Source organism: Peromyscus californicus, unplaced genomic scaffold (genome assembly GCF_007827085.1).
Source record: "Peromyscus californicus insignis strain IS unplaced genomic scaffold, ASM782708v3 Scaffold_5__1_contigs__length_169319896, whole genome shotgun sequence".
Classification (NCBI taxonomy): domain Eukaryota; kingdom Metazoa; phylum Chordata; class Mammalia; order Rodentia; family Cricetidae; genus Peromyscus; species Peromyscus californicus.
Window position 1 is genome coordinate 55,030,551 of NW_026294573.1, and position 144,179 is coordinate 55,174,729.

A 144,179-nucleotide genomic window follows, 5' to 3' on the forward strand; every position below is an offset into this window, starting at 1 on the left:
TCTGTGGGTGTGTGGACGCAGTTTTAGGATGGAGTTAAAGATGATGCTGTCTCTGAAAGTGGCAGTTGTAGGTTCTCCTCCAGTGATGGTGCACTCACCAGCCAAGGGTAGTTGACTACATTTACAGTGCCAGGCATGGATATTCTCCTACTGAGAAGGCCTTAAGTCCAGGAGGCAAGCGTGATTGTAAGAGACAGAGGCCCAGGGTATCTGCATCAAAATCTATAGGATAGAGAAGTTACACCTGTGAAATCTTAAAGCTATGACTGGTTAAATCAAATCTGCATCTGAACTCTGATTACTTTGAAAGGCTAGTTTAACAAGTTGTTGGGCATTAAAAATGCATCACGGTGGTTCTCATCTCTCTTGCCTTTGATGTTTTGTTGACTCCATTCTTTCCTTCTATAAACCAACTTCTTAAGGCCTTCTATCCTGGCCAACAATCCTCCACACCCAGAAGTTCCTCCTGCTTTTTGGCTCATATATATCCAACTGAATCTAATGGTCAGGCTTTCACCCTGGAGCCACCCTAGAGTCATTTAATAGGATGAGAATGAGAGGTTTATTGTGCTTGGTTGGGCCTGGGCACATTCTTCCCCATGGCCACGAAGGCACACAATCTTTATAGACCCATCAGAAACTGTACATGTGTTGTGGGGAGGGGCAATTCTCAAGAGTAGAGGGTTTAGATAAAAGCATGCTGGAGAGCTGAAATTTGACCTTAGAATTCAGTACACTTAGTGTGCCAAAGGTTAAGATTCATGAATTTCTACAAACACTTCACTGAGTCTAGCTGTGTCATTTGGCCTAAATGTTCCTATATTCTGTGCTTTATCCTCTTCATCTATTAAATAAGTTACTAACATGGCTGTTGCAATCAAGTAGATGAAAACCCCCAAGATGCTTAGAAATATTCTATACATAGTAGTAACTACTAATTATACTAGTGGACATCTATAAGTCTTGAGCTTCTAGGCACAAAGAGGTTTTGACTTGCCTTTGGTCACATCTTTGAACTTGCCAATGTAGAGACCGTAACAAGTAAAAGAGATTGGAGCCCCACAGACATCTTTTAAACTCTGGAAGCTATGCATGTGATTTGTCAAGGATGACACTGGGTCCTCAGAGAGATAAAGGCTCACTTTTATCTGTGCTTAGGGACAGTTGTATGATAATCATAATATCTTGTGCTGCATGGTGCTTTTATTTTTCAAAGTGTTTCCCATCAATTACATCATTTTACTTTTAAATATCCCTATGAGTCAGGAAAGACATTATCACCATTAGTTGTTGTTCTTATTATTGATTTTTTAAAAATGTTCTGCTTGTTATGAGCAAATATAGTCATCCTCATTTTTTAAACTGTTTTAAATATTTTTTTCAGTGAATTCTAGTGCCTAGCTTTCTCTGACAAGAGTGGCTTTATCCAAATTGGAAATGACAAACTTCCTTGACAAATGCACAGCAAGATGGCTTAGGCAGAAAGCCACTCAAGAGCGAGAGCTGGAAGACTTTTTTTTTTTTTTTTTTTTTTGCATGCAAACAAATGAATTACAAACTCCTCACTTCCTAATTCTAAACTTTTGCAGCAGTTAAAGTCATAAGGACGAAGGGCTCTGTGAACTAGCTAACTCCACAAGTTAGCATCTGTTCACAAGGATCCCAGACAGCTGCCAAATGAATATGCTTGTCAGTGTAAACAGAACCAACGGAGGCCTGGGCCTCATGGAATCTTGAGATCTGCAGCACTGCTCCAGCTGCATGGAAACTAGTTTTCACCTCCTTTTCTCATTGTGCTGAATAGACTCTGAGAGGCTGAAAGGAAAGAATTTGGGTAGAGTTTGAAGCCACCATCTCAATTTAGAAAGTCACATTCCCTCCCTGAGCCCCATTAGCTCTGCAGAGTTGAGAGACAATGAATTGCAAGGAGAACACAGATGGATGTGAGCTGTACCCAAGTACACAGCTAATTTTCTGTGTTTTTATTACACAATCTGAGCAGTTTATATTTAAAGATCTTTAAATAATGCCAATATATAAAAAGATCTTATATATCACCTGGTGCATAGCAAGTTGTCAGCAAGTATTATGAAAGCAAAATAAGCAATTATGTGTGTGTGTGTGTGTGTGTGTGTGTGTGTATATATATATATATATATATATATATATATATACCTTACAGATGAAAATACATAGATAATATACATAATTATAGTATATACATACATATAATTAAGAGGGTGTTTCTTAAAATAAAAACAAATGTATAAAATATGGTATGACTCAAACATATACTGTGTGTTATTTATAAATTCTTTTAATAAATCACCTCTCTTTAAAATGAGAGCCACTGTGTAAAGGGAAGAGATAGGAACATTCTCTCGTGTTACACAGGTTAATGAAGGGTCATCTATGTAACATCCAGTAGTACAGCAAGCATAATCTCTGCCCTGAGCATAATGAAAAGCAAAGGAATGCTCCTCCATTGGGAAAGTACCTAGACAGGGCACTTTGAAAAACACATAAGAGGCTGCATCCAACCTAGACTCAGTGAACTTTTGCCAGGATGAGAAGGCTGAGAACAACAGGAAGACAGCAGATCTACTGAAGGTAAAAGACAAGCCTGGGCCAAATCTAAGGAACTGATTGCAAGAAGTAAAATCCTCGACTAGTAATAGAACATAAGCAGCTCCCATGTATTGAAGGTACTAATATAACTAAGCAGCCTCATGTATTGAAGGTGCTAATATAACTAAGCAGCCTCATGTATTGAAGGTACTAATATAACTAAGCAGTCCATGTGTTGACAGTAGAGCTTTTCCAGCAGCACCTTCCTTTTCAAAGATGATTACTGCACACAGGCACAAAATCAAAGCAGCAAAGTTTCAGCCACTCACAAGCTTCAGAGACAAACACTGCTGAATGACTCTAAATGGATGGATTCCACAACCTAAGACTGTTTTGTGGGAAGTCTGACTTCACCATCTGGCAACCCACTCAACAGTGGTGTTTCTTGGCAGGTCACTGAATACCCAGACCACAGTTTCACCAATGGTGTGTTGGGTCAGCTATAAACCAACTCAGTCTTTCTTTTCTCCTCTCTCTCCTCTCTCTCTCTTTCTTTGTTTCTTTCTTTCTCTCTCTCTCTTTCTTTCTTTCTCTTTTTCTCTCTTTCTCTCCCTCTCTCTTTCCTTCCTTCCTTCCTTCCGTCCCTTCCTTTCTTCCTTCCTTCCTAATTGGCATAAAAACATTTTCATGGATGTGCATTATATCCTTTGTTCAGATCCCCCTCATTATCTCTCCCCTTACTTTTCCCAAGTAGTCTCTTTTCTACTCTCACATCAGTTTTTGAAATGTAGCTTCTGCACATAAGAGAAAAAGTGATGTCTGCCTTTCTGAGTCAGGCTTATTTCATTTAATACGATGACCACCAGTTTGATCCATTTCCATGGAAATAAGGTGATTTCATTCTTCTTTATGGCTGAATAAAACTCCATTGTGTACACATACCACATTTTCTGAGTCTTCTTTTCAACCAAGAATACGTGATTAAGGTTTTGATGAGAGCTTGCTTTGCTGATACTTTCTGCCATGTGCTTTTAAGTGTTTATCATCAAGGCTGATTTTATCATCAGGCAATAACTATTTATGAAAGAAAATCCCCTGCATAATGATACCCTGTGGAAATAGAAATTGGAGCTTACTTGGAAAAATCAAGCAGCAAAACGATTTAGCTCTTGGTTTACTCCAGCCTGGGCTGTGCTCTGCATGTGAAATGAACTCAGCTTCTAATGCAGCAGATTCTTCTTGTTTGGGTAGTGTTTCTAATCGAGGCACATATATTTTCCCTCGATTGCAGGAAAACAAATTGGCAGTGGCATATTGCTTTGATATCTCAACCATGTGCTAGATTTCCATCCCTCCAAAATATCTTAAACAGAAGCATGAAGCATGAGCAAGGCAAACCAGAGAGCTCAGTATTTATGAGCCTATTTGAGCCTTATAAAGATTTGATCAGAAAATACGCCAATTGATACACGATAATGTTTTACAACCGCAGTTGTCTTGGTCTATAAAATGTATTACGATTCTGAAGGGATTTTTACTTTGTCTGCAGACATTTCTGCTTTACTGCCACCAAGTGGTCTAGACTAGGATTGGCAATCTTGTTGCAGGTGTTTCAAGCAAAGAAAAGGAGGGTGATTTTAGTTTTAATTGTAAGATGCAAATAAGCAATGTTGAGAGGAAGCTCCCTTTTCTGCCAGGTTCACTCTGTCAGCTTCACCCAAAAACCTCCCTCCCACACACAAAAAAACAGACATGTACATGTGAATGCATATGGACACACACGTACATAAGACATAGTCCCACTTGAATGTATTAGGTCGTCATATGAATGATCACCTATAACATCAAGTGGGCATTCTGTCTTTGAGTAACTATTCAGTTTCTCTGGCTTTCACTTTGGGTAGAGGATATTTTGTTTTTGTTTTCTAGACAGCCTCATCTTGTTGTAGCCTGGGCTGGCTCCACACTCTAGATCCTCTTGTCTCAGTTTACCAATCTATAAAGGAGGCATACTGAAACTGTAATAGTCCTCTTTGTTCTGATAACCCTTGTTTATCCACTCATCATCTGATATTTTAACATCACTACATAGCAGGAGCAAAACTATATTCTTAAAATATTTACATATTAAAGGCATAACTCAAATAACTCAAAGTCTGGCTATGTAGATGAGGTGATTTATGGAGTTAAGCTGATGTGAGGCCACCAGTTAGATGGTGATCCATCATACTGGTATTTTTTAGGAAGGGAATGTTTGAAATAAGACACACCAGATGCATGAGCATGCAATGAGAAGGTGACTATCTGCAGCACAGAGAGACCCAAAGAGAAATCAAATCTAGTCATGCCTTGAACATGGATTTCTAGTTTCCAGAACTGTAACAAAAATCTTTGTTTAAGCCACATACTTTGTGGAACATTGTTATGGCATTCCTATTAACATAATATAAACAAATGTCACAAGATATATGAAGTATTTATTTAGAATTAAGCAACTAATGTCTTTTTTATTTAAATTTTTTTCTTTCTTTTACATACCAACCCCTGTTTTGCCTCCTTCCCCTTCTCTCACTCCTCCCACACCTACCTCCATTCTACCCCCATCTCCTCCTCATAGAGGGTAAGGCCTCCCTTGGTTAGTCAACACAGGCTGGCATATCCAGTTGGGGCCGGACCTAGTCCCTCCTCCTTGCATCAAGGCTGAGTAAGGCATCACACCATAGGGAATGGGCTCTAAACAGCCAATTCCTGTACTCAGGATAAGTCCTGGTTCCATTGCCAGGGCACCCACAAACACATCAAGCCACAAAACTGTCACCCACATTCACAGGGACGAGTGCCATCCCATGTAGGCTCCCCTGCTGTGAGTCCAGAGTCTGTGAGCTCCCACTAACCTGGGTCAGCCATCTCTGTGGGTTTTCCCATCATGATTTTGACCCCCCTTGCACTTATAATCCTTCCTCCCTCTCTTCAACTGAACTCTAGGATCTTGGCCAAGTGCTTGGCTGTGGGTCTCTGCATCTGCTTCCATCAGTGACTGGATGTAGGTTCTATGATGACAATTAGGGTAGACACAAATCTGAGTGCAGGGGAAGGCTGGTTCAAGCACCCTCTCCACCATTGCTATGAGTCTTAGCTGGAACAATCTTGTGAGTTCCTGTGATGACTTATTGAAGAGCTTGTGACATGAAATTGTCTGAATCTCTAGTGCAAAGGTGCAAATCCTGAAAGAAATTGAAAACCAGAAGCTCCATCTATGTGTCTCTATTCATTCATGGACAAAAATATTTATATTTATATGTAATATATCAAATATTCACAGTTAGATGTATACATGCATAAATATACAAGCATATCCATATGCAGCACATACACACAACAGACTTGAGAGTGAAGCCAAGTCAAGTTCAAATTCAGGCTCCATCACACACAATCAGGGTGGCACAAGTAAGATACCGACTTTTCTAAGATCACATGACTTTATGACAAACTAGAAAATAACCAATTGTGATGGTGCCATGAAACAACACATGAAGCCTTAAAGGGTAAGTAACCCTTTTTGTCTTTAGCTCCTACTTGTTGCTCAGACCATGTAGAGAAAGCTCTCTTCATCTATCTTTTTCAACTCCCTGTGTAGTCATAGTCCCTCAGGGGGAAGGGCAGTTAATACTGATCAGTAAATGTGGTATGATGATTAATATTGACTATCCATGTGACAGAATACACAACCACAATGGAGATAAACCTATGGTGTGTCTATGAGGGAGTTTCTAGTTTAGGTTATTTGAGGTGAGACGGCCAACCTTAAATGTGGGCTATGGATCTGAACTGAACAATAAACAAAAACAACAGAGATAAGCATTCATATCTCTCTTTTCTGATTGCTGATGAAACGTGACCATCTGCCTCCCACTTCTGTGGCCATGCCATCATGTCTGCCACAATGGACAGTATCCTCAGACTGAGAGTCAACATAAAACCTTGCTTCCTTCATTAAGTCGCTTCTGTCAAGCATTTTGTCACAGCAACACCAAAAGTAGCGTGTACATCTGACAAATATCAGATCCTAGCTGGATGAGGGGACAATGGCACAATCTTAAAGGCAACATCCCCTTTCTGTATTATATGCTGCAGATACTTGCCTCTCTGAGCCAAGAAGCTTTTGACTAAACACACATCTCAAAATCTGCTCTAAAGACTTGACCATGCCTCCCAGGCAAGATCTTAGTTTTAGGGAAATCAGAAGGATGCCAGATCTATTTTTATCAGAATCTTGATCTTTAATATCTGTTGAGCAGGGACTAAGACATCAGTGATATTGCAGACCAAAGTCCCATCTCTCCAGAGAATACAGAAATTACATTGGCAGAGACTTACTGTGCTATCGAGAAGGAGGGGTTGTTAAGTGGGGCTCCTGCCTGGAAGATGCCCAGGGCACTAAGCACCAAGAAAAAGAAACCCAGTCACATGTGCTGAGCACACAAATAGAAAAGGTCTGTTCTGCAGAAGCTGCATGGGTCACCATAGAAGCAATGGCCCTCATCCAACACAGCAATGCTGAGAGCCTTTTGATCAGTAATTGAAGTACTACAACAAATGGTTCACACTTCTGGAAACCAGTCCCTCAGAGCAAGGGATTCTAAGTGGCCTGTAGTGCTCTGGACAGTCCATCCCAATGAAAAATGCCAGTAGTGTCTCAACTGAAATAAAAGGTCTTACCCAGACAACAGAGACAAACATACACTTTTATTTCCTTTTCTACCCACATTTTCTGAGGGCCTTCACACAGGGACCTAAATTAGAATTGATGCATCTGATAGTAAAGACATTTCTTCTAACAGATCCCAATGTGTCCCACTTGGGTATTCCTCCCAGTTTCACCAATACATCACTGCTGTACTTTTGTGGATTTTCTTTTCCTCTCTTGGGGATGTCAAGGAAACCACATGAGAATAGTACTGTCTTGCCAGTCTTGGGTGAGGAGGTTCCAAAGGAGGATATTGGTTACCTGCCAAGGATGGATGCCATTGTCCAGAATGCTCAAAATACAAAACCCTTGGGAGATGCCCACATAACTGCCTTCCCTGTGATCCTCACAGTGTGGAGGCCACACTGGGCCTCATGCCAATGTAGAAAGACATGCCATCATTTCCCTGTTGCATAACACTTAATCACCTAAATACTTGTCTAAACAAGTATTGCATGTATTATTATATTTCATAGTCTCCTACATATTTTTGGTAATCTAGCAACTTGTAGACTGGAGTGCCTGAGACCTAGATTTTAGATAAACATTAATTTGTATCCTACTTCAGGCTTAGTCCTATTCACATAATATTACTATGTTCTTTTCTTTCAGCAGCTCTTCTCCATCCCTGAGTGAGAAAAGATCCGCTCCTGAACCCACTTCCCAAATGTTGCATGCCTGTTTAGATCAGTAGATATTGTGTAAATCCCAGGTTGCAATCATACTGGAATCTCTTCTTCTAGTTCTTCTGAACTGAACCAACTATATTTCCTTTACATATATTGACAACTGACAAATAGATGACATATATAGATAGACAGAAAGACAGATACATGAAATGGAGAGGCTTCCTAAATATAGCACCAGTAGCACAGACACTGAGAGCATCAACTAGCACATGAGACCTCCTGAAATTGAGAAGCTTCTGTAAGGTGAAGGACATTGTCAGTAAGACAAAATAGCAGCCTACAGAATGGGAAAAGATCTTTACCAACCCCACATCTGACAGAGGGCTGATCTCCAAAATATATAAAGAACTCAAGAAACTAGACATTAAAATACCAAATAATCCAATTAAAAATTGGGTGCATATCTAAACAGAGAATTCTCTCCAGAAGAATCTCAAATGGCCAAAAGACATTTAAGGAAGTGTTCAACATCCTTAGTCATCAGGGAAATGCAAATCAAAACAACTTTGAGATACCATCTTACACCTATCAGAATGCTTAAGATCAAAAACACCGATGACAACTTATGTTGGAGAGGATATGAAGAAAGGAGAACACTCCTCTACTACTGGGGGAAATGCAATCTTGTATAGACACTCTAGAAATCAGTATGGTGGTATCTCAGAAAATTAGGAATCAACCTACCTCAAGACCCAGCAATGCCACTCTTGGGTATAGACCCAAAAGATGTTCAACCATACCACAAGGACATAGGCTCAACTATGTTCATAGCAGCATTATTTGTAATAGCCAGAACCTGGAAGCAACCTAGATGCCCTTCAACTGAAGAATGAATAAAGAAAATGTGATATATATATATATATATATATATATATATATATATATATATACACACACACACACACGCAGTGGTGTACTACTCAGTAATAAAAAACAATGCCATCATGAAATTTGTAGGCAAATGGATGGAACTATAAGAAATAATCCTGAGTGAGGTAACCCAGACCCAGAAAGACAAACATGGTATCTACTCACTCATAGGTGAATATTAGACGCAAAGCAAAGGATAACCAGGCTACAATCCACAAACCCAGAGAAGAGAGGAGGATCCTAAGAGGAACATGAATGGATCACCACAGGAAGGGGAAAGGGTTAAGGTCTCCTGGGAGAAGGAAGTAGAGGGGAAGGGATGGGAGATGGTAGCATGAGGGTTCGAGATGGCTGAGTTGGGGGAGGGATGGAGAGGGAGAGCAATTAAATCAATATCTTGACAGAGTGAACTATTAAGGGGTTAGGGAGAAATCTGGAGCTAGGAAAATCCCCAGGAACTCACAAGCATGTCCCCAGCTAAGACTCATAGCAATGGTGGACAGGATGCTTGAACTAGCCTTCCCCTGTACTCAGATTGGTATCTAACCTAATGGTCATTATAGAATTTATAACCAGTGACTGATGGAAGCAGATGCAAAAACCCACAGTCAAGCGCTTGGCCAAGCTTCTGGAGTTCAGTGGAAGAGAGAAAGGAGGGATTATAGGAGCAAGAAGAGTCAGGATCATGATGGGAAAAACCACAGAGATGGCTGAATAAGTTAGTGGGAGCTCACGGATTCTGGACTGATAGCTGAGGAGCCTGCATAGGACCACACTAGACCCTAAGAATGTGGGTGGCAATTTTGTGGCTTGATGTGTTTGTGGGTCCCCTGGCAATGGGACCAGGACTTACTCCAGGTACATGAACTGGCTGTTTAGTGCCCATTCCCTATGGTGTGATGCCTTACTCAGCTGTGATGCTGTGGGGAGGGGCTTGGTCCTGCCCCAACTTGGTATGCCAGCCTGTATTGACTACCCAAGGGAAGTCTTTACCCACTATGAAGAGAGGATAGGGGTTGGATGGGAGTGAGGTGGGGGGGGGAGCAGGAAAAGGGAAGGGAGGGGGAGCAGGGATTGATATGTAGAATGAAAAAAATGTAAATAAATTTTTTAAAAAGAGAAAAAAGAGAGGGAGAGAGGCAGCCAAGCATAGGACATGGAAATAGTTTAGTAACATGGGACTCTATTTCTACTCGATTATGCCCATTCCATCTTCTAATCATGCACTTGATGGTCACACTCCTTTACCTGCCTACTACCTGCACACTAGGCTCTCCCCTAACAACTCATCTAATAAATAACTTCATACCCTGTAGATGTAACCAACGGTCTTATTAAATAAGAAACACAGAGCCGATTCGGAGAAGAACGCCAAGAGGTCAGAGCTAAGAGCCTCACCCTTCCTGATTCAGGGATCCTCTTCAGCCAAGAGAGCTCTCCGAAAAAAGGACCTACTTCCTGTGTGAATGTCTTTTTAAAGTCTTCCTGTTCTGCCTTCTCATTGGTTGTAAACCCAAACATGTGACTGCCTCATCACTGCCTGAATGTACTGCCCTCCAGGTCCTTAAAGGCGTGTGCCACCGCTGCCACGCACTTGCTATGGCTCTGATAGCTCTGACCCCCAGGCAACTTTATTTATTAACATACAATTAAAATCACATTTCAGTACAAGTAAAATACCACCACAATACCCTACCTGCACTGGGCTGTGAGTACACTCCTCTCTGAACAACATAACAGGCTTTTCCTCTCCTAACAAAAATCAGATTTAGACATTTTCTACTCCAATATATTCCCAATGTATCCAAAAACAACCAGATTGAACTGATTTTGGATAAGTGAACAGTCAGATAAAACTGAGTCCTCCTGTGAAATTTTAAGGACATCCTTCCCATTTGCCATCCTATACCTATGAATAATTGGGCATGCATGCATTATAGTCAGATGCATTATGGGAAAGACATGCACTATAGAAAATGATAGTCTGACCTAATCTATCAAGCAAATTTCTATCAACCCCATAAAAAGAAGTTTCAAATAATAATTATGGTACTTGAGGATCTTCACATATGTGGCCCACTGTCAATCTTGACCTGTACTATTACTTTCTTTTACATAAACTTTTCTTGCTACTTTTGCAAATATGTGTAATTCTTTAGGTCATTCCTTTGAATAAATGGCCAAGAACTCTGAAACTCAGCCCAAGCCCCTATAATCAGTAACAGGAAGGGCATGGGAAAGAAGGGAGGAAGGGAAGAAGGGAGGAAGAGAGGAAGGGAGGAAGGGAGAGAGAAAAAGGGAAGCATGTGAGCAAGAAAGTCAAATGTATGTAAAATGCTTAGCATACACCAGATTCTCAGTTTTAGTTAAGATGTTGTAGAACGATGCCATTGTTATTGATGGCATCTTAAAAACAGAGAAACTGAGACTCAAGGTCACAAGACAATTAGTTCATAGAATTAGATTCCTAGCTCATTTTTTTTTCTGACTCCAGAGCCTAGGAACTTTTGATTAAAGCATGTAAACTGTACATTTTATCACAGAGAAAATGAAAGTATTTGAGGTAATATAGCAAAATATCAGACATCAGAGGCTATGTGGATATGAATGTGTGTTCACATTGTACTCATGCGTTTTATTCTGTAAGCATCGTATTCTCTTTCATCATGTTGTAACTAGGAAGCTGGATGATCATGATTAAGGCAGGAAGCATATAGCTGAATCCAAAGGAGGTGTCAGCTGTGTGTCAGCAAAGATCACTCACATCTCATGCAATGCACATCAATTTACACCTCTCTAGAGATAATAACAAGCAGATTATAGAAGGAAGTAGGTATCTTTCTTTCAATATGTGTTGTGGGTAGATAAACAAAGTAGCAAATGCAACAGATAGGAAAGTGCCTATTAACATCCTATTAAATATCTTACATGTCTCTGTTCTGTTTGAAAATACAAACATGTTCTGAACCACAGCGAATTTTATGCAAGTGGAGAACGGTAGACCAGCGGGCTCATCATTACACACTTCACTCTTTCCAGTCACATGGAAACCTACTTTCCAACCCCTCTCTTTTGCTGTTCGGGAGGTCTGACTCACTCATTCTAACCACTGGGCTACAAGCAGAAACTGCACGTGTTTCTTATAAAACAAACCATTTTCCTTAAGTTGGGTAGCTCTCCAACACGTTTTTCTCTTTCCACAGACATCAAGGAAACAAGAAACTTGGACCAGATATTTGAACCAACACATGGAGGAAAATTGTCCTAGAGAAATGTCTACATTTTGTGTTAATGAAAACTTGACTTTCATTTACTTCTTTTTCTACTATATTCAGTGTGTGTGTGTGTGTGTGTGTGTGTGTGTGTGTGTGTGTAAGACAGAGGACATCTTTGGAAGTCAGTTCCCTTCTCCATATGGACCTTAGGGATTGAACTAAGGTTAACCAGCTGAGCTGCAAGTGCCTTTATGTGCTGAGCCATCTTGCAGGCCTGACTTTTATTTCTATGAGTACTGAGATGTAGGTAATATATGCTAGTATATGTCATTTATTTTTTTTTTGACTAACACTATAAGAGAGATGATTTCATTCACATATGAAGTATGCATATCTCTCTGCTGTTGTATGATATTTTGTTTGTGTTCTGACAAATAAAGCTTGCCTGGAGATCAGAGGGCAGAGCTAGCCACTAGTTAACCACAGACACCAGGCAGTGGTGGCACACCTTTAATCCCAGCACTTGGGAGGAAGCAGGAAGATCAGGAGTTCAAGGCCATCCTGGCCTACATGAGATTGGACCAATCTAAAAGAGAAACAGAGCCCAGTGGCGGTAGTGTACGCCTTTAATCCCAGTACATGGGAGGTTCATGCCTTTAATCCTAGCACTAGGTAGGATCATGCTTTTTATTCCAGCACATGGCAGGCTTCTGCCTTTAATCCCAGCACTAGGGATAATCATGCCTTTAGTCCTAGCATTGGGAGGTAGAGACAGGAATATAAGGCAGGTGGAAACAAGCTCTCACCCCTCATTCCATCTGAGATTTCATAGAGGTAAGAAGTCTCTGGTGGCTGGTTGCTCTGCTTCTCTGATCTCCAAGCAAGCATCATTTGTCAGAACACAGCAAAATATATAACACTCTTCCCTAATTAAAACAAATAAATGCATTCTAGTCTGATACTCAAGATTGTCAACATCCTTCCTAATTCTGTCTTCCACCATTCTCCAGATGAAAGTAGAGTGTTCCTTGATCATATCACAATTTTTGGCTTTGTTATTCCCTCTGCTTTGTATATTTTCTCTCCCCTTTTTATCTGCCAATTATTACCTTTTAATATATTAACTCTTCAATATTATTAACTCTTATATATATATAACATATATTAACTCTTCAATAAAATCTTCCCTTGTATCATTATTTTAAAGCAATTGTCATGTGTTCTGACTTTTATTACTTATTTCTTCTAACTACTTCTTACCTTATATTCCATACAGTATTTATTTGTAGTCATGTTTTATTTCTCAAATCCCAAAAGTAGAACTGCAGTTTGATTTATCATTGCATTTTCAATAACTCACTATAATGCCTTAATATTATATCACTATATGTTTGATAGATATGTCTCTACCTGTGGATTTCATCATAAAAACAATTGAGGTCACTTAAAAGTGCTATCAAGAAACATTCCTTCTCTGAGCCACTTTCTGTTTCTCCCACAGAAGGTTATGCTTATTGATGAGCAGTAGGGATGTTAAGTGTTGAAAAGTCCTGAATATACACACAAATTCTTCCTTCAGACCCTGAAGTAGTATCAGGAAATAGATCCAGCTTCTTTGCTCTTCTTCAATTGTTCATGAATGAAGTATGACACTGAGACTCTCAGTAATAAGAAGCTGGAGCTGACAGCAGCAGGAACTATCATAGAGGAAAAAAAGGTGCACCCAGACCTATGATATACTCTGTCCATGTGCTATATGTTTACTTGTTCTTCCTTCAGATATCAAGAAGATAATTATACAAAGAGGAGTCAATCTACCTGCCATCTTGTATACACTGTTTAATTTCTCCCAATCACTATTTCCTTCAGTGGGGACAATACTTCCTACTCTAATGATGATTAATGTGTTGGTGAGTATATAAAACATTCAGTAGAGTGTCTTTACTTAGTAAATATTCTACAGTAACAAATGTTTTAAAAAAGAATGATGCAGTAATTGCTATTAGCCAGTATTGGTAGGTTACAATATTAACCACAAATGCCCAAGGACATGGCAGAGCCACATTTGAATCCAAAGCTTCCAGCGTTAGAGTCAGAGATTTTACTTGTTCTAATTTACAGACATTCTGGGGCCTCCAGTACCACCAGGCTCTTCTCCAGAGCCTCTGCTTTTAGACTATCACTTTGGGGGTATGTTTCAGCATATGAAGTGGTGGAGGGGTATATTCAGTCTAAAGTACTAAATCTGTTTAAATATTTTAAAGCTTAAAAGCAAATACCTTACCTGACAAGCCAGAGCATAGGAAGCTTTCTCCTATGCTTCTAATCTTGGGATTTCTTGGTTACCTTATCCTGACTCTTTTATTACACTCTATAGTTTATAAACATAATGCTCCAAGGAGGAAGTATAAGCTATCTACCTCAACAAACATGACTCAGAGTCATGGCTTACCACTTACTGTTGGCTAGACCTTGGGCAACTTATTCAACCTCCTGCCAGGTTACTCTAACTTGGGCTTCTAAACCTTAGAACCCCTGGCTAAGGGCTCTGAGCAACAGTTTTACTTATGATTCTGCCCTGGTATATTCTGCTAATACAAAAGTTGGTCCATTTAGACATTCACAGACATGTGCTGGACATACTAATTTTTTCTCAAGGGGGGCAAACTAAGAAGTTTTAGGTTTGGAGTCTCTTTAATAGAAGTGATGTAAACTCATGAACTAAGTTTGATGATTTTCTTGCCTATTGTTTGAGGGATGGAAAAAACACCAATGAATATCAGACTCACAGAGAAGAACTGATCTGAATCAGAAAAGGGCAATTCTCCTCTAAGTCCCTGGCATGCATTCTATAAGAGTCTTTCATTTGGCTAGAGTTGGCTCTAGTGGTCTGTTCACTACTATAATGATGCATATTGGTTAATCCATTCTGAGAACAGTTTCCTTGTCATCATAATGTTATTGGGAACCTACCAGAGAAGACCACTAGAGCCAACTAGACTATAGAGACACAATCTAGAGTCAATTGGAAGTCTTTATTCCTGTTGGCTGGGACTACATTTGGGTGTTCTGGACCCAACCATAGCCCCAAGAATTTAGAATAAGGATTTTTTTTTAAGGCAGAAACTTCATTCTGGTGTAGGAGGAGGTTTTGTGCAAGCAAGCAGTTTAACAGAAGCTAAGATAAGCAGTTAATTGAAGGTCACGGGAGGTACTGCCTAAGCAGACAGTTTAACAGAAACCAAGCTAATTTGCTTGGGGGCAGGCATCTCTACCTTACATTCCTAGAATAGAATTGAGTAATTTTCCATGAGATTCTCAATCAAGGAGATCAAATTCTAGTCAAACCTAAACTGGCCTCAGCAAGAATACAAAATGGAGGAACTTCTGCATGGTCTTGTCCTATCACAATAGCAGGGAATATAATACATTCCTATATTACTAAAATGTAATGAGGTACTACATAAAAATTGCCTTGTCCAGTAACTCACACAAAGGAAACCTTGAATAAATAGACCTTGAATAAAGTCTCTATTTAGAGGCTTTGGTTCTTTTTTACATATGATTACTTGTCAACATCATGTTATATTACAAACTATCATGATCAATTTTCATGACTCTAATATACATTTGTGATCATGTGCTATGTGCCAGTACTCTACCTAGAATGAGTGATATGAATAGGATAATGCTCAACAACATGAGGGACTCTCTTCTTAGCAAGACTTTCTTCTCTCTACCTGCCTTTATCTGGAGAATGTGTCTAGACCCAAGTAGAACTGACCTTATCTGAAAGCTGTGTCTAAACCTGGATGCCTGATTTATCCCTCATGTGACCTTTGGCAAGGTTTCCTGCTAGAAGAATTTTCCCCCTGCTGCACATATGGTGACTAAGACTTGTACTAGAAACTTTGCTATAGGACCCCTCTGCCACTAACCCAGCCTTATGAATAGAGTGTGCTACTTAATGCAAATTAGAGTTTGCCACCAGGCTTCCCAATCCTATATTTTTCCTATACTCTGGGATAAAGTTGATCTGATTCACCAAAGTCATCTCCCAGGGGGCTGTCTCCATCATATCCACAGCCATCTGAACTCTGTTTCCCCACTTCTGCTTCCTCCACTCTCAAAGACCAGCAGCCACAATCCCAAGGAAGGAGGAGAGCCACAGTTGTGTATGCCTTTGATGCCAACAATCACACCTGGGAGGCAGAGGCAGATAAATCTCTGTGAGTGCAAGCCTGGTCTACACACTGAGTTCTGGGCCAGTCAGGGCTAGACAGTAAGAACCTGTCTCTAATAACAGTAGGAATTTCTTTAAAATAGTTTGAAGAGAGATGGACTAAACAGCTGGACAAAGCTAAAGGGTTAAAAGAACAAAACAGAAATTTGTAAGTCTGCACAATGGATTGCTTGGGGAGTCTGAGATGGAAGGGAGATAACAAACAGTAGAAGGGGAGAGTAATTACAATGTCATCATGTGCATGGATGAAATTGTCAAAGAACAAATTTAATAAAAATATTTTTTTAAAAAAGTAAAAAATGACTGAGCAGGGGTCAATTCCTAAAGCAGTGATCACCATGGAAAGAGTACTTTCATTAAAACCCAGTTTACTGAAGAGTGGGTCAATTGATAAGAGACATTATGGCACAGCTTCACCAATGGAATCAAATCTGAGCTAATATTCCAAGTCAGGAGCTGAGCTATGAGGAAGCTTTGCTGTTTCTCAGGCAAACAAAGACTACAAAGGCATGCAGAAATCCCTGTCGCCATGAGACTGCATGTGCAAGCAATTGACTAAGAAGAGCAATACTGGACATAAAGGATTAGGGGCCAAACAAAAAGGTCTTAATAAAGCACATTAAGGAGGTGAGTGCAAAGGCAGCAACCTTGTGTGTGGACCAAATATTTTTTCTAAGTTATCTTTTCAAACATTATATCCTCATATTTATGTATGTAATTGGTATTGCCCAAGAAGAAATCTGATCACAGAAAAGCAAGGTAGTTTGTGTGAAGTAATACCAGTACTATGCTAAGTTCAAACTGGGCTCCTGGGCTTGTTACATTGTTGATTTATGTGTTCCTGAATTTGTCAATAGAAGTACTAACTTAACCTTCAGTATCTCCCACTGTGGCTCTATATAGATATAGGATAGTAACAGAGGAATGTAGATGGAAATTTCTCTGGTCCTGCCTTGCCCAGCAGTCTGGACAAATCTATCCCACCTGCGGTCCTGCAGCTGCTTATACAATAATTACTCAGAGGCTTATATTAATTACAAACTGTATGGCCTTTGGCTTCAGCTTCTTGATGACTAGCTCTTTCATCTTAGCTAGCTCTTTCATCTTAAAATTAACCCATTCCTATTAATCTATATATTGCCACGTGGCCGTGGTGTTATTGGTCTACTGGCATCTTGTTACTCCTTGGGCAGCAGACTGATTTCTCTCTGGACTTCTCCTTTCTTCTCTCTGTATCTCTGCTTGGATTTCCCACCTGGCTGTAAGCTTTCTTGCCATAGGCCAAAACAGCTTTATTTATTATCCAATGGGAGCCACACATATTCACAACACACAAAAAGACATCCTACAGCAGAGGAAAAGACAAAGTTACATAGAGATGGGAATCTAAGCCACTATCACTTGTGCCCTTGTAAAAAGGAGAAATGTGGACTCATACACACACAAGAAAAGAATGTATCATGAACATCAAACTTATCTACAAGTTAAGAAATAAATGCCCGAGTGGCCAGAAAACTGCCAGTGGATAGCAAAGAGGCACTGTACGCTCTGATGGAACCAGCCCTGCGAAACTGCAGGCCTCCAGAATTGGGAAAGAACATATTTCTTTTACTGAATTTACCCATTTTTATGGCACTTCAGTACTGAATATCCAAAGTGTATCCATCTAGTCTGTATGTTACAGCCTCTTTTCAGCCTCCTACTCTCTGTTCTCTTCTAGAAGCAGTCTGGCACGCCTTTGTCTGTTCAACTGCAGTCCCCATTAGTCTCCTGGAGGAAAGAGAGAGAGGGAAGGTGAGAGGAGGAGAGGAGGAAGAGAAGAAGGGAGGGGGGAAAAGAAAGGAGGAAAGGAAGAAAGGAAGGAAACAGCAAAATCCACTACTTTTTGTAATACAGCTCAGTATTGATGTCTTCTCTGTTGGTCAGGGAATTCACTACAAAATGTCTCATTTTTATAGATCTATGATTAAGCTGTTCAAAGAGCAGTTTTTATTACTTCCTGTTTATATACTCATTCAACTTTGACTTATACGGACCAAAGCAAAGCACTGGACCCCATTCTTCTCTCCATACCTCTGTTTGATGGTAAATGGAAAGTCCTGACATTTGGGGAGGGGGCATTCTTTGGTTCTCTTATTACAGCAATTCATCTTTCTTTGGGGGAAAACGAGAGAGCTGACATTGAATGGAGACGTTTCTGTAGAAGCTTTCTCTGGTGACTCGTAATCTAAAGCTGCTGAATCCCGGGAAGGTGGTTTTAACCACAGTATTTAATCTTATGGAGACATTTACTGCAGAGCCTCTTGTTTTGCCTTGTTTAATATAAACCACAGGAGAGGTGTTTCTTGGTCATGTTATTTCATAAAGCAGAGTGAGAGATGAAAATCCCCAGTCCTGCTTCAGAATTGCTGTGTATTCTACAATGCTGTAGGAGATCTCAGCCTCAAAATACCATCACCAGGAACACTAACAGGAGTAACTGTAATGACAACAACTAACATCCATAGAGGAACTGAGTAGGAATAGCTGACTATTCCTGGAATCAGGCATACCTGAACTTGCCTTACAGTTCTGACGTCCCAGCTACCTTCCCACAAGCAGGGTATCTTTGCTAAGCTCAGCTTCCTCTTCTCTAAAACTAGAGAATTAATAGTCTTTTAAAGTTGTAAAGACTCTTACCATGGAGTGTTGATGGTAAAACTCTCAGAAAAGTTTCTAGCACATGGTAAATATTCACTGTGTTACTTATATGATTACAAATAAATGCATAGTCTACTGTAAGCCTATTACTTTTGGGGGGATGTTTCCAAGTGTCTAGTGTGCAACCCTGAAACAGTCATTATTGTTAGGCTCCACTTTACAGACACAATAATTAAATGGAATGCTCCAGCTCATGGGTTCAAAAGTGGCAAAGCAGAACTTCCCTTGGGTCTGAACAAAATATATCTAATTTCATCTGACAACAACCAGCTTGGTTAAAGGGCCCAGTTGATCCTGCCAATGTCATTAGTTGAAGTAGGCCATTGTAAAACCTATAAAGTCAAAGGACATAATTTACTGCTCCTTCAAGCTTCACACCAGAGTTTACAGTGACACTGAAAATGCCTTCTTAGGATTTCTATTCCTGTGAAGAGACACCATGACCATGCCAACTCTTATAAAGGAAAACATTTCATCGGGGTGGCTTACAGTTTCAGACATTTTGTCTGTTATCACCATGGCGAGAAGCATGACAGCATGCAGGCAGACATGGTGCTGGAGGGTGACCTGAGAGTTGTACTTCTTGATCCGCAGGTAACAAGAAGTGAACTATGTCCCATACTGGATGTAGCCTGAGTATATGAAACCTCGAAGCCCGCCCCCACAGTGACATACTTCCTCCAACAAGGCCACACTTCCTAATAGTGCTACTCCCTATAGGCCAAGCATACAGACACATGAATCTATGGGGACCATACCTATTCAAACCACCACACCATCCAATTGATTAACTGGGTCCCACATCTGAACTTTAAAGAGAATCTGAATTTTCAAGAGAAGCAATGGTGATTTTAGGCATTTATATTAATGAAGGTCTATCTCAAAAATATCTTCAGCAAAAGGTAAATTGTTCACACCTGTTTCTAAGATCACTAAATCCCATTTCAGGCCCAGCTGGACCTAGACTCTGTGCTGACCTCTCCTTTCCACTTGTTTCATTTTCAGCTCTGCTTCCCACTGTTGACCAGCTATCCTGACAGAGATTGTTAAAACAAACCTGCACCAAAAATCTCAGCATCCTTCCTCACTGCCTGGTAGTCCCACCAGACGTCAGGCCTCCTTGGTTTCTAAAGTTTGTTGGTCAATAGTCTAATCAGTTTTAGGAAGATGTACTGTTGAAGGAACAATTTAAGTGACAGCCTCACAAAGATTACTTAGAATGAAAAACAAACAAAAAAACACCCCAAAGAAAGGGTTAGATGGGAAAGTTTCCAGGGGAATGGAAAGTTATACTAAGAAACTCAAATTCCATGGGGTGCTCTATCTACAAGTGGTTTGCTCAAACAGAAATTGCTGTGTTTAATCCTGGAGTGAGAACAGAATATGTAAACCATGGGCCTCTGGGACTTTGAGCTCTGACAGGAGAGGTTCTGTTAGAGCTGGGCCTTGGGAAGGCTGGGAGGTCTACAGTGTGAAAACAGGGCTGCAGATGGGAGAAGGAGATATTTTGCTCCCATGGCACTGTGTATCATGAGTTTTGCTTGTGTCTCCTGACCTCCAGAGAGTGAGGCCCTGAAGTAAGGCCATCCTTCTTTGCCTGCAACTGGCAGCAGAGGCCGCAGTGAAACTGCAAACACAGCAGAGCCAGGGCCTGAAGGCAGGTCCTTGGATGTTGGAGTTGATACAATGATACCATTTTGGAGTCAAATTAAAGTGCCATTACTCATATTTACAGTCTTTGAACAGAGGACAGAGAACCTAGAAATCTGGGTTGGATGGAAAAGTTATCCAGGAGGAGGGATATATTGAGTTATACTGAGTAAATCAAACTCTATTTGGTGTGCTAGCCACTGGAGCCAATGTTCTCAACCTGTGGGTCTCCACCTCTTGGCGGTCATACAACCCTTTCATGGGGGGGCGGGTCATGTCCTGCATAGCGAATATTTACATTATGATTTGTAACAGTAGCAAAATTACAGTTATGAAGTAGCAATGAAATAATTTTGTGGTTGGGGGTCACCACAGCATGAGGTCTCAGCATTAGGAAGGTTGAAAACTGCTACACTACAGGTCTGTTCAAACAGAAATTGCAGGGTGTAAGCTGGAGTCGAGAGATCTACCTTGAGAGCAAACTACACAAACCATAGGTCTCTAGACCTGAAGAGATGTTTGATACATGAGCGGAGAGGCGCCGTGATAACTGAGCTCCTTCACTTGCCTCTGTGGGATCTTGGTAATTTCACAATACCCAAGCTTCAGTTACTTGTCCTTTAAAATAAAAGCAAAATGTTTAGTTGGCAGTTGTCAATAATGCAATATCTCTCTGGCTCGAATAAATGATCTTGCATATAGATGGCATTCAAGGTCATTATTAAAACTTTGTTTCTGCCGGGCAGTGGTGGCGCACGCCTTTAATCCCAGCACTCGGGAGGCAGAGCCAGGCGGATCTCTGTGAGTTCGAGGCCAGCCTGGACTACCAAGTGAGTTCCAGGAAAGGCGCAAAGCTACACAGAGAAACCCTGTCTCGAAAAACCAAAAAAAAAAAAAAAAAAAAACTTTGTTTCTTTGCTTATTTTGTAACAGGATCTTACGTAGCCCAGACTTAACTGGAACAGATGGGCAAGAATGACTTTGGACTTCTGGTCCTCCTATTCTCCGAGTTCTTGGATTACAGGCACTCACCATCACCCCTTGTTTACACAGTGTTGGGGATCGAACCAGGTCTTCATGGTGGAGATTAAACACAGATCCTCATGCAGGCTAGACAAGCAATCAACTGAGTTACAACATCTTCAAGTGCTTTAAATTGATTTATTGTTAACAAATTATCTTGTGTGTTCGTTGTTTGCGTCACTGTACAGCAGGAAACAATCCTGGAGCAAAGAAGAGGTTTACCCAAAGCCATGCCATCCCCAGCATGGGTTAGTCTAAAGATTTCAACTTTGTGCAAGTTTCAGAAAACAGAAGTCTAAGTGGAAGGGTGAAGCAACATCAGTCCAGAGGTGAGCAAGATGGGCTTCTGGAAAGGCTCAGAGAGCCTTCAGCACAGACTTCAAAACATCCAGCTTCCTCCTGTCAGCAACCACACCCTGGGACACCTGGTCCCTCCCCCCACCCCCAGGACTGGCAGCCACTAGTAGGTGAAGAGAAATCTGTTTTCCGCCCAGCAGCAGCCTCTGTGCGTCCTTAGCAACAGGGCTGCAAGGCCCCTGCCGCGATCCAGGCGCTGTGATTGGCTGGATTCTGAAGCTCCTTGCCGACATTCTAGGTTGTTTTTTTAGACCGAAGCACTCATACCTCTGAACTTCCTGGGTAGGAAGCGCCACTTCAGCGGTAAGACTGCCTGCCCCTCTGGTCCCAGCACAAGGCTGATGCCCCACTGCGCGGCAAATAGCAAACCTAATAGTCTCAAATCCCAGTTTTGGTTTTCCACACCCACAGCTTTAAAGAGCCTGTGGTGGGCTGGATGCGGTTTCTTCTGGGGCTTTAGTGCTGTTCACACTAAGTGAACTGGACTCTTGGGAAGGACCCTGTTGTAGCTATCAGAGCAGAACACTGGAAAGACTCCTACCTTCTCCTTTCCCCTCCAATCTGGAAGACCTTGGTGAGCTAGCATTTGGCCTCAATTTCCCAATCAGTATAGCCAGTGTTTAAATTAGAGTAAGTTCTAGACGTCTCTTGTACTCTCTGAAAAGAAGTGGTCAACCGGGTTCACCTAGCATCACTCGGGTTTAAACACCCTGGGCTTATCTCAAGCAGGTTTTCAATTACTGAGACTGGTAGCTGTGGGTACTGATGGGAGATAATGAATCCCTTTTTCAAAGCACAATGCTTCTTCAAACACTTTGTTTTCTGGAGTCACTGAAAGTCTCTGAGCGTAACAGGAATCACAGATGGCAAAAGGGAGTATCAGAGCTGATCTTTGATTCAAGTGTTCTACTACAGCCCAGCTTCTACTCTGGCCTCAGGATAATCCCATCCCAGGCCCTGTAGTGGAGAAAGATGTAGTCACCTAAGGACTCAGTTTGTGTGCTTTGCAGATCTTCTTCTGGAACTGACAGCTCTAGCTACACATACCTCTTCCCTTGATGGTGAAGCAAGAATCGTCATGGTTATTAATAGTACCTCACACCCTGGCTGGGGAAATGGCTTGGCCTTTGAACATGAGTTCACTATCTAGGAAACACATGGTAAAAGGAGAAAACTGATTGCATCAGGTTCTTCTCTGACTTACACACACACACACACACACACACACACACACACACACACACACACACTCACTCACAAATGTAATTTTAAAAATGTAAAAGGAAACTTTATTGGGCGTGTTAAGTGAGGTATAGGGATGACAGCCTTTTATTCAATTTTCCCAGGCCCTGGATATTCAGAGAATTAACAGAAAGAAAAAGCATATGCATTATGTAATACATGCTTTACATAGCACAAGAAGCTGCCACCCCACCACCAATAAGGAAGTGAGACTTCTCCAAAAAGTATTTAGAATAAATTGCTTATGTCAGAACTGGATAAGGAATAGTTGTAATAGAGCAACTGAATTATTTGAGGTTTGAAGAAAGTCATTTTAACAAGGTCTGTCAGACCTGTTTTAGTCTTGACTTCTCAAAGGACAAGGATGCTGCATCCTTTACATAAGAATTTCATCTTCTGCTTTTACGGAAAATCATGGAATGCAATGATCTTTCTGTTCTTCCTGATGTTTTCAAATATCTTTAACTTAGTCACTATAGTGGAGTAGTGACTTCACAGGAACAATGCCAGTAGGTCCTGATGTTATTGTTGATGTGGTTGATAAGGAATCCATAACTACGTGGTGGGAAATCAAGAGGAAGAACCTATTTATTTTCTACCCCTAAGGACCTAACAAGATTTGGAGAGAGACCATCCATGTCTTCAGGTTGGCAGACCTCCCATAGATCAGAGCCAATGCCGGAAATCATGGTGAAAATCATTGGAAGTAAACACTTTCGCTATGTTGTGGAAAAGCCAATGATGTAAGTTGCCTCTTTGAAAAAAATGACTGTACTTCTTGGATAACAATGAAATTTTTTTTTTAAACTAAGAAATTTTAAAAGTGCCATCTGTGCAAAATTAAGTCATTAAGATGTAAAAGTAGAAGTAAAATAGGGTTGATAACTCCATGAGCAATTCTTCTGATATTTTCATCTTTATAATTCCCCAATTCTCTTTAATTACTTGGGCTGATTTTCCAAATATATGGAAAATATGAGCATTATGACACTTATAAATATTAATGGAATATTGCTGCTTCTCCTAGTCAAGTTTGTAATCTACTACATGCAGTAATTTGGTGTTGGGAGGGAGAAAGGGAGGCAGACTATTAGTCAATTTGTTGTGAATTACAGGAGTGGGATTAATAATGAATCACAACTTGTAAGATTTTCACTTACTCTTCTTGCATTTGTTTCTTCTCTAGGCAAACTTTTCAGAGCATTGCCAACATGTCTTTCTTCCCTTCCCTTACTGACAGCTCATTTGAGGAGGGTCATTTAGACATCTCCAAAGTTAACTAGGTATTTGGCACAGAAGGACATGGCAACCTCTTTCTTCTAGAGTTTTAGTGCTTTGCAAAAGAAAAGAATGCCAATTAGACCTATTGTCTTTAGGCAACTCAGTAGCTAGTTGCCTTTCCCTTGAAAGATGATTTCTTTGGTTCTTTCCACTATTGCATTATTGAACATACCTACAGGAAGTAATACTTATTAAACTCAAAAGACAATCACCAAAAGCATACTTAAAAATGAACGTATGGACCAACTCAAGAGAAACTGAGTCAGAATCTGTGAATGCAGATCCTATGACCAGTGTTGCCAAAATGGATTAGCAGCATCAATTGTTTTTGCTTTTCCACTACTAGCATTGTCACACCAGAACAATTCCAAAACAAATGCTATTGGGAGTAATGTCTAAATGGACTAGGAAGTGAGCATGTCAGGACCTGGGGTCCATGATTTGGAGGTCTCTGCAGAGCAAAAAGATGGGAGTTTAATCCTAGTCCTGTTCCTTCCTGGTCTGTTGACATTGCAAAAGTGTGGTCATATGTCTAGCATTCTATTCTATATCTATATAGCAGGAATTTAATGGCATTTATCTAGTAGGTTGTTGAGGGGATTAAGGAAAGTATGTGGGCATTTTGCAGTGTCTTAAACATTCTGGGGTAAAAATCTCTATTCTCCACTGTGGCCAGCAGGGTCTTCCTAAAATTCAAACCCACTGCACCTGGTATCTCACACAATACCCTTAAGGATCTTGTTGTGTTGAAACTTCCTACATTTCTGTCTGTCTTATTTAACTATGAAGTCCTATGTGCTAAACTGTATCCTCGGCAGAAAGTACCAAGTCCTGTACAAGTTGAAAGCTGAGTAAGTGAATTAGAGCAATGCAGTTGCAAAGAAAGGTAAAAGTTTGAAAGACAATGTTTAGTAGCTTTAAAGGATTTCAGGCCTACAATTCCAAGCTTCCAAATAGCATGCAGATGTTACTCAGGATTCCTGAATAGTCTTTGATAGCCCAATGAAAGGAAGAAATGCCTTTGTCTCATTTCCAAAAAAGAGTAGATAAGAATGGGGAATGAAATTCAGAGGCTTGTGAACAACCCCTGGACAAATTATAGCTAAACAGACAAATACATATCATTATGAGAATGAAACATAAAGTGATGATCTCCAAGGAGCAGTGCATGTTGACAAAAAGCAGATTCAATTATGCAGTCCATCCCCTTACTGATGAGACTGTGCAGCCCAAATGAAGGGGATGAAAAGATGTGGTATTGTCAATTCTGATGAATCGTCACCCTCACAATGGCCTGACACAAGGCATACTATTGAGGCAGGTTAGATCCTGCTATTCATTTGCTGTTGCTAACAGCACAGTCCCACAAACCTGACAAATCTGAGCAAAATAGGTTTATTTGGGGTCCATTGTTCTGGAGGTCTAAGGCTGAGGATTGTGCCAGATGATGGCCTTCCCGTGGCAGAGTCTTAAAGTGGTGCCGTCATGCATGGCAGTAAAAAAGATTGTATGCATGTTTATTTCATCTGTTTTCTCTCATTTTTTTTTTTCAAATTCCAGGATTCTATCACAGGGTGCTGTTCTAGATTTTTTTTTTTATCCAAATTGCCTCATAAAATTCCCACTCTAAAAATAATAGCTTGGTTAAAATTAAACCCTCTTAGTATCTCACAATGAGGATTAAATTCCAACATGAGTTTTGGAGGGCACAGACCTTATTAAAGCTATAATGTACATCAAAAGAGTTGCTCTTAGGTAATGGAATGATTAACAATTCTACCTCCTGAAGTAGGGATATTTTGTCTGTGACACTTTCTAACATACAATCAAGGAAAACTGGGTACTCATGATACTAAAGAAGCAAGTAGCAGAATCCTGAGGGGCCTTGGCAGGAAAATATGCTAACAACCAAATCAATGTGGTATATGTAAAGTCTACCATTGGTAAGTGTTCATGGTCATAGTTATAAGGATTAGATGCTTAGGTTTTAGTCTTCGTTTGTGCTGAGCATGCACTAAGAAACCCAGAGAGATGTGGATATCCTCTGTACTCAGTACTCCATGGAGGACTATGCTTGATTCTAGATACAAGGAATCCCATCACAGTGAAGATGAAGGGAGTATTACAGAAGATCCTTATGGCAGAGCTATAGCGAGTGAAATATGGCTGGAGTGGAATAATAAGAGGATCTAGGTATTGAATTGATGAATATAAGTGAAATGTATAGAGTGAGTCTAAAACCTCTTTCAGTAAATAAAAGTTGACCTCTATTATTTCTTCTAATGTCAAAGGTCAGTGACAAACCCCTTTGGCCTGTAGATAGTATTATCAGTAGAGCAGTATTAGACACCAGGAAAGTTTTCTGTAAAGTTTTAAGGGGAAAAATTGTAAACATTTGTAACAGTTTACCTTGGTATTACAGGTTCATGTTTTCTCTGGTATTTTCTCATAAGACTGTATCAGAACACAAAATTGTCACTCTTCATCCTATGAGGTCATTCACAATAATAAATTTTGTATGATTTTTCTCACACTTGTTAAAATGCCAACAGAGTTAGAAATCAATGTGCTATGTGTGATACCATCACCACTCTTTCCACAGATAGGAATGATCACCTACTGATAACTGAGCCTTAGGGATTCAGCAGGCCACATAAAGTACCAGTAGCAAGAGACACACAGCAAGTGGTGACTACTCGGATGAGAACAGTACAATCAGAAAAAGAGGAAGGGACTGCAAATACAAATACAAAAAGTATTCTCAGAAGGCCTCTCTGATCAGGTAGAATTTGCCCGAGTCTCTGTAGAAACACACAGGCAGCAGCATACAAGAGAATGATCCCAGGTTAGCTGACAGTAAGGGGACTAGAGCTGACCAGCCAGTGTTCCAGTAGCCACTATCCTATTAGATTCTAATTTAGTGTAAAGATGTATGCATCTTCTTTCTTCCTCTGTTTCAAAAGACAAGGTTGCAACTTTCCACAGGTCAAAGTTCAGGTATCAGCCAATTGGCCTTCCTAGCAACTTTGACCAACATAGGGGCGCTAAATTGACTGCACAGAGCTCAGAAACAACAACAACAACAATGAAATGTCTGAGATCAGAGAGGCCAGCAGGCTTGGATTTCGGGCTGTATGACCTGTGGTGTGAACTCTGTTTTATGTATGGTGAGAAACCATTGGAAAGTTGAGAACAGTGGATAACATATCATGTTTACACTTTGTAAAACATGGTTCTAGCTGAGTAGTAGATAAACTGGGAGTAACAGAGGAGAGAGAAACCATTTAGGGCACTGTAATGATAATCTGGGAAAGAGAAATTATAGCTTCTAGATAAACCCTGAATAAACCTCATGATGTAAAATATTGACATTATTGCATGATATATGGATTGGTTGAAATATTATAGGACTGAGAATAAAACTCAATGATGGAATAGAATGTGCCAGACTCAGGGTTCAATTTCCAATACCGGGAAAGAAGGAAACATCAAGGGAGGAAGGGAGTATGGGGGAGAATAAATATCACACTACAATCCTCTAAAATGTACAACTGGAGACTGAACAGATGGCTCAGTGATTAAAAGCACTTGCTGCTTCTGCAGAGGAGTCAGGTCCCCATATGGCAGTTCACAACTGTCTGTAACTCCAGGGAATCTGGCACCCTCTGCTGATGTCCATTTGTACCAGGCACACAGGTGGTACACATACATCCATGCATGTCAAACACTCATACACACTAAAAATAAATAAATCTTCAAAAACAACTGGACACCAGAGTTGATTTTCTCCTTGCTGTGACAAAACACAGGACAAAGAGCAACTTCAGGAGAGAAGGGTTGACTTTGGTTCTCTTGGAAGACTTGCAGAGGAGCATGAGGCAGCTGGTCACAGTGCATCCACAGTCAGATGCACAGTGCAGTGAATGCTGGTGCTCAGCTTGCTTTAGTCCTACGTATCTCGTAACTTCCATCCAGGCAGTTATAGTGGTTCCCTCCTCAATTCATCTAATCTTGAAACTCTCATGGGCATATCCAGCAGCTGTCTCCTAGGTGATTCTAGAACCTGCCAGGTTGACAGTCTTAACTGTCATGGTGGTTTCCATGGATTCCCTGTGTTTGGTTTTGTGTTTGTTTGAGGTATTATGAGAAGTACAAACAAATGTAAGATACTGCAGATGTGGATGCATAGTATAAGGCACAGGCATGAATCTTCAGTCTACGTCAATAGAATATCTGTAGTCTGTAGAATATCAAGAAAAATGTGTACCTACTGATCCCAGATGTTGAGACTATATGGTAAAAGTTGACATTTTTATCATTTAAAATTCTATTTTTCAAGAAAAGGAAGAAAAGAATGGAAGGAAAATAGGAGGGAGGGAAGAAAAAAGGAGGGAGGGAAGGAAGGGAGGGAGGGAGGGAGGAAGGAAGGAAGGAAGGAAGGAGGAAAACTTCAAATAAAATACTAAGTACTATTTGAGATGCCTATGGACCCTCACCCTTCACAAAATAACCCTCTTAAAATACAGGACTCCTTCAAGCTCATAAGGAAAAGATGAGCAGTCCAGCTACAAAACATGACAACAGGCCCAGACAGGCAATTCACAAAAGAAGAAATGAACAACCAATATTACCAGGAAAATTCAGCCTGCAATGTATTATAAGAAATTTATATAGCAATGAGATATTATTTTCACAAATCAAACTTAAAACATTTTAAAAACGAAAATATTCAGAGTCGACAAGGCTTGGAGAAAGAATGTGTGGAATTTTTAAAAGTATGCTCTCATCAAACCTTTAAATGTCTATATACCTCAGTATAATCAAAGCTTGGGGACATATCCTGTCTTAGTTAGAGTTCTTATTTCTGTGATAAAACCATAAACAACTTGGAAAGGGAAGAATTTATTTCATCATACAGTTCTTAGTTCATACTGCATCACTGAGAGAAGTCCAGCCAGGAACTCAAACAGGACAAGAACCTGGAGGCAGGAGCTGATGCAGAAGCCATGGAGGTGTGCTGCTTACTGGCTTGCTCTCTGTGACTTGCTCAGCCTGCTTTCTTATAGGACCCAGGACCACAAGCCCAGGGGGTGGCACTGCCGGCAGTGAGCTTGGCCCTCCCCCATCAATCATCAATAAAAACATAAAAATGTACCACAGGCTTGCCCACAGGCCAATCTATTGGCAGGACATTTTCTAAATTGTGGTTCCCTCTTCCAGATGACTCTAGCTTGTATCAAGCTAACCAGGACAAATCCCCAGCACTAGAAACATCCCAGGCAACTGCAGAAGATGGCAGAGGGGCAGGTTTTAGTACTGAATGGCCAAGGCCATCTTTTGGGCTGCCTGGCAGCCATTGTGGCCAAGCAGATGCTGCTGAGCTGGATGGTGGTGGTTATGCTCTGCGAGGGCATCAACATTTCTGAAAATTTCTACAGAAACAAGTTAAAGTACCTGGCCTTTCACTGAAAGCAGATGAATACCAGCCCTTCTCCAGGTCCTTACCACTTCTGAGCCTGGAGCTGCATTTTCTGATGCACTGTGTGAGGGAAACTGCCTCACAAGACCAAGCCAGGTCAGGGTGCCTCAAATGCCTCAGTGGGATCCCTCCACCCTATGACAAGAAGATTGCGTGACAGAAGCCTACTAGAAAGTTTGCATACCTGGGCATCAGGCTCATGAGGTCCGGTGGAAGCGCCAGGTATATGACAGCCACTCTGTAGGAGAAACAGAGGGAAAAGACCAAGATCCACTTTTGGAAGAAGCTCATGAGGCTACAGAAGCAGGCAGAGAAGAGTGCGGAAAAGAAAATCAACAAGTTCACCGAGGTCCTCATGACCATTGGACTCCTGGAGTGAGCCCAATAAATACTGTATCTTAAAACAAAAACAAAAACAAAAAACAAACAACAACAAAAAACTGTATGTACTCTGGCTTAAGTGTTTTATGGTTCCATCTTGTAAAAACAGATATTGTTGAACATAATGGTTCATTTCTTAGACTTCCATAAATTGTAAGGCTGGACTCTAGTAGTAAACAGATTTATGCATTTACCCACCACAATTAGAAAGTTTTAGTTGTGACTGATTGCAGAGATACAGAATCAGATTAAGAAAACTCCAATATGCAGCACAGGGATGATGGGTCAGCATCTACAAGGTGAGTACCAGCATTAAATCTGGAAAGAACATGAGAAGAATGGCACTGAAATTAAGTGGAGCATTCTGTAATCCAGGCAGGCTGCTATAATGGAGGAAGTAGTTTTTAGTACAGAGGCATGGGAAGACTGAGCAAAATTACAGGGAAAACCCCATCCATTGCTAAAGCCACCCAGCAGAAGATGTGAGAACTGCTGACAGAGTCCACCTGGTCAGTTTCTCAGGCAAGAGAGTAGCATGAATCTAAGCACCAAAGAAATACATTTCACAGAACAGAGTATTTAAATTAATGAAAATTTCGTGACTAAATCTTAACAGTACATGATGGGTTAGACTCTTCTGTATTAACACATCAAGAAACTATTAAACATTTAAAATAGTAAAGAGCTTAAGGTATTGGTGTGTAAGTTTGCCCACAGTATATTGTCAACCAGAAATATGAATATGAGGTCCATAGGTTGCAAAACACTACCACTTTTCTCAAGAATCAGTTGATCCATTTTTCCTGGAATACTTCTTTCTCTATTTTCTCTTTTAACACTGACTTATATGTAAGGCCATTTTATCTTCCTTAAATAGGTGCAATTTGAACCTCTCCTATAGATTATATTTCTTTTTATGAAATTTAGATTTTTTTTCAATTGTCACACTACTGAAAATTTATGTTTAAATGTGTACTTCCTCTTAATGAGTTCTTCAAGATAACACAGTCTGAATACAATGGCTAGATTTAATGCATGTCTACACCATCAGAATAAGGAGGTAATAACATATACACCTAAACAAAAACAGAAGATAAGGTCCATGGTGCATGCATATCTATTATCACCAAACTATATATAATGAAGAGAGATTTAAGGAGAGCAGAGATATTGAGATTATTATTATTTACAATTTAAAATCACAGCAAAGAACAGTTGTTGGTTGCATTAGTAACTAATTTTATACCCTCTGTGATCATGCCAATTTGAGATATCTGATCTATTCTCCAAAATATTATAGTGTAAATGGGCTGAAAAACATAAGCTTCGATTATCTTCACTAATCCCAGAACTTAGCTCAATGTTATAAGGAGTTGAGCTACTTTGGGATTTTAACATCTCTATCCCTGGGAAAATACAAACACCAGCTAAATGACCACTTTGGTATTCTACAAAGACACTAGGTCAAAAGATAGAATAGATACCACTCTGGGTTAGTTTTCACTAAAATTTGTATTAACATTGTAAGGACAAGAGGTTTGAAACCCTATTTATAGATAGTTTGAAAATTGCAGGTATGAAATTGAGGCATGCAGACTTTGGAGCCATATGGGGCTGGGTTAATGTCATAAGTCTCCACTGACTAGAAAGATAGCATTATAATTTAATCATCTACAGTTACCATAGCAATATATCTACTTTGGATACCATGAATCGAGCATGAAGGAATGTATGTGACTTTATGTGGGGTGATATATACATTTATGACATCACTAGTGATGGAGAAGTGATTGGATTTGGCATGGGTACAGGAGTAAAATTAACGTAATTTAAACATCTTTCTGGAAATTAAATCATTTGTCATATTCTCATATCTTAAAAAAGGAAAGAAAAAGTTTAAAACCCTCACAGATTTTCACAGTAATATTTTCAACATACTTTATCAGACTTATCCTTCAGTTACTGAGTGGAGTTTGGAGATATTTCAGGTGTATTCCCTCTCCAATTGCTATTTTACATTTAATATTGTTCTAAAAAAGGAAGATGGTGACCAGGACCCTGATTATGTTGATGATATTTTATGACTTTAAATAAGAACATTTTACTAAAATTATAATTAGATCACTAGCCCCTGTGCTGTCACTCTCCAGACTGTCTACTCCAGAAAATAGTTGGCACATGGTTGGAAATTGGGGACATTGATTGGCTGCCAAGGCTGGCAGACCTTTAGGATGTATCTAGTGACCTTTTGCTGGGCCCCCTGGGTCCTTTATTTGAGATTTTATGTAATCCAAATGAAATGTGTGATCTGGTGAGGTGGAGTTACATGGGGGAGCCATCAGGGACCCTCCATCACCACCTCAAAGGATTCTGCGGCTCACCCTGCGGTGTTTCTCTCTAACCTCAGGACTGACTTTCAGCAGTGTGTTTCCCTAAAGGTCTGGGTAGAGCAAGTCTCCAGTGTGGGAGAGGAAACAGTTGGACAGCTTCCTCTAATTTACTGAGCACTCAGTAGCACTGTAATTCTCCCTCGTTGCTCTAGCCCAGGATGCCACTGAGCTCTTCACAGTCCCCCTAAGGATCAGAAGCTGAGGTCAAAAGTGGCTGTGGGGAGACTAACTGCTGGGCTTCAGAGATACTGTTGATGGTGCGTTTCCCCCTTTCTTTTAAAATGGCACACTTCTATTTTCAGTAAAGTGGGTAGTTAACACACTGCCTAGAAGAAAGAACTGTGAGTTTGTGAACAACACAACAAGAAATGTGTGTTGAAGAATTGTTTGTGCTAAGCAGAGACACATGTCGTTTCTCAGCTGGAGAGTCTACTTTATGTTAATTTTTAAGTGTTATGTATTTTTTTTAAAGACAGTTTTTACTTGAAACAGACCTAACAGGCTATTTTTGGTTTCACATCTACTGTGGTTGTTCTAAAAGACAGGCAGATACATTGCAGAATTTCTTGGGCATTTCTGTCTTGAGTCTGCCAAGAGAAGGATTTTATAGGTATGTAAAGCAAAGATGATATAGGTTCTTTGCCTTCATCTATAGGTGTTATGTCCGCTCCATAGCCTTCAAAGTCTGCACTTCTTGCTTTGGTTGTCTATGCCTTTATTTTTAGATCCTCACACAATCCCAAACCTCCATGGTCTCTCTATGACTCTATTGCCTACAAGATATAAAGCTGGGTATCCAGTAGAGAGTTTAAATCAGAGTCTACCATTGAACAGTCATGTAGTCATTTAAAAATCTCTGAACCTTAATTTCTTTATCTGAAAATGAGAAGGAGAATCCTTCTTCTGTGGAACTGATTTGAGGGACAAATAAACTAAGATATGGGAAGAGCTATAGGATAAACATCATGGATGTAAACAATCAGTAATATAATTATTTTACTAATTGTCACAGACCATAGTTATGCCTCTCTCCTCTGAACACCAAATAGTGCTAATTCTTTGTAATGTTCACTAGATATGTATATGTCAGGGAGATATATTTGTAAGTTTTATGCCATTTTCTCTGGACATTTCAGAGAACTATATCTGCACTGAGATAAAAGCACATACTCCTTGTCTGCCACTCACTGGATTTTCACATACAGTCATGCAGCAAATGTCCCATTCAAGAAAGGGAAGATGCTAGTACCCCCAAAGTTCCCCACACTCCCTTCTGTACTCTATATTAACCCCCACAGGTAATCATTATCCTGACTTCTAGAATCAAGTCTAGATCAGTTCTAAACTATAAAATTCCAAACTTTATAGTTTGTTATTTTTATTGAAAATTTAAGTACCTTGAATAAAGAAACCAATGTCTTTTTTTCTCACTCAAAGTACTATTTGTCAAATATGCACTCCCTCTTTCTAACACTCTGCCTTTCACTATTGTCTTTGGACTTTACCAGTCTGGCAAAGGCATAGTCCTTGGTGAGTCCCACTGCTTCCTCTGCATCTCCATAAGGGCATCCATACTTCCAAACTGATGTTTAAAAAGTCCGTGTTCTCCATTTTACCTGGCTGGCTACCTGTCCTCATTTCTCGTCCAGTCACCAGGTCTCTTTTCCACCCTTCATACCAGATAATAAAGTAATTTATCCTTAATTCAGACTCTCTATTACATACTTTCCAGTGAGACTTAATGAGTAACTGCCATGTTATTAGAGAAAAAAAAAATCAAACTGTTAGCAGTTATCAACCTGTTGTCGCCAAACACAAAACGTTGCCTACACACGTCTCCGGTTGTGTCTTCCTTGTTTTCTTCCCTGCACTGCGCCTCTCTGATATAACATCTTACTTTATTGGGTTCACTGCCCTTCTTCAGTGACATCTTCTCCTTCACATTTGTGTTGTAATGTGTGAAAAAGTCTTTGCCATCTTTAAATGCAACAGTAGGAAAGAGTTGTCTGAAAACCCAGATTATGTGCCTGTCACCCCCCTCTTCACCTCATGTAGATAGATTTCTTCACACCATTCTTTACACTTTCTGTCTATGGTTCCTAGTTGCTGTCTTCCCTTCACCCACTTCATTCTAGTGTCCACTTTCACTAGCTCATTGAACCCCCTCTCACCCCTACGTACACCCCTTGCTGAGATTCCTGACCCTGTCCATATGGCTAAGCTGGAGACACTTTGCAGAACGCACTGGCATTTGAACATGTTGTCAGAACCTCTTTCTGGAAACATCCTCTCTGTTTTGCTGCTGAATCTATCCTCTTGGGTTTTCCCCTGACTCCCTGGGAATTTCTTTCTACTCACCTTTTAGGCATCTTATCTGTTCTTTCATATAGATGCCAATCTGAGGTCTTTCTAAACTTTCTTTTTCATTTTCATGCGCCATTACAAAAAAAGATAACTGCAAAATCTACACATTTATTCAAAGGACTGATCATAGTTTAACTTGAATCAGATCAATAAATACCAGAGCATCTGTTTCATGCTCAGACATAAGTCATATTTTAAAACAAATCTTCTTCATCATTAATAACAACTGCAGTTTATAAAATGCTTTCTTGACACCAGGCATAACTACTTTGAAAGTAATTATTTCTCATAATAAGCAATATTTTGTCATATAGAAAAACAACATAGCGTGACAGAATGTGACTTCCTAGAGATAACGTTAACAGCCTAGGTTTCTTACCCAGAGATACTGGGTAATTTCTGACAGACTTTTTAGACTTACTATGCTTTCATATTGTATGCATACATTTTTCATGGTTATTTCATTTATTTTTATAATTGGACATTTGTGTCATTAAAATTATTCACAACTGTTCTAATGGTTTCATGTATTCAGTTATAAAACAGAGGAATATTCATTATATACATATATTATTAAAGTTTTAATATCTTTTGCATTTTTTCATTAGTACATATTTTTTAGAATGTGTCTATGTATTAAAAAGTTTCAGCTCTTTGATCTTTGGGTGCTCTACAAGACACCACTTTAAAAACTGTATCTGTTTCTGTGGCCATTGGCATTTTAATTTATTTTTTTATTTTTTTAATTATTACAATTATTTACTTATTTGTATCTGTGGGAGGTAGGCAGGTACTCTAATGGAAGTCAAAGAACAACTTGTGAGAGTCAGTTTTCTTCTACCATCTGGGCCCTGGGGATTGAACTCAGGTTACCAGAGACATGCCTTTTTGCCAGGTCTCAATTTATTTGTAAAAAAATTTTGTACATATAAAGTGATACCTTGTTATTTTTTATTCATAAATCCTTACTTATTAAACAAGGCTGACTTTACTTTTTGTTTATTAGTTATAATTAAATCATTCCTATAGTTTTTATTCTTTTTATTGCTGATTAACGTTGAAATGAGCTGGAGGACCATTGAGAGAAAAATAAGTTTCTGGGTAAAACAACAGGAGAGACAGAGCAGGCCTGGGCCTGGCACAACATTCTGACTTACTTCCTCTTCTAGGTGCAAAGGCTAGAAATACCTATTTGATTTATAAGTGCGTAATGTGCTAATGGTCAGCGTTCAGTTCTGACTATGTGCATTTCTTATAGTAAGTGTTCTGGAGCAGATAGGTAGATTATTCACAAGCAGAGTAGAGAAAAGATAGTCTGAGAAGACCAATAGTAGCATGGGTTCTCTCTGGTGCATGATGCTTAGACAGACAGCCACGTTTACCACTACAGGGCTGTTACTGCTGTTACTGCTGTTCACGCTTCCAGACTAACACCTTCTGCTTCTCTTGCCAACATTGTGCGTGATGAGTGTTTCTTATGACTGACAAGGTGCAAACTTTCTCTTCACAGCAAGCAGAATGAGAAGTTGAAGACAGAACCTCAAACCACACTCCAGAAACCCAGGGCTGATTATGCAAGGCAGGTGAGCAGAGACCTGCTAAGACCCACCGACCCTTCTGACCAGCAAATCACTGCTAACCCAGCTGATAAGGAAGACAGTAAGCACCCAAACAGCAGCCAGAAACCAGAGAGCAATCAGAAGTTCTTAAAAGGAGAACTCAGTAACAGATTCCTGGATGGCAGGGTGAGTAACTAGAAATAGCTATGCCTTTTTTGGTAATTCATTAGGAAAATACAAAGAAAAACAAATTCACACAAACTTATACAAATGGAAATTAGTACCTTTTTCATAGAATAGAAATTATAAATGATTCAACTTAAAATAAATTTCAAGGAGATTTTATGTATGACATCTTTGTCTACAATGAATTGAGTTGTTCAACATAACCTGCCTGTGGCAAACTCACTGATACTCAGTAATCAATACAGTAATAAGTATCACTAGCAATGTGTCTTATGTGGTTGATATATTGTGCACCCCAATAAACTTATTTGTGGGTGAGAGGACAGAATAGCCACTATATTAAACACAGAGGTTAGGCAGTGGTAGCACATGTCTTTAATCCTAGCATTCCAGAGGCAGAGATCCATCCAGATCTCTGTGAGTTTAGGGCCATACTAGAAACAGCCAGCCATGATGACACACACCTTTAATCCCAGGAAGTGATGGCAGGAAGGAGAAAGGTATATAAGGCATGAGGACCAGGAACTAGAAGCTTTTTAAGCTTTGAGACTTTTAGCAGCAGTTCAGCTGAGATCCATTCGGATGAGGACTCAGAGGCTTCCAGTTTGAGGAAACAGGATGGGCTAAGAAGTTGGTGAGGTGAGGTTAGCTGTGGTTTGGTAGGTATCTCTGATCTCTTAGAATTCATCCCAATACCTGGCTCCCGAGAGTTTTTTATTAATAAGACCTTTTAAGATCCGTCTTAAAGTCTTAGTTTACTTTCTATTGCTGTGATAAACACCATGATCAAAAGCAACTTAGGGAGGAGGAAAAGCTTTATTTTACCTTATAGTTTATAATCCATCATGAAGAGAAATAAAGGCTAGATAGAACTGAAGGCAAGAACCTGGAGTCTGGAACTTAAGCAATGACTTCTGAGGGATAAACCTTACTGGTTCTCTTCATCTGCTTTGCTTGCTCAGTCTGCTTCCTTATAGAACCCAGGATCATCTGCCAAGTGCAACACCACCCAAAGTAGGCAGGGCACTCCTACATCAATCATTAATCAACAAATGCCTCACAGACTTGCTTACATGTTGATCTAAAGAAGGAATCTTCTCAATTGAAGTTCCCTCTTCCCAGATGACTCTCGCGTTTGTCAAGTTGACAAGAATCTAACCAGCACACCATGTAAGGTTCCAGTCTGCTGGAAAAGGAAAGTCTGCCTGCTTTCACATTACAAGAAGAGATTATTAACTTTCAAAATCCCATGCAAACATGTCTAATTTTAAAAAATCCCCAAACTGTCTTGATAGAAATGCATATCACTGGACTCTGCTAGTAACCATCCACACAATCCATAAAAGCTGTCTTGAGAAAGATAAATTTAAATGATTAGTAATTTGAAATTAAAAGCCAAGTATAGCACCAATTGAAAACTGGATCCAAATCAAGACAAAAACTAATGATTCATTGATAACAAAGTGCCATTTCCAAAAATTACTGAAATTTCAATTAAATGGATACATAGAGTAGGCGTTTTGCAATGCTGCCAAGCATTAAGTGACAGCCAGATATTTTAGTAGAATACTGATTAAAGTCTGCATAAAACTCAAACAGAAATATTTTTAGCTTATAATTTTAATAGCCCTTTAAAAATCACTGGGATGCTAGCTAGATTTTATCCATATGAGGAAATAAATGCCTATGGATTCCGATTTTCTGTGCATAAGAACCAGACAAAATATTGTATATTTGGAGTGCTTGACAGCCCACCAGTAGATTTCAGAATGCACTCTGAAGGTTCCAGCTGAGCACTGAATTCCATTTATGAAAGTAACTTGGCCAGTAAGTTAGTGGTATAACCGAGGTTGAAACCCAGACCTTCTGGCCCCCATTTAGTACAGTTTATTGGCTTTCTCAAGATGAATCCTTGAAGTCCCTGGTCTACTTAGAGCAGGGAAGAATGAATTAGCAAAACTAAAATAATATTGTATGAGCATCTAAACGTCTATGAGTTTTTCTCTAATTTTGATTCTGGTATTGATTTATTTCTTGTTTTTTCACTCCCAAGAATGACTTTGGTAATAACACTACGGTTAAAAAAAGAAGACACTTCATTATGAACAGGTGCTTCTAGAACATCTTATTATTTGCATTCTTTGTGTTATATTACCTGGTGCAGGTGCCACTGCTGTTTCTCTTACTATGACAGTTGACAACCTGAGACTCCAAAGCTGAAGTGACTCATGAGTGTGCAAATAAGATGCCTGATCCACTGTTGCCACTACTGTTCTCTGCCTCCTCCCCCTGCTCTTCCTATTCCTCCTTCCCCTGCTCTTCCTATTCCTCCTCCCTCTGCTCCTCCTCCCTCTGCTCCTCTTCCCTCTGCTCCTCATCCCTCTGCTCCTTCTCCCTTGACTCCTCCTCCCTCTGCTCCTCATCCCTCTGCTCCTCCTCCCTCTGCTCCTCCTCCCTCTGTTCCTCTTCCCTCTGCTCCTCCTCATTCCTGCTCCATATCCCCTGCTTTTTTTCCTCCTCCACCTTTTTTCCTAGACAAGGTCCAATTTATCCCAAGTTGACTTCCAACTCCCTGTGTAGCTCAGGACTACCTTCAACCTTTTCTCCTCCTGTCTTTCCCTCTTGGGTGCTCAGATTACAGGCATGTGCCACCATGCCTGGTTTATGTGGTGCCAAGGCTGGAACTCAGGCATTGTGCCAGCTAGATAAACACTTTACTAATTTAGCTACACCCTTAGCCTTTTACTTTATTTAAATTTTAATTGATTTCCCTAATCATGAAATATTACACAATTGCTAGAAAACAACATAATATAAACAATTAGAAAATAAGGCCTAAAATAGAAAACTAGTGCCTTTCATTTTCTTTTTTTTAATGGTTCTGCATTATTTATTAAGTTAGGAGTATACATTGAGCCAGCCACCATAGGGTGGGCACATGGCCATGCCCATTACTTTGTCACACTAAGAAAATAACTTATTGAATTGCATTTCAACTGCAATAACACCATTCTGGAAGAAAAAAAATACCCTCAAATCAATGTTGCATATGCAAGAGAGGACTTCCAAGATTCCTTGTTTCTTGACTCCTTGATGTAAGCAGTGTCCTTGTTCTCAGCGCTAAGAATAGGAAGTGCAGCCAGAGCCCCAGGGTTTCTATGTGACACTTCATAGACAGAGCTTTTATGATGTACTGAAGAACCAAAACACCCCTCTCTGGATGGCCAGGGCCAACCACAGCTGGAATCAAGTCCCCAGAACTCAGCAGCACTGAGATTCCAGCAACATCCACAGTTAGTAGTCCAGCACTGGAAGTTCTGGCACCCCAGTGGAAAAAAAACCAGCAACACACTTGAATGACAGTGACTCAAGTGGTGGAAAAACAAGGTGGTTGATGGCCTTCAGCCAGCTGCTGGCCACCGTCGGGTCCTATCCAGAGTCTTACTGCCCAGGTCAGAAACACACAAACTGCAAAGGAATTGTCACACAAATATGTATGTCACAATATAAGTGATGGGACATGCAAATGACAAAGTTTTCCAAATACCTTTTCCCCATAATAAAATAATCTTAATAAAAACATAATTTAAAGGAAGTGTCAAAAGCAGAATGTAAAATCATAGTTGTAAAGTATCAAAAGTCGAAGGCTTTCTTGAAGAATCATCCAGATCAGTCCTGATTTATTGGTGGAAACTTCAGTTCAGTGATTTCAGAGTCACAGCTGCTGCTCCTGCTTCTGCCACTGTAAATGTCCCTGGGTGAGAGCTGGCAACCTTTCTGCAGGTAGTATGGGAGCTTCCAGACAGAGGGCAGAAGAAGGCCAAAGTAGGGCAGGTAGGGCTTGAAAGGACTGGACAGCAACCCAGGGTGATTCTGCACCCCAACAAAGAATGGGTGATCTTCCAACTCCACAATCTCCATCCTCTTGCCTCCAACAAGTTGGCCAACAAACTTTAACCCTTGTTCTTCCAAGCACTTTTTCAAGACTGGATTCATCTCAGATCGGTGGTGGTGCCTCTCTTCTAAGTAGTCTGCGTCTCCCTAGAGTTCCCTCATGATTGAGTTCTTGGTGTGGATCAGGATTCCCTCCCTTGCCCAGCAACTTATAGAAGGTAGAAGAAAATGAAAACCAGTTGTGGTTGCCTTCATTTTCTTCTACCCTGTATATGTAGCTGTAGAGTGAGAATCATTATGTATGTACTCTTTGCTCTCCTGCTCAATTAATTTCACAAACAAGGATTCTACTAGCAAGAAAAAAAGTTTGTCCTATCTAAAACTTTAAGAACTCCTTCCTCACAGTTTAAGCTAGCAGCCATGATTTGCTGCTTTCTATCCCAAATCACCCAGTGATCCAAGGAACACATCTTTAGTTCATGGAGAAGGAAACTGAAAGATGAGATCAGTTGCCTTGCCAGTATCATAAGGCTGAGAAGTGTCATCTGATGATTCATGCTCAGATTCTAGGCCCTGCTGTTCCCAGATTGAATCCACTCCTTTGCCTGGATACAAACAAAGCCATTGTAGCACATAAGCTAATTTTAATCTCGATGCTCATCCCCCTATGTTCAGCTCCTCACTGCTGACATGGAGTATGCGTTTACCATGACCACCTGGAAGAAGTTTGCTGTATCAGTTCAGCTCATGGACTTCCTAGATTTGGAGTCTTTGCTGGTTCTGTAATACCAAAGGGAAATGACTTTCCTCTCTCTGCTTAGAATTCATTATGGGTTTGTAAGAGGCTCAGTGTGGGACACCAGTTACCAAATACAGGAAGGCCTCCTGGGAGGTGTGGGGACTGACTAATTGGTTCTGTCTGCCAGGCAGGCATGTAATGCTGCCTTGCCAGATGGCAGCCACAGTTGCCTGGTACAGAAACCCTCATTACCACCTTGACTAAGTGGTAAATGGAATCCTGCTGTAGTTATAGAAGCACACCAATCAGAACAACTTCCAGATCTTTATCACTCACACATAGATAAAAATAAACCTGGGAGGTAGCCCACAATCTGGACAGATTAATTCGCTCCGAAAGAAAAGTTCCTGATGAAGACTGATCCAGCATGAAGGACGCAAGCAAACATCAAAGAGCAGATGATGGTCAAAGGATGTCCTTAATAGGAGGTAAGGCTTAGCATGTTATGAAAACACAACACTTTATATATGCAAGAATAGTAAGACATCTAGAAATCAACAGGACAAGCCTTAACCTCACACCTGAATGAGGCTTGGAGATCTTGAAGGAGTTGTCTAAGGTCTCCTAAGATGAGAATTGGGCTATTATGTAACTAATCTTTTTCTTCCTATGGATAACCCTGTGAAAATGTTTCAAACATGCACACACAGTTTCTCAGAAACATTAGTTCCGATTTCTCTGCTAAAAAATTCTTTTAAAGAATGTGTGACTAACATCCAAGACAGTAACACGATTTTAAAATATGAATTAGAGTGCCTATAGCATCTGGCGGTATGAAGACAGAAGTGCGAGTGCTTTCATTTTACTAGCTATCACAGCCAGTCTGCAACTGTGCTCTTCAAAGCCCTGTTGCACAGTTGGCATTCAGCTACATGGTAGAACCCTATGGTTTTGCCTTCCCTGTAGAGATGAGTGGACAAATACGAGGGGACTCCCCACTTACATGTGCATTTACAGTTCAATTCTCCATGTTCAAAGCAGGGCCTTTGTTCTTGCTCATCTCCCTCTGACCTGATTCCAAATGGTCTCTGTGGTACTCCTGCATTTGTGCCAGCAAGAAACCTAGACATGCCTTCCTCTTCTCACTCCAGAACTCTGATGTCCAACCAGTCACTGAGTTCCTTAAATTAGTCCTTTCCAGTGTCTCATTCTTTTGTTTCCTCTGTTATTGATCTAATCAGAGTCCTATTCTGTCTTACTATAGCAATTCTAATGATCTTCACACCCCTGGATTATTTTTTTTGTTTGTAAACTCCCCTCCTTGCACTGGCCAGCTAATACAAGAAACGTTGCCATGTAACGCCTAGTATTTGGGTGGTTGATGACAATTACCATGTGCACTCACATCTACAGGTGTGAGCTAAGTCAGCCTTAATTGATCCCAGTTGGAATTGGCTGGGCTGTCTCCAAACTGTAAATTTGTTTCAGGTATTATTTCTCTTACATTTTGTCTTTATTATATTTTCACTTATTGTGATATATATTTTTCTTATTGTAATACATATAATTTATAATATATATAAAGAATATATGTATTATTAAAATATATCTATATACATACATACATACATACACAAATAACATCAATTAATTTTTAAAAAGAGGACCTAAATTTGAAAAAGCAAGGAGCAATACATGAGAGGGTTTGAAGGGAGGAAAGGGAAAGGGCAAATGATATAGTTATATTATAATCTCAAAAAATAAAAGAAGCAGTAAAAAATGTTTCAAAGAATATACATGTATAAACATTTTTAAAGAATATATATGTGAGAGGAATTCTAATAAAATGTGTGTGTGTGTGTGTGTGTGTGTGTGTGTGTGTGTGTGTGTGTGTGTGTGTTTGCCACATCTTTTAGGAAGAACTTCAAAACCTATCAGCTTTAGCCTCTACTTCAAACATTTAAAATTGGTTGGTAATCCCATTGCCCTGACATAAAATTCAAACCTCTTCACCCAGTTCTCTCTACTCTATTTCCTTTCACTAAATAAAATTCCACCCCATAAATAGAATTCTCTTATCCTTCCCTAATTTTCTTATGCTATTCATTTTTTTAAATAATTTATTTTTTGAGAACTTCCTCCATGATCTACATCATTCTGACCCATCTCACTCTCCCTCCAACTTTCTCCATGTCTCCTTCTCTCAAGTTTATGATCTCTTCCCTAATTAAACACTGTCATTCATAATAGTCTCAAAAAAACAGTATAGGAATAACCCTAACCAAGAAGAATGCTACAAAAGACTTCCAAAGGGATTTAATAAACTTTAAATCTTTGAATAAAGAGATTGAGGAAGATATGAAGAAATAGAAATATCCCCATACTAATGGGCTGTTAGAATTAATATTGTGAAAGTGATCATTCTATCAAAAGCAATTTATAGTATTAATGCAATCTCAATCAATATCCCCACAACATTCTTCACAGAAATAGAAAAACCATCCTAAAATTCATCCAGACCTACAAAGGACCCAGGACAACTAAAGAAATTCTAAGTAAAAAGAGAAATTCTGGAGGTACCAGAAGTCCAGATTTCAGGATATATTAAAAAAGCTGTAGGAATAAAAACATCAGGGTATTGGCACAAAAAAAAAAAACAGACACATAAACAAATGAACAAAATAGAAGACTCAAACAGAAGTGCATATAACTACAGCCATTTGATATTTGACGCAGATGCCAAAAATGCACACTGAGAAAACAGAGCATCTTCAAAAACTGGTGCTGGAAAAACTGAACATCCATATACAGAAGAATGAAATTAGACCCATATACATCAATATATAAGATTTTTTTGGTTTCCAACATTTCTAATGCCCCCAAGAAAAATTAGTATGAATGAAATTCTTATGCTTTATTTTTAACAATTCTTACAGGCAAATGTCACAAAACTAACATTGACTGAAATTATTGCAGACTGCTCTGTCATCCAAAAGCAGGATTTTATGATTGCCCTTGGATAAAGAACAGACCCTAGCAAGTCCTAAAGGGAATTCATGGCTTCCCTCTAGTCTCCCTCTGCAGCTTTATCTTTTACCTGTTCCAAAAGTTAAATTAGATTCTGAAAAGATCTCTCCCTCTTGCTAGTACACTGTGTACTTCTCTAGCATTTTCTATATTCATGTCCCTTTTTCTGTCATCTTTCTTCCCTTCCCCTTCCTCCCCAGTGGTTAGCCTATCAAATCTAACTTCTTTTTCAAGAGTAGACATAGGTGACACTGCCTGTGGATCTATGAGCCATTCCAGTAGGGCTTTCTCTACCCTATATTGTATTTCTGTCACAGTTCCTTACTGTGCATCTCACTCTTTTCAAGTCATGAAAGCAATGGCTGATTCTGCTCTGTTCATTTTCGGGCCTATCGCAGTGCCTGGCAGATACTAGAGAAACAATTATATATACAAACATACGTGCATCATACATACATGAATGCATGCATACATATGCCTGTGTGTGTGTGTGTGTGTGTGTGTGTGTGTGTGTGTTCTGCAAACCTCTGCTTTCTACCTGTAAAAAGGAGCTAATTTCATCTACTCCATGGAGTTGACATAAGAGTAAAATTGATTGATATAAGTCCACATAAGAGTAAAATTGATTGATATAAGTCCCCATATGGTACTTTGTTCAGAGTATGTCACATAACAAATAACTCTTCTTTATGTGAATATTCTGTAACTGGTATTCTTACCCACTCTGGAGAATCTGTAGATTTGCCTTAAAATAATTCATAATTACAAAGCACCTATAGTTTGCTGTTATGTTGATGGTTATTTACCACCATGGTCAGTTGACTGAAAACCATAAGTTGCCCCAGTCCCTTTGATAGTATCTCTAATTGCCTGGCACTAAAACTAATCAAAGATCTGGATTTTTACCAAGATTTTGTTAAAACCAAGTATGGGCCAAGACTATAAATTGATGAACACAAATAGCTTGGAATTAATGGTTGCTTTTTCTAAGAGTGAAGAAGATATATTGTCCTATTGTGGGATAATCTTTTTGTACACTATGAAAATGTGTCTTTGCCAAGGCACCTTCTGATTGGTTTAATAAAGAGCTGAATTGCCAAAAGCTAGGCATGAGAGGATAGGTGGGATTTCTGAGGAAAGAGAAGAAGAAAAGGAATCTAAGTGCTTGGATTATGCTGGCAAGATGCAACAATATGGTATAGAGGAGAGGTGACCGAGCCACGTGGCAAAATGTAGATTAATAAAAGCAGGTTAAGTTACAAGAGCCAGTTGGGGAAAAGCCTAAATTAAAGGCCAAGCTTTCATAACTAATACTAAGTTTCTATGTCATTACTGGGGAGCTGAAAGTCTCATAAAGGAAAGTCTGGCTACATTTGAGAGTTTACTACATTTGGTGCCCAATGTCCAGCATATAAATCCACACAGGGCCTGCAAAAGCTGAAAAAAATTCTGAACATGGAGTCATGTGGTGGTATTATGTTCCCTAAAATATTATGCACCCTAATAAATTTTTCTGGGGTCAGAGAACAGACAGCCACTAGATACAGAGGCTAGAAAATGGTGGCACTCACACCTTTAATCCTAGCATTCCAGAGGCAGAAATCCATCTGTTCAAGGATACAGCCAAGCAAGGTGACTCACACCTTTAATCCCAGGGAGTGATGGTAGAAAGCAGAAAGGTATATAAAGCGTGAGGACCAAAAACTAGAAGCATTTGGCTGGTTAAGCTTTTAGGCTTTGAGCAGCACAGTTCAGCTGAGATTCATTCTGAATGAGGACTGAGAAGCTTCCAGTTTGAGGAAACAGGATCACCTGAGGAATTGGTGAGGTAAGGTTAGCTGTGGCTTGTTCTGTCTCTCTGATCTTCCAGTGTTCACCCCAATTCTTGGCTCTGGGTTTGTTTTATTAATAAAGACTCTTTAAGATTCATGCTACAGAGTCAGACACAGCTTCTGGGCAACCTTGGACTTTTAAGGAGGCTGGGTATTTGTAGTATACAGAGGCAGCCCCTTTAATACAGCAGAACACTTGAGCAAACTGTGCACTACTGGGGCAGGAGATTAGGTAAAAAAAAAAAACATGAGGCTCAGCTAGCACCCACCAGAGGTGGGGTGGAGCCAGCCACCAGCGACATGTGCTAGTGGAGTTTTGCTGTGGCTGGCATAACAGTTTAAAGTTTGACTCATGTGGTCTAAAAAACACTGCAGAGGCACACACACACACACACACACACACACACACACACACACACACACACTAAAAAAAGAGCCAGTTCCAAGAATGCCTCTGAAGAGATGAACAGATAAAATATGTTTAAAAATATGCTTAAGTGTAAAGAAAGAAAAGAAATTGTATATAGACAGTTATAAAAAATAAGCAGTTTAAAAATAATAAAATAAAGTCTTTAAAGAGAGTAAAATAAACAAACAAACAAACAAACAAACAAACAAATAAGCCACATAAGGATGGGAAATACACAGGGTGCCTAGATCCTGTATTTTGTTAACTTTAAATTTTTGAATGTTAATGAGCTAATGACAAATGCTGCTGAGAGACATTCAATTGTAGAAAAAACTGCTAAATTAAACCAACCTATATATCCCTTTGCTCATCGATGCAAGCAGTGAACTCATCAGGAAAATGCCAGCGAGCTCAATCTGGTGGTGAGGATAAAGGAGAGCTAGCAGGCTGACCAAACCTGCGACTACCCAGGTGACCCAGAACTAGGGTAATGTGTCAGCCCATCCCAACATTCACTCCATCTGTGATCTGCTGGAGGATGTGAAGGGATGGGTTCCTGCAGAACCAAAGCTGTAGGATCTCCACAACACAAGGCAACAACAGGATAACCAGGAGGAGTTCTAATGAGGGCCCAGCATTGATAGTATAGCAGAAACCAGAGGCCTTGAACCAGACCAATTACTTTCTGCAATGAACACTTACAAGTTAAAGATATATGGATAAAAGAGTTTAATGTGTGACTCACTGTGTCACACTACAGCCTCCATGATGAGATTGGGTTTTTCCTTTTTTTCTCTTTTTTCTTTCTTCTCTTAAATTTTATTTCATTTTATTTGGTGTTGAGGAGGTTGCAAAGGCAGAGGGTGGATATGAAGGGATGGCAAAATGAATGGGATGGAGATGCATGATGTGAAAAACACAAAGAATAAATAAAAAGAAAGAGAAAAATGTTTTTAAAATGTTTTAACTTCAAAATGGAAGTCAGAAAATATGTTGCATTTGTGAAGAGGTTTTGCTTTTGCTTCTATGGGAAACAAAATATTACGGATTTACTCAAAATTAATAAATATTATGTTTGATTGGGGGAAAGCTCCTGAAAATCCTAGCTAAGACATGAAGGAAAAGAACAAGAAAAACTACAAGACAGGTAACATACAAGCTGATCCCTTGACATAGGAACAACTCTGAGACTGGATGAGACATGATAAATCTTGTTGGTTACAAAGTCCTCATGACTTATTATTATATGCCATCTTTTCATATAGCATGGATACAGATTTATATTACAGCTTAGTTATGCCATTCAAACAGACTTATAAAGTGACAGATGCCTTTTATCTGCTCAAACATAAATTTAAAAAAATCATCTTTAGCTGATTGTGCACACCTCAATTCCATACTTGTGTTAATTCAGATATACATGTTACCTTTAAAAGTTTGTGTGTTTTCAGAAAAAAAAAAAGGACCAGACAAAAATGAAGACAAGTAACCCAGGTGATCCAACCTCTCAAAATGCCTTTGTTGTAGGTTTTTCAAAATTTTACAACCAGAACAACTTCAAAGCTGCTAGCTGAGGTGGTCAAGCCTCACAGACTACTCCAGCCAGGAGTAGTACTTCAGATAAGCTCTATACCTTCCCATCACACAGAGACTAAAGAAAAAAGTAATACAGCTAGCGCTCCCAGGACTTGACCATTATTCCAATTTTCTCAGGGTCCCCTAAATGTGCTACTGCCCCAGAGAACAGGAAGCATTCTAAGAGAACATAATGCCCACATTCTCAAGGTGTGGCACGGGGGAGGACGTTGGTTGTTCAGTGAATTACAGATGTTTGTCATTGTTTAGGGGGATTGGTTGCAAGTTGTTATTGGTAATGATCAGGAAAAAACTAAGCAAGTGTGGTTAGATTTGGGGATCTTGTTCTGAAAATAAAAAAGGTGGGATATAGGAATGATAGGATAAAAGGGTAGATTATTGAATCTATTTTTTAAACTAGAAAGCAACTACTAATCTCAAATATTTTACATTGTTATGGATTTGTGTCTATTGACACAAATTTAAGGTTATTTTTGTTTTAACGTGTATATATATTTCTTCTCTTGTTTGAGGTATTGTACCCATGTACCTCATTGGAAAATATTATGTCAAGTTCTAGTCCTTAAAGGCTATTATTACAAACTAATTAATAAATGTAGGTTAGTAGTTAGTCATATATAACAATCAAACATAGAGTCATGTCAGGTATGTTTTCAAGATCAAACAGAGATATATTTTAAATAGATAGATATTCTTCAAACACTTCAGAGACCGACAGAGAATATGGCATTTAAAATATTTTTAATTACATAAGGTTTTGCATGACAGTAAGACACATCTGCTCCTGGCAGCACCACTTACTTCAAAAAAGAATGATGGGTATTGAAGAACCTTCCTATGGAGTTTGATTTCTTTGTGGCAAACTTAACCACTGGGCAAAGAAATTGCCCTTGCCTCAACTGCTGACAGTATGCTGTCCACATTGGATAAGCAGGACACAAAAGAACATTGTTGAAGGCCACTACTGAATATTACCAAGACAAGGGAGGACAGTCCTTCAAAAATTCCTGCTTCACAGAAAAGTATGTTAGATATTCTAGGCCTATAAGTCAAAGATAGATGCCCCAACATTGCAGAGGAACATTGGGTGACTGTCCAGACAGCCAAATGTCTTTGTCATTTCTATAATTTTGGAAGTTGTTTGCTCTGAACTTCCTGTTTACTCAGGTAATATTATATCCTTCACAGATCTTTGATGGGATTGAAGACTAGATAGTTATACCATTTTCTTTATTACCAAAATCAAAAATGAAACTTACAAAAGAGATGTAAAATTTATAAAGGTTGAGAGACATAACAGCTTAAATTGTTTATCTAAGGTCTAAAAAGATATTTTTAAGTTGATAATACAAGTTGTGATAAAAAGTGGTTTAGGTATAAACCTTTGGATTCATCAGTATAGGATAGACAATAGAATTTTTTCTCTGAATTTTCCAAATACAGATGGACTGGACATTGTGAATGTAATTCTTACCAGACAATTATTCTTAGTGTCTATAGTTTCACTGTATTAGAGTTAAAACCTTTTCTTTTTATTTAGACAAAATGGAGAAATGTTGTGGGATATTCTTTTTGTATATTGTGAAGATGTGTCTTTGACAAGGCACCTTTGGATTGGTTTAATAAAGAGCTGAATGGACAATAGCTAGTCAGGAGAGGATAGGTGGTATTTCCAGAGAGAGAGAGAGAGAGACGAGAAGGAATCTAGGTGCTTGATGTGAAGCAAGTTGGACATACAGTACAGAGGAGAGATAACTAAGCCAAATGCAAAACATAGATTAATAAAAATGGATTTATTAACATACAAGAGCTAGTTTTGGAAAAGCCTAAGCTAAAAGCCAAGCTTCCACCATTAATATTAAATCCCCATGTCATTATTGGGGAGCTGGCAGTCTTACAAAGGAAAGTCTGACTACATTTGAGAAATCTTGCTGTGCTGTCCTATTTAGGGCATGTGGGAAAATACCAACTTCACTCAAAATGATGAAGGAGATTGGAGGGAAAACACAAGGCCAAAGTTTGTGAAGTTTCTTGGGGTCATCAAGGCAAGACAGCACAAATGGCTTACTGATTAGGTTGAAGTATTTCTCCCAAACTAGGACAGAAAGATTGCTCCTGAGCATCTGAATTCTGGTACTAGCTATACAATAATTTAAAGTATGAAAGTTACATAAAGGCAGTAGCTAGTTAGCTTATGGAAAGTGTTTCACTAGCAAGTCATTTACTGTGTCCAGGATCTAACTATCCCTAGGCAGATCAATCTCCCCTAGTCAGTAAGGCCCTGTCAGCTAACATGATCAACCACCATAAAATACAGAAAAAGTTTAAAGCATCAATAATTCACCATATTCTATGGCACAATGAAATAATGTTTTAACCTTGAACCTAAATTATTTTGTTATAAACTTTAATAATATTTTTGGGGAGTAACATTTTTAGTTTCTTTTACTCTTGGCAAAGTTCATAATTGCCTTTACCACCCTTTATGAACTTGCTAATTAAAACAGTCTATGAAGAATCCTGTTTTTGATAAGAGCACACTTTACCTACAAACACATTATGTTCTACCTATTTTTGGTTTGTCAGAGACACCTTTCTTGCACAGATAAGATAGTATCTAATTGTTCACATTTTTGTTCAACATGTGTTAATTGTCTAATGCTGAAAATGGTGTGGAGCAAACCTTCACTGGGAATTCAGTAACTCAATGATTCAATGGGCTGAAGTTCATTTACAACTGGAATTTGCTAAAACAAGATGCTTGGCTCACTCATGTTTTCCCTGTTTCTTTTCTTTTCCTTTCCCCATTTCTTCTCTTTGCTTATGTTTGTCTTTGTTTCTTTAAGATTTCCCATGAGGCAAATGTCTACTGCAGCTCTGTACCAACTGGAGACCAGTCTCTATCCTATATTCACTGTCACCCCAGTAGAAAGTCTAGAGATTGGTCCTTGGAACATATAACAAAGGACAGCTCTGAACAACCTGAGGTGTGTATAGTGAATTATTGGCTTGTTTTCTATAGCTGTGTGGATAATGAGCATTATTCATTGACTACTTATTTTCATGTGAAATACTAATTATAAAGTCTGAGGATGGATGGACAGATGTCATAATCTCTGTGCTCAGCAGTTTTGCAGGAATCTTCCTTGGGAACTTTATAGGCAAACATACAAACCTCAACTCCTTTCACTCCAAATTTCCCAGAAGGGCTCCTGAAGTCCAGTTAACCCAATATGAATTCAGTTTTTATCTTTTGTTTCATTCTCAGCACTAAGCTTGTCAATCTGAAAAGTCTTTAAAATTTATTCTAAATTTTTTTTTTTTTTTGGTTTTTCGAGACAGGGTTTCTCTGTGTAGCTTTGCGCCTTTCCTGGGACTCACTTGGTAGCCCAGGCTGGCCTCGAACTCACAGAAATCCGCCTGGCTCTGCCTCCCAAGTGCTGGGATTAAAGGCGTGCGCCACCACCGCCCGGTTCTAAATTTTTATTCAAGATGAAATGTTGTTATGCTCATTGTACACAACAATGATAGGTATTAAAGAGCCTATGTATGCCCTCCCAGAAGAATTATTCCCTTTCTTCCTAAGGAACAGATCCCGGGCCCCATAATCTAATGAAACTACCTTCTTGTCTTATCTTAGGCCAACCCTGCAGGTGTAAACTGTGACACTTGCCCCAGTGATTTCTGCTTCCTCCCCAGGTCTTTAACCATCTTGTCTCAGAGCTCTGTTCACATTTCTATTCTTTATTATGTTAGGAAATTATCCAGAGACCAAGTATAATGACAAGTGAAGATTCTTTTCTACTCACTTTGGTCAGAAGAGAACTCAAGTCATGCCCATTGAGCTCCAGCCTATGGGACAAACTTCTGAAAGAGCTGAAGACTCTGGACCCCATCTCTTCAGGGTTTCTCCTCCAGTCACAGTTAAGCTGCCTCTTCCTAAGACTTGAAGTCCCTCTTCAGTTCCCAACAGTCAAGCTCCTCTGCCAAAAATTTTCCAGAAGGGATTCTCCTGAAATGGTATGACCATCATGTGATCTGAGATGTGGGTTCCTCTTATGTCTTTGCCTTTAACCAAACAGAATAATAAAATTAAGAAGTTAGTTTTATCTTTGACCATGGCCTTTCCTATGGACCCCTAAGCTTATTCATATTCATGAGTGGAAGTTTTCATCAGAAAACACCAGAATAGGAGATGAAGTTAGGGATCTCAGCTCTGTTCAGTTTCTCTTTAAAGAGTCTCAACTTTCACTGTCTTTTCTAAACATATGAAGCCTGGACTGATTCAAGACAATGGGCCTCCCTGTGTCTGGTGGTAAGCTGACTTGGTCTGCAAGCCTCAGGATAAGAGTAGAGAGCTTGACTAAGACTTCTCATGTGTTGTGACAGTTTCTTAAATGGTCAGAGGTGAAATATAATTTAAAATATAATTTATCACTACCATTTTGGAAACTGGAGCCCAAGGAATTAATGGCAGTTCTGGAGCTGAGACATGAGTTCACTGATGATAAGACCACAGTGGCTTTGGATATGGCCTATTTTGGGGCATTGAGCCCAAACACACTTATGTCTGATTGTAGTACAGTCCAAGTATAGACAAATCACAGAGCTACAGGAAAATATCTTGAAATGGAAATAATAGCAATGAGAAAACCATGAGTGAGTATCATTGACCAGTAGGTCTTAGACAGAGTAGACCTAACAAAGGAAGGGCAGGGTGCTGACCCAAATCCCAGCAGCTGTAACTCTGTGACATGTGACTGTTCTACTCAATGTCCCCGGTGCCCCAGTGATCTTATCTAGGAAATCAAGTCAAAACCAATCTCGTGGGCATCATATCAGGATTTAATGATATGACAAATGAAAAACACGGATGTTATATTTAGCTCTTAGATGCTCAAATAAATGTTTTCTCTCCTCTAAGCTGTTGTAATTGAACCTTTTCTATCCTTATGAGCATTATTTAGCAGTATGTTGAAAATGCATGGCACAAACTACATGAAACTTTAGTTTAATGAAACTTTATGGTTGACTGGCAGTGGTGGCACATACCTTTAATCCCAGCACTCAGGAGGCAGAGGCAGGTGGATTTCTGTGAGTTCACGGCCAGTCTAGTCTACAGAGTGAGATCCAGGACAGGCACCAAAACTACACAGAGAAGTCCTGTCTCAAAAAACCAAAAAATAAAAATAATAATAATAAAACTTTATGGCTCAAGACCTACATCATATGAGACTATCCTTAACTGTCTCCTCTGGTTTTCTGGAGTTCTTGTATCCACTGTCTCTGGATGGCCTCTGTCTTAGCAGTGGACAGCAGTGACCATCCTTCAGTCCCTTACTACATTGGAAAGGAAATTTGGCTTTTTATCACGTAGCTCAATAAATTCTTGTCTCTAGATTAAGTGAATGCATCTAAACTTATAAGCACATATTATATACAATAATCATTCCTGAGATATGAGAGGGAAAAAGAGGCTAAACACTATGTTATTTGCCAGTAGCAACCTAAATCTTCAGTGGTTTAAAATAACAAATGTCATTGATTGATGTTTTGAAACATGGTCTGATGCAACCCAGCCAGCATCTGAAGGTACCTAGGTAGCTGAGGATTACCTTGAGTTTCTGATCCTCCTGCCTCCATCTTACAAGAGGTATGATTATAGGCATTTACCACCACGTCTCATTTTGTTTGCTGCTGGGGATCAACCCCAGGAACTATGTACCATCAGGCACTTTATCAATGGAGCTACATTCTCAAGTCCTGACAGTTGTTAGTTTTTAAATATCCATCACAATTAGAGGCACTAATGCTCTTTGAGCTGCTGGATCCATCCTGATGAAGCAGCTGCTTAGAAATACTTTTACTTGTGATACTTGAGGGGCAAAAGGGAGACTTCCAAGGCTCTCATGCTAGAAGCTTAACCTTCAACCCCAAAACAGTTCTCTGTATTTCTTTTCATAGTACCTTAGCCAGAACTAGCCACAAGGCTCTTCCATGGTTCGGTAAACTTTGTCACTCCTAACACTTTCTTGCCAAAGGAATTTTATGTGGCCTCAAGATGTATAGATATATAAAATAGATATACAAATAACATTTACTGATAATGGATCACAAAGAACTTTCAAAAGTAATTCTTTGGCATACATCAAATTTTAATATCTATAAAAGATGAAAGCAAGTTTACATACTAATGAGATGAATGTGATTATTTACTTAATTATTTATTTTTAGATTTATTTTTTTTACTTTATGTGTGTGTATATTTTGCCTGAATGTATGTATGCATGCCATGCCTGGTGCCCATGGAGATCAGAAAAAAGCATCAGATACAATAGAATTGGACTTCCAGATGGTTGTGAACCACCAGATGGATGCTGAGAACCAAATTCAAGTCTTCTGTAAGAGCAACAAGTGCTGTTAACCACTGAGTCATCCATCCAGCCCCTTATTTATTTTTTAAGTTAAAATATAATTATATCACTTGACCTTCTTTTTCCTACCTCTGATCCCTCCCCTCCAATCCCTACTCAAACTGATAGCCTCTTTTTCTTTGATTAAGATTATTATTACACGTTAGCCAGGCAGTGGTGGCGCACACCTTTAATCCCAGCACTCGGGAGGCAGAGCCAGGTGGATCTCTATGAGTTCAAGGCCAGCCTGGTCTACAGAGCGAGATCCAGGAAAGGCGCAAAGCTACACAGAGAAACCCTGTCTTGAAAAACAAACAAACAACAAAACAAAACAAAAAATATTATTATTACATGTATAAATATGCATAAATACAACTTCTGGGCCAGTTTTCATTGTGTGTGTGTGTGTGTGTGTGTGTGTGTGTGTGTGTGTGTATGATTAATTTCAAGGTTGATCACTTTGCATTGGATAACCATTTAGGCATCTCATTGCTAGGAGAAGGTAATTCTTCCTCACTCAATGGTCATTAGCTACCTGTAGCTTTTTCTCTAGGAGGGATGGCATCCTACCTATAATCCTAGCCTATGGGAAAGGAGGACAAGATCCCTGGAGCAAGCCAGTTAGTGAAACTAGACAAATCAGCAAGCTCTGGGTTCAAGTGAGAGATTCTTCCTTGATACATAAGGCAAAGCATAACCAAGGGAGACATCCAACATCAACCTCTGCCTTCCACACTTGTGCCCACACATGTAAACATTTATACATACATGGACACCATACACATTCATATACACAACAAAAGAATTCAGTCTCAGATGAGTATTTGTTACTGTAGGATGTAGAACATCTTCAATATTTTTCAGATGTTGGTTGATTGAAATTGATCAATACTTTGATTTTGTAATTATCAATGCTAAGAACACTTCATCACAAAAATATTTGTAGTTCAAAATGGCAGAAATCTGTTTAATGCTACTTCTGAAGTTGAAAATTCTATCCTAATTCTAGGCCAAACGTCACTGAGTAAATTTTCATGAAACTCAAATTAGGAAATCAATTAACAGCTTTTAAAACCAAACATTATAACAAAATATCCAAAAATACACTAATTTGATATAATATGCTGAGGAATTATTGTATAAAAATACCATCTTTGTTTTATGTAATTAAGCCCACTGTTTCTGTATGGGCAGAAAAAACTATGCACAGTAAGAATCCTGCAATTCCCAACACATGTGGTCTAGAGTCCAAGGCAAGGTGTTTCATACAGGGCTCACTGGTGTTGTACAATATGATGCAAGCGCAGTTAAGTGTATACGCTGTGTGATCAGACCAAGGCTATAGCGAAGTAAACAGTGTATGAGAAAAATGTCTTGTATGTTGGGTTTTGAATGAGTATGTGGTTATTGCATGTTCACTGCCCAGAATTTAAGTAGTTGGGTTTAGCATAAACCATTAATAATTATGGCCTGAATATTTTAAATAGGATTTTTTAAAACTATCATTGGTAAACATTTTTCGAGTACATTGGCTCCATTAGGCCTCTTTCCCTTAAATGCAAATTAAGTAAAGATGTTCTATTTTATATTTAATTTTCAGGTGAATTATGGAGAGCTACTCTGCTTTTTAAAAGGAGCAAGTTCAGATAAATTGCAGAAAAATGAAACTGCTGTACACAGTAACCCAAGGAACTCTCCAAGTCAAAGCCACCATAGACAAAGGTATTCTCTCCCTTTTTGTAGGCATATTGTTCTTCCATATCTCAGGCCATGCTGCTGTAGTGAATTGAAGTATTGTTGCTAGCTAGTTTTGAAAGTTCAATGTTTAAGATGAAAGATGCTTAGGTTTTGGTTTCCAGATATCACTTCCTTTCTTATCTTTATACAACAGGAGAAAAAAAAACCCAGAAAATAAAAACCTTGTAACCTCTCCTACAGCAGTGTTAACCCCTTTCATGAAGTCTCCAGCCTCATGAGCTAAGGCTCTAGAGTTTGAATTTGTGAAACCAACATTTAGTCCATTGCCTGAGACTTCTAGAGCTTTCAGGATAGTAGAGGCACATTCACTAGGGTAACGTACCCAGTTCACAAACAATTGGCTTGTATGTATTCTCTCTCTCTCTCTCTCTCTCTCTCTCTCCTCTCTCTCTCTCTCTCTCTCTCTCTCTCCTTCCCACATCCCTCCTTTCCCTCTCCATCCCCATCCTTATACCCCCTCCTTCTCATCTCTTTCCCTCTCAGCATAGAAGGTAATTCTCATTAACTTCATGTATTTCTTAATACCAAAATATCTGCCTTTTTGTTTATGTTTCAAAAAGAAAAATCTCATTACAAAATAAGAAAGAATCATGTAGGGTGTAAAACTCACCTATAAAGTGTTTGGTTAGTGAAGTCCTAGATTATTGGTACTGGCACAGGGTGTGAAATATAAAAATCACTAATATTTCTGCTTGATCACAAGCAAGAGAAATGACAGAAAGTTTTTATCAAAATGTATCTGAGAGTTATATTAAACATGAAGCAGAATGAAGTGTGATATTGTCTGTGTTTCCCAAGAACAGTGAGGGAGTTCAATTGTCAGGAACACAGGCTTTGTTGCCAAAAGCCTGGGCCCAACTTCTTTACCACAGAATAACTATGTGACCTTAGAATCCACTCACCTCTTCTGTGCTTTCAGAGTCCAGTTGGAAATAGAGAGTCAAATAAACTTCCTTTGATTGATTTTTATCTAGTAATAAAGTCAAGGATCAATAAATATAAATTTCCCCTTTTCTGAATATCTTTTATCTTAGATTTAAAAGTGTGTATATCTGTGCTCATGTGTGTGTGTATGTGTGCATGCATGAGTATGTGCATACATATTTATACTTGTGTGGGTATAGGTCAGGAAACCAATAGATATCATGAAAGAGGAGAAAGAGACCAAAAGGGATAGAAGAAAAGAAGTAACAATAGAATGCGTATGTCCTGAAGGCAGATTTTTTGTTGGGGGGGGTACTCTTAGGGAAGGAAGGGAATCACTCAGAGGTATGCAGAGGATAATGAGACACGAGGAACAGGATGATTGAGAGCAAAGTATAATGAGACGTGTCTGCAAAACTGTCATAATGAAATGTTTCTGTATTGTAGTCTAACACAGAAAATTCATTTTAAAAGTAAGTAACAGAGACAAGAGGGTAACTTTGAGCTTCATGCCAGCCTTTTCTACACAGCAAGTTCAAGGCAGGCAGAGGTATGAAGTGAAATTCTGTTGTAAAACAACTAAAAGTCAGATAAAATGAAAGAAAATAAATGTGTACAAGTACAAAGTTCTTTAGAACAGTGCCTGGCATGTGGCATTTTTATTACTTCTCTTTTCCATTAGAAACAAGGCTACTTCATAGTTAGAAGCTATAGCATTGGGGATACATGTCCCTGGGCCAGGCAGTGGAGTCAATTGTGTTCTAGAAATCTTGGCACATCCCACTGGAGTTGCCACATGTACTAGGAAAATCGGGTTTACCCTTTGGGTTTGTAGTGTCATTAATAAAATCATTTATGAAAGAACTCAGAAGAAAGCACAAAGACAATTTTATTAGAAATAAACCCCCAAGGCAGGCAAGATGTAAATCTTGGCAGCTGCCCCACCAGGCCACAAAGATAAAGAAGAGGAAGGAAGTCATGACACACTGTGACATCTGAATTGAGCCAGCAAAGAGGTCAGACATATGGCAGACAGGCCGCTGCTTGGCTGGGAGAGTGAGATTTAGAGAAAAAGTGAACCCCAAAGGGTTATGAAAATCATGCTTAGAAAAGAAATAGAAAGAAGAAAGTCAAGTTATGCCTTCCCAAGTAATGTAGAACAGTGGAAAGACTTAATGAAGCTACATGACTTTGGCTCAGTAAGTGACTGTACAGAGAGGGTGGAAAAGCACATTGTCTCATTAGGGGGATAATTATTCTTCCCATCTGTTTTGCATGGCTTATTGTGAACTTGACTTTTTTAGGGGTGGTCTCTTGGCCAGGTGATTCACCTGCCCAACTGGATTAACTCTTAAGGGAGAAGACATGGTATGTCTCCACCCAGAAATAGGTTCCATTCTTTGATATAATAATACCTTTCTATAGTTCACTCCTTGACTGTAATTCTTAAATTTTACAAAGTTTCATTGCCAAGTACACTCTGCTGGACACAGTAAATCCCTATACTGGATAGGCCTAGTCTCTTCCTTATGGGATCATAATCAACAGAAAATTATATTAGCATATGGATACTCCAGCTAAGTATGGCTCAGGAAACAACTATGTTACTAAGAGCCATGAGCCATAGAAAGTTTAAGTAAGCAGCAACCAGCCTTCATGTGCTATAGATTATGAAATTATGGTCCTGGGAATTTACTGACTATCCAGATGTTGTAAGTGCTAAATAGGAGTGCTCTTCTGGTCCCTGGACAGGATTACATTTCTTTTTCTCATGGTCCAGAGTTCTTTTTCTTCCTGACAGGAATTGCATTAGGAATTATTTGGCATTTGAGGTTAGGAATGGTATCTAACCTAGCCAGCTTTATGTCTCACTTAGTCCTACCATAGTTACTGGCCTATAGAAGGTACTCAATAAATATTTATTGAATAAAATGACATTACCAGGTATCTAAAGATGTTATATCACAATGCTTGGAGGGACACCTAGGGATTTCTATTTTACAAAGGCACACATAGAGATCACTTTAAGTGTTTCAGAGAAGACATTGCTTTGTTCGGAGCAGACAGTGTGTTTGTAGAAACATAGGACTGAGCCTGCAACTAAGGAGGAAGTCTTCTTTATCATCTGCTAGGTGTGGTAGCTCTGTGACAGGAGGGCTACCACACTCATCTCCTAAAGTGAGACAGATGAAATATACTCCTGCAACAGCCTTTCCAGAAATCCTTCCATCTACAGTACATTCCACACAGAACCTACCCAGTTAGCATTCAGCAAACTGAGCAAGGGCCAAAGCCCAATGAATCCTGACCCTTAGTAACTGTTATGGAAAGAAAGGAGGGAGGAAAACTTGTAATTCAAATCAGAAACCCAGATATCTGATTGGCAGAGTCTGCATACCACTGAAAGGAGCCTGGTGTATGTGGGTGTGAGATGTGGATGCCACATCTTCCTTCTGAGGAAGTGACACTTCACTTTGTAAGTGTAAATCAGTTTGAACTTCACAGAGGAGGTGTGATTCAGATGGATCAGGAGGAAAAAATGGATTTGGATGCAAAGGGTTCACTAAACAGATCAACATAACGTATGAGTGCCCAGCTACTGTTACCATTCATCTATTATTTAAAGAAGAAACAGCCAGATATGACTGTCTTAATAATTTTATATTTGCATGTTAGACTATAAGTAAATGTAAATCCCAAAACACTAGGTCTTCCAGACATAAAGAGGAAGTTTAGAAAGCATGTAATACCTCTGCCCAGTACAGGGTTTCCTATGTAAATCTCCCCATTACAATATCACAGCATCTGTGTGGCTTTGCTCGTAGCAATCAGTAGTTTAGAAAACTATGAGTAATTAATTCAATTTAAAAACAGAAAGATTAAGTAAGTTAATATCATGTACTCTTTGTTGCCATTTTCTTCTCCAATGAGAAATGAGAACGAGAGGACAGCTTAAGTGCCTAGGTCCATGCAATAACCCAGTTGATTTGCTCCTCTGAGAAGAAATTGCAGAGCTCATTTCTGTGAAAAGGAGGTGTGTTAATCTATGAAAATTGCACATGCATCCCATGTCCAGGTTACTAAAACTTAGGTGGAATCTCAGGGAATAGCTGAACTGAGAAACACAACATGAAAACACAGACTTTTAGCAGGCCATCTTTTTCATAGCCTTTTATTTGCCTCTGTAATCAGCACACCACCTCAAGGTACTGGTTTACTGTCCAAAGTGAACAAGAGCTTGCTGGAGATTTTGAAGATGGCACTAAGAACATGCCAAGGCAAATTCAACATAGACAACCTCAACCTGAGCCTTCAAAAAGAAGATCACTCATTCTCTGGCTGTCTCCCTTTGCCCAAGGTAACTGAAAGTAGATTTCAGGTTTGTCAAGAGTCAACAGAACTAAAGCAGAACATTAAGTCTATATTAACCGTAAGGCACAGCTATGGTCTGTGTTCTCTCTGTGGATTACATTACACAATTGTTTTTTTTGTGTGTGTGTGTATGTGTGTGTGTACTTGAGAAGAGAAAAACAAAATAGAGGAGAGATTTTTAAAATGTGCAGAATTGGTCCAGCAATTACTTACATTGTGCTATATTTAATGTTAATAATAGAAAATATGATAATATCCAAATAATACTTCACAATGGAAACAAGTACCTTTTCAAGGCCAAACTCACTTCTCACATCCTCTCCCAGCTTCTACTGGGGCCAGCATGTGGCATCTCATGCCTTGGGAACACCATATTTTAGGATTGATGTAATTTATTGTGGATAGAGCTCAGCATGCTGATTTGAGACAGTAATTACCAGTGCAGATGTGTTTCATGGAAGAGGACCCAGAACCATATTAATTCATGAATCTTCCGTAGCCAAATAAACTGATGTCTCAAAGCTACGTTGGATAGAAATGGAATGATGATTGCTGCTATTACTATAACTGCATTGATAATACCACAGCTTCACACTGCTTAATTCTTACTAGGTGCTGAGCACTGTGATAAATGCTTAACTGACATGATCTCATATAACATCAACAAAGTTAATTTCTTACACAATCTCATGAAATATAGGTAGATGTTGTTACTGCCCTTTCGTAAGTGAAATAAATTCTGAATTTTAAAAAGAGACAATTGAACTAATTCCTGGGCCACTGCTAATAAGGGGCAGAGTCAAGATTCCAAGCTTAGAAAAGGTTGGAAATTGGTGAGCCAAGGGAACTCAACCAATAGGTGGTATGCAGAAGTTTTTACTGAGAACAATACTCAAAAGATAGAAATTAGAGCATTAGGGAAGTTGGAAATTATGGGTGAATGGTTCTGTCAGACACATTGCCATATATCCTTCATTCTGGGCATGCAGGAGTTAAAACTGAGGGAGTCAGAGTATCTGATATTTACTAAGAAAGCAAAGATACAATACAGTACATGCGGGTTCTTATTCCCAAATAAAAGCTGCCTTTCTCTGGGACTGCATTCATGCAGTCTGCATACAAAGCAAGGCTTATGCTAATGTCTTTTCATGCATTATCTGTGTACATGTGTACTGTACATGCAAACATGTTTCAGTAGAAAGAGAATAATGCAGGGTAGTCTGAACCTCATGACTTGCCTGTTTTGTGTTCATGAGAAGAGTAAGAATAGACTAAAAAGCAGCAGTCCTTTGTTAGATTGGAAATCATGTAATGCCATTAGCAAAGCCTCACGTTCTCAGATATTATGCATAGAGTACAACCCAAAAAAATGAAAATTAAAATACATTCACTTAATCTCTTTTGATCTTAGATTTTCATCTGGAAAACCTAGGTTCCAAATAGCCACCTCTTTTAACTATTGTGAAGATTAAATGAGACTAAATATGCAAAAGTATTTGTGTACAGCCTGGTATACAGGCCCTAAATAAATTTTATCACACACACACACACACACACACACACACACACACACACACACGCACGCACGCACGCACGCATGCACGCACACGCACATGTACATGCACACGCACATGCACACACACCCATTTTCTGAGGTCTTTGTCCTGTGGTCAGATGATACAACATTAAATACTGGCTATTGTAGAGTCTTTAAATGTTCTCGTCTACAGCTGGCCCTGAAAGCTTAACTTTGTGGTTCAGATCCAAGGAACTGGGGTGCATTTTCCTTAAAGCTGGCCTGTCTTTCATGAGCCATCTGGCATCTCTTAAGACATCTGGAACTCACTCAAAGAATAATACAGTTCTGGGAGGCATGTTAAATAGAATTCTGTTTCCTCAGAATGTGAAGCAAATTAAGGCCCAAGGGATATTTGATACAGGAAGCAACAGGGTGCAGCCACACCATAACTTCCTTGCTCCTGGACCCTAAGTTGAGAGCAAAATATAAAGACTAGAAGCATTGAAAATTTGGAACTATAAGTCTTAACTTTCTTAAAGTCCAAAAGAGAGAACCATGAACTTTCTTGGGTAGTCCATGACAGCTATACACTAAACAAAAATAAGGATAAAGGGGGAATAAAAACACCCAAAACCATCAATTCAAAGTGTTTGCAGACTACCTGTGGCTTCCAAGAAAACTAAACATATCAAAATTAATCTACAGATCTTGCCCACATCAATTGAATTTTAAAAAGTCACAAAAATAGTATAGAAACAAATTTAATATCAGTCACCTTTATCTATGGGCACCTTCATCTTGCCTTGCACATCCTCAGTACAATGATGATTTGAGAAGACTGCAAAGGCAGTGTGGAACGACTTGCATTTCTTTATTAACTCTTTCACTCTCTTAGTTACTCTTCTTGTTGCTGTGACAAAATACCCTAGCAAAATCAAGGAAAGAAGGGCTTATTTTGGCTCACAATTAGAGGGGACAGACCATCATGACAGGTAAGTTATAGCAACAAGAGCTTGAAGCAGCTAGTTATATTGCATCCAAGGTCTAGAAGTAAAGAATCATGATGAATGGTCATTCTCAGCTCACTTTCTTCTTTTTATGGAGGCAAGGATCCCACTAAGGAACTGTGCTACCCACAATAAGGAGGTCTTCCCACTCAATTAACCTAATGAAGATAATCTTTCACAGTTATCTCCTGAGACCCATCCCTTAGGTTACTCTAGATCTCATCACGTTGGCAACTGAGATTATCTATCACAACTGCCCATCTCCTGAGTAAGGTATACATTCACCAGAACTGTAAAAATTTAGATCTTGAGCGTGTAGCTTCAGATTAACACTTTTAGAGAACTTCCAAAATTCCCCCTTTGAACATATGCTAGGATAGCAAATTCCCCATCCACCTTCTACAGTTCCCCAGTCACATTTTTCATACTTCATTATTTCTATATCTCTGTCCTAAAACAGTCCAAATATTTCTACTACTTCTGTATTGTTCTCTACCTTCAATGCAATAGCCTGATTTCTGATCAATATTATTTAACTGACTTTCAGTTTTGAATGCATTAATTACTGTGTGTTCTGGGCACTAGTGACAACAATTTCAATTTTCCTTGTTTTCCAGGCAGTTAAGGAAAGACAAATGCCATCAAAATTCTGTGGCAAAGGTAGGGGTAGCTGTTACTTGAACATCGAACTAGACATCAATGTAGCTTATCTAAAAGTGGTCCAGAGAGACCCTATAAATGTTGTACCTTGGTCAGCATATAGGTTTGACAAAGAGCAGAGGAGGAAAAGATAAAATGATGAGGCAGGTGATCTGGGTCAAATGGACAGAGTGAACCATCTGCAGAATAAGGACTGAGGGAGACCATGACCAACTGAGGGAATGGCTTCAAGTCAACTATGGAATAAAAAGGATGAGCCTGCATATGAAAGATCTTTCCAAGAAGTTTATGTTTTATCCTCTAAAACTGTTGTAACCACCAAAGCATTTTATATATGTAAATGACATTATTACATTTGAACTTTCAGAGGGACAATTTAATATAATTTGGAGAATTTTTCAAGCAACCTAAACTGAAAGGAAAGACATCCTTGTCGGAAGCTGCTCCAGTAATGCAGAAAGAAATGATGATGCTTCAAGTAAGGCACTAACAGGAAGGATGAAGACATTAGGAAAGATAAAGCAGGTTTGGGTGTGTCATTGAATGTGGGCCAAAACTAATGCCAAATTCATCAACTTGTTCGATGATAATGCTAGTCACTGAGATAAGAAACTAAACAGTAGTAATGTGAAGGAGTAGAGTAAGGACTGATGGACTGAGTCTTGACCTTGTTGTTCTGGGTAGTAAGACTGAAAGTACATGATGATTTGAGACTATTCAAGATGGATCAGACACCGTGGGAGCAGTTTAGACCACTCCAGAACATACAAGGGAGCGAGACAATAAGCAGATTAAAGAAGATACTCATTATTAAGTAGGTAGACAAAAGAAGCCAATGAAAAGGTTTAAATATCATCAAAGGAGATATGGGAGCATTCAAGAAAGCAATGTATGAGAGTTTGGATGAGCAGAGCATGGCCATTCAGTCTCATGCTGCAAAGAAATCATCTTTAAATAGGACTAAATCTGATAACTGGAAATCCATAGAGGTTCCTTGTAGCTGGTGATAATGGTTGCGTCAAGTAACAGTGTAAAACACAGTACATGGGAAAACCAGAACCTGTGACAGTGTGCCAACTTTCCAGAGACATTTTTAGCATGAAGAGTCACTTGGTTTGTCACTTGATAAATAATATAGCTTATTGATTTTTTTAAAGAAAAAAATATTTACTTCTAATTGAAGCCATTTTCTCATTGAGAGAAGAAAATAACATTTCTTACTAGTGGTCATCAGTATAAATATTTATGCTTTGAAGGATTTTAATGGTAATCCTGAGTAACACTGTCTTAATTAATTTTTCTGGTAGAAGTTTCTATTGTTCCTCATGACTGTCAGTCAGATTTTAGTAGCCATCAGTCAGTCTGTGTCTAGGTATCATGATGTACCCTTTTTAATCTGCTGTTCATTTTAACCTACATAAAAACTGGATATTGACAGAGTGATCTATTTTGAGAATAAACTTTCAATATAGGTGTTCAAAAACAAATCAGTATGCTCTAATCGTGAGGATAATCAGTTTTTATTTATTAAATAAAAATGGCAAAATATGTGATCAATCTCTATGCCTTTTTGCTAACCCTCCCCACATACATTCCATTTGCATTCATCCTTTCCTTGAATCCTTTATTTTCCAAGCTAACCACTAAGCAATAGTGGTAAGAAAAGAAATGAATAAAGGACCACCTCACCCAGGAAAAGACACTATCTCACCAGGAAGTTCAGAAAGCAATAAGATTACTGCCCTGCCAGGAAAAGGCATAGAACGTCAGCAGAATGGGCAACACCAAAATACTGCCCATTCTAAAGAGCACTGCAATTTTTTTCACCTATTATTTATGTCTTCTTGTTCTCTGCCCAACATTCTGCTCAACTCCTTATACTTTTGGTAAACTGTTTTTTTTAAGTGCTTCAGAATAATCTGTTATTTATATTCTTCTACAAGTCTTTCTGACTCTTAATTCCTCTACACCTAGAAGGTAGCAGGCAAGTTTTAAAACCTCAGAAAGACAAGTAAAGATGAGCATTTGCCTCTGCTTGCTTGCTTGCCTACTATGTGCTGAGGATAAACCCAAGACCTGGCCTAAAATAAGAAAATGTTACAGAGCTAAACCCTTGTCACTATTTTAAAATGTGGGTTCCATGGTTATTTGGCTGTACTGATACTAACAGATCAGTAGACAATTGCTATTGAAAAGAAGATATCACACCATGTAGGGCTTCCCAGGGAGGTGTCATTGTGGTGTAGGACAAAAGGGGAAGGTGGGCAAGAGCCTATTACTGTGGCTTTTGTGGAAAGCAAGGTAAGCAAGCTCAAGATTAGCTGGTTTGAATAATTCCCTTGAACTCTGGAACTTTGGAGGCTGTCTCTGGTTTCCTGGTCCCTTGTCCCAGGATGGAAAGTCAGAGGAGTAGTGGAGTCCTGAAGGTATTTATAAAGGCTTTTGTCTAATTGGATTGCACACATTCAGCTGAGTTTTTTACTCTCTCTGGTAATTAGCTACCCTAAGAAGGGCAAGATTGTAATAGTGTTAACTGTGAGTTTAATAGACTCTAGAGTTCGGGAGATGGGCTTTTTGCCAGGTCTGTGAGGATCATCTTGGTTATTTTCATTGATGAAGAAAGATCCTCCTTACCTGTAGGTGAGACCCTTCCCTGCGCTGGGGATTTAAGACTGGAGAAAATTGAGAACGCAAGCTGAGCACTAGCACGCATTTCTTGCTGTTTGCTCCGTGACTGTGGATGCAATCTGACCAGATGCTGTCTGTTCCTGCTGCCTTGCTGCCACCATGATGGACTGAACCTTGAACTGAGTCGCTTCAAACCCATTATCTCTTAAATTGCTTTAGTCAGGGTAATTTCTCACAACAACAACAAAAAAAGAAACTAAGACAGGCATTAACCATGAATACAAGACACTTGATTTTATAAATCAAAGTAAATGATTTACAAAATGTTTTACAATTCATCACGTAAAGAAAGGCAGATCCTTCCTAGACCTTAACCACACAAGAGTTGACGAAAATATAAGATCAGTAATAGAAAGCCTAGTGGCTTCTGAAAAGTAAACTGCACCTGTCTACCAACTAAATATGTTTGTTACCCACAAGCAGTGAGCTGAAAAGGCTTATGCTGAATGATACCTCAATGGAAGAAAATACTCCTGAGCAATAACTCCTTGTCAGAATCATATGGGCCATAATAGTGGGACGAAATTCAAACACTCATTCCATTTTACTAAAGCTTCAAATTCTTTCTTATTTCTAGGTCAGGGCTATATGTGGCAAGCATGGATTGTATCTAACCTTGACCCTGCTGGAAACATTGCTTAACCACCAAGATTTGGGTTACCAAGGTGAAATAAAGTAAGTTGAATTTTGAGGTTTGCATCCCACCAAAATGAAAATATGGCAAAGTCCTAACTCTCAATATGATTCTAGGGGCTGAGGACTTTGAAGGTCAGTAAGTTTAGATGGAGTTGGACCACCTTGAGAGAAATAGTATCTTTCCAAGAAAATAAGACACTAAAGCTTCCTTCTGCTCTCTACCAGAGAAAGACACAGCAAGAAGGAGATAGCCATCTACAAGTCAGAAATAAACCTTTTTGTCATCTCAAACCCATGAGAAAAAAAAAAAGAAAAAAATAATGATGTTAGATACTTTAGCCACTATACTATGCTATTTGTGAAACTATGATAACTCCTTATCCCTGTTGCCTTCTAATAGGATGCCAAGCACAGAGATCTGCCTTTAGAGAACAAGTTTCATGTGGGAACCAATAAATTCGAATCACTTGACAGTTAGGTTAAAGAGTGTTTTATTAAGACCAAAAGGGGCTGGCAAAATGGCTCAGTTGGTAAAGGCCTTTACTGCTAAGCCTGATGACCTGAAGTCAGTTCCTGATCGAATGAGAGAATCCCACTTGGTAGAATGAGAGAGCCTACTCTCCAAAGTTACCATCTGACCTCCACACATGTGCATGCATACATTTACTAAATAAATAGATGTATTTATTTTAAATATTTAAGATAAAAAGTTCTCAGAAGTTGTAGAAACACAAATAAGGAAACCTTTCCTTTCAACCCTTAGGAACCACCATGGCCTATACTTGCCATTCCGCCTGAAACAGCTAAATAGTAGGACCAAACAGATGGAATAGTGTTAGAGAGGTTGAGGATCAAGCATTACCATCAAACAACAATTATTAAGAAAGGAAAACAAAGTTTGTTGCAGAGGAAAGTGCAACGCTAACAGACTGGAACCTTCAATTAGTTGGAATAAGACAGAGTTGGAGGTTAGGAAGAGCAAGGAGGATATAGCATACCTTACCAAGAGTACGGGACATATATCCCCAAGGACATCCCCTGGAGATGTTCAAGAGATGTTTTCAAGGATTCTTTTAGGTACTGGCTTATGTATGAAATTAGAAAACTGCTCAAAGCACTGGAAAGGAAAAGACAGAAAACCTCTTAGGGCTCACACAATCTGTGTGGGCTATACTAATTACTTTACTCAGAATACTATCTCCCACACTTTCCTCTTTGCCTGCTTTCCTTTCGTTTGCTCTACGAACATCCCAATTTCTTTTTTGAATGTTTCATATAAATATAAATTCTACACTGAGCTTAAAACCCCCCTTAACTTCTAATAAGTGAAATAACATTGATTTAACATGGTATATTAATTGTCATATTGTGATAAACAATAAACTACAGTATCATAGGGCAAGCAGATTCTGTACTGAGTTCTGTATCCCAAATGTCTAAGGCAGTAGATATTATGATGATAAATGTTTATGGACTTGAACTGAGTTAGGAGAGAAGTTATCTCAAAATAGCTCATGGTCAAACTGATGAGTGCCTTTCCCAACCATCTCAACAACAACAACAACAAATCACGTTCATGGCACTAAATGCTCTAATAGCACCTAGTCACCTTATTTCCTAGCACTCTTTAGATCATGGTTTTATTTGTGTGGTTTTTTAATTGATGTCTACACAATGATCACAAAAAAACATAGCTGCCCTCCTCATGCTAAATGGTTGCAGCATCTAACCTACAATGTGGCTCAAGATAGATACTCAGTGTATATTCAATAAGCTTGATGATTCATTTATTTAAAAAACATTTGCCAAGAACCAGCAACATGCCATTATTCTGGACACTGGAAACACAGCTACGAGTAAAGCAGAGCCCTTCCTTATGAAGGTATAATCTAGTTAGATAGATCAATTTAAATTATAAGGCACAGTCAGGCAGTGGTGGCACATGATCTAATCCCAGTGCTTGGGAGGCAGAGGCAGGCAGATCTCTGAGATCAAGGCCAGCCTGGTCTACAGAATGAGTTCCAGAACAGCCAGGGCTTCACAGAGAAACCCAGTCTCCAAAAAAAAAAAACAAAATAAAATAAAATAAGATATTTGTCATATCACAAGGTCATAGGAGCAATAAGGAAATATAAAGTAGGTGAAGGTTTTGCAAAGATCAGTGAATAAGTGAACGAGTTTGAATCCAACCCAGTGGATGAATTTCTATGGACCAGTTTTATATATGAGCATATCCATAGAGATTGTTAACCTACAAAAAGCAGAAAAATTAGTTAGGAGCAGACTAAAAACCAAAAGGAGATTCTCAAAGTGGCTCTAGTCTAAAGAGAAAAAAAACCTCAAAAGCACCAAAGTTGACATTATACATAGGATATAGGAAAGACCCCATTGATACTGTTGATTAACAACTAATTCAGAACAAGTATTGCAGGAATCTGGAATATCAGAGCAGAGATTTGCCTTCTTTGACCTTAGAACATTCTAGGATTTCAAAACCATGAGAATCAAAAGAAAAATGTGTTTATAAGAGATAAACCTATTTCATCTTTAAACAGTCATTGGCTAAAGCTTCGTCTGTGAATTAAACCCATTCCATTATGGGCTTTGTATGCAAACCCATATCCTTAAGAGATTAAAGATGCAATTTAGGCACACATTTTAGGAGCTGAATTCTCGAATCATTATCCCAGTACATATTGTCCATTAATCTGTGTTCAATTGGAAAGCCATTTGGAATGTGGCTGTCTGCTAATTAGCAGGATTCTAGTGCTGAGCTGCTTCCTGATTAAATGTCCTTTAGAATCAATAAAACATCAGGAGGGATTGTGGTGATGTGGGATTAGCCCCATCTAGCCAAATAAAATGAGTTGCATTCCCTTTTTAAACTAGCATGTTGTAAGAGCTGATGAGAGGGGCAATTTCGCCAGCCCTGAAACAAAATTGTGGGGATTTTTTTGTTGTTGTTTCTTACATAATTTTTTTAAACTCTGAGATTTCATTTTTATTTTCCCATTTTTCTAACAATTAGCAGGGACATTAGTGAATGACTGCCAGGATAAGGCGATTGTGAGGAAGACTCGATTACGATTTCTAATCTCCACTCTGAATCATCCTTATGTAAAATGAGCTCAGGTTGTGTTGGATGGAAATTATTATCCCTGTTCTTGGCCAGGGAGATGGAAGTCAGAATTCACATTTAATGTTTCTATGTGACTTTGTAATAAATGGTAATTAAGGAGGGCAGAGCAAGAACAGGAGGCAATCTAATACTCTAAAATTATATTGGCAAAATTAAATGCTTCAAACCAGTTTAGAACACACATGCACAAGCCAAACTGTGTTGGGGGAGGAGATAAATAATGAAGCTGCTAGGGAGGCTTTCATTGAGTAGAGCAATTGACATAGCCACAAGTAGGACTTAGAATACACATCTGGCCCATTATTGAAAATAGAGTTAGGTTGGAAAGGACTTTTTGCTAATCCTGGGGACAAGCAGAGAATTTTGGAAGATAAAGGAAACATGAGGTGTCTTATTCAACAATTGTTGTTTAAAGGGAATAGGAAAAGTGTTACACAAAGAACTATTAGAGGTGTGCTGTGGTCTGCCCATTGGCTCAGTGTTAGACAGCAAATCCAACTTCCCATTCTACATTCTAATGATGATGACAGTGCTAATAAAGTTGTTACTGTTTATAGAGAACATTTGTAGAACTTAAGCAATCCCAAGCAATATTTCAAGTATTAATATTTCAAATATTAACCCTTTTAATTCCTGCAGCAGCTCCATGAGGTAGGTATTATTCTACTTTTCAAATGAGGAAACTGAGCCCAAAAAGTGTAAGTACCTGATAAATGAACTCATCAGGAAGGATGAGTTGATGTAGGCTCCCCAGCTCCAGTCCTAGGCCATAACCACGGTACTATAGCCACTTTTCTGTAAGTTCTACAGTTACGAGAAACTTGTGTGGGGCTGGTCCAGGGGCTTTGGATAGACTGCGTGCTGGAGTTCATCCTTGGGTTTGGTACTGGGCACAGTTTGGAATGTAAGGAGTCTAACTGGAAGAATTTCTCTTTGCTAACACCTAAACCTTGGATTTCCATCCCAGAATCTGTGGTTTTTGTCATAACAGCCTGTTGTAGTCTATGTGTGCTCCAATAACACAGTTCCATGAGCCACAGATACCATTTTCTCACAATTCTGGAGGCTGGTTTTAGTTTTCTCACTGTACCCTCACACAATAGAAAGGATGAAGGGTCTGTTATAAGAAAATCAGTCCAATTCCTGAGGATTTTGCTCCAGGACCAAAACCTTCCAAAGGTTCTACCAACTAATATATCATGTGTGAGGATTTCGGTCGAGGGAGACATAAGTATATGAGATTAACCAAGAACCTTTTACACCTTGCTTGCTAGATGTCTCCTCTGACAAGCCTATTTTGTGCCCTTCAGTGAGAGTTAAGAATAACAGGAGTCTGAAGGGAAAATTGAACTTCTCAAATCCAGGAGTATCATTTCTACCTGGCAGTCTTGACAGAACTGCCTCCTCTGTGCCCTCCTGGCTGCGAATAGTCACATCTAGTAACGAACCTGGTGAGACACGAGAAACAGAGGCAGCCCAGCAGTACAGGAAGTAGAAGCCTTGCAAATCTGGCTTGCCACACCCTGGTGCTAAGATCAAAGTGAACAGATTTGGGGGTGAAGAAAAGCAGCTGGTTCCAGTGGATATTCCGAGCTCTTTTTGACTATGTGAAGTTTCCAGAGGAACACGCTGCCCAGAACAAGCTCCATTGAGATTACAAGGGTGCACTCTAAACTAGCCCAAGTTTTGATTTTTCAGTGTTGGGGTTTAATTTCTTTTTAAATATCAAAGGTTATTATATAAAAAGGCATCTGCTTTGTAGCCCCTAAATAAATGAACAAAAATTAAGGCAAAACTCACAGATATTGCTAAAATTTATGGGCACTTCATTTATGTGTCAGAATCAAGAATGAATAGTCACCAGTCAAAAACTAGTGGAATTGCGGGGGGGGGGGGGGGGGGGGATCAGCAAGCTACCTGTCCCGGGATTTTGAGGAAGTTTACCAGGCAGAAGATGCACTACTACCTTCCTCTTGGTTTAGAGACCACAGACAAGTCTTCCCACACTACAAACATGAAGTAGTACTGCTGAAGGGCTACCCTCCATCCTACCTGAGCACAGATGTGTGGGTGCTTTCCCACATAACCCTTATCTGTACCTATTCAGAGAACATGTCTCTAAAATTGTAGCTGAAGTTTTTCTGTGTCCCACCCAGTCCTTAGTCACTCAGACTCACAAGTAAACTCACTCAGTCACTCAAGTAAACACACAGAGGCTTATATTAATTAAAACTGCTTGGCCATTAGTTCAGGCCTACCACTGACTAGCTCTTACATTTAAACTCAGCCCATTTCTGTTAATCTATATGTCACCACATTTTCCGTGGCTTTACCTGTGTGTCATTACATGCTGCTCCCTGGATGGGAGCTGCCACCTCCTGACTCAGCCTTCCTCTTCCCAGAATTCTCTTTGTCTGCTTATCTGGCCTATACCTCCTGCCTGGCTACTGGCCAATCAGTGTTTTATTAAACCAATGTACAAAAGCATTATCCCACAGCACTCCCCCTTTTTTGTTTAATTAAAAAGGAAGGTTTTTAACTTTAACATGAAATAACAGAGGAAAGAGTTGGGCTGAGCAGAGCAGGAAGTGGAAAGCCTAGATTTAGTATTTGCATCTGGCAGTGCCATTCCCTGAAAGTTAAGTTGTGTCAGTTGGCACAGAGTCAGATGGTAGTTAGCTGTATGCAACTAATGAGAGTATGGATTATGAATATGATAATAGTATCTTGTATCCAACAAGTATGCAGAGGGTAGCTCATGTGCAGCTTAGAAAGAAGATTCTGAGATGCCAAAAATGCACAGGAATTGTCATCTGTCCCTTGTCTGCAAGCCTTCAGGAACAATGAGCAGAAGCATGGAAACCAGGAAACTGTATATGTTTGGTTACACCATATGTAGACAAATTCTCATTTGATAGTGGTGAATACAGAAAAAAATCAATATATAAAGCCTGCTTTAAAAGAGTACTGTTAACCTAAAAGATAACTTTAAAAACAAAATTTAAAACTCTACAATAAAATAATCACCATAGAACATGGGAAAGAAAGTATAATCCTATGTGCTCTAAGTTTCAATAACACTTTGAAAATATTTCTGCTCTAAAAACTAGAAAAATTTGAGAAATTATTGTGGCTCTCTTAAAGATGCAAAAACCATGTATTCTGTTGATATGAATTAGAAAGGGATAAAGAGATAAGAATAGTGAGGCAAACCAATGATAAAAATGAAGCTTAAAAAGCATTAAAGATGATTGAATAAAATCATGAAAAACTTGGAGAAGTGTGGGTGATTTCAAGGAACCTGCAATTTCTCAAGGAGAATTAAAGTCACTAGGAATCAATAAAAATAATAAATATACAAAAGGAACACAGGAGAAAAATCTAATATATTATGTCAAACTTAAGGGACTCCTACAGAATCTACCCAAAAATAACTAAGGGAAAAAGATAGAGACTATTAGACATACAGCTAGAGTGGAGACTCAACCTAAAGTGACTTGGCATCATTGGAAATTAGGAACAAAATAGAGAAATAAAATAAAATGAAAAACAAAGTCTTCACTATGGTAGCCCTTTTCTTATCTTCTGATATAACAAAAAACTCTGAATTTCTCTGCTGTAGTTTTTAAGTGTATTTAGCTGAAAGCATTAGAGACTGAAAATCCAAAATCAGGTGGCTTCATCACCCTGGCCTCTGGTGAGAGCCTCTATGCTTGAGTCACAACATAACAGATGGCGTTATGGCAGAAATATATGCAAACGCAGAGACTGCATGGCAGGACAGAAAGCCATTGAGTTGGAAGAGCAGTGTTGTTATTTTTATAACAACTAATTGTAAGGGAATTTACCAGAATCTCTTGAGAACTACATTAATCTCTACCAAGGGTAACAGTCCTAGTGCCTAATAACTTTCCTCTAGACTCCACCTCACAAGGATTTTACCACCTCAATATTGTTATGCTGCAGAATGAAGGTCTAGTACATAAGCCCTTAGGTGACCCACACAAACCATACCCAAAGGCTTGCACCAACTAAAGAAACTTTACAGAGCTGGTGAGAAAGAGCCTCTTGATACAAATTGAAAGAACTCAATCTAAGCTAAATTAAGAAAAAAAATGTACCCATGTGTTTATATATTACAATGAGAATTTGTATTATAAAGACAAACAGAATTTGCCAAAGATCTTTACTGAAAAATAAAATAAGGGGAAAATTAATTATTAAGGAATAAAATCAGACTGATCTCAGACTTCCACAATAGTTGGTGTTAGCAGACACTGTAAGAAGGTCCATAATTTCAAAGTGAAAAACATGGATGAGAAAATAAGTTCTATGACCTGCCCCCTTGTGAATCTAGAATCAGATTCATTAGCCTGTTTCTCAGAGTAAGTAGTTTACATGTCTTACATAATGGTTGTCTCCATGAGAGGAAATAATGAAAAAAAGTACCAAGAACACTCTCTGAAGTATATTAAGGTAAAAAATACAGTTGATTTTGGAACATGTTGTTGCTGTTTGTGAAAGAGTATCATGTAGCACAGGCTGGTCTGGAACTTGCTATGTGTCTGAGGATGACTTTGAACTCCTGATCATTTGTTCCTACCTCCCAAGTGTTATCATCACAGGTACACAACACTATGCTCCCTAGAGATCAAACTTAGGACTTCATGCCTGCTAAGCAACCACTCTACCCACTTAACTACACCCCCAGCCTGGAACTGGAATGTGAAACCAAGTCTTCCTGAATATAGAATCAGGGTCAAAGTCTTTGTCCTCTAGCTGGAAGGTGAAAGTTTGGTACATACTTTTGTTATTACAATTACTAGTGCCTGTTATTACAATGGGAACCTATTCTTATATTTGAATTGAATGGTTCTTTGAAGGTCTAGAAATGTAAGAGATAAAAAAGGGAAATATTTAGTAAAATAATCTTAAGAAATGTATTGATCACGTAAGTCATATATGCTTTTTATATCAGACATGCCCGAGTTGAATACTTAGGACCATTTGCCACCTTCTCGTCCCCTTATTCTCAGTATATAATCAAGAAAAAGAAAAACTTCTAACAGTGTTTTATCTGGGGCCTTGTCTCCTACATTTTTGCTGTTTATGTACTCATTACTCATCAGTGTGTGTGTGTGTGTGTGTGTGTGTGTGTGTGTGTGTGTGTGTGTGTGTGTGCCTATAGAGATCAGAGGAAACATTTTTGGGAATCAATTCTCTCCGTCCACAGTGGATTCTTGGGATCAAATTAAGGTTATTGGGCTCATACTGCAAGGTCCTTTATTCACTGAGCCCTCTCTCTGGCCCTCATCTTCTTTTGGTATCTGGGAGAACTTGGCCTGATATTTCTTCACAGCTCTGAAAAATAAATGGAATGCAGTCTGTTACTATCAGTAGATCTAGACTCTTGGTTGTGTTTTATTGTCAAAAGTTTGGAAGATGGTCTAAGCATATTCCTGCTCTTCCTAATAGTGTCTACAAAGAAACAGTGAAGAAAATTAAAACACGAATCCATTGCAGTCTATTTTGCAGACCTGAGCTAATACCTGATGCTTGGATGACTATTACCCCATGAGAGCTTCTTCTTCTCCAGCTTCTCTTTACCATCCTAGACCTGATACAGTCACCTTGTTTTCTGGTGGCATCATTGCACATTATGCCTTATCCCTTTTTCACATGGAACTCTGGAGGCCACATGTTCAAATCTATCAGAATACACATGCTGATCAAAGAATGCTTCTGACATGTGACCCATGTATAGGAAAAGATTTATGAGGTATAAGCAAAGCAAACTGGTTTCATAGTTAATATATCACTTCTATTTAAAGAGAATAAAATTATATGACATTAGAACTCCTTGAGAAAACCAGACACATTTTTGCCAATTTCTCCTCCATCTCAGTTTGTCTTCTGCTGGATGAGCTAGCACCAAAACTTCTCTCTGTTTACAGTTTGTTGGTGAGCAGCAGATGCTGTCTTTCACCAACATGAGCAAACGTCAATTTCTTCATTTTTTCCCCTCATTTTAATAGTTCTTTGAGAACTTCATATAACGCATATTGCTCATATTCACTTCATTCCCTAATTCATTCTAGATTTATTCCCTCATCCCACCCACCCACCCGTGTCCTGTCTTTGGCTGTATGGAGTCTTACTTATGCTGTCTATGTATTCTTGAATGTGTAGCCTTCACTGGAGCTTGGCCAAAACACCAGGGATCTTATGCTTAAAACAACTGGCTCTCCCTCTACAGAAACTATCAACTGCCAACAACTACCTCATTCGGGAGTGGGACTTTATGCCTCTGCCCCCCTCCACGCTAGGACGTTTTCCCTCTTGAACTTGTGCAGATCTTTCTTGTGCATGCTGTTATAACTCCTGTGAATTTATATGTGCACCCACTCTGTTGTACCTACAAAACAGTTTCCTTTCAGTCGACCACCACCTCTGGTTCTCACAATCTTTCTTTTTTTTTTTTTTTTTTTTTTTGGTTTTTCAAGACAGGGTTTCTCTGTGTAGCTTTGCGCCTTTCCTGGCTCTCGCACTGTAGACTAGGCTGGCCTCGAACTCACAAAGATCCGCCTGCCTCTGCCTCCCGAGTGCTGGGATTAAAGGCGTGTGCCACCACCGCCCGGCTCTCACAATCTTTCTAATTCCTCTTCCACAATGATCACTGGACCGTGGGAGGAGGGGGTGTGGCACAGATGTATCATTTAGGGCTGTATACTTGGCAGTCTCTTATTCTATGCACCTTGACCAATTGTGAGTCTCTGTATTAACAACGTGAAACAACTCACAATATTAGAGGAAAATAAAAATCACAGAGGACCAGAAACAAATTTAATGACAGAGATAGAAGCAGTAGACAGGTGCAGGAGAGAAAAAGGAATAAAGAAATTCATAGATAGGTGGGTCACAGCCTTAGCTGATCAGGATACAGATATTTGACTAGTCCTAACCACACTATATCAAAAAGGCACCTATTACTGCCAGAGAAGTGTATTTATATAACATATAAATGGGTGCTAGGCAAGAAAGTATGAATGATTTCCACTGCCAAAGCTTTGCTGGATTATCTTAAGCTTTAAATAACTGATTTTTTAGTTGTGACATATTATTACCCAATACATTTCTTCTTGGGAATTCATGAAATGTTATCTAAGTCCAGTACATGTAACTTTCCTCCTTCGATGTTTGTTCTGTGTTGCAAATCTTTCCACATTCATGGCAACACAAAGGGACATCTCTGATAGTCACTTGAAATGAAGATTCCATGCCCAATTTAATTTATGTCACTGATAGACAAACGCATAAGATTGTGAGGTGGCGAAGAGGGCAGAATGGTGCTAACACAGACAGGTCATGGACTTCTTCGTTTTCCTGTGTAACAATGCAAAAACCAACTACTCATGTTTTTACTTCCATCAGAATCGTAATCAATTTAATGGCTACAGTTGATTGTGACATTAGCCAGATTTTCTCATAGTTGCCTGGTCTCTGGATGCCCTTGACAGCAGACCCCAGTCTCCAGTCTGTTGGCTTTGCAGTAATTTGTTGGATATCTAACCCAGGGTCCACGATTATGTGTTTGTTATGTAGACAGGGTGTCACTGTACAGTTTAGGTTGGCCTTAAACCCCTAATCCTCCTGCCTTAGCCACGTCCCCTACCCCTGATATTCTGGGATGGATAGCCTAGGCCACCACACTCAGTTCTCACTGTAACCCTGAGAGCATCTAATTCCCTGTACAGAAGTCCTTTCTAGTAGATATACCCAAAGTAATTTCTGTTTCCTGCACTGATATCAAAAACGCTCTCAGAGCCGGGTGGTGGTGGCGCACGCCTTTAATCCCAGCACTCGGGAGGCAGAGGCAGGTGGATCTCTGTGAGTTCGAGGCCAGCCTGGTCTACAAAGTGAGTTCCAGGAAAGGCGCAAAACTACACAGAGAAACCCTGTCTCGAAAAATCAAAAAAAAAAACAAAAAAAAAAAACGCTCTCAGTATTGCTGCCAACCAGGAAAACTCAGCTTCGCTGTGCATGCTTCCAAGGTAAGGGTGCATTACTACTCGTCCCTCAGAGCCTGTCTCCTTTGCTTACACAGGTGGCGGAATTTTGTTAAGTGGCTAAACAGGGCTTCTTCTGAGTTGTTGTGTGATTTGCCTGTAGGTGAGTACTGCTCTTTTTTGTTCCTCGGCAAACCTAGCTGGGTTTTATGTCCTTCTTCCCAAAAATATTCAGCAAAGGAAAGACAAGACTGAAAATTTCCTTAAAAATCATTCTTTTCGATGAGTTGGATGATTAAAGGTGTGATTCTTCAAGCTCTGTATTTCACTTGCTGTGGTAACCCTTGGATATGAATCCAGCACACTTGCACAGGAAGGTGGAATTGTTTGCTTAAACTTCAGATGCAGTCTCTTTAATCTAGCAGTCCTTCAGGTTAGTGTCTACTTGGCTAATAAATCATCAAACACCATATACAAATACATTTAGCAAATATATATATGTGAGTATATAGATAGATATATGTTTAGTGCAGCAAGGAAAAGATCCTTCAGTGACTAATTAAATTATAGTACAACTCACGGATTAAATTGTGGAGTTTTAAAACAACACAACTGGGCTGCTACATAATGATTTCCATGACATATTATCAAGTGAGATTTTAAAGATGAACATGGCAAAATATTTAGCAATTAGAAAGTTTAAATATGACAGGTGAAAAATATATGCATTTGTATTAATCTGTTGCTATGATTTCTCTACTTAAACATCCACTAACTACTGTGAATCACAGTGAAAAGTACCAAGTATGTGTGGTGGGGTGTGCTGTGGATGAATATATAAGTCTATATCCAAGCGAGCAGGGAAAACATGGAAATAGGTATAGGGCATTAGTCATATAAGGATCAGAGGCTAAAAATGTTGAAAAATATGAAGAATATATTCATGATCTTGGCCTCTATAACAAATTCTTACAATCTTGGGACTTTAAAAAGTAGAAAATGTTTCAGTCATAGCTCTGAAGTCTGTAAATATTAAATCTAAGTATCATTGAGGGCCATAGTCCCTCTGAAGTCTCTAGGAAAGGGTCTCTGGTTGCTTCTTCCAGCTTCTAGTAGGCTCAGGCCTCTCTTAGCCTGTTACATATGACCCTGTTGTCTGCCCACATCTTCCCTTGGCTGCCTTCTGTTTCCTTTGTGTCTCTGTATCCAGTGTCCTTCTCCTTTCTCTTATAAAGAAAGAGCTAAGCTGTTGTCAACTTGATTATATTTATAAAGATTGTTTCCAGATAAGATAAACTCCCAGATGCCGGTGGGTAGGAAATGAACATATAACTTGAGGGAGAAGACAGCGTTCATAATGCTTTGCTTTGACAAAGTCCAGACCTTAGTGACTAAGAAACATTCCAACCCTTGGGGCTGGAGAAAGCATACTATAGATTGGTATACTACATCAAAAATCTAGAAGTCAGTATCCTGACACACCTGGTCAAGTATCTCTAAAGAAAAAATCAAGGAACTAGAGAAAGCATTCCCCAGGACATCCTATGAAGCTGGGTCTTAAGTGCCACATAGTTTTGAAGGTTGATGTACTGGTGTTTCAAAAAGAATACCATGTTATAATGCTGAGACCACTAAATGGGTGCCTTGTGCCTGTGCATTCACATACAACTCTTGTTGAGAATGATGAACAGCATAATAGCTCTGCCCTTCCTCAGCACCAGATAAATGCTCACTACATCCTCACAGGACTCTTCCTCTGCATGCATGCATCCTTGGCCCTCTCTGTCCAGATGCCCTTCACTTTTAAGATCACCAGCAAGATTGTGTTGGTACATACCCAAACAGCCTCAGTTTCATAATCACTTTTTTAGGCCCTATCTCAAAATACAGTCACATTCCAAGCTCTCTGGCAGTAGAGTATCAGTACACAAATGCTGCAGAAACAGAATCCATCTGTAGTATGTGTCACAGATGAAGTATTGGTTTTGTAGCTGAGTGATAACCTTATATTAGAGTATTTTCTTTGCAGCACTCTGACTTATTTTATCATCTTTAAAACGGAGAGAGAGAAAGAGGGAGAATACGAGAGTACATGTGCGAGGGAGATAGATTCCACTAGGTGTGCAGAGAGACTCGAGTCTAACAAAGGAAACAGAATATTAATCACTGTAGAGCAGCAAGAAGACAGGGGAGGATTGCCATTGGTGCATTGTGTTATGGACACATGCTTACTGAACATTAATGTGATGGGCCTTTTCCATTTCTAGATCACTGGATCTGTTTTGAAGTTTGATGTCCATCTTGGAACCAAGAAAGATGGTGGTTAAGAAATTGTTAGAGGCTTAGATTAATTAGAACAAGCTCGGAGAACTGGATTTCAACCTACCAATCCACAGTGTACTGGACTGGTAGTTGAGTGGTCCTACAAAGCAAAATGTAGTTTCTATCATGAAAAGGGGAAAAAGAGCCGGGCGGTGGTGGCGCACGCCTTTAATCCCAGCACTCGGGAGGCAGAGCCAGGCGGATCTCTGTGAGTTTGAGGCCAGCCTGGGCTACCAAGTGAGTCCCAGGAAAGGCACAAAGCTACACAGAGAAACCCTGTCTCAAAAAACCAAAAAAAAAGAAAAGGGGAAAAAGAAGAAGGGGAGAATCTCCAGGAATGAGTGAGGGCTGGAAGCTAAATAGACAGAAGGTGACTTACAGCCACTTCTGGTATTAGCAGACAATTGAAAATTTCATCTTCTTTGTTAGGCCATCTGTTGAATAGAGGTAATTTCCACTTCACAGAGTTGTTCTTTAGATGATGTGGGAAATGCCTGTCATTGATAAACATTTGATGTATGTTAGTTTGCTGATCACACAAGCTTCATTCATTAGAGCCCATGAGTCCAGAGGCTTTTACTTCAGTCAAATACCCCAAACCTTGTTTCATTTTATAATCACCTAGAGGTTCTCCTCAGCTGAAATCAGGATTTAATTGGTCTCATTAGTCATTTGTGCATGGCCATTTTGTTGTTGTTGTTTTGTTTTTTTAAGACAAGATTTCTCCATGTAGTTTTGGTGCCTGTCCTGGATCTCGCTCTGTAGACCAGGCTAGCCTCTAACTCACAGAGATCCACCTGGCTCTTCGTCCCAAGTGCTGGGATTAAAGGCATGCACCACCACTGCCCAGCTCACAGTGGTCATTTTTTAAGACCCCCAAGTTGGGCTAATATACAGCACCAAAGAGTACTGATTTCAGTAGTCAGTGAGAGCAAACAGGAGAGGATGACTATATATAAGAATATCACAGTCTCCCAGCAGCCTTATACATCCTGGTCTTTACCATGCTTGGAAACTTCTAGAAGTCAGTGGGGTTGATTTCCCCCAGTGCAAATCTTTCACTGACTGACTAGATAGGTAGATGGGTCTCATTTACCCTTCCTGCTGTGTTAGGGAGAAGTAGAAAAAGAGATCTCCAGCACAGGTCTTTCAAACAATGTTTACATATGCCATCAGATATGACAAAGGAAAGCAGTGTTTAAAAGAATTCAAGTAGACTTTTTGTATATTCTCCTAAGGAAACACTGAAAGGCACAGATAGCAAGCAAGAGCTAGACAGAGACAAGTCTAGGTTCTAAGTCATGTTCAAAGAAGTGCCATGTATTAACTTGTGCCCAGGAAAACGTTTGGCATGCTGTACTGTAATTCCTTTCCTGTGGGGAAATGAGGTTTTGCCTAATGTTAAACATCTTCCCTTGTTGGATATTTTACATAAATGATTTTAACCTCATGGTATTACTGCAAGTTCCTAGATTTTCACAAATGAAAGAAGTGGTCCCAAAGTTCACTGTTGGTAAAAGAAAAATACAGGGTTAGTATTTAGGTTTGCCTTTCTGCCATACACAGCAGCTAGAATCCCTTTAGCTGTCTGCCTCTGTCAGAGTAAGCTGAATATTTCCCCTTGCAATAAAGAGCAAATTCTTTTCTTTCACAAATGTGGTGCAGCGAGCAGATCTCAGTGTGAGTAGGTGTTCATGGGTTCCCATAATAACTTAAATTCTCAACAGATTAATTCAGATTTGCCTCAAAGGGACTGCCATCACAGTCTTAAATAAGCATCTGTCTTAGTTAGGGTTTCTACTGCTATGAAGAGACACCATGACCATGGTAACTCTTATATGGGAAAACATTTAATTGGGTGGCTTACAGTTCAGAGGTTCAGTCCATTATCATCATAGTGGGACATGGTGGTGGCATGCAGGCAAACTTGGTGCTGGAGAAGGAGCTAAGAATTCTTTATCTTTTTTTTTTTTTTTAATTCTACATCTTGATCCACAGGCAACAGAGAGTGAACTGAGACACTAGGTGTGATCTGAGCATATGAGATCCCACAGTGACACACTTCCTCCAACAAGGCCATACCTACTCCAACAAAGCCACACCTCCTAATAGTGCCACTCCCTATGATCTTAGGGAGGTCAATTACATTCAAACTACCATCACATCGGTTGAAGTTTATTCTATGGTATCTGGGTAGGTTATAAAGATATATCTGGGTAGGTTACAGATAAAGAAATACAGAGACACATCCCTGTTCTCAGAGGATTGGGAAAGGAATTGGAGAAAAGAAATACACATTTAGTGGCTTTATTTTCCAAACTTTATTAAAGGTGCATAGTCATTCATCTATGAGCAAGCAGTGAGGACTATTTTCATGCTGGGTGCTGAGGCTTCATGTGAAAATGAAATTTCATTGTTGCATTGTCTTCTCCCTCAACAAATTGAAGAAGAGCTGGGGAGATGGCTCAGTTGGTAAAGTTCTTGCTGTATAAACAGGAGCACCCCAACACCTATGTTAAAAAAAAAAAGTCAGGCCCAGCAGGGCAGGACATGGCTATAACCACAGGACTGGGAGTGCAGATACAAGAAGGACTCTGGAGCTTCCTGGGCAGTCAGTCTAACTAATTGGTGAGCTCGAGATTCTGGGAGAGACCCTGTCTCAAAAATAGAAGATGGAGAGTGCCTGAGGAAGATGCCTCTGGCCTCCACACTCACATGTACTCATGTTCATAGTGCCCCTACACATATGCACACACACAAACATGTATACTCATGTGTACTATGCATTCATTTGTATTAAAAAGAGTGAGGCCCAACTGAGAACTATTGTATGTTTGTTGGTGACCTATTTAAATTTCACTTGGCACTATGTGATAGTCACAGGGATTTAGAGTCCATAAGATCCTCCCTAGGCTGGGGAGGACTGAGCAGAAGGTTGTTCTGCATCTAAAGCAAGTTGCCTTTATCCATGAAGGCAGCAGCCTCCAGCCTGGGAATGGAAAGTGTTCACACATCTGATGGGAAAGGGGGTGCAGTACTTGCATTCTAAGAGGCAGAGTGGCAGGAAGAGGATATCAGCCTCACTAAGTTACATAGGCCTTTCTGGTTCAGTGCCTTCCACGGGTTATACTCTGGCTGATCCACACCTCCTCTTTGCGGGCACCATCACCTTGCCTTTGTCCAAATGCTCATCCCTCCAAGAATCACTCCCCACCACTTCTACTGCTTCTAAATAAGTTTAAATGTTTTCCTATTTTCATATATTTCCTGTCTGTGATACGTATAATAATTGTATTGAAGTAATTTGTTTGAGAAACTATTTATCATCCCTTCCCTTATTCTGAAATCCACAAGGTAGAAACCTGGCCTTTTATCCACCAAGTGTCCCCATTGCTTAACACAATGCAAACCACCCAACAGAACCACAGTCTTGCCTTGGCCTCATGTGTATATATGTGCTAAATGTGTATGTCAAGTTCAACCCTTCTCTCTCTCTCTTTTTCTTGCTTAGGAAAGAATGAAAAGGAAACCCCAGGGAACTTGGTTGAAGTCCCTGAGAGACCCCAAAGCAAAACTGAGCATGTGGTATGCAGCTGGGCATGTGGTGCTCCAGGGAGGGCCTTGAGGACCCCTACCCCATCCTCCTACCTCTTGCTGGGCTGGAAACCTACCCTCCCCCATGGGTTCTTTATTTCCATCCTACACCTTGGTGTCAGACTGCCTTTAGGACCTGCTTCACACAGAAAAGGGAGGCAGATCAACTCCTAAAATATGTTTTAACTCTCATTCTAGTTAGTATGTGGAAGTCTCTTGCCCTTGCTCATTGATGGGGTTGCCTTATGCCCTAAGCAATTGTTCTTGTAGCATGTGTACAACTGAGCTTCCAAAACTTGTGACCACCAACTGTCATCAGATTAAAGGGTGGTCAGGAGACTATTTTAATATCTTAACTCCAGCTTCCAGAACCTGAGGATGACCTTTCCCCAAGGGATCATTTTTTAAAATGTAACAAGTTCTCTGATTTAAAAAAGAAAAACAAGGAAAAAGAAAATAAATATCTAGCAAATGGTTAAAAATCCATCTTAATATTCTCAGAATTTAGACAGAAGATTTTTGAAGAATTGAAAAGCAGCACGAGTTTTTCTATTGTTGTTTTGAAAGGTCAGGATTAGAACATAATTCATCTCAAAATGATGTGAGGCCTCTTCATGCCCTTCACACATGGAAATATTTTAGAAAACAGTATCCATTTTGGCAAGCATCTTGCCATGAAGAAAACAACCACAAATGCTTTTCTCCTTGAGTGTTAAGTCTGTTGTGAATAAGATTGTAAAAAAATACATTTTGCTCTTTTATTTTGCCTCCTGTTGAAGGGTTGTTTTGCATTTCTGTAATAATTGACTCTTCTCACATCCTTGTACAAGTAACCTTCATTGCCCCACTTTTAAAAAAGGAGATGAAGCAAGGGGTTGATAAAACAACTTTCCTCCAATACCAGAGAAAATAATCCATCCATATGTTCATTCATTCATTCATTCATTCATTCATTGGCATTCATTCAACAAGCATGTATTGAGAACCTCTATCAGGCACTAATTAGACCTTTGGGATTTTTCAATAACTGTCTTCTAAAACCTTGAGGATCTATCAATAACTATCGCTAGGCAATAGATACTTAGACAAATATTGTATTCAGTGGTGAGTGCCTAGACAGGCAAATGGGTACAAAGAATAAACTCTTGCCCTTTGTGGGCTATATGGGAAGGCAGTACAAGAGGCAGGATGTGAGATGTGTCTTGCAAGGGGCATAGGAGCCCATCCATTCCAGGCACAAGCATCAAAAGGGCTTATGTAGCCAATGGAGTGACATTATAAAGAGGTAAAGACAAAAGGAATATCCGGTTGTCAGGTTTTATGTGCCTATGTAAGACTGAAAGGGATAAGCGGAGAAATAAGCAAAAAGAATGTTAATGTCCCTTGGTCCAAACAAGGAATTTGGACTTCTCCTGGTACATAAAAGTGATATAGGGTACATTAGTTACTTGCTCCTTTACTGAGCCTAATTTGGGTTGACTCATATGTCTACTTCTCCTTCCCTTTATCAGAGAGTGGGGAAGTATCCAAAGAAATTAAAAAAAAAATTGAACTTTTTTGATAAAAACATCATGTATGTAAGTACATCAAATGAATAGATTTTTCTAAAGCTTTCACCATTTCTAAAGTTGCCCAAAGCTCTAAAAATGCATCAGAATAATTGTTTTTTTCTATATGAAAATTTTCTTTGTCCCCAAATTAATTTTATCAAAACAGAATTATTTTCTATTCATCCTGAAAATTTACCAGTTGCCTGTCAACTGTGTCAGTGCGATTTCACACAGTGTTCTGGTATTTCAAACAAAAAATTCTTCACATTCCCCGGGAGCAACCTCATCCATGTCTGTTATCCAACTCAGAAGCGGCTTATTACAGGCGCTCTTCTGCAGGGGGTAGGGGTGTTCACCCTTTACACATGAGAGGTTTGACTTTAGAGAAAGGCAGCAAAGCTCCAGATATCTGAAGGTCAAGGGAATGCAGATGGTACCCATCAGGTACGCACATTTTAGATTGCAATGAACAGAATCAACTCTACTCGCTTAATTAACAGGGAAATCGGGAACTTTTACTGTGTTAATTATGGACAGAAGTGTAACATAAACAAAACCAAGGAGTCAAACATGGGCAAGCTTCCTTATCTTTATTGTGAGCTTCATGTTCCCGGCCCCCTCTCTGCTGGACAATAGGTACACTGCTTGTTTTGCATTGGATGCCCAGCCTCAAACCATGCAAATAGAATGGGGTGTTTCTTCCTATAACCACATGGACTGGATAGTCAGGGGGCAAATTTACCTGAAGAACAGAACAGTGCTGATGAGGCCACAGACATTCACCCCTTCTACACACTGAAGCTCTCAGGATGCCTTACTTGGCACCAAGGGGTCTCACTCGCCTATTTCATCATAAAAGCACTTTTTTTTGTTCTGTAGTGAACATGAGATTAGAATATTGAAGTGATCTAGGTATCACTTGTATTCCCTGCTTAAAGTTTTGGGTCTAGTATGAAGCCTGCCAAATCTTACAAGTCTCTTGTCTTTTCTGAGCTTCCATTTCCTTTGTTAAATTACAGTCAAAGAGAAACTTAGGTATTCTTTAAACTTGGCCCACATGCCAAAGGTGACATTATTATTGTGCCAGTCATTCATTCAACATAAAACCTGAGGAGATAGTAGCTTTACCCAGAAGCCCCTTCCATGTAGATTCCTCTAGCACCCTTTAGAGAATGATATCAGATCTGTCAGCCAGGTCCCAAATCCGTTGCCTGTTTCAAAGCAGAAAACTGAACAAAAATGATGATGTCATCTTTCTCAAAAAAACAAAAACTTGCCATGTTTGCATTCAGCAAAAACTTGGCAGATAGAGCCTTGTGCTGCCAAATATGTTAGACTCTTCCTTGTTTTCCAAAGGCAGACCTTGCAATAAATCTTTCTGGTTGTGTGGCCTCGTCTTTAGCCAAGAGTCTGGAGAAGTTCTGGATAGTGAATATGTGCCAGTGAGATGCTTATGTTGTTTTGCTAGAAAACTCCAGAAGTGAATCCATGGCCAGAAAACCCTACCACTATGACTTTAGCCCCACAAGATCCAGTGAACTCCTTTAAGAACAGGCCAGCCTCTCAGCCTGTTTTGAGTCCGGCCATGATGAAGGATGCTGAACAACCTGAGCTCTGGATAGATAGGTTCAGAAAGCTGGAAAATGCCCTCTACTTATGTGACCTGAGCAACACCGGTAAAGTATGAATTCCAAAGCCCACTAACCTATCTCTATTTGTGTTCTAACCTACACATGAATGGCTAGCTTGTTTTCATTTTATATGTCAATAGTACATTTTATCTAGAAAACAGATGCCTGGCAGAATCAGAAAACACGAAGATAAGTCAAAGAATTCCCCACCCCAGGTGACTGAAAATGGCTTTGTGTTTCTTATCCCTACCTCCACTCTTTCACCTGTTAAACACATACTTCATCCTTGTAATTCCCTTAACTCCTTTTTGCTTCCATGATAAACTCCAAACTACTTAGCAAGTCAAAATCAAGGGTTTCTTGACCTGAGATGTCTCGATGTCTCTTGTACCTTTTTTTTTTTTAGCGTTCCTCATACAGTCATAATGGGTCACTTTTTGCTTTTCCTCAGATATGCCTTACTTTCCCATTTGTCTGAGTCATCTGCCGGTCTGGTCTCCTTTGCCACAATATTTATACTTGAATGTAATCACTATTCTCTGGGGCTTGAGACAGATCTAGGTCAGACTTCATCTGGCTTTGCCAGCTTCTTTAATATCTACCATCATATTTGATATCATGTATTTTTTGCTTGACAGTTCATGTTCTCTCACTAGTAGACTATATTTTTTCTATTGCCTAAAACAAGCATAACAGTTGAACAGTTTTTCTTTAGTTTGAAGAAAATAAATGATTGCATGAGTATAAATAACTAAATATAACATGCAAGGTGACATGTACTCATATTGTGCCATGTGGGCCCTCAGAGAAAGAATCCTTTTGTGGGATCAGTGAAGGATTTATTAATGTTAAAATGATCACTAGAGGTTGAGTGCAAGTATGCTCTGTAAAAGCACTCATATGAAAATAGTTATGTCTTCATTCTCATTGTGTGTTATTTTTTTTCTGTTTTGGATTTCTAATACAATTTTAGACTTCCTGAAACATAATTGTATACTATGCCAAGATTTTTAATAATTATGTGAAAGGAGGAAGAAAAAGAAATTTAGAAAAAACTAAAAACTTCACATACAAGATTAAGCTATCTGAATAATGAAATAATTATTAAAATTGTATTAATGACCCCAGAACTGTGTTAGAGGCTAGACCAGGAAGAAAACAAGAAAGAATGAGTCATGGCTTCTGGCCCCAAGGACAGACTTCTAGGTAAGGTGCAGAGACTCGCAGTAGTTAATAGCATTACAAAGGAAAAGTAAAGAGATAATACATAATAAGATTTTATGATTGAAGGAAGGATTGAAAATTAAGTAGTCAAAGGAAACACATCAGGTGCTCAGTTACTATTAAATATGATAAAGGAGTTCTAATATACTATGTCTTTCAAATAATCTAAAAAGAAGGAATTTTGGATAATTTCCTAACAAGAAATGATAAATATTTGAGATAAATATGCCTACTCCAATTAAATTATACAAAGTTTATTTTTAGCAGAACATCACATGGTATTCCATAAATATATATCAACTGAAATTGCTAATATAAAAAAGAAAGAGACGAGATACTAAAGGAAACTTAGCATATAATGTCAATGGAAGTACCAGAGACAGTCCTGGGAAGACAGAGCTGGATCTGAAACATGATGTAAGGAATGCTTTAGTGATGTTAACAACTTATTCTAAGTTGAAACCATCTTCTGCAAATGTTAGGAGTTGAGCTCACTCATGACAGGGAAAAGAATGAACAAGACAAACCTAGAAGATGACATTAGGTTGAGACTCTACCGTGAATCCTGGGAGCTAGGATAAGGCTTCCTTCTTTACCAGAATCCATCAAAAGTTCAACTAGAGAAGGTCAACAGGAAAGCTGAGATATATCATTTAGGGAAGATTTCTCTGGGGAAGAAGGAAGATTAAAAGGTTATTGAAGCAACCCTGAGACTAGCTATATACTATGTTGAAAGAAAAGGCATTCCTAAATAAAATGTCAAATCATGATAATGGATGCTGGATCCTAAACTTAGTTGCTAAGAAACTCCCCAAAGATTTGGACCTTTCTCATAGGAATGAAACAGTTTAAGGGAAAAAATGTAGTTTTGTTGACTTTGGGGACAGATTCTGATGGCTTTGAGATGCCTTTTTCATGCCCCCTTCACTGTTTATGCCTGTTTTCTCCGTTTCTATGAAATTTGCTAGTTGCTCAACAGCCAAAGAATGTATCAGCCAGATCTGGGAACATCTACAACTGTCTTTAATGGGAAAGAGGATTAACTAAGGTCGCGCTGTTGGTTCATTAGCCACAGTATTTCACAGACCGTGAAGGCCTTTTCTAGATGTGGGGCTGACAACACCTGCTCTACCCACAGATGACTCACTGTTCTTTATTATGTGCAAGGAGCTAAGTAGGCCAGTGCATTCCCTATCCAGGAGCCAGGCGGACCATCCATCATCGAATCAGTGTTTCTGGGAACCTACTGAGCTTATCCCCTAATGGGGGTTGTGAAGAAAATAGCCTTGAAGAGAAGGAACAAGGAATGACAAGTATTCTAAAGAGCGAGCCAATGGTGTGCTAAGAATTCACCCAGTGAACCAAAGTCTAAATAGAAAATATAAAGTTAAAGGGGCAGAATGCCTTAAAGGACATTCTTTTCATGGGCCTGAATATTTCATGCTTTTCCTCTCTAAATTTTTATATTGGCCAGAAAATGAAGGGTTAGTGCTCTTTTTTTGCAGAGGAAAAACTCAAGCTCAAAATGATAACATAGGAGCCAATAGGAATCTAATCCATAATTCAAACTTAGGTCTTCCTGATGTCTCGCTACAGCTAGGACTCAAGACATACTAGAAAGAGAATGAGGATTTGCTTATTTTTGATCAAGAGATATAAATTCAAGCCCAGACTCTATCAGTTAATGTTCTCCACCATCAAATCTGTTCAGAAACAGCTGCCTAAGATGGTGCCTCCTACAATGAGGTGGATCTTCCTGTGTCAATTAACAATCCAGAAAATCCCAAAGACATGCCTAGGGGCTAAACTGATTTAGATAATTCCTAACTAAGACTCTTCCAGGTTGTATCAAGTTGAAGTTAAAACTGACCAGGACACAAGACATCTTTTTTTTTTTTTTTTTGAGACAGAGTTTCTCTGTGTAGTTTTGATGCCTGTTCTGGATCTCACTCTGTAGACAGGCTGGCCTCAAACTCACAGAGACCTGCCTGCCTCTGCCTCCCAAGTGCTGGGATTAAAGTGTGCACCTCCTTTAATCCTTAAAGACATTGGAAAGCTTTTTTGGGGGATGGGGCACTTTATGGCACAGATTTCACAGTTCAAAGAACACAATTAACAGATCATGTGACCCACATTTAATTTCTTACCCTCGTTTCATGTGATATAGTAGTTAACTTTGAGCATCCTTAAGCAAATGATTGAACAACTCTATGACTCAGTTTTTCCCATTATTAAATGGGTCATGGTGAGAGCCAAATAAATCAATATTATAAAATGCTTGGAATAGAGCTTGAGATATGGGATATTTTGTAGGAAAATATTCATTATTGTATTTATTGTTCCACTTCAGTGAATCTTTTGCATAACTTATCTTCCTCATAGTTTGGAGAACTTCCATAGACAACAGAATTATTGCTCTGTATTTTAAGCGTAGCATCTAACACATCTAAGCTTCTAATTCAGGCTTCTGAATCAGTTAGTGATCATTAATGATACTGTGATCCACACTTACAGTCCTCTCTGCAGCCATCACCACCCAACCTTCATGCAGAAAGCATGCTGACACTTCATCATTGAGGCATATGACATATGGGTGACAGAATACTTGCTGTGCATCCACACTTCTGTCACACAGGTTACTTGGAGAGAGTCACAGAAGAATGTCAGGAAGGAGCAGTTTAATGCCTGCATGTTTTGAAACATCCATAGGTACTTTGATAAGAAAAGAAGCCAGGATATTTAGGAATGCTTTTAACAGGCACCCCACTTCCTTGAAAATTCGCCCTTAAATGTATAGATATAAAGAATGAGCTTAAATTCCTTAGAACATACATGTGGTGTTACTGGACCCATCTGCTTTATTTTACCCCAAAGTCACCTCCTAAGATCTATAAGTATATCCAAGACTCTAAATATCTTAAGTCAATTTAAAGAATCTTAAAGTCTTAAAACATTAGTGTTTAGCATCTAAACACTCATTCAGGCTAACATATATCTTTTCTTGATTTTTTTCCCTTCCTCATTAAAAAAACAAAACAAACAAACAACAAAAACAACAACTTAATCTTAATCTACCAATGGCATCACAGGAGTTCTGGAGAAGGAGAGAGCCAGACGCCTCATACACAACTACAATCTCATTTACAACTTGTCCCTGAGTCCTCGGAGAATTGACCGGGCTTTGCGGAGGTTCCGTTCTGGAGAAGATGTCCTCTTGGAGCCAGCACTGCGGTATTTAAAGGAGCTGTGAGAACAAGCATGGACTGTGAGAGCAATGTTTCTTTCATTTCCCCTTTACCTGGACTTGTGCTTCTCCTCAGTCTGAGTGCTGGGGTAGAGGCTCTGTTTGAGCTGAGACAAATGTAGCTGTTCTAGCCACTTTTGACTTGGACTTGGCTATGATGAGGAGCCGTTCACAATGATCAGAGAAATCTGACTTTCTCTTCTGATGTAACAAGAGTCCAATCACTTAAAGTGCTCTTCTGTTCTTACAGTGCTTATTATCAATGTGTTCAATATTTTTCTACATTGCCAACAAACTGGCTTTGTAAGTAACGTGAGTTCATGTGTCAAAAAGCATGCAGAATGGTGTTGACTCACCAGAATGTCTGATGCAGAGGAGACCTCAATAGATTTTTTGTTGGGTTTGGTTTTGAGACAGGGTCTAAATATATAGTCCAGGTTGGCTTTCAACTTGTAATCTTACTGTCTCAGATTCTTGAGGGCTCCAATACATAATTCCCCATGTATGTAATTAGGTCCATATGCTAATCACTATTCTAGGAAGGATTTACACTATAAGAAAAATAAAAGTATTGATACTGAACAGTAAGCAGGACAATAATTTTGAGTTAGAGTTTTCTATGTAAGTCCATCATCTTCTCCAGGGCAATGTGAGCCATGTCTCCAGGGATATTTCCCAGAGTCCCTGAGAGATATTTCAAGAAAGGATGCCTGGCAGTGGAGCCAGGATCTGTCCTTGGTGCATGGGCTGACTTTTTGGAGCCTGGGGCCTATGCTGAGACATTTTGCTCAGCCTTGGTGTAGGGAGGAGGGGGCTGGACCTGCCTCAGTTGAATCTACCAGGCTGAGATGAATCCCCAGGGGATACCTTGCCTTGGAGGAGGTGGGAATTGGGGGTGGAATGAGGGGAAAGGCTGGGGGTTGGGAGGAGGGAGGACAGGGGAATCCGTGGCTGATATGTAAAATTAAGTTAATTATAAAATAATAATTTTAAAAAAGATATAATTATAAAAAAAAGAAATGATGCCTGGGATTAGACTTCAGAACATGCTCTGCTCCCTCAGGGTAGAGTTTCCACCAACCGCAGAGTTCTATCTTGAACATGCTCTCAGGCTCTTCTCTTCCTAAGTACAACAGAGATAACCATAGGTTCACTGAAGACTTCAGAGATAAGGTGTCCCCAGGATCATCACTAATGCAAACTGATCTGGATGCTGACCTTGAATAGTATGGGAGATAAGATAAATAATTTAGACCATGTCAGGAAACAATCAAACAAAATGACCTCTGAGTGTCTCATGAAAACATCTCATGAACAAACTTTCAAGAACAAAAGTACCTAAATCCATTAAAATAAACTCATTAGTTTTTACCAACTTAACTTCTGGAACTCCTAGACCTGCCTTATAATTCAATAAAGTAAAGACAGGAATAGCTTTCTCATGCTGCCAACATGCCAAGTGAAGAAAATGAGGGGTTTAGGTCTAATGGTTCAATACAACTACTAAGTCCCAGAAAGTTGACACTTCAATTTTCCAAATTTGATATTTCAGTAAGATGTTTCACAGGTCCATTTCACAGATAAGAAAATAGGCTTAGAAAAGCAAAGAGTAAGAAAGCTTCAGGTTGTGCTAGTCATTTGCTAGAGAGAGGTGGCTTCCTGTGGAGCTCTGGACCCTGGTAGACTATCTCTGGGTAGGTGGGCAGGAGATGCAGCTGGGATAGAGGGAGTTCTAAACCTGATTTGAGATTAGATTAATAAACTCAATCATAATTCTCAACAGCAAGAGTTTTTGCCTTGCCCACTATTTTCTATTCCTGTCCAATAGAGTTCTTGATCTGTGGCCTGAGTAACCAACTGATATAAATGGATGGGGCTCATTTTATACAGACCGCTCGCTGTGCAATAGGTGTTCCCAGAACAGTGTGACTACAGGTGGAGTGTAACCAGTACTCCCATAGTATTGGCTGAATGAATGGGAAACATGGAGGGAAACCATGGCCAGATCATAATCCACACCATCCAAATCACACCAAGAATAGAAGAGGAACAGGCTCTACGAACAGCTAAAAGCCATTCAATACACAGTAGACTTGGCAGCCAGTGTCTTAATCTCCCTGAACTTCAGTTTCTTCATCTACAAGAAGGAAGTAATTGGACTTCCTTGTAAGAGTGTGATAAACACTGGAAGCAATGCCATTTTTACAACTCGTTGCATACAGAAAACACGAACTCTCAGGAAATCTCAAAAAACTGAACAAATGGTCTGTGTGGCATAACAGCGGGGAGTCAGTCCAATACCATACCAAAACAAATTTTTATATGTATTTTGTTATTCTAGTTCCAAATAACAATTGCTTTTGAATCATCTCCTGTCTAGAGTTCCTCACTGCTTTACTCCCAACATGTATGTGGTATGTGTGTGTGTGTGCACACTGTTTTGAAACAAATGAGACATGAAGTAGTGTGGAAGGAGAGGGAGAGGGTGGATCTATGAAGTGTCACAGGGAGGAATGGGGTATATATGATCAAAATATAGTGTATGAAATTCTCTAAGAATTAATAGAGTGTATATTCTTTTTAAAAGAACAATAAGATAGGCTTTACTGTAGCAGTGGCATAGGGACTACTACAAGGGAGTTGTACCCTACAGGAGAGAGATTGGGATCAACTCCAATACGGCCAGGGGAAATGGGAACATACAGACAATGATCAAAAAAGGCAGGGGGGGTGAATACAGGGACAATTAAAAAGAGGCATCAGAGATGGGGATGGAGGTTCTGACTAAAACTACCTGATATGATTCCAATTAAAGTCAGGGTACATGGCCATATAATGGTTACAGTTTTGGCAAAAAGGGAATGTTTGGGGTTTTTGTTTTTGTTTGTTTGTGTGTGTATGTGTGTGTGTGTGTGTGTGTGTGTGTGTGTGTGTGTGTGTGTGTGTCTGTCTGTCTGTCTGTCTGTCTGTCTGTCTATCTGAATGTGTACATGTTATATGTGTATACTCATTACTTTTGTCTGAGTTAAAATTAAAGGAACAAAATCTAACTTTAGACAGAAGTGTACTTACCAAGGTAACAATGTGACAGTAGAGGTTATGTGAAGCCAACAAATGGACGTAAGTATCAATATGCTATGATGTCATTATGCTCAAGAATGTCATTGTGGCCTCTGTTGTTTTCTATTATTCTCAGATGCTACATACTCTCTGTGTGTCATTGTGGAATTCTAATAAACATGGAGAAGTAAAGCCTGTTGATTGATAAGCTTCCTGCAGTAGAACTTTTGTGAGTGACATTATACAGTAGGCTTCTTAGAAACAATCCAGTAGTGTGTGTGTGGAAACAATCCAATAGTGTGTGTGTGTGTGTGTGTGTGTGTGTGTGTGTGTGTCCTAACTTTGTAAGAACTGCAAGCTTTAAACATAGAGAAAGTAGAGGACAGAGCATTATCTCACCAAGGGCAGACTCTCTCATACCATATATCATTTCATTCATATTAAATGAGATACTGCTTAGCACTATATCTCCCACACCTCAGAAAAGTACCACAGAGGAAGAGGAAAGTGCACTTTATTTTTATACAGGATTTCCCTTTACCTTCAAGCAACAGGCCTAATCATTAATTTTCTCCCGATACTGAAACTAGCAGTTGACTCATTCATTTAGGTCCTTCTTGGTCAGCATAAAACTGTATTTTACATTATTTTCCTGACTGTAATTGCTCTTCTTAGTACACAAAATAGGTTGGCATTACTGTGCCCATCCTACAGTTGAGAAACTGAGGCTCCAGGTATTGAGCATCACATAGATTCTCACATAGGTTCTAACAACCCTAGTGAGATCAACTGAGTCAAGACTGGAAAACTATCGTGTCACCTCTGTGCCCAGCAATCCCATGCAGGCCACACTGGCAGCAAACACCCTGCAGAATGAAGCTCACACATGACCATTAGCAAACCCCAGCTGCTTTCTTCCAGCTCCATCACCCCTCTGAGCCAGAAACAAAGAGCATTCTCCAGCTACCTGGGAGTGGGATGTTCACAGAAGCAAAAACATAACAGAAGCAATTGCAAAGTCCAGAGTTTGCTAAGTGCTCACTAACTCTTCTGAGGAATTCCCAAAGATCATTAAAAGGAGCAATAAGGAGGGGGTGATATTCTAATTGGGATCAGAAAATGGACAGCTTTGGTTCTGTCTAGAGAACTGTGAAGCTCTGGAAACAAGTGCATGCCTTTCTTCTCTCCCTCTCCTCACTCCATGTCTTTATGAGCCTTTCAGCTACAGTTCCAATGCTCCTTAGCAACAAAGGCGGGCTTCCCAGAGCTGGGTGCCTCAGGAATGCCAGGCCTTCCCCTCATTAGCATTGAGGGGCCTCATCTGCCTGCACAGTTGGCCGGGAACCATGCAAAAGGCAAAGTGGTTTGGGGGAGGCCCAGCATTTACCACGGCTTGTTGGAAAGTGGGAAGCCGCCACAAAAGTTTCCAAACAAAAGGCATCAATATTATTTGTGGAGCCATCAGGCTGCCTGGGACACAATATGGCTCTGGCTTGGCCACATGCTCCCTCTGCAGGTTCTGAGCAAAGACTCTGGGCCTTCCCACAACATATCTTGGCCTTAGATACCTGTACATGACAGTATTTTCCTGCTCCCTCTCTTCTATTTTGTTGCTCTTTAGACTCAGTTTTTCCAAATTGGACAATGGGTAGACTCCACCTGGTAGTGGAGTTGCCCAAAGGAGGGCAGCTGACAAAGGGTAAATGGTCAGATGGTAGGACAATCAGAAGCAGATGGTGCTTCCAGGAATGGAGTCCAGACAAATTCACAGGCAGATTGAGCTCTGAAAAAGGGCATGGGAGATTTATCTTGTGAAGAGCAATTGGCACCTGGTACCAAGCCCTAAAGCACACACACTGATATCCCACACAGTTTTCTGTTCTCACTCAAGGGAGATTCATACTGAGATACTGCCTCATCAGAATTCCAAAGTACTGGCTAGTTAGCCAATTCCCAGAAGATTACAACTGAAGCTCATTTTCTGCTCTTTCACAGAGCTAGCTCTAAGGAGAAAGTCCTTGAGCTTCCCTGTGCTTGGACACCTTCTGAGATGGGGCTCTTGACTACTTATCCCCTTGGACAAGTCTAATTTGTTTTTCCAAAAACCATCTCTACCCTCCCTGTGGACATAGAGAATGAAGATTGATGACTGTGCTAACATGTGCCTGGCCTTTTTTGGCAGAAGAAAGAAAGAAAGGGGGAGGGGGAAGGAGAAGTGGGGGTCTTGCTTCTCTCCTACAGTACCGACTCAAGTTCCAGAGGGTCAAAATGTGAAGGGAGCTAGAGAAACTCGTGTATAAATAAATGCATTAGGTTACAAGGGGTTCTTTTTAAAATGTTCTAAGTTGTGAGAATTTTATACATGGATACTGTATTTACATCCTTTCCACACCTCTCTCTTTCCCCTCTAATTCTTCACATGCCCCCCATTCCCTTTCATATTCATGCCCTCTATTATTATTAAGTAAATATACATACAATCACACACACACACACACACACACACACACACACACACACACACACAACCTACTAATTCAATTTAGTGTTGCTTCTACTACATGTGCTTAGAGCTGACCATTTAGGATTGGATAAGCTATCAGGAGGCTTGTTTCTTGAGAAAACTTATTCTCCCTCTCTCAGCAGCCACTGATGGCTTGTAGCTCTTCATTGAGTGTCTGAACCTTGCAAACTCTCTCCCATCCATGTTGATGGGTGTGGTCACTGTTTGGGTTCTGTTTAAACAATCATACTATATGTTGAGATTTTGTGGGTTCAGTTTTTCTGCCATGTCTAGAAGATATTGTCCTTTTTAAAGATTTACTTTTATTCATTTTTTTGTTCAGATGACCAGTCTTTTGGAGAAAGTGAGGGTGTTGAAATCAATTACTACTAATGGGTTGAGATTAATCTACATGTTAAATCCACTAGTATGTTTTTATGAAATTAGGTGCACTTGAATTTGGTGAATGTACCTTTAGGTAGTTACATCTTTTTGGTTAAGTATTCTCTTGATTAAGATGAAGTGTCCCTCTTTATCTTCTCAGAATAGTTTTAGTTGGAAGTCTATTTTGTCATATATCAGAATAGCAATGCCTGCTTGCTTCCTGGTTCCATCTTATTGGAATACTTTTGTCTATGCTTTTATTCTAAGGCCATGTATATTCTTTAAAACTAAGATGTATTTCTCATAGAAAACAAATAGATGGACTCTTTTCTTGATCAATTTAGTCAGCCTGTATCTTTTGATTAGAGAATTAAGACCCATCAACAAGAGGAAAATCATTCCTAATACTGGACACCTAGCCAACTACCTATGGATAGTAAAGCCATGGACCTTAGAAGAGGACTTGTAACTACCACTTACTAAATCAGCATAATTTTCAGCTACATTCTAAATGCATATCCTAACACCCAGAGAAAAGTATAGTTAGTCTTTCGCCTTCATCAAAGAAATTTCTCTTTGAAACAGACAGTGACCGTTAAAGAAATCTGCAACCAATCAAAATGCAGAGTTGTGGATATCAATCCCAGTGGATACATCTACAGCACAACTGCCACACTTAAGGCCCAGGGATTGTTACAGGAGAGTGAGCAGAAGGAGTGTAAAAGCCATAGATCAGTGACTTAGCTATGAGATTGTGTCTCCTAAGAATGTCAGGGCTACACCCATAAGGTTTTACCAACATGACTGCTTAAAGAAGGGCTAACAAGGACAACAACAGTAGACATGCTTATGTGGCTGGAGGAAAGCCCAGGAGGCTTCAATCCTACACAAAGAACTACAGACAAGTAAGACATACTGCAAGAGGAGGATAGTCTTCTCCAGGAAAGAGCTAACCAATTGGTTACCCAATGCCAAATTGTCAGCCACAAAAACATACAAGGAATATTATAAAGAAAGTTGTATTTATGTATTTACAAATATATGTGTGTGTCAGCTATTGATGAAAAATGAGACCATGAATTTGAAAAAGAACAAGGAGGGGGGTTATGTGAAGGTTGGGAGGGGATGAAAAGGAGGGGGAAATGATGTAATTGTATTATAATCTCAAAAATAAAAGAAACATTTTTTAAAAGATTTGTGTTTGACATTTTTATTTATGTATGGCTATCTATATCTGTGTCATATGTGTGGATATGTACTGTGTACACATTTCCATAGAGGTCAAAGAGGATTTTCTCGAGCTCCAGATGGTCATAGCTGTCCAGTATGGATACTCTGAAGGAGCAGTTGATACTTTCAACCACTGAGCCATCTTCCTAGTTCCTTGATAGGCCTTCTTTAACTAAATACTGCAAGTTAGGAGATTTAAGCAGAATTGTACTGTTTCAGTCTGGAGGCTAGAAATCCCAAACCAAGGTATGGCAGGTATGGCAGGGCTAGTTCTTTCTGAGGCTTGAAAGGGGTTTGCCCTACGTCATCTCCCTAGCTCTGCCTAGTTTGCTGACATTCCTTGGCATTCCTTAAATTTTAAAAGCATGACCTTTGTCTATGATTTTATTTTCTCATGATATTTTCCTTGTTTTTGCGTCCATCTCTGTGTCCCAACATCCCCTTTTATAAGCAACCACCACATTAAATAAATGTCTAGAAGTTAGAACTCCAGAAGTTCTTTTATGCTACAGGTGACCGAGATTATGACAGGAGCATAACTGATTGTGCAGGTGAGATAAACTCTTTCTTGGACTTACCCTGGGAAAGGGGTCATGATTGAAGGAGGGAATATCTCCATTGGAATGGATTGGTGGGCATTTCCTGAAGGAGAAGACACTTACACTCAGCTTAAATTCTGAATGGATTTTGACCTTCCCAAGAAAAAGAAAAGTATGTATAAAAAGACTGAATAGTGCTAGTGAAGTTGTAATTATTAGAGGAGATTCTAGAACCTCTAATTTGCTAAACCAGCACAATCCCTGACAACAATCTATATACATTTGTTATTATATTCACAAATAAGTATAACCTTCACCCTTATCAAGGAATCTTCTCTTTGTAACAGACTTAGACCACTCCAATCATAACCAATCAAAATGCAACTCATCTCAGTCCCATTGGATACATCTACAAAACATTCCCTTTCCTAAGGTTCAATGAACACTGTGGAAGAGGAGGCAGAAAGACTGTAAGAGCCAGAGGATCAGGGAGTTTTCTGTGAGATTGTGTCTCCTGGTAACATCAGAAGCCACATCCATAAAGTCTCACCAATATGACTGCCCAAAAGTGAGCTGAGCAAGAATGACACCAATAGGCATACCAAAGTAGAAAGGGAAAACCCTATGAGGCCTCACCCCAATGCAAAGAACTATAGGCAACTGAGAAATGTTGGGAGCAGGATCTCCCCAAGGAAGAGCACCCTAGTGGGTTGTTCAGTGACAAATGGTCAGGCCTGAAAACTTACATACAAGTAACGTTATATGATTGATCAGGTTACATTTAGGAGTATATACGTATAAACATACATGCAAGCAATAACAATTAGTGAAAAAAGAGGCCATGAATTTGGAGGAGAGCAGGGAGGATTGTATGGGAGAGTTTGGAGGGAGAAAAGGGAAGGGAGACATACAGTAAACATATTAATCTCATAAATAAATAAATAGCATGTATTCTTTCCCTTCCAATATCTGTCAAGACACACTGCCCACTTTCCCTAACAGACACAAACATTCTAGGTTGCATATCTTCCTCTATGCCCCAGGAATGAACTGTGGAATATGGTTTTCATGTGAGTACTATTCTCCAGAGAATATTGACTTGAGGTGCTAATAGACCCTGGTGAATGGAATTTGGCTTCAGACATTTATAAGCTTGGAAATGGAAATCCAAATCCTCTCTTGTAAGAAGTATACTGACAGCAGCTGATGGCATGACCCTTGCTTGGGTTGGTGAGCAGTTCCACTAATTCCAAAAGGTAAGGATTCTGGGTCCCTTTTATCAATATTATAGTACTTTTCAGAATAACAATTACCCAAAGTTTGTTTCCTTCCCCTGGGGGATGATACTTTCTTCCCTCATTGATATCAGATTTGGCCTGTGACTCATGACTTTCTCCTTAGGGAGAGAAATATCAACTCCATTCTGCTTAACTCTATCTCATACTATCATCAGAAAAGTACATCTCATTATCTAAGCACAGTACAATTAAAATGAAATCAATTAAACAAAGAAAAAAGTCTCAACTTTTATTTTACTCTGAACATAGTCAGCTGATGTATTTTTTTATTTTCAAATAACACATTAACTATCCCTAAGAACTATGTAAGTCACTATAGGAAATACTATTCAAGGTGATCCAACAACCCTAGTCTTCTAAGTTGCCTAGTATATATGTATATTGATTCATTTGTGCTAAGATGTCAAGGTCCAAAATAGGACTGAACCCTGGGTGATACTAAATAAACAATCTTGAGTAAATGAAAATAAGTATCACAAACAGTATAATCTAAACAGCTGAAGTTACTGTCAAATGAAGCTGTCTTCTGCTTGGGGACATCTTGTGTAAATCTCATTAGGTTCCTTTGCTCTTGCTTCATCTATCAGTGGTAGTTCACATTCACTTCCAGGCTCATGAACTCATATCTAATTCCTAAAGAGACATATATATTTATAGATGCTTTTATTCATATCATTGTCTTTTGTAATGTCTTTTCCTTTCTTCAGTTAAGTGATCGAATTCCTGTTTACCTTGCAATGTGTCAACCACATGTCTCTTGTTTTTACAAAACTTTCTATAACCCAAACCTTAGCCTCTATTTTTAACCTTCTATGTGTGAAGCATGGTACAAACCAAACTACCCTATTATCCATTTCCATTTCCCATCAGGGTTGGCCATGGTTAACAAGAGCTGCCCTTTACTCACCATGGTCCCACTGACCCTCATTTTAGCATCTAGGAAAAAGAATGAAGTAATAGGAAGGCAAGTGGAAAAGAGACTCTGCTCTTTAAGGACCAGGCATATTGGAAGGATGGGGGTAAAAGAAGTTGTAAAGAGATGAGTTTTGATTAAACCTAAAGAAAATGTGCTAACAATCAGAACTGTTGCATGAATGAACTTGACTGAAAATACAATCAGTAGTGTGCTGCCCCCAGAAGTAGATGTCTGAAAAACTGTCTATAACGGATAAGACAGGTATTTCTTCTAAACATTAGATATTATGAATGACAGACTATTTTATTGTGAAGAATCTGAGTGATTGCCAAGTTCTGGCCACCTTAACACAAAGGTAGAAAAGGGGAGAACAATAACATTGTCTCTAAACCAGTGGTTCTCAACCTTCCTGATGCTGTGACCCTTTAATATAGTTCCTCACGTTGTGGTGACCCCTAAACATAAAGTTATTTCACTGCTATGTCATAACTGTAATTTTTATACTGGTACAAATCATAATACATATATCTGATATGTGACCCTGTGAAAGGGTTGTTCAATGCCCAAGGGGTCATGACCCACAGGTTGAGAACCACTGCTCTAAACTATGACATTCTTTTACAGTCACTGTCACACTTAGTAACATACCAAAAATTTCCCCAGGTGACTTGAGGTTCAGAAGACCTCATCTAAATAGGGATCTGCCATTTGTCAGTTAAATTCCAAGCAAAGCCTAAGATTTCAAATTGCATCTTGAAATGAGAAATTTGGGCTTGTTGTCCCCCATGTATCCCAGAAAGATAGGGTTCTGCCAGTCAGTGTGGGAATCTACATATCATCTAGTGTCCCTGATCTTGGAACAATACATAAAAATGGGCCAAAATAGGTGGAACACAAAAATAATGGTGACTATTTTCAGTTGAGGATAATGAGGCTCAGAGAAATTTTGTGACTTTGCTAAAGGCACCAGAGGAGTTAGAGACAAAGATAACCCTCTGCTTCCTTCTCTATAATTCTTTTTTTTCACTTCTACACAATTTTTTGTTGTCATCCTCATTAGACATAATAGTTCTATTGTTCCCTATTATCTAGCTTCCAAGTCAGGCAAAAACCTGCCAGATGGAATGCAAGGAATGTTGGTCCCCACAACATTCAGCTTCTGGGATTTATTTCCTGTTACCTCATGCCAGGGCTCACTGACTTTAAGGGTGAAAGAAGGGCACTCAAGATTGGATACATGTTGTGGCCCCATGAAGTACAATGGTTTCTGTTTTGTAAATGACATAGTGAGGCTCTAAAAAAAAAAAAAAAAAAAAAAAATGAAGCAGACTAGCCGTGAATTACATACAGAGGCTCCCAGCTGTGGAACAACATGTGGTTACTCCCAACCTGAGCTGCTCTGGAATGTTCAGTAATGGCTTAAAGGTATCTTCCTTCTGAAGCACCTACCTCTTCTGTCAAGGGATAGAAAAGAGGAGCTCAGCCTGTATATTTCCCATTTTACTATTTAATAACTATTTGCTAATTGCCTATTGTATACCAGGCATCGGTGAAAGTTTGAAAGGGTTTCCAAAGGTGTGTTCAGACTTCTTTTGTAGTGCTCTTACCCAAACACCATTGATATCTCGGACATTTAACCAATATTGTCCCTCCTCTGGAATTAGCCTGATGGTAACTCTGCTCTCTGGTACTTAAGAGAGTGAAAATATATGTGTTCGCTCCCACTGCTTCTCTCCCAGCACAGTCTTCCTCACTCCAATAGACCACCCAGCCAAGATCGCAATTTCCCTCAACAATCTTCAGACGCCCAATGACACATTAGTAACTAGCTCCAATACAAATATCTTAGCTTTTTTTTTTTTTTTTTTTTTTTTAAATCTAAGGCCATCACAAATACTGCAGGTATACCTTGTGGATCTTTTAGAAGGAAGCCCTTGTCACTGTTGTCCATCTATCTGTCCATCATATCATTCATCAGTTTAGAAAACACAATCTGTTTCATGCTGGGATCCTTTCAGATGGTAATGAATATGACAGAGCTTCGAGGCTTTGGTGAAAAATGGACAGTGACCTTGTTCAGTGTAACAGTATGTTATGTTAATGACATGTGAAAGAATGCCAGGATTATCGACTATCATGCAGGGCCACAGTTCTCAGCAGGGTAGCAGGAGCATGACTGCTGTCAGAGAAGCTAGACAAAGGAAAGCAACTGGCCGGAGTGGGTTAAATGAGGCCCATGGATAGCAGAAGTGAGCAAGATGAGGAAAATTTCTGAGTCAGAAATCCACTCTCTACTCTAGAAACTGTGAATTATTTGCAAACACAAATAATGACCCAGGTGAAAGACAAGGATACAAAGCCAGGGGAAGTAGAGTCAGACCCCAACAAACTCTGAATATTCTCTAAGATGCTACATGAAGGGCATAAGGGTATCATGCAGCTGAATTAATGTTTTGATTGCCACTTGAGGTAATATGCAAAAAACAAAGGCAAAGAAAAGCCTATTTCAAGCAATTTGAATGACCTGAAGAAATCAATGTCATTGAATTTTATAATCTTCATCTGCAAAGGCAGTTTTAAAGTGCCTGCTTTGCACAAATACCATAACGGTTGGCTATAAGACATGTAAGGTAACACACATAAGTGGCTAAGGCTAAATAGGTCTCCTAATGCTATGTATTTTGCAATGCTCACGTTTTGTAAAAGCCAGTCACAAAGAGCAGTGTCTTTCATAGGAAGGGCATGAAGGATAATTCCAACAGCAGAAATAGCTTCAAGGGAATGGTTGACACACACTGAGTAAATAATTTATGTGTTTGGACCATTTTTCAAAGCTCCATTATTATTCCTTCTCCCTGTTCCACAGAGACGAGACACTAGTAGTCGCAGTGCATTAGTTAATTCCATGGCCCCATTGTGAATCTAACAATATTTCATCCTCTCAATACCACATAGTCACTCCAAGTGTTTCCAACTTCACAAATAAATAATTCCTGTCAGAAAATGGAGTTTTTCCATCTGTTCCTATGAGCTCATAGCAGGACAGAGCTAGGTCATGAGGCCCTGTTGATTAGTCCTGATGTAGGGAGATGGATTCTCCCAGATGGATCTCACATTAGTAATAAAGATTGTCCACTGTTGTTAGTTACTGTTTAATGAGAGTGGATGGAAAAAAAATACCTGCTAGAAAGAAAGGACGAAAGAGTCACATTGACTTGGATTCCACATGAACTTGACAACTTTCTAGACCCTATTCCCATAGCATGTGCATCATTGCACAATTGCAACAAATCAACAAGTCCATGAGATGCCCACTTGACAGAAGAAAAGGCTGAGGATTTGAGTAGGGTCACTTAATTTATACATGAGAAAGTTAAAACTGTTTGCCAAACACAGAGTCTTTTTTTAGAACCAACTATTCAAGTGCTTTTTGAATGAGAATCATTGACCTAAAAATTGTGATTTTGTATCTTTGGATAACTGTGTTATGTAATGGTGGAAGACTCTCATAGGAAATAAGGATAATTCCTTGTCACATCCTGACACTGCCCTGGAGCTAGACAGGGGGGGAGAATAACTTTTGATGAGATCATACTATTGATAGAATCTGATGCTAGAAAAAAAAAAAGAGTAGAGACTCTGAACTGGGAAAATTACACTTAAGTTCTGGGTTCCCAATATTATCTGAATAGCAAGGGCAAATTACTTCACTGTCTAAGATCTGTTTCAACTGGAATGGGCTATTTTACGTTTATATTGATTTGGAAGAAGCGTTCCCAAGATCTGGAAAGACTGACTGCTACAATACTAGCCTGACAGCCAAGTTCCACCCACTAGTGCAATAGTGGCATGACTGTTTTGGGGATAGCAATCTATTTTCTGATTCAATTTGAGGCCTGCTCCCCAGCAGGGAACTCATTCCTAGTTCTGCTGGGGAAGTCATAGGCTCTAGGGAGGAACCTACTATTGCCATTTTCTAAGTGGTAATATCACCAAACTACTTTCTAAATTTATGTTTATAAGCATATATCTGTATATTTCTCGATGTTGATGAGAGAAAGTTCTTTTTGTAGTAGGCAACAGTCAATGTAGGGATGTATTGTGCTGGGAATAAGAGATTGTGATCCATAAATGGGATATCTATATTAGCATCCCAGACCCCAAACTCAGAGAACTTCACAGAAGAGGGACAGGAAAGAAGTGACATGGACGGGTTCTCAGAAAATTGGGAATAAGTCTTCCTCAAGACCCAGTTATATCACTCTTGGGCATATAACCAAGGGATGCTCAATCGTACCACAAGGACACATGCTCAACTATGTTCATATCAGCATTATTCGTAATAGCAAGAACCTGGAAACAACCTAGATGCCCCTCAATTGAAGAATGGATAAAGAAAATATGGCACATATACACAATGGAGTACTACTCAGCAGTAAAAAACAATGATATCATGAAATTTGCAGGCAAATGTATGGAACTAGAAAATATCATCTTGAGTGAGGTAACCCAGACTCAGAAGGACAAACATAGTATGTACTCACTCATAAGTGGATAGTAAATGTGAGGGAAGGGATGGCCAGACTGCAACCCACAACTCCAGAGAGGCTAGCTAACAGGGAAAGACCCTAGGAGGGACACATGGATGACCCTGCGAAGGAGAAGTGGATGAGATCTATATAAGTGGACTGGGTGTGTGGGGGGTGGCAGAGGGCGAGGAGTGGGGGATGAGAACATAGGGAAATGTGAGGGTCAAGCTGGAACAGGGACAGAGTGGGAGGGCAGGGAGGAAGATACCATGATAGATGAGGACATCATGGGAATAGGAAGAGGCAGGGTGCTGGGGAGGCTCTCAGGAATCCACAAGAATGACCCTACCTTGGTCTGCTGGCAGTGGTCCAGAGGGTGCCTGGACTGGTCTACTCTGGTGACTGGTCTAGCGAAAAACCTAGCCGTCATCATAGAGCCTTTGTCCAGTGACTGATGGAGGCAGATACAGAGAGTCACAGCCAGGCACCAGGCTGAGCTCCAGGAATCCAATTGATTAGAGAGAAGAGAGATACTGCAGGTGAGAGACGTCGAGATCAGGATGGGAGGATGTGCAGAAATGACCAGTCACACTAGTGGAAGCCCATGAACTGTGGACTGGTGGCTGTGGAGAGCCCCCATGGGACTGGACTAGGCCCTCTGGATAAGGAAGACAGTTGTTTGGCTCAAACTGTTTGGGGGGCACCCAGGCCTGTGGTGTGACGCCTTGCACAGCCTTGGTGCAGTGGGAAGGGGCTTGGACCTGCCTAGGCTCAGTGTGCTGGGCTCTGCTGACTCCCCTTGGGAGACCTCGATTTGGGGGATGTGGGGATGCGGGGTGGCTTGGGAGAGAGGGCTGGGGGTGGGAGGAGGGTGAAGGGGGGGTCTGTGGATAGCATGAGGAGTGAGTAGGAAATTTCTTAATAAAGAAAAATGAAAGAAAAAAAAAAGAAGTGCCATGGAATGCTACCTTCTGAACAAAGCATAGGTGTTGTAATGCATGAAAGCAACAGTTGCTCTTGTGTTTCTGACTTAGTGACCAAGGCTCAAGAAGAGATGAGGTTAGGGTGATGTAGTCTTCAGGCTCTAAATCTCATGACCATTCATAGCAAAATCTAGCATAGAGGAAGAGGTGTAGGGCACCATAGAACAATTAATAGCACTAGCCTTAGAGGCAGAAGACCTGGGCCTGGGTCAAACATGCCAGGTTCTCTGTTTTATTGATCAGTGATAAAGAACATAGTACCATAAGATCTTACATGCTAGCAATGAAATGTCTTAGGACACATCAACACCTGAAGACCTGAAACAAGTTGCTCATTCTCTCAGTCTAACGTTCTCTCTCCTGCCTCCTCTCCTCTCCTCTCCTCTCCTCTCCTCTCCTCTCCTCTCCTCTCCTCTCCTCTCTGCTGTCATCCTCTACTTCTTCCTCCTCCTCTCCCTAACTTCAGTGTATGTGTGTGAATGAAATTATGGTAAGAAAAAGTACTTACCAAATGTCAAATGTTTGCAATATTAAATGGGATCAAACATGTGTATATTAGAAACTGTCATTCATAATTAAGACTTCAGACTTTGGAGCCAGAGAACTTTGGTTCAAATCCCACCTCTGTCAATTACTGTGTGACCTTAGAGAAATCATTTAACATCACTGAGCCTCAGTTTCCTCACCATTAGGAAAGCCACAGTAATATTATCTTATTGCTGTTTTGAGAATTTAGTACATTCAAATTCTTAAAGTACATATAGACCAGCATTTGGCTCAAGGCAAATCTTACATATTGTATCTGCTCTCATTGTAACTAAACACATGTTGCTCTTACAGTTCTCCCTAGGGAAGTAAACCAAATCCACTTTGCCAAGTTTATTCTCCCAGACACTGTGCTGATTGCCTTCTTACCAAACTTGAATTTAAAGATTAGGAGCTAATAGCTCCCTCTGCTGCCCAGAACTGAAACAGCACTATTCCTTCGGACAGTTTTATTAATATTCTGTCCTTTGTGCCCTGCCAGTTTTGCCTCCTGAAAATCTGCTTCCTAGACTGACAAAATTGCTCTGATATACTAATATCATCAGCAATGCATTTTTCTAAGCAGCTGACTCATGATTTTTTTCAACCAAAAAGAACTACCCTTCTAGACTGGAGTTAGAATTTGAATAACTGCCTTTACGGCACTTACATCAGGAAGGCTCAGCAGGTTCAGTAACAAAGAGAGTCCTCTCCGCATCTGGAAAAAAGCTAGAGTTGAAACACTAGAACAGATTGTTCCCATCTACAAATTATTTCCATTTTGTAATGTGTAATGTAGCTGTTTTTAAGGTGAAAGGCTTGGTCTTGGAGAGTCAAGAGAGAGAAGGAAGGGAAAGGAGAAGGAAAGGAGGAACAGGAGGGGACACAGAGAGTGGAAGGGAAGGAGAAGGACTTCTTTTGTGTCCAGGACTCTGGGAAACTCTTCTCAGATTCAGAGGTAGGCAAACAGCCTTTCTACCTAGGTGGGCCTCATAGACTGAGCAAAATGGCTTCATTTCCCGAGAAAAGAAGTAGAGTTCGTTGAAAACCTATGAAGCCAGAGTACAGGGGTGCAGTGGGGTAGGCAGGATAAGCTGTCAGGTTCCTCAGCAACTGTGACTGAGCTGTACATGCACTGTACATTGAAGGCAGAGAGGAGAGAGAACTTTGAAGGTGCCCTCACAAAGACATAATAAATGTTCAAGGTGACAGATATACTGTTTTCTGATTCAGTCACTATACAATTGTGTAGGCAAATTTTTAAAAATATAGATAGGTAGATATATAGATGATAGAATTATAGATAGGTAGGTAGGTGGGTAGGTGGGTGGGTGGGTAGATAGATAGATAGATAGATAGATAGATAGATAGATATACAATTATTGAGTCTACCAAAAAATTCTAAAATCACTTCTTACTATGTTGTTAGATATCTTGGAAGTAACCTCTCATTCCATCCTTGTACCACAGTGAGATAAAGTTCCTATGCCTAGATACAGAAGTAACTAGTGAGACTTTAGAGTTTCAAGACTGATGGCTAAAATCCAAGCCTCCTACCACACTCTCTCCAAAGACTGAGACTCCATTTGGAGAAACAGGAAAATGGTGGCCTGAAATTGTAAGGAGAACATCAGGAGTGATCAGATAAATGGTGCCTCAAGAGAATAGGACCCTCTGAGCTGCACTGTTGCCATGGAGGTTCTCAAGGACCAGGGGTGAGTCATCCTTCCCTCCCTTCTTAGGAGGAAACTTTAGTCATCCTAAAAGGACTCTCTGTCATCTGGGGTTCCCTGGAACATGAAAAACTTTCAAAATGATGCAGTCTACTGGAAAGGTCTAACAAACATTCAAGAAAAAAAATCAATTCTATACAGGTTTTTCTAGTATACAGAACAGAGAGTAGCACAGACAACACATATTTTTCATGAATACCAAAGCCAAAAAATTACAATGAAATTTGCATGCTCTTACCTCTTATGACTAAGCACTCAAAATCCTTAGCAAAATATCAAATCTAATCCAACCATGTATAATACTAAGTGAGACTGTGCTAGGGATGCAAGGCTGGTTCAACCTCAAAAGTCAACCAATGAAAATTACAATGATAATAAAGTAATGAAAAGAAGCCACCACATAAACATAAATGGTTGAGTCTAACACTAGAGTTCTTCGAATGATAAGATGAAGGACCAGATGTCCTCAGTAAAGTAGAAATAATCTTGAATCCACCTCTTTGAACCACAGAATTGTGTGGACTTCCACTCTTGTAGAAAGCCACAGAAGTTCTTAAGTATAGAAAGGCAATAGTACAGGTACTCTACTCACAGGTCTCTATACTTCTGTTCTTATTCCATTCTAGTCATGTAATACCAAAGTGATAATTTATTAATAGTCTTAGCTGCGACTGTTGAAAAATATCACCAAAACCTAAGTGTCTCTCTTTTTTGTCTTCAGGTAAATTTCATTGGTTCCATCTCTGGAAAATCCCACAGCTTCATATCTTCCAGTAAACACACACACACACACACACACACACACACACACTCATACACACTTGGGTGGGGAGAGAGAGAGAGAGAGAGAGAGAGAGAGAGAGAGAGAGAGAGAGAGACTATCTTCCTTTACTGAATTCAGAATTCTTTCTCACTTGTATCTCTATGACAATCATCAACTGCAAACTATTCTTAGCCTCAGCAATTTCAAAGTGAAGTAGAAATTGGTGGAGAAACTTCTCTGTGTATGTCTTCTTATATTGTGCCTTTTAAGTGGGCTTTGTTTTAAGATTTATTATTTTAAAAGTACTCAAAAATTTAATGCTCCATCTCATATATCTAATTTATAGACAAGGTAGTAGATATAAATGGATGGTATAAGATTCTGCCACTCACTCAGTTATAAATGACTGGAGCTTTGGATTTATACCGTGCTATAGGGTATGCAGGGGCATTATGGCATCCAACCCAAAGAGAATGTTGTCACTGGTGGCATTAAGCAGCTATGTAAACAATCACTTGTTAATGGCAACCATTCAATGAGATCTTATTATGCCCACCCTCATCATCTATATCAGTCATATTGTTGTTTGTTGCTGCTGCTGTGAGAAATTTTGAGGGAAACAATTTAATTGAGAAAATATTGTTTTTTGTCTGGCAGTCTCTGGTGTTTCAATTCCTTATGGTGCAAGAGAATGACAGAGCAAAGCAGTTGACATCATGGCAGCCAGGAAGCAGAGAGGAATAATGGCTGTGCCATTGGATTCCACCATCTTTTCTTTGTGTTCTGGTGGATACTCCAGCTTAGGAAATTGTGTCACCCATGCTCACACTGACATTTTTCCTCATCCTCTCAGGAAACATGCTCATTTATAAAGAGTGTTCTAGCATTTCTTTGATCTAATCAACTGGGCAATCAAGTTTAACTATCACAATCTCACTTAATCCACCCAGTCATCTCTTGGAGTATAATCTTCCCCACTTCATTAAAATATGAAGGGCTAGAACAGCTGTTAAAAGCATTCTTGCAGAGGACCTAAGTTCAGTTCTCAGTACCCATAACAGATAGCGCACAACCACCTATAACTCCAGCTCCAAGGGATCCAACACCCTTCTCTTGTCTCCACTTACACATACATTTTATATATATACATATATATACATATATATATATATATATATATATATATATATATATATATACACACAGGATCAAAATTTTTTTTTTTTTTTTTTTTTTTTGGTTTTTTCGAGACAGGGTTTCTCTGTGTAGCTTTGCGCCTTTCCTGGATCTCGCGCTGTAGACCAGGCTGGCCTCGAACTCACAGAGATCCACCTGCCTCTGCCTCCCGAGTGCTGGGATTAAAGGCGTGTGCCACCACCGCCCGGCCAAAATTTTTTTAAACAAGTAAATAAAAAATGAAGCTGAGATAGGTCATTTAACAAAACAAAAGTAATAAATAAGCAGTCACTGTCAGAGAAAGGACATGTAGCCAAACTCTGGGCTCATAATAGAAGACTTTCCTGCATCTTGGAAATTAAAGATCCTGAAAGAAATATATTCCTAATGTCGTGGAAGTGGTGTGTAGTGTGAGTGTGTATTAGGAATCTCTAGGTGAAGAAGACTCATATATACTTAAAATGCGATGCATTAGACTGGATAATACAACAATGGCTTTCTTCACACTATGGATGTTGAGAACCCAATAGTTGCTCGTTCTGGTAGGCTGGATGCCTCGGTAGCCTCAGTCTGGTACTGAAGGCCTCAGGGATTCACAGGGAGCCTCCAGTCTCCCTTCCACATTGGAAGCCTGAAGAAGTTGGGTTCTGATATCAGAAAACGAATGTCACAGCAGTGGCAGCTGCAACAGTGGTGGCAGCAAGAGAGTACATGAACTTGCAAACAGACATATGAACTCTCCAGCAAGACACGAAGGCAAGGGAGCAAAATGGCAGCAAAGTCCTTCCTGTAAAGAATGCTTAGTCTTTCAGTGTCCCATAACTCAAATATGATAATATACACTTATACTACTGACATCATCTGACTACCAATGCTATATTACTTGATAAAGAAACAAAGGAAAGAATACACAAATATCTGCTTAATATCTGTGTAGATATGCACAAACATGTTCATAACAAAATAGGATGGAAATACTCATGGCAATTGCAGCCCTCATTTCTGTAGCTAACCATGTGGTCTTGGCTAGTATTGACAGCTGCGTTCCTCTACTCTCTACTCCGTGTTTCCTCCATTCTCAGCAAGCCTCTCAGCACATGTTGGTTCTTTACTCAGAGAGACCTGAAGTTTCATTGATGAAGTATTTGGACCATTTATCATCCCATCTGCATTAGGCTGTTGTAGTTTCCCATTGACCTTAATCATAGGACATGATAACACCAAGATGTGCCCTAAAGGGTCTACTGAACACTTGAAGAACTCCTCTTCTTCCCTTCCATTACAAAGAAGCAGTGAAATTTCCACCCAAATAGCCTGGATCAATTACCCCACCTAGCACTATTATTCCTTTCTTAGCTTGTTGAATTAAGTGGTCAAGGGAAGTCTGAGCTTCCAGTTCAATGGAACGTCTGTTGTGACCTTCTAGCAGAAGCATTTCCCCTTCTGGAAATAAAACTTCTGGCCAACAGAGCATAAAGTTGTGGGAATAGGAAACAAATTTTTTTCTAATGGGTCTAGGAATAATGGAGAGTGATACTATTCCCATTTTTACTTCCTAATTGCTAGACCTGTGAATCCTGTCCACAGAAGAAACAGTGGATACTGATTTGGAGCTCATAAAGCCTTTTAGACAAACCCCAACTGAGTCCTTCAAGCTATTAACACTTAATTGCCACTGTAACTGCATCTTCAAAGGGCCATTCCACTGTTCTATCAAGCCAGATACTTCAGGGTAGTGGGGGACATAGAAATCATGAACTCACTGTCACACTTCTTTGGCTATGAAATGAGTTCCTCAGTCAGAAGTGATACTCTCTGGAATATCATTATGGTGGGTAAGACATTCTGTAAGTCCATGAATGGTTTTGGAAAAGGTATTATGTGAAAGGCAAATAAATAAGCAGAATAAGTGTTTATTCTAGTAAGGACAATTGCTGCCTTTTAACTGATAGAACTGGTACAATGTAGCTTACATACCATCAAATTCCTGGCTTGATCATCCCTAGGGAATCATACCACATCACATATTTGACACTCAGAAGCAGCTATATCTAGGTCACCTTTGGTGTGTGGAAGTCCATGGTCTCTTCTTTGTCTCAAACTTAAATTTCTCCTCCTGTTTATTGTCTCTGTCTGCCAGTCCCACCTATTTTTTTTTCTCCTGCCTAGTTATCGGCCATTTAGTTCTTCATTTGATCAATCAGGTGCCTTAGGCAGGCAAGGTGGAAACAGATGCAACATATCTTTACATAATTAAACAAATGCAGCATAAACAAAAGTAACACACCTTTACATAGTTAAAGTAATATTCTGCAGCATAAACAAATATAACACATCTTTCCCTAGTTGAAATAATATTCTACAACACAGGTGCAACAATTTATCTTTCATCTTAGAAGAGATATCTCTGCAGGCCACTAAGATGATTCCAAATGCTGGATATAGAACTGTAACATTTAATGTTTTCCCTGCTGGGTTTTGGTCTTGCTTTGGTTGCTATTTATACCTTTCCTTGCTGTATCTCATTCCTTCCTTTTGGAGTGGGAACATATACTCTGCTATTGTATGTTGGAAGCATGTAATTTTTATAACTTGTACAGAGTTCAATTAGTTAAGAGACTGCCTTGAGTTTTGGAAGAAATTTTGGACTTTCAAACAGTGCTGGGATTGTTAAGAGTATAGCGACCTTTGAAGTTGGACAGGAGTCAGGGTGGAACTTATGATTCAATTGTGAAATGTCTCCTATAGGCCCATGTTTTGAATATTTGGTCCTCAGCTGGCGGTGCTGTTAGAAAAGGTTGTAGAGCATTGCTGCAGGGAGAGGGTCACTGGAGTGTGACTTACGACTGGCCCCGCTTTCCTGTTTTCTCTGTTTCCTAAGCCTGAATGCAGTGACTAGCCATCCTCTGCTCCTGCCACCATGCCTTCTCTGTCTACTACCATGTCTTCTTGTAGCTGGAGTTTCCTCCAGTCCTGCCTAGCCGGCGGTTAGGACAAATCTCTCTCACCCGACAGTCCCATAGCCACTCAGACTCAACCGAGTAAACACACAGAGACTTATATTGCTTACAAACTGTATGGCCCTGAACAGGCTTCTTGCTATCTAATTCTTCTATCTTAAAGTAACCCATGTCTATTAGTCTAAAAGTTGTCACATGGCTCGTGGCCTTCCGTGGCCTTCCGGTACCTTACTTCTTGCTTGTCATGGCGGTGGCTGGCAGTGTCTCTCTGACTCAGCCTTCCACTTCCTCTCCGCTTGTCCCACCTATACTTCCTGCCTGGCTACTGGCCAATCAGTTTTTTATTTCTTAACCAATCAGAGCAACACATTTAACATACAGAACATCCCACAGCATCTTCTCTGTCATGATGCACTGTATCCTGCTTGGGCTGCAAGCACAAATAAGCCCTTTCTCCCTTAAGTTGCTTTTGTCACGGTATTTCGTCACACCAAGGAGAAAATAATTAACACGGAGTGCTAGGGAAGCAACAGCAAGAAATGATCGCATGTGTTTGGGACAGTAGGTCAGAGAAACTGCATAGCAATTGAGAAGCATCTTGATTGGCACACAGGATTTGAAAAAGTAGAGAAAAATGAGAGAAGGACTGCAGATTTCTAGAGGAAGGCTGAGGTACAGGAAAGGGTTCTGTATATACAGACAGCCATCCTGTGTGGAGGGAAGGTGTGGCCACTTGGTGTTGCTACTGGTTATCTAGTGTTTTGCAAGAAATGTGTTCCTGATTGTAAGGAATGAAAGTTTGATTTGGTGTAATTTTCCCTATCAATTAAGTCGGTTTTTCTTATAGATAGCAGGGTTCCTGCACTCAGGACACTACCGTTCTGTTGAGAGAGAGAAGTCAAGCAAGCTACAACACAAGAGTAAGTTCTATGAAGAGAGTAAGCAGAGCTTCAGTAATTCAGACACAATCAAGGAACACGGAGGATCGAGTTGAGAACTGGAGGCTGCATGGGTGTTGCTCACCAGACAAAGGAACCTAGTCTTGAGTTGTTGGAACAGCTTGTGCCAAGCCCAGACGGGAGACAGACCAGACGCAGCTTGTTTGGGAGGCTGCAGGTGTTAAGTACTGCAGAAGACAAGCGAGCAGGTGGGAATTGATAGTATGGAAAGCCAGAGGCCTACCAGAGGTCAGCTGCTGATGAGACTGTATGGTGTTAAAGTGAGGATGTGGTAGGGTGCCCTGGCCCTGAGCAAGCGTGGGCTGGCTTCCCAGGGCAGTCAGCAAATCAATTACGCCCTCCACCGACTTTCGCCTTGTGTATTTAGAATGCATGGTGTTCCCCTGCCAAACATCTGCTCTCGCTATTAAGCATGCCATGGTAACCATTGCACTCAGTGCGTCAGCGCCACCAGGATTGGTAATAATCACAAGTGTCAAAACCGAGAAAGAATGGGGAAGGAAAGCTGTGCAAAAATCCAGCGGCAAGATGATTGGACTGGAGCACCAGTCTGCAGCTTGCCAGCTGCGCCTTCTGCTGCCCTGCTGGGGGCAGGGGAGCTGATACGGCTCTGGTCTCCTTTTGCCCCTTCTGTTGATCCCTCTCCCTGTATTATTCATTCATCCACTGCTTCCCCCGACATTGGAAAATATGCCCGGCCTTGCCAGCGCAACATATGTGCCCCTGCGCCATTGTGTATGATGAATACACCCGCCAAAAGCTCACCAGACCTAGGGGCCTCTGGGTGCAGACCCAGCATTGACACAGGCAGGCAGTGGCGTGTCCTGGCGGGAGGCCACAGGAAGACACAAACCAGGCTTGGGCTTTCAGCATGACTACCTCAGAGCCTGGAGACCTTGGCAAATCTCTTAGGCTCTCTGAGCCCAGCTTTTGCCCCTTTAAAAAAAAAAAACAGGAGTTAGGAGCGCTTATCAACAACAGCGGCTTGGATGCTTAAAGGGAACCAGCTAGCTGCCTTTCACGAGAGCCCAGTGTAGGCCTTCAGGGTCAGCTATGTGATTTTCTTTTTAATTGCACTCTCAAAAATAGAAATAAATAAAATTGCTAGGCACTATGCCCAACTCTTTATTCAAATTATTGGATCTCCACAGTCATACCCAGGAAACGCGGTTGATACTGTTTCACGCGAAGACTGAGTTTAGCAGACAGTTAAAGGTTAAGTGGCTTGTCAAGCCCTAAGGTAGTGGCATTAGCAGGCCATAGGGTGAGCTGGGAACTCAGTCTCAGCCCGGCTTGCTGCTTCAGCCGCACCGCGCTGCTGGCTCTCTTGCCTTGCTCTGTACTACTGAGAAGGAAATACTATTTATAGGCCCCAGTTCGGCTACAGGAGCCATAAAATGAAGTTATTTCCTCTTCCAAACAAAAGCCCTTCGGAAAGGCAGAGCCAGCTCCCACTGCCCCAAATTTGTGTTCGTTCTGACCAACCAGTGCCAGGTCCCTGGGCAGATACCCTCTTCTCCAGTTATTTCCTACTGCCACCTCCCCCCCTCCACCGTGGTGAATGCCTCTCTCAAAATGGGCTCAAGCCTGTGCTGTGGGATTCCTGTTAGGGCTTCCCTTTCCTCGAGTCAGCACATTTAGGGGTTCACAGATAGTCAGGCTGGCAAAGTTGGTGCCACCATCTGGAGCATGCCCCTTTGGATGGCTTCTGAGCTTCCCTGGATACTATTTCCAGCAAGGCTCGGAAACGTGGGTTCCAGCGCCCTCAAGTGGACAGGGAGAGAAATCCATGAAAAGTCCTTTTCATTGTCTCTATTAACAAAGCAAGATGGCCATAAAAAGCACTCCCCCACGGCACAGCTAGCGTTTGAATTTCTTTCCTGCTTGAGATGAAATGGGTGACTACCCTGCAAAGGTTCCGAAGCAAGCAGGAACCTCCTGACCATCGCTGCTATTTCTTGTGCCAATCAAGGAAAATACATGTTACTCAACCTCCTGCCCTGTCCTGCTGCTGGTGAGTCCTCCACTGACAGCCCACTCCAGACCCAGTGTCCTTCCAACTGGGTTAAGGATGTAAGGAGAAGGCAAGTGTGAACACCCGGGTCCAAGATTCTAACCAAAGAGATGCTTCCTTCCATCTCAGCCCCGTAGAATCTGGAGACTGAATCAGTGAGCAACCACATGAGAGAAAGGAAAGATATACGTGAGGCACTACACATAGCCCAAGTCCAGAAAGCAACTTGAGTCACCTCATGGTTGGATAGATTTATAAATGCATACAGTGACCCCGCACTCCTATCTAGGCAAATGTTGTCTGGGAGTGTTTTTTTTTTTTTTTTTTTTCCTTGAAAAACTCACTGGGAATCCCTGGGCAAGATACTATAAGAGTGTCCCCCCTCTTCAGTGAGTGCTAACATAAAATTGTCACCAGGTGCATTCCAGCTGGATCCAAATCCTGTGAGACTCGAGACTGCTAAACTTTTATAGCAGAGTTGGAAAGCATCCAATGCTTGTTCAACACCTACCATCCCCCATACACTCGGTATTGACACCACGGCTTTCTTCCTTCATGGTAACAGGCCAGTCTTCAGCGTACCAAGATTGGGTAAACCATGGAGTTAGTTCTGTTGCCATCAGTTCGTCAGAAGAACCAAGGGATCTTATGGGTAGGAATCACACTCCGAAGTGACAGCTGATTTACCCCTCATATACAGGGTTATAAGACAATAGCTTTCCCTGATGAAACCTCTTCAGCGGTTTAAAACCTTTCTAAGTGTGCTGTTGAGCCGCTGAGATGCAGCCATGATTGGAGCACCTGCAGCCACATGCTCATCACGAAGCAAGGTACAACGGCTGTCTTAGTAATCCTCCGTCTCCCTAGTCAGGCCTTTCACACCCACTTGATGTCACTGTTGGAGGAGCCATGTGAATCACATGACACCACACCGCAATGACAGTGAGCTAGGATGCCAGTGCCTCTGCTAAGACTCCCCATGGAGGAAAGCCTTGGAATCAAAGCCAACAACCTTCTCTTCTATCAGGCTGTGGCCCTTCCCTGTCTCTCCTCCCTGGAACCCTGTCTCCTACAAGTACTCTAGTAGCCTGCCTCTCCTAGGAGGATCCAGTTACTTGTAGTGAGGGAAAATAGACCAAGAAGGGATAAAATAGGTAAAGTGGGGGTCAACAAACAGATAAGAGATGAGAAATGAAGACCAATATCAGGGAAGAGGAGGAAAGAGGGGGGGATGAAGAAAACACAATAATAATTCTAAATAGTTTCATTTGTTTTAATTAAGATAATTTCATCTTACCTTTGGTAACTTGGAAATCTTCATTGACCAAACACGTTTTTTGAGGAATAAAAATGTTCAGGCACTACAAACTTTCTATTGAGAGGTGAAATACCCATTTCAGGTAAGCGACTTCATTTCATCTCTGTCACCTTTAACACTGTTATCAATACATGGAGACCCAGTATGGAATGGCCTGCATGCCTTTCATATCCCATTTGTTCAGGAAAAAAATGAATAACGATCTTGTACAAGAAACTAAGACAACACAACCCAGGGACTTACTAGCAGCTCAAAACAGACTTGACTAGACCAGTGGAGTGCCTAGTACCTTGGCATTTCATATATTGAGTATGTTGTATATTTTTGTATACTGACTTTTTGTATATAGACTGTTTTGTTCATTTTTACCTCAAGACAAAATGACTAAATCATGGATGTATAGAAGAAATACTTTCCAGTTTTAGTTAAAAGATCACCATTCATTGCTTAAAATCCCTTCATCACCCTCTTCTCACGTGATGGAAAAGTGAAAGGAACTTTTCCAAGACTCAGACACAGGAGGCAGGTACTTTAGTGAGTATGCTGTCCATCCCATTCAAATTCAGATCCCAGATGGCCCAGAATTGCCCACAGATACATCCTCAGAGACTTCAAACACAAAGCAAGAGTCATCTGCGGGGGCTGTGTCCCCAGCCCACCTGAGTGCCCTGGGTCACAGAACCCCTTTCCCTGCTGCTCGAGGGCAGGCCATTTTAATTCATCTTATGGGTTCTTTTCTTTTTTTTTTTTTTTTTTAGGAAGAGGCTGGTTGTTAAAACCCCATCTTCTTTCAGCCTTCAGCTTATATTCAGCTAAACTCTGCTAAACACTGACTCATTGGATAGAAACAGCTCCTTTCCGAAGAGGAAATTTTATTTATGTCTGTGTAAACCTCCTTTGAGAGGTTTGCATAAACTGCTTGTGATTACATGGCTCATGCCTGGCTTTGTGGTGCCTCCAGCCAGAGCTTTCTTTCACAGTTAGCTCAGCTCATTCTTAAAACTCCTGTAGGCTTTTGAATCTGGATTTCTCAACCTGAACCATAAATTGTACCTTCTCAAAGGTAGCTGGTTCAGAGAAACCAGCCAAGGTCATGTTTCAAGGGACTAATAAAAGGGGGAAGATTTTTGACTGGTGTGTGGAACAATTTCACCCAAAGACCTAAGATTTCCGAAATCTACATAGTTTGAGACATAAAGGCTATGATGACATGATAAACAGACAACCACCCACAGGATAAAAATAATCAAAGGTGCTTGGTTTGGTGATATGGATGGAAGCGTATGTTTTGTACCTTCTTCCGTCCAATCTGAATGTATACAAACTCATTGATAGGTGGAGACAGTGAGAGAGGGCCTTCATCTTCTCTTACCAGTCACCTTCTTGTAAAGATGTTTCTGCTAAAGATGTTCAGCCCATCTGGAATCTCGGTCAGCCCCATCTGCATTGTTTCTAGTGGAACCTATTAGAACACACCTAGCAGTTTTGTTACTTCTCCAGCTAATGCGTTAAATTCCATATGACATTTGGCAAAAGCAGTGTACTAAAACAGAAGGGAAAAAAAAACATCAGCTTTGGAGTTAAATTGATCTGTTCCTAGTTCTGCCACTAACAACTACACATCTCCTTGATCTTTCAGTTTCTACATCTGCAAACCAGGAATAGTAAAGTAAGAGATATCTACAGCACAGGGCTGTGATGATAATTCAGTTAAATGGGGCAATAAACAAGTTTAGACTGCCTGGAATAGATCAAGTGTTTCTTATGTGTTTCCAGAAAAGTATATAAGTAAGGAATTCTCAGGCCTGAGGAATGAGGTAAGCTGAGGCTTCCCTCTCCCTTCCTCCCTCCCTCCCTCTGTGTCTGTCTTTCTCTCTGTCTCTGTCCTTGTCTCTGTCTGTCTCTCTGTCTGTCTCTGTCTCTGTCTCTCTCTCTGTCTCCCCCCCCTTGTGTGTGTGTGTGTGTGTTCTGACAGTGTTTCCTGTATTGTAATACAGTGTTTCCTGTATTGCCCCAAATAGAATGATTTTTAAAACTATGAAATGTAGACTAAGACATAAATTTTACCAGTTTTCACTCACTGGAGTTATTTACCTGTTGTGGAGAAAACCAGTTATGCTAAGAAACAGAATGGCTGCAAAGGATTGGAACACACTGGTCTCAGAGAACTGAGCTAAGTGGTTTATCTAACGCAGTGCAGCCAAATGGCATGGAGTTTTAGACTCAAAAGATTTGGTGACCAACTTGGGTGCCTTTGTTTTTGGGATTGAAATGTTTAGAATTGAGATGTCATCTTGATGACTTCTTCCTTTAATGAGTATATAGTGTCCTTCCCTTTCTCTTTTGATTAGTTTTGGATCAAAGTCTATTTTGTTAGATATTAAAGTGGCTATTCCAGCTTGTTTCTTATGTCCGTTAACTTGGAATATCTTTTTTCAATCCTTTACCCTGACTACAGCAATGTTTAGAGAGGAAAACATTTCCTTGGGGCTGGCTTACGGTTGCAGAGGTTTGGTCCATTTTCATCACGGTGGGAAGCGTGGTGGCATGTAGAAAGACATGGGGCTAGGGAGGAGATGAGAGTTCTACATTTGAATCCACAGGCAGCAGGAATAGATTGTGAGCCACTATGCCTGGCTTGAGTTTTTGAGGCCTCAAAGCCTGCCCCCAGTGACACACCTCCTCCAGCAAAGCCACAACTACTCCAATAAGGGCATGTCCTCTAATAGTGCCACTCGGTATGTGCCTGTGGGGGCCAATTTATTCAAACCACCAGATCTTATTTTTTTTCATCTATGGTGATTGAAAGTTTTGCTGGGTATAGTAGTCTGGACTGGCATCTGTGCTCTTTAAGATTCTGCAGCACAATACTCCCAGCCTTCCTGGCTTTTAGAGTCTCAATTGAGAATTTGGGTACAATTCTAATGGGTCTGCTTTTATATGTTATTTGGTCTTTTTCTCTTGCAGCTTTTAATATTCTTTGTTCTATATGTTTAGTGTTTTCATTGTTATAAGATAAGTGGACTTTGTTTTCTTGTCTAGTCTATTTGGTGTTCTGTATGCTTCTTATACCTTGATAGGCATCTCCTCCTTTAGGTTAGTAAATTTTTCTTTTACAATTTTGTTGAAAATATTTTCCAGGCCTTTGAGCTGGGATTATTCTCTTCCTTCTATTCCTATTATTCTTAGGTTTGGTGTTTTGATGGTGTCTCAGATTTCCTGGGTGTTTTGTGTCAGGAGATTTTTAGATTTAACATTTTCTTTGACCAATGTATCCATTTCTTCTATTGCATTTTAAATGCCTGAGATTTCTCCCTTCATCTCTTGTATTCCATTGGTGAGGCTTTGCTTTGTAGTTCCTGTTCATATTACCAAGTTTTCCATTTCCAGAATTCCCTCAGTTTGTATTTTTCTTTATTGATTCTATTTTTATGTCTTAAATAGTTTTATTCATTTTCTTCAATTGTTTGTGTTTGATTTCTTTAAGGGATTTATTCATTTTCTCCAATTTTTTGTTTGTTTTTTACTGGATTTTGTTAAGAGATTTTTTTATTTCCTCTTTGAAGACCTCTATCATCTTCATATAGTTGGTGTTAAGGTCTTTTTCTTGTGCTATATCTATGCTGGAATATTCAGGGCCCACTGTGGTAGGATATCTGGGTTTTAGTGGGCATATATTGTCCTGGCTGTTATTGATTTTATTTTTATGCTGGTGTCTAGGCATCTGGGTTTGGGATGATTATAGATCTAGGTACTGATTTTGGGATTTGTCTTTGTTTGGTGGGTAATTTTTTCCTTGGTTTCCTGTTTCCTTTCTGGATGTTTGGGCAGCTTGATGACTGTGTATTGCCTGTTTTCCTGTCCTGTTTAGCTGATATGTTCACAGGGAATGCCTGCTGGTGTTGGAGATTGAGATACTGGGATGAGTTGAGGGAGAAAAGGTTGGAGGAGAGGATACTTGTGATCTCTTGAGGATAGGGTCAGAGAGGAAAGGGAGACCACAGCAGGTTTCCTGCTATAGAGCTGGGAATGAGATTTGTCATCTTAACGAGACTCCTAGTGATAGTGGATATGGAGTCTCAAGAGGCCATTATTTGTTACCAATTGAGGCTTGCTGTAGCAGGGCTGGGTTACATTTAATTGAGGTTTTGTCCAAGGAGGCCCCATAGAAGTCCCGAAACAACCCAGAATGTTGCTAAGACAAAGGGTTGCTCTCCATAAACGGACAGTGAGTCCCCATTGCTGAGGACAAAATCCACACAACTCACTGAACATGGAAAAGTTAATTTGGTGCCTACATGGAGCTTTCATCCCTACATTCTAGTCTATTTGGTGAGGAGAGGTACTCTTCAGGCTACCAAAATAGAAATGTGGAAACCAACCCAGACACAAAACTTTTGAACTACAGTGTGCCCTGCCTGCAAGATATTCTAGGGAGATGGTAGCACAAAACTTGTGGGAGTAACCAAACAATGTCAATATATTTGACTTAAGGCCCACTCCACATGAAGGAACCCATACCTGATACTGCTTGGGTAACCAAGAACCAGAGACTAGATAACCCAGAGACATAGGGCAAAACCAAACACTACTGGTCTAAGAAAAAAATTCAATAAAATGACTCCTAATGATATTCTGCTGTACTTGTAGAGCCATGCCTTACCCAGTCATCATCAGAGAGACTTCCTCTGGTAGCATATGGAAACAGATGCAGAGACTCACCATCATTTGCTTTGCCTGACTATGACTAGGGAATTATTCCTTCATGCCAACTTTCAAGAGGACCATTCAGGCAGAGAAGATGAGGCAGCTTCCAGTTGGGAAAGCCTTTATGGTGAGCCACTGTGGCTTTCCCAGGGGCTAGTTCTAACACTTCTTGACTCTTTTTGCCTTATCCAAATGAACTACTTGAACAGCCCAGAAGCAAATACATACCTATGACAGGATGAGAAAAAGATGGAAATTGCAGGTATAACTACTATGATGTTATTTATGATTTAGGTAATTTTTATTCCACTATTTCCCTGATTCTGACTCTTCTTTATTTTTTAAATTTTATATCACTATTGCAGCCACCCCTCTCTATTCTCCTCCCACTTCCCTCTCCCACCTCTCTCCCTCCCCCTCATCCACCTCTCCTCCATATTTACAGGCCTCTCTTCAAGGGGCATGCCTCTCATGGGCATCAGCAAAGCATAGATTATCAAGCTGCCTTAAGACCAAGTCCCTCCCCCTGTTTTCTGGCTGGGCAAGGCAATCCAGCATGAGGATAGGTTCCCAAGAGCCAGTCAAAGTGCCAGGGACATCCCCTGCTCCCATTTCCAGGAGTCCCACAAACACTATGACTCTTATAAGTAGTTTGTTTATTAAAAGAATCATCATTCTCTGCCACTTTTAGATGAAAAGATGTGTGACTGAACACAAAAATGATTTGCACAGAGATAGCATGGCGATAATAGTTTTCTGGGAACTGTATTCAATTTCATTTGTCTACAACTTTCCATCTTTCCTCTGTTGCCCCACCCCTCCACAAGAGCAGGCCCTAGTAGCTTAAGAGCACATGTCAGTTCTTCTTGAATTCCTTTCTCTTTCTTTCTTGGACATCACAGTCTAGAGTAGCACAGATGCAGTAGCAGACTGTTGCAGATGAATTTCTAAACAGTCTCATTAAATAAGAAACACAGAGCCAAATACAGAGGTAATAGCCAAAGAGATCAGAGCAATAGCCACGACTAACTTTAGCTTACCATCAGCAGTAGCTTCCCCACATAGAGCTTCTTACTGCCTGACTTGTGTTTTTATTGCCTTTCTGTTCTGCCTTCTCATTGGCTCTAAGCCCAGCCACATAACCTCCTTGTCACTGCCTGTCTATACAGACCTCCAGGTCTCTATGGTTGGTACTAGGATTAAAGGCTCATGTCACCATGCTTGGCTGTGTCCTTGACCACACAGAGACTCTGCCTGCCATGTGATCGGATTAAGGGCATGTGCTACCACCACTTGACTTCTGCTTTTGGCTCACTATGTGACCTCTGATCTCTAGGCAAACTTTATTAACATACAAATAAAATCACATTTCAGTATAAATAAAATATCACCACAGACTGGGGAAAGGGTGAGGCCCACTCTGAACTTCATATTCTGATTCTCATTGATTGGGGCCTTGAAGGTAAAATTTCACACAAGAGCAGTGAAGAAAATGAACATTTGGGGCTGGAGAGATGACTCAGTAGTTAAGAGCACTGGCTGTTCTTCCAGAGGTTCTGAGTTCAATTCCCAGCAACCACATGGTGGCTCCCAACCATCTGTAATAAGATCTGGTGCCCACTTGCCCACTTCTGGCATGCAGGCAGAACACTGTATACGTAATAAATAAATCTTAAAAAAAGAAAAAGAAAAAGAAAAAAGAAAATGAACATTTCAGATATTGCCAGTTGTTCTCCAAGGCAAGCTTGCTTTCCTGTGGTACCAAAACAAAAGACCAGTCATTTTCTCAGCTCATATTCTTGGCTCCAAGGACTGATATCTCAAGTACCTCCTTCAGTCCTGAGTTGACCCTGAAATTTGTATTCAGTTGCTCACTTATCTGCAATGGATCTGCAAAAGGAATCTGCTTTGGATCCCTCAGAGCACGGAATCTGGAAGTCCTTAGTTGCAAGTCAAATTCCTTCATGCACAGGTAGTTCTTGGTGGAAGTAGAGTGTAGGGTAGCAGAAATGGGAGTCCAGGAGTGACTGAGAAAGCCTAAAAGCTTTAAAAACTCTGTTAACAAACATCACTGATACAACAGACCATGGTTCCATGGCAAAATTATTGATACTTTTCAACCCATACAATGAAATTCAAACAAGTAAGTGTGTCAGCAAAGTGTGCCTAAAGTGAAGGTCATCTTTCTATTATGCCCACCATCCTCTTGATTGATGTCAGTGACATTGATGGCCATCCTTTCTTCACAGTGGTCCTTAAAAGGGAACTGAAGGGAGAAAATCAGGGCATTGTAGGGGTTGAACATGGGTGAGTGTAGAAGTGACACTATTTGCCTGGCCTCTCCTTGGGACAGACTAGACTACACTAGCTGGTCCCTACTGACAGAAAGGCTACAATTGTCCTCCAAACAGGCTAGAGAATGCAGGTGAGAATAGGAACAACCCTACCCAAAGGATTGCCTGAATATGCTGAAGTGAAAGGGCTGATATTTCAGTCATAGCCAGAACTTTCAACCTCTCCGTGTGGCTACAGTACTTCTTACTGCATATTTACATCTGAATTTACCTTGAAATTATGGCCATTCTATAGCACACACCCACCAAAAAAAGAGGATGGAGAGCTCATAAAATTGTTCTCCTCTTTGCTCTCCTGTTTAGGGTATTAATTGTCAGTTTTAATTGTTTGTCAGAGTTATGAGAGTTAGCTCCAGTCATCCACAGTAATAGCTGGCTTTGCTAGTACTACAACCTTTATTGGCCTTTTCCCTTCCATCACTTTGCACCTCTATGGCATTGTTCTCTGAAATGTCTAAATGTACTGTTTCCCTCAAATCACCTTCTGGAGGCTCCTTATCTCCAGGTTTGTTTTGGGAGATATCTGAAACAAAATATTTTTCACTTCAATGGATGTATACTGTTGGAGAAGGTAAGACTATAAAGTGTAATCCTTTGGAGAGTTTTCCTAAATGGGTAGAATAACAGACAAGCATGGAGTTAAGTTTTTCCATGTTTGATAATATTAGGCATTCTGCAGATTTGTAAAAATGTTTCAACAATTTCATGGATATCAATGATACAAATGCGGAGATCCCTAACTGCAGAAAGAAATTTGTGAGAAGGCATGAGAGATGTATGCATCCAGAAAGCAATCTCTTTAAGAACGGGACCCAGTGGGTAGGAGGAAAACCCACTATCATAATAAGGTTTATGAAATCAATACTGGTAAAAAGTGAGCCTGAAAGGAAGTGAATGAACTTGAAAAGCGTATTGGGGTGAGACAGGAAAGAAGTTTAAAGGAAACATTAGATAGCCATGGTAGAAATAGAGGTTGTTGAAGGGAAGAAGACCAAGCAAATAAATGTTACATGGGAAAGTTATGATGTTTGTAATGTTGAGGGGAATGAAAGGAATAGATATGGAAATAAAGAAAGGAAACAAGATGTCAATGTACAAGGGTGACAAGCACTAACTGGATTGACAATGGGTTAGAGAGAACTGTGCTTCACATCTACTTTGGTACCATAAGAGAGAGAAATCAAAGAGCAAAGAGCCACAGACCACTTGCTGTTTTGATTCTGGTGATGCACACTGCAGTGGTATGAAAGAAAATGCCCCTCAAAGGGAGTGGCACTATTAAGAGCTGTGACTTTGTGGGAGTAGGTATGGCCTTGGAAGAAGTGTGTCACCATGGAGGTGTGCTTTGAGGTCTCTTTTGCTCAAGCTTCACTCAGTGTGACACTTAGGCCATTTCCTCTTGCCTGCAAGAGGTAGGACTCTCAGATACTAATCCAGCTGCATGTCTGCCTGCATACTGCCATGCTCTAAACCATTATAATGGATTGAACCTCTGAAACTGAAAATTGGGGTGAGCCATGCCAGTTAAACATTTTCCTTATAACAGTTGCCATGGTCATGATGTCTCTTCACAGCAACAGAAACCCTAACTAAGACAGAAGTTGGTGCCAGGGTCTAGGGTATTGTTGTGATAGGCTTGACTATGTTTTTGTTTGGAGGAATTTGGACTATGGTACTTTGGGTTAGGAAAGCAGTGGAATGCTTAAAGCACTGCTTAATGGGCCATCCTAGTAGGAGCCTGGAAGACAGTGGTGCTGAGGGTGATTGGAACTGTGGAGGTCAAGAGGTTTCAAAGAAGAATTTTAGTGTGCTGCCTAGAGGTCATTCTTGTGATATTTTAATGAAGAAAGTGACTGTTTTGTGCCCTTGTCTGAAAAGTTTGCTTAAGGCTAAAATGAAGAACCTTTGATTAATTCTGTTGGCAGAAGAAATCTCAAAACAGCCTAGTTTAGACTGTCTTGTAGTTGTTAGTGGTAAATCTAATAAAGATTTATAATGAAAAAGAGCAAGCTGAGCAGGGTAAATTACAAAGTGTAAAATTTGAGAAAAGAAACGCCAGGAAGCAGAATAGAGCTAAATCCTGTGTTCAAGGAAATCAACAGATTAAGAAATGGAATGAAGGTACTGGTGACCTCAGGGCAAGATTCCACCCAGGTGAGTTTCCCACTTGTGAAAAGGAACTAAAGAAAAGCTTAGAGCCAGGTGTGGTGGTACACTCCTTTCATCCCAGCACTTGGGAGGCAGAGTCTTGCAGATCTCTGAGCTTGAGGCTAGCCTGGTCTACAGAGCAAATTCAAGGACAGCCAACCTTAGCCAGTAAAGGTAACTATCAAAACCAGAAAGCTGGTGAAGATGTAATTGAATAGGGGTGGGGGGAATGTTCGAGCCCCAGAAAGCGGCAGAACTTGGCAGCTTTGGCAATGTGTTTTGGCTTTAGAGTTAAAGATAGAAAAATCAGATATGGAATTTGCCTCTGTGCCTAAGGGAAGCTGCTGAGGCCAGGCATGTGTCAGGGGTGTCCCTGAATGGAGGCCTAGAGAGGCCAGTGCTTGAAGCTGTTAAATAGAGGCCTGGATTACCTTGGAGATACCAAGATGTTAGAAATTCCAGAGTCGTGGGAGACTTGCCTAGGAAAGCTGCTAACAAGGAGTGGAACCAGCCCAAAAGAAAGAAGTGTGTTGCAGTCAACAAAGCTTAACAGAGTTGGAGGTCTGAAGAGCATTTTGACATCAGACATGCAGATGCAGAGTTTGGAGTTTGCCCAACTGGGTTCAGATCTTGCTTTGGTCCAGTATTTTCTCACTATGCTCCCTTCCCTGTATTTTGAAATGGTAATGTATATCCTGTGTGGAAAATATGTTGGAAGTGTGTGATCTGCTTTTTAATTTTGATTTTATAGGGGATTACAGTTAAGAGATTGCAGGAATCTCAGAATAGACTTTGAACTTTAGACTTTTAAATAAGTTTGGGACTGTTATAGACTATGGGACTTTTGAAATTGGACTGAATGCATTTTTGCATTATGATATTGTTAATGTTGTGGTTTGGAAGAAAATGGCCCCCAAAGGGAGTGGCACTATTAGAAGGTGTGGCTTTGTTGGAGTAGGTATGGCCTTGTTGGAGGAAGTGTGTCACTGTGGGGGGTGGGCTTTGAAGTCTCTTTTGCTCAAACTTCATTCAGTGTGACACTTAGACCATTTCCTGTTGCCTGCAAGATGTAGGACTCTCAGATATTTCTCCAGCACCATGTCTGCCTGTGTGCCACTATGCTCCCTACTATGATGCTGATGGATTGAAGCTCTGAAATTATAAGTGAGCCACCCCAATTAAAGGTTTGCCTTATAAGAATTTCTGTGGTCATGTTATCTCTCCTCAGCAATAGAAACCCTAACTAAGATACCCATGGTACAGAAGGAATAACAGAAATATGTGAAATGACCGTGGAGGGGAGGATGTGGTATCCCTGAGTGAATCTTGTTCCAGGTAGAACAAGAAAGTATAATAATCACTCATACAAGAGGCTAGGGACCTGAAGACTGTTGATGACAAATTAAGGATTATGTAATTAGGTGGAGTTAGTTTTGTCAAATCAAGAAATACACAAACATGTCTAAAAACAGATACAAGTAATGTGGGAAGATCTTAAGTAAGGACTCCCAGCACCTATCAGGATAGAGGAACAGCATAGAAACAGCATATGACCCTGATGGTCTGGTAGGAGAAATTGAGGTACCAGTTCTCATTTTAGCACCCTTCATATTGGTGGGTTTTTGTGTGTGTGTGTGTGTGTGTGTGTGTGTGTGTGTGTGTGTGTGTGTGTGTGTTTCTAATAAAGGGATTTTCCTTCCTTGTCCATCATGTTAAGAAGGGTACATTAAAAATTAACTGGAACTTGTGTACATAAGTAGGATAAAACAGAAGGCTTTACTCAACTTGCTAACTCCTAGTTTTAGTGTGGAGACTTTTCCTCAAATTCTACTCTACCTGATATTGCTCAACTTGAAGCATTTATACTTTAGTTTCTCCACAGAGATGAATTTTACATTTTGCCAAAGTAAAGTGAGAGTACCTACCTGGCAGCAAAGGATAATGCAAAGACTTGGCTGGTGTGAAAACTGAAAAAACGACAACAACACAGCATTCATTCCAGATCCAAGTCCCACCTTCACCTCTCTTGGTAGGAGTTCCCCCAAAGCTCTTTCCAAGTTTCTGTAGTGTAAACTCAATTTTTCTTTGCTACCATCTCCCTTCTGCAAGCCTTAGAAACTCCTTCCTTCTCTGTTAACACATCCTTCTTTTCTTTCATGAGACAGTTATCTATCCCAGAACAGCGATTTAAGACAAAAACAACCATTTATGTTCTCCACAGTTGCTGGGCACCCTAAATACTGGAAGAACCCAGGTGAATGAACACTATGGGCTAGTGTGCTTTTGCAATTTTCGTCAACTAGTGCTAGAGCAGGACTATAAGGGAGACCAAATGTCTCTCTTCATGAGTCTTAGGCTCCTTCTTGTGGCTTCTCCATATGGGTCACTTGGAGGCTTAAAAGTAGAACTTCATTCACCAGTATATCAGGGATATAATTTCAGTGTTCTAGGAACCAGACAGATGTTACAGTCTTCTCATGACCCCACTTCATACAGCAGCACTAAGTGCTGCTTCAACCAGTTCTTCAACTCTTGTATCCATTTCCCAATTCCGGAGAAGGTAGTATAGACTTAGTTGAAGGAGAGGTACACAACTCAAAGAATGCTACATATTTTATTTTAGAATTAGTTTTTACTTACTAATTTTTTTCAGATACAGGTTAAAATAGTCATCATTCAGATGTCCAGCCTTTGACACAGCCAGTCAGGTTGGAATTAGTTTGCATTTAGAAAGCCAGTACATTATATCCCAACAATGTGAGGCCTTTCGTGCCTTGAAAATTACTTCAGCTATTAAAGTCAATTTGGGTCGAAAGATGAACCTTTAGCCAGATATTGAAAAGTCAGTCCTCTCTTTCTAAAATACTGTAAAAAGAAGCTTAGCTATGTAACATCTAACCTAACCATACTCTTTGCATCTCATTTAGCAGCACAAGATGATTTTGAGTTTAGATGGAGCATTATCTACAAACTTTATCATGTCTGCCTCCAACAGACCCATGCAATGACTTTGTAGAATTTCTTTTCTTACTTTTATTAGAAAAGAACTTCAAGCTTACAGTAAAGTTGAAAGAACAGACAAAATACATAGATCACTCTTTGTTTTCTCAGGTAGCAACATTTGTACCAATTTGTCGTTTGTTTGAGTGTTTTCTTTCCCTTTCCTTTCATGTGTGTAGATAGATTATATATATATATATATATATATATATATATATATATAATCTATCTCTATGCATCATACACCTAGAGATATGCATATTTTTCTAAATCATATGAGAATAAAGTTGCACAAAATTATGGTGAGTGACCCTTTATGAACAAATGCTTCAGAAAACATACTTGATTTCAGTTCTTCAAGAATTTTGTACAATGAGTTTTGGGGCATATTTACTATCCTGGACGAAACTCTTCCCAAATCCACCTTTCTTTTCCTTCTCTTCCCAGTCAACTTTGTATATTTTTTTTGTTCCCATTAAGGTTAATTTATACTGGCCAAAGAGTCTTGCATATGTGGCCTTACACTAAAGCAAGGTTGACTTATTAGGCTCTATACTCTGAGATAAAATTGATCCATCCTTTCACAGCACCTAACAAATACCAGTAGCTCCTCAGGGAGGGGTGAAACTTCATGCCCCATTGTTCTCTCCACTCTTGGACTTGGTCTGCCTTGGGCTTCCCCATGTCTTATGTATGCTTTCATGATTGGTGTGAGTTCAGATGTACTGTTTCCTGGCCATATCCAGAAGACATTATCCTTGTAGTCATCCTCTGTCTCTTGTTCTTACATGTTTTCTATGCCCTCTTCTTCAATGATCCCTGAGCTTTGGAGTAGATGGTTCAGCATATATGCTCCCTTTAGGGCTGAACATCATGGCTCCTTTTGTTCTCTGCACCTTGGCTAGTTGAAGGTTCTGTGTGGATCATCATCTACTACAAACATAAGTTTCTCACATGAGACCTGAAAGATGCATTGATCTATGCATATTCTAATAAGCTATTAAGTGTAGATTTAATATTATGAGCATTTAGTAAAATAATAGTAATATGTCCTCCCTTGGGCCTACCTATAGCTTATCTAACCATGGGTTCTCTGTCTTATAAAAATACAGATGTTTCATTTTTAGAGCATTCCTTGAATTCAATTAAAAGTGGTTGACTGTTATCATGATGTTCAGGCCCCTATTGCACCATTGGTTATATCTTCCAGCAGACATTGTAGATTGCAGGGTTCACAACTGGGTATGACTGATGATTAATCTCGTCCTCAAACAGATTGAATATCACCTTCCAGCACTATGAAAGCTAACTAGTATGAATGAAGCATCCAGGTCAGTACCAGCTTTGTTTCTCCATGTTCTATAGCTCAAGTATGTTGTATCATTGACAATAGGGTCTTGCCATTAAGTTTATAGGCAACCATGAACACTGGCAACGAATAATGATGATTAGGTGTCTATGGGACCTCACTGGCCAACAATCCCAAAAGAAGTAACCCATCGATAGCACAAGGCTATTTTTGTTGGTGTTGTTAGCCTGTGTAGTCCAGTAGGGACATTGTGGCCCCATTATAGAATAAACCTATTTTGACTCTTTATATATGTACCTATGTATCTAGACGTACTTTAGGAATATTCTTCAGTAGTAGGTTTCCATATGATTTCTTGGGAAAGTCTTTTGATTTGATGTTTTTAATAGTATTTCCATGTGATACCTTTTTAATTTTATTTAAACTATAGTATGTTATCATACTTTCAAGTTTACTTTCAAGGCATGAAAAACTTTAATGAATGTGGTCAACCCTCCTCTATGCTTCATTTATTATGATGTTATTCGTATTAATTGAATCTGTTATATCCTCAAACATAATTAAGTTTTTGTACTCTGGCCCAGTCTCCAACATGGATGCTATTATGTTATTGCCTGAGCACCAAAGTTAGAGACTTAGATGTGCCTTAGAAGTGGTGTTTATTTTTTATTCCTAGGTAAAGTGTTGTCAATGTCCACTATATGGTTGCTGTTTCATTTCCTTTGCAATCAATCAGTGGGGAGATATTTTGAAGGCATAAAAATATCCAACTCTTCTTTAAAATGTCTCCTTAGATTTGGTACCTGTTGATAACTCTAACCTGGACTGTTGTTGACTCAACCATTATTATGATGACCTTACAAAATTATGGTTTTTCAAACCATCGCTCCCCTAAATCTACCATTTAGCACATAGCATTACATTCTATGTTTTTTGTTATCCTTACGTCTATGTTTCAGTTTCTGCCCACATACACTGTATATTCACATACACATGTGCAAATATGTCTGTTTACATGGAGACATGCAGATATATACATTCTATACATACACACATACACCCAATATAATATATATACATAATACAGCATATATGTGTATGTATATTTATTAGAAAACATGGTCAAGCTAATTGCTCCAGTATTAATCTATTCCACGAATTCTGTCAAGCCTTCTCTCAGTCTGTATTCCCTTGTCTCCTCTGGCATAACAAGTCTTGCCACTCTAAAGCATACATTCATGAGCTTGATTCTTTTTTTTAAAGTGGTTTTCAACACAGATTTTTTGCTGTTGGATAATGCTTTTGTACAATGGTTTAACAAAACACTGATTGGCCAGTAGCCAGGCAGGATGTATAGGTGGGATAAGCAGACAAGGAGAATTCTGGGAAGAGGAAGGCTGAGTGAGGAGATGCAAGCCTGCCATCAAGGGAGCAGCATGTAATGGCACACAGGTAAAGCCATGGAAAATGTGGCAACATATAGATTAACAGAATGGGCTGAGTTTAAATGTAAGAGCTAGTCAGTGGTAGGCCTGAGCTAATGGCTGAGCAGTTTCAATTACTATAAGCCTTTGTGTGTTTACTTGGTTCTGAGGAGCTGTGGACTGGGCGGGACACAGGAAAACTTTCAGTTACAGGTTTTCTCTGTTTGGCTGTCCTGGAATTCACTTTATAGACCGGGCTGACCTCAAACTCACAGAGATCATCTGTATCTGCCTCCTGAGTGTTGAAATTAAAGGTGTGAGCCACTATGCCTGGTGAGCTTGATTCCTTAATTTCTTTAAAGTACTTCAAAAATTGCTCTGTCCATATTCTTAAAAAAAAAAAAACTACAAAAGCACTATTAGTGACTTATGTTGCTTTTCTCCTGCTCATATGAGATGAAGTATACATTGTTAGATATATCTTTGTATCACTTGAATGTGTTATTTTCATATTTGCTGTGCTTATTTTCCCTATGAAATAAAGTAGGTCCTAGTGTCTGTTTATTGTTCTTTTTTATGTCTATGTTCTATTTTATGTCTATAAAATGTTACTTATTTTCTGCTCTTGTTTTCTCTTTTCATCTTCATTCATATAACTTTGGGTTTAGAAGATGTTTATATAATTTGATATATGATTGTTAGATACATAGAGGGTAAATATTATCTGCCATGTTAATTGAACTAAAATAATCCTTAAGCATGAAAGAAAGTGAATTATGTACTTGTCAGAGTATATTTCTTTGTGCTGTATGATCTCAAAATTTCCTATTTCCCCCCTTTATTCACTATACATGTAATGTATGATTCAGATGGATCATCAACGTCACCCTGAGACTTTTGCTGAGAAGCAAATATGACACCCACACCCACAAGGAGAAAATATGATAACTTAGATTCCAATGCTCAAGAGTGACATATAACTGTCCACATGTACTGACCAAGTTTACTTCATAGTGAATGTGGTGTGCAATCCTGCTATGTGACTACAAAAAGCTAACTATTAATTACAGCAATACTCCTTGATCCAAGTCTTCTCCTGCCTTTCTGCCACCTCTGCAATAAATTGACCCACTTCTTAAAGATCTCTGTATAATATAACCTGGACTATGATTATAGGCTCAACATCTACCATTCTGTTTTTGATTATAGTCTGACCACACTGGCACCCTTGCTATTTTTCTAATTTACTGTATGCTTTCATATCCAAACTACTTTGCAATGCTTTTCTCTACCTACAGTGCTTTCTTCAAGATCACTTCATGATCTACTATCTGACTCAGTGTACACAAGCTACTACATTTGAAGTAGATGCCACTTCTTCAAAAAGACTATTCCTCACACACACACACACACACACACACACACACACACACACACACACACACCTGTTTTCATCCCTTCCTCTACTCAATTATCTTTTGAGGCAGTTATCCCTGCCTGAAATAATCATCATGTATGCAGTTTTTACTTTTCTTCTCTGTGTTTCCCTCCAGCATGGGAGCAGTCTGTTCTGTCATTGTCTGCAATTTGTCAAGGAGACCCAGCCTGAAGAACAGCATCTAGCAAAAGGGAGGGGCTCAAGAACTATCTGTTGGCTGCATACTTGGCGCTTCCCACACTCAACACTTGACAATGAAGCCCCTTTGGAGAGGGGCTATAGATGAGAGGTAGATTATTGAATCAACTTAAAAAAAGATATGGAAATGATAGAATAACGGGTAGATTATGGAATCTACTCTGCAAAGAAAAAAAGAGAGAATATAGACACGGTATTATTGAATCTACTTTAAAAAGGCAATTACTAATTTTAAATATTTTATATAGGATTGGATTCTTGTATATTATATACAAATTAGGTATATTGCTACAAATTTGAGATTGATTTATATAGATATGATAAGATAAAAAGATAGATTATTGAATCTGCTTTTAGAAGATTCAATACTAGTTTTAAACTACTAGTTTTAAATATTTTACATTGGATTGGATTTTTGTATATTTATACATATTTTGTATATTGATACAAATTTGAGATTGATTTTGTTAGAATATACTGTACACATATTTCTAATCTTGTTCAAGGTATTGTACCTATACAGTTCATTTAACAATGTAGTGCAAATTGCTAGTCCTTAAAAGTTATTATTACCAACTAATTAGGATATAAAGAAATGAAAGTTAGTAGTTAGTCATTACTCAAACTTGTAGTTCATATTAGGTATGTTTTCAAGGTCAAGCAGAAATATATTTTAGATAAACAGGTCATCTTCAAACACTTCAGAGATCTGCAGAATATGGCATTTAAGATGTTTTAATAACATAAATTTGGGGGGGGGCATGAAAGCTGGAAGATCAGAGAAGCAGAAAGAAGCCAGTCACATTCTCACCACTGGGAAATCCTCAGCCCAAGAGAACTACTTCTTATATACTCATGCCTTATATGCTTTTCTGTGCTCTGACATCTTACTTCCTTTCTTTGCCCAGCTTCATCACTTCCTCTTTCTGCCCAACTCTATCACTTCCTGTCTGTCTATACAAACCTCTAGACCTCTATGATTGAAGAGTGCTGAGATTAAAGATGTGTGCCATCATGCCTGGCTCTGTTCCCAGTGTGGCCTTGAACTCACAGAGATCCAGGTGAATCTCTGTCTCCCAAATGCTAGGATTAAAGGCATGTGCTACCACTGCCTGACCTCTATGTTTAATATAGTGGCTGGCTTTGTCCTCTGATCCCCAAATAAGCTTTATTGGGGTGCATAAATAAAATATCACCACAGGGCTAGCTGAGCTTTCATGTGAAGAATTTACCCATACAGGATACTCTTTCATCTTTTGTGATATCTTGCAGTCCTACACAGAAAGTACAACTGGGAAGGCCAGAGGACAGTGTTCATGGATTGTCCCAGGTTTGCATTGACACTCCTCTTCTTTATTTTCTTCATTCCTCTGCAGCATCAACTTGAGTTCTCCTGTCTTCCAGATGCTCATCTACTTTATTCAAGGTCTACCTAAGTCACTCCCACTCAAGCTAAGTGAGCTAGTTATCTGCCATTTCTGCTTCACAGATGCACTAACTCATATTTATGTAATGTCACACTATGTAGATATATAAAAACATCAACTTGTACCTAATAACTCTATACAATTACGATTTGTCAATCAAATGTATTAATAATACAAATCTTAAAATGCAATGACAATTAATGATTAAACATCATTCTTCACTGTTTGATCCTAAGTGCAGTATACACTAGATCTAGCCTGATGTACTTCAAGGTCAGACTGAAACTTTTGTGTATTCGAATAAATGACTAAATGATGGCTCTGAGTTTATATTCACTCTACCTTAATGCAAATCCCATATACCTATGACATCATATGTGTTGCTGAGGACTCATAAAATAACCAGTCTCTAGTCTACAGTAGTTCCTGAGTACCACAAACTTTATGTTTGTTGCACACATTGCTGAGCAATAGTCGCCTCTTCCAGGAAGAGTCCTCCTGATATCCCTCTCAGCTGTCCTCACTGTCTCTGACACCAATTAGATGGTGCCTGATAATTTCACCTGGCATTCTGCATGTCAGCATCTGGATCCCCACCCCTAACAAGCCCCATGCCTCCTCTTGAATGTGCCATTGCTAAGCACCAGCTGATGACTGCCCAGACAGAAGCCATCTGCTGGTTATTAAGGAAAGTTAAACAAGCAGAGGAGCTCTAGGGAAGTTTAGCAAGAAAGAGCACCATATGCACAGAGAATTGGCAATCAGTTGGTCCCTGTGACTCAGGGTTCATTATGGCGATGTTAGGCAGGCTTCCTTTGGGATTGCTTAGTTGATTGGCTCAGAGGGAGCCCCTCTGAGGCAGCCTGCCCTTGCGCTCCTCAAAGGCACAAAGACAGCCCCACAGAAGTTCATTATATTTCTCTGTCAGTCAATCTGTCAGAGTCTTGTTAGCTCCCAGGGTGATCCTAGAGAATGGGATTAGTTAGTTTAAGCTGCATGATAGTTCATGGGCCTTATCATGCACAGTCAGTGGTGAGCACAACAGACATGGTTTCTCTTCCCACTGTAAACATAATGGAGTTTTCAGAGTCACAGTTTAGATGGCAGTGCAGGGAAGCAGAGGAGGAAGGAGACAGGCCCAACGTGTTTCTTAGAGAGCTAAGCTATTGTATTAAGTTAATGAATGGAAGTTAACCAATGTGGACAGAGTCAGGACTAAGGATAAGGGAGATGCCCCCCCTGGGGGGTGGTGTGACGATGACCAGTAAGAGCAAGGCTGAGACTCTGGATCATTCCCATGATAACTGTATTTGCCTTGGTTCACATGGTGGGGTCAACATGATCTTGTCAGAAATAAACTGGAGTCAGCCCACTGAGATGGCTCAGAGGGTAAAGGAGCTTTTGTTGCAAGACTAAAGATCTGAGTTTGATCCATGGAACCCATGGTGGAAAGAAAGAACTTTCAAACGTGTGATCTGACTTCGGTATACATGACGTGGTACATGTGCATGGTGGGGGCAAAAAAAATAATTTAATTTTTTAAAAAATAAATACAGTTGGAGACTCATTTATGAGTACATGGAAGGCAAAGGTATACAAGAACATCACATGCATATGCAAGGGCACAGAAATGGGTAGGTGAGTGTGCCTCCATAGATCCACAATTCATCCTAGAGGCCTGAGACCAAGCGTGTCAATAGCAGGGACACAGTGCTCAGTGGCAGGGTAGAAAGGCATATTTGGTCAATCTTTGCAGACTGAAAAGTTTTGTTTCTGTTCTTTAAATCAATAATTCCCAAGGTAGATTTATATTCACTCCAGTGGCCTACAAGACTCTCCATTAGGGTATTGAAAAGTGTTTGAAAAATAACAGTATTTTAAGCCTGGAGATGTGGCTCAGTTGGCAAAGTGCATACTACAAAACATGGGGACAAGAGTTTGGATCTCTAGCACCCACATGAAAGTCAGGTGTGGCAGCGTGTACCTGTCACCCTAGTGTTGGGAAAATGGAGACAGGGGGATCCCTGGAGCTTCCTGGCCAGCTGGTTGGGCCAAATCAATAAACTTCAGGTTCAGTGGCAGATCCTGTTTCAAGAATTAGGTGGAAAGGGATAGAGTAACTTTCACAAACTCACTCACATGCCTAAATATGTACACGACATACACCAAACATAATAATACAACAATAATAATGGTGATGATGATATCGCTACAATAATCATTAAAGTGGGGTACCCAAACAAGCTGAGAGTAGAAGAGTGTTGACCTACAAGTTTCAAAAATATCAAATACATTCAATAACTTTCCTCTCATCAAAAACACTACAGTATAAGGTCTACTTTAGTTTGTACATAGAATATTTAAGTACTGTTTGTGCATTCTGTACCATACACAGCTTATGAGTATCATAGTTTGAAGTCGCTGTGGCAAGAGGACATTGTGGTCTACTGACATTAGGTTTGGAAATTGTATTCTAACACCTGCTTGGAAGCTGACTGAACAAGGAAAGGATGGAACTGGAAAGCCATCACAGAGAGTTTAAGTACCCCAAGTGGGAAGTAGGGTCCTCTGCTAGCTAGTTGTTTTCAATTGTATAAAGTTCTCGGGATAAATCAAATATTTTAGGCCCTGAGTGGTGGTACATGCAGATAGTACCAACTTGTGGGATGTGGAGCTGGAGTTTTAAGAGCTCAATATCAATTTTGCCTACACAGAAATTTCAAGGCTAGACTAGATCCTTTTTGAGACCCTGTCTTCAAAAGAAATATTTTGTATGGCTGGGGATATACCTAGGTGATAGAAGTGGCACAGTGCTTGCTTAGCATGCCCAAGGTCTTGGGTTCAAAAACCACCACTCTCTTCCAAAGAGAATATTTTAAATCACAAAATTTAAATCACAGTCACCCCTTTCCGGAGGTCATGTGGTCTTGGGTGCCGGGAGACACAAAAGCCAAATCAAACGTTGACTGACTCTGGAAAAGTAGACTTAGCAGCAGGAGCTCGGGGTCTTACAGCTGCTTTAGTTGGCTTTCCAGATAAAAAGACATCTTTTAAGAAAAGTGGTTGCATAAGGCATAAATACCACCTCTTCGTACATTCAGAAGCTTTGTGGGCAGGAAACAGGTGGCTTTATTTGGAACATAGGACAGGAAGGAAGCTGACCCCCAGATCACAAAGGGCTAGGAATGCTGCACTATCTAATGAACCCGTACCTTATCCTGAAGTCATTTAAGATCGTGAATTTTTCAATAAATACTTTGGTATGGGCATGGGCATACTCTTGCCACTGCCTTAGGTCTGGATCATAGTGTTTGGAAGGAAACAGGAAGGGCCTATTTCCAGTAACGAAGTGGTAAGGCTTGCTTTGTAGTTTCACGTTGTTACCACTAGAGGGTGATGTGAAGCCATCACATCTTAGATGTGGTCCAGTTCAGCTCAAAATTTCAATTAGATTTCCCATAAATTTTCCAAATCACTGCTCTGGGTGTTGTTCTGTGTTGTCCGAAAGCATATTTAGGAATAACAGCAGTACTTTTCGAGTTTTCACTGTGCCTTGATATTCTCCAGGTCGAATTCGAATGTGTTCTTTTAGTTTGCCGCTACACAAATAACTTAAACAGATGACGTTGCTCTGGGCTAACAGGAGCCACTGATATTTGTCTTTACAGAATTCAGCACATCATGCAGTCTAACCCCATGCCCTCTTTTGTACAGATAAGAAAAATTATCCCCAAGAGGGGCTGTGGCCAGAAGGAACACAGTTGTGAAATAAAAATAGCTAGAAAGCACCATTTCACAGCCAAGGGGACCACCTGGGTCAAGATCTTGTCTTTGCCACTGAATGGGTGGATAACTTGAGGAAATACCTTTAACCCCATGCCTCAATTTGCCCATGTCACCTTCTTTACACTAAATTCATTTCTAAAATTTATTTTAAAACCCTTCAATGACTGCCAGCAGTAAATAAAAACCACATGTCTCAGATAGCATCGTTGTAATTTTAAAGGTTAAATTTTCGTAGTTCGGAATTTTGTTTGTGCTATTGGGACTTTAAAGGACAGTTTTGTTACTGTGAACTTTTCTACTTTTTTTTTTTGGTTTTTCGAGACAGGGTTTCTCTGTGTAGCTTTGCGCCTTTCCTGGAACTCACTTGGTAGTCCAGGCTGGCCTCGAACTCACAGAGATCCGCCTGGCTCTGCCTCCCGAGTGCTGGGATTAAAGGCGTGCGCCACTACCGCCCGGCTTACTTTTTTCCTTATGAAGTGTAATCTTTTCAAGTCTTTGACATAGTCTTTCAGATTTTTGGTTTTTGTTTACATTCTTCTTAGAGAGTTTTTTGGGGTTTTTTTTGTTTGTTTGTTTTTTCATCTATGGGCTTGGTCAGCAAAAATGGCTCTTGAACATTTACTGTGTCTAATCACTAGCCATATCATCACGACCCAAACAGACTGAAAGTTGTCCATGGGGAGCATTGGGTATCAGAGAGAGAAGATCTGAACTGAGCTGGGTGAAGCCGAAAAGAGAAAGTGAGGTTTGTACAGGCAATTTGAAAAACCCTGTTGAGGTGGTTTCTGAGCAAAACCCTAAGGAGAACACATACAAAGCCATGCAGCTGTCCAGTTCTGTAAGAGGAGAAGGGATTATGAGACAGGCACATGCCTCCTGTCTTTGCTGAGGAAGAGTGACTATAGAAGAATGAACAGGAAGGGGCAGTGGGCAAGGTCTGGGGGATTACAGAGGCCAAATTATTATAGAGGCCATTCAGGGCATGGTAAGAACTTTTTTTTTTTTTTTTTTTTTTCGAGACAAGGTTTTTCTATGTAACAGCTCTAGCTGTCCTGGAACTAGCTCTATACACCAGGCTGGCCTTGAACTCACAGAGATCTGCCTGCCTCTGCCTCCCGAGTGCTAGGATTAAAGGCATGCGTGTGCTACCACCACTCGGCACATGGTAAAAACTTTAAGTGAGATGAGAAGTCAGTAGACAGTTGTTTGAGAAGCTGTCTGATATGATGTGATTTTGCTTTCAATGTGCTACTCTAGCAAGAATGGGCATGAATGTTCCCAGGATATGCACAGAGGAGAAAGGAGGTGAGGGCATTAGCACTGGAGATGGTGAGAAGGGACTGGAAGACCGCTCTATTTTGAGAGTAGATTGAGCTAGATTTTCTGATTTACATTTGAAGTATGAGAATTACAAAAACACACACAAGAAGTCTTCGTCTGAGAACCAGAAGATTCTCATCCCTGAAATTAAAACCTGAGAGGGGAGCAGACTTGGTAGTTAACTAATGAAGTTACCATGAGAACTTCTTATTGGACAAGCCATAGGATTCCTAAGTTGATAATGAAAATTATAATTAAAGAATGTCAAGGAAACTTGGCCTGGTGGTACATACTTGTAATCTCAACACGTAAGAGGCTGATACAAGAGAATAGCCATAGGTCTGAAGTTGGCCTGTTATATAGAGCAAGTTCCAGGCCAGTCAGGTCTATATAACAAGACTCTGTCTCAAAAACAAACAAATCAAAGGATTGCCAGAAAAACTAAAACAAAGGAAAGTTGTGAAGTGGGACAACTAACATTAAAATTTACTTTACTTAAAATAATAACTACACTTCTGTAATTTCAAAAATGTCAATAGTAATAAAACCAATGGAAAGCCCACATAGCCTCAATGATAGACAAGCAGGTATATATATATATATATATATATATATATAGATAGATAGATAGATAGATAGATAGATAGATAGATAGATATAGATATAGATATAGATATAGATAGATAGATAGATAGATAGATAGATAGATAGATATAGATAGATAGATAGATAGATAGATAGATAGATAGATAGATAGATAGATATAGGCATAGACATATAGATAGATAGATAGATAGATAGATAGATAGATAGATAGATATAGATATAGACATAGACATATTTAGATAGATATAAATATAGATATGGATAGATATAGATAGATAGATAGATAGATAGATAGATAGATAGATAGATAGATAGATAGACAGACATTTATTGATTGATGGATAGATGGTAAATAGGTAGAAACAGGAAGAGAAAGAAACTGCACTTTTTGTAAGACATAACAACAGATGTCCTTTTCAGAGGTGCTAGTTTCAGCACAGACACAAGAACATAGGAAGCACTGGAACCCTGCACAGGCCTGCTAGTCTATCTAGCCCCTCACTGACTCTATAAGCTATCCCCTCCCACACCCAAAGCAGTTTAGAGTAGAAAATTCTACCAGCTGAGCTTACCTGCAAGGTCATGTGTCAGAAAAGCTTTATAATAAACAAGATATAAGATATGGAGATGAACTGACGTGGGGTGTTGGTAAGGGACAGAGAGGAAGGTAGGATTAAACAACATGTGAGATGCACTTCTCTGATTATACAGGCAATGAGGAAATGGAGGAAGCTCTGTGAGTTCAGGGCTGTAAAGATTGTTCTCTACATTCAGTGCTCCTGCAATTCTGGACTGACACTGGACTTTGAAAAGTCATAAAGTAATGTGTCTGGCTTTCACTACTCTGAGTCTCTGGAACTCTTATTATGAAGTGAAGATCTTTGTTTCCCACACTTTCTGGAAAAGGGAATATTTAAAACAGGTGGTAGAAACCAGTTAAGTGTATAACAATGGGAGGTGATGGTGAAGTTATATTTCCACCTACTTCTTACAACAAAAATATCAGATGGTCAACAACAAAGAAAAAGTAAACCCAGGAAATAAATCTGAAATGTGGGAGAATTACATTATACTTTTGAAGTGGGAAAGTTATATCTAAGCATGGTACAAGGCTTTGAAGCCCTGCTGAAAAGAGAATGAGAATTTTGACATTAAAACACTCACACTCACACACACACACACACACACACACACACACACACACACACACTTCTTTGCAATAACATTACTGTATGCAAATGACCAGGAGAATTATTAACAATATATAATTGATGAACACCTAGTTCCTTTGAAATATGTCAGCATGTATTCCTTAGTTTCTTTTCTATTATTTTGTTAACACACTTGATCAAGATAACTTAGCAAGTGTTTATTTGTCTTGAAGTTTCAGAGGATGAATCCATGACCATCAGGGCAAGGAGCAAGGCAGTGGATGGGCAATCTG

General features: G+C 39.8%; 1 protein-coding gene and 1 pseudogene across 1 annotated transcript; both read left to right on the forward strand.

Moving 5' to 3' along the window:
- The first annotated feature begins 22,274 nt into the window (after positions 1 to 22,274).
- On the forward strand, positions 22,275 to 93,009 carry CUNH1orf87 (chromosome unknown C1orf87 homolog). Its single transcript, XM_052718292.1, has 12 exons — positions 22,275 to 22,365; positions 23,911 to 24,047; positions 36,710 to 36,944; positions 51,288 to 51,428; positions 52,198 to 52,461; positions 56,455 to 56,576; positions 60,729 to 60,894; positions 67,360 to 67,457; positions 78,662 to 78,726; positions 84,397 to 84,470; positions 87,498 to 87,705; positions 91,974 to 93,009. The coding sequence occupies exons 2-12, from the start codon at positions 23,941 to 23,943 to the stop codon at positions 92,132 to 92,134; spliced, it is 1,641 nt and encodes a 546-aa protein (XP_052574252.1). The 5' UTR covers positions 22,275 to 22,365; positions 23,911 to 23,940; the 3' UTR covers positions 92,135 to 93,009.
- Positions 29,878 to 30,443, forward strand: LOC128096105 (60S ribosomal protein L13a-like; annotated as a pseudogene).
- Positions 93,010 to 144,179: the final 51,170 nt, after the last annotated feature.

Excerpts from the sequence above, each read along its gene's own strand:
- CUNH1orf87 (XM_052718292.1), top strand. The coding sequence starts at position 23,941 with ATGTCTTCAGGTTGGCAGACCTCCCATAGATCAGAGCCAATGCCGGAA. Across the intron at positions 67,458-78,661 it reads GGTTACCAAGGTGAAATAAA|GTGGCGGAATTTTGTTAAGT; the intron begins GTAAGTTGAATT and ends TTGCTTACACAG. Across the intron at positions 84,471-87,497 it reads AAAGCAAAACTGAGCATGTG|AAAACTCCAGAAGTGAATCC; the intron begins GTATGCAGCTGG and ends TTGTTTTGCTAG.